Genomic DNA, 144,179 nt, shown 5'->3' on the forward strand with positions numbered 1-144,179 from the left:
CTTATCCTCCCATTTTACATGACTGAAAAGAAACAGGATAATGCTGCCTACTTGGATGAAGTAAAAAAGGACTAACAACATCCAACAAGCTAGAAACAAATAAACAGAAAAACATCATATTTATATCCTGGATCTTCCAATTACTGGTGTTAAAATCTTGGGGAAACTTCATAAATATCTATAAGCCACAATTCCCCAGAAATACACAGGAAATAACCCTAGGGTTGTTCTGAGAAATAAAGATAATATCAGTAAAGTGGGTAGCACTACGCCTTGTACTTGGTAGCCAATAATTCAAATATAAGTTTTATTCTCACTTCCCTTTTTTCTTCTCCACATTATTTAAAGCAGGATACATCAAGGACATAAAAATTTCCGGGACCAATTTCTGTGTCATCAGAGCCCAGCACTAAATGTGTGTTGAGTGAACAGACAAAGGTAGTGGGTATTATTTTGGATTTCAGTTCTTTGAGTGGGGGCAGGAGGGAAACCCATGCAGACATATGAAAATCGATTCATAAATTAACCTATTAAAATTCTCATTAGGCATCTACTATGTAGCATGTACAGAGATATTTGTTAAAATGTGCAATTGGAAATAGCCTTTGTAGCTCAGAGTTTAGCTAAGGACACTAAAAATGAAAGTGCAATTTAATGGGATAAATGTCTTAATTGGGGATGAATAAAGCCAAGTGAATCAATTCAAGCAGTTGGTTCACATCTTTTTGTATGCAGCTGGTTTCATTTTCAAAATTATTAATAATCTCAAGGCTGAGTACATTTCAGTGCGTCCACACATATTGTTACAGCAGAACAAGCAGGAAAGGCAAGCTGGGAGATTAGGGGAGTTGGGGCTATGGAGGCATCATCTGTTCCTTAGTGTACAGACTTTTTCTTTCTTTTCCCTGCCTTCTGCTTCCTAATATATCCAAATGGTTCTCTCATTCATTTTCCTGTCCCTTCCAACAGAGACAGAATGCTAGTATAAACACTACCTTTATTTGGCTCCTTTCTTTCTAACCTGCTAAGCTATTGTTTTTATAGAAATGTAGGATTTATCAATTATCTCTCCTACCTGTCATACTGCTTGAGGTAGACACTGATATATTTTAGGATTAGAAATTGTCACAAGATGGTAAACGTGCTCAACCACCCTTTACTAACCCAAACCAGGAATGGACACAGAAGACTATAGCTAGACCCTGCTTTGTGAAAATATACACAAAGGAATTATCTTTCAATAGAATTGTATTATATTAACAATTACAGAGATGTATAATTTCAGGGAGTCTAAGCTACTGGAAAATCAAAACATGTAGATTGTTGATACAAGTACAAACTGGGAAATATGAGGGCTATTGGCCAATTTGTATGTATTTTTAAATGTACATTATTCTTTTCCTTTGCACTTTTACTTATAGAAATACTAGGGGCCCAGTGCACTAATTCATGCACCTTGAAAGGAACTGTGGGCCGTGAGGCTGCTGTGGGCACAGGGGCGGGTCTTGGCCCATCCTCTGCGCCCCTATCTGGCCCCTCCCGCTGCAGCCCTCTACCCCATCTCTGCTGGCAGCCCGCTCCCACCACCGCCACTCCCATGCACTGACAGCGCTGGCCCCACTTGCACCCACTGATGGCGTGGAGCTATTGGGGCCGGCACCATCAGGGGGTGCGAGCAGTGGCTACTTCCCTGATTGTCCCTCAGGGGGAGATGGAGAAACCCTCAGGGGCAATCAGGGTTGGCAGCCGCTGCTGACACCCGCTGATGGCTGAGCGATCATCACCGACAGCAGGTGAGGGAGGCAGCTGCCGTCCCCAGTCACCCCTCAGGAGCAGGAGGAGGTGGAGAAGCCCTGAGGGGCAATCGGGGCTGGCAGCTGCTGCTCACACCCGCTGATGGTGCTGAGCAATCGGGGCTCACACCCACTGATCCCTGGAGCAGGTGCGAGCACTGGGCGGGACCACAGGGTGCAGGAGCAAAGCATTTTCAGTAACCACCAGAGGCTTGTCCCAATGACAGCGACCGGCGCCCCACCTTGGTCTAGTGCCCCTGCTCACCTGCTCCACCATCCCACCGCAGTCAACACCCACCACCTTCCGCGCTCTGCCGCCTGCTGCTGACACCTGCCATGTTCTGCGCATGCCTCCTGGTGGTCAGCACACGTCATAGCAGACAGTTGTTCGGTTGTTCTGCCGTTCAGTCTATTTGCATATTAGGGTTTTATATATATATAGATAACCAAAGAAAATAGCTTAAAACGTGTGTGCAAGCATACTTGCTGCAGAGTTTAATAGCAATAGTAAAATAACCCAACTACATTTACATTAATATATAATTGGTTAAATAAATTATGACAAACATAGTAGAGCCTAGATAATATATGTCTGTCATCATAAAAACCATAGCAAATTTTTGTCTCCTTATGTTATCCCTATAATTACTAGAGTTACCTTGTTTTTCTTGTGCATTAATTCATTACACTCCTGACAAAGGTTCCCCATTCATTTAGAGCAGGTTTCTTAAGCTGGTACGTGCATATCTAAAATATGCATAGAAAATAGAAAGTAAAGTGGGAAAGGGAAGTACAGGGGACACATTATGAAGACATTTACAGTCATCCACAGTTTAGTCATAAAATGAACATGCATTCTGTGATCCAGAATATGGGGATGCTTTAGTATAGCACTGTTGGTGGCTATGTATTTTGGTTTCTCTGTGGTAACAGCCTGTCTGAGAATCAGGCTAACAGAAGAAAGAGAAAAGAGAAAAAGGGGATGGAGGAGGAATAAATGGAGGGAGAAAGAAAGAAAGAAAGAAAGAAAGAAAGAAAGAAAGAAAGAAAGAAAGAAAGGAAGGAAGGAAGGAAGGAAGGAAGGAAGGAAGGAAGGAAGGAAGAAGAAAGAAAGAAAGAAAGAAAGAAAGAAAGAAAGAAAGAAAGAAAGAAAGAAAGAAAGAAAGGAAGGAAGAAAGAAAGGAAGAAAGAAAGAAAGGAAGAGAACAGATCACTCCTGGCACCATTAAAATCTCCCCACCCATCTGTGCTTAAAACCAAACACTGTGGAGATTTTCCATTGTGTGAACAATAAATCCACTCTGCTGTGTGTGTTTTTTCCTTCCTTCAAACTATTTTAAACTGTCACCGTGACAATTATATTTTTAAAATCTTGACTAATGCTTTATTGCAACAACTGGTTGTAGTTCTCTAAACATACCAAAGTATCTACCTCTGTCTCTGCACTGGGCACACGCTGGTATTTCTACTTACATGCCCTTTCCTCCTTTGTCCACCTGGAAAGCATCTAAGTGCCATTTCTTCTGGAAAGCCTGCCCTCAAGAGCTCATTTTATTCAACTTCCAGGGCATTTTGCATTATCTATACACACAGCAATGAAATGAAAATTCTTGTAGATTATAACTATTCTTCTGCATAATTTTCTTATCAACAAAATATAAGCTCCTATTGGAAAGAGCATTATGAAAGAAAGGGGGAAATTTTGGGGTTCTTTTTTCCAAATCTGTTAAGAGATAGATCAGAGAGTGATCATTCAATATTTGGCTTTCTAGACCAATGAAGCTAGTTCTTAACAACAGATGAGATTTTATTCTTTCAATGCTCCTCTTTATACTTTTATTTGATTCAATTTACACTCTATAGGAGGAATCATCTGTATCTAACATGTTGTGTGTCCATATTTTTGCTCAGACATTCATGAGGTGAAACTTTACTCATTAGCTTCTTCTTTGTCCAGAAATGTATTGATCATCTTAAATTATTAATAATTTCAGATCCTGTGGCCTCTCCTATCAATGTAAACCATGGGAATATGTAATATTAAGTAAAAAATAAATTGTACATATCCATGGAATTATGAATATGAGAATATAATTTATCCCTTTTATTTAACTGTAGAAAAATTCAGAATCTTGAGTCAGAACCCCTTTATTCAAAATTGTCTTTTTCCATCTATAGTTATAAGTATTATGATCTTGACCAAATTAGCTTTCAGCATATCAGTTTTCTGTTCATAAAATATAGGTAACAATGCAAGGTTGAAATAATACTAAAAGAAAAGGAGGTAGGTGGAAATGATTTGTATTTTCTAAAATGCCAGATTGATCTAGCAGCCAGGAATTCACAGTGGCTTCAACAAGAGGAGTTTCAGTGGAGTGGTGGGTATAAAAGCAAAATTGCAGTAGGATTGGGAGTTAATGGAAATTGAATAATGGAAGACCATTCCCTTAAAGAAATTTGACTTTGAGAAAACAGAAATATATAGGGAAAAGTTGAAGGAGGATCTGTTGTTGAAGGAAGTTTTCTTTCCTCCTGCCTCCTGTGAAGAATATTATACACAGTGGAATCGATAGGAAAGGAGATTTGGAGGGAGGAAAGAGAAAAGAATCAATAGCTCAAGTCTAATATAAATCAGGAGAAGATGCTATTCGAAGAAGAGGTAGAGGTACTGGCCATAGTCAGGATGAAAGATGTTTTATTGTAATAAGGAAGTGACCAAAGCTGGCTGCAATTATAAATAGATAAAATTATAGAGTTGGTTGAAGGAATTTAAGGGAATAATAACCCCTTCTCTCTGTGAAATAAAAACAAGTAGAAAGATGAATTCATCTGTTGAGAATTAAAGGGAGATGGGAGAGAGAAATTGGTGGATAGTGGATGATGTCTAAAATAGCTACTTTCAAGAAAAGGGTAAAGAAGCTGATTACAGAAAGGACACTAATGGATGCTTTGACCATGGATTTGCATGATTTCATGATCTTCTAAATCACTGCATATAGCACAGATTCAGGCATGGAGAAGGTCGACATGAATCCCAACCAACACTGAGATCTTGCCAGATAGGAGTAATGAAAGCAGGGCAAAGGAGATGAAGATAATAGAAATATGGGGTTGAAGTGGGTAAAACATTGAAGTTTAGGGAAAGACACAAAATAATTTTCATTAAGAAAGAGAGCTTCTATGGATAAATTAAAAGATTGCATAAATTTTAAATTTATAATAATAAAAGGGTAATACGCTAATTAGACTGGATGTCTTCTGGACTTCATTCCTGATGTCCTTCTTGACGAAGCCAGGGATCAAGGGAAGCCAGCCCAGGTCCCGGGTGCCTGTGGGCAGCAGGAGGAGGGAAGCAGCCTGGGTCCCAGGTGCCTGCTGGCAGCTGGAAAAGGGAAGCCCGGGTCCCAGGTGCCGGAGAGAAGTCGGTGCCAACAGCCGGGGGAAGGAAGGCCTACTCTTGCATGAATTTTCATGCATCGGGCCTCTAGTACATACATAATTAGATACAGAAATTTATTTAAATAAAATGAGTAGGACAGAAGATTATGGTCAGACAAAATGATTTTTATATTATTTTAGAAGTGGAACAGTTCTGGCTGGCTGCCTGGTTCAAAGTATGACCATGGGAGGGAGGTTTAAACAGTGGAGGTGAGAGGGTCACTGGACATAAGGCATGAAATATTGGAGTATTTACTAGATTATCTACATGGATGATAAAGTAACCCACAGAGTGACAGGACTTGACGAAATAGATAAGAATTCGAGGACTATACCATATCTTCGGTAAATAAGTGGGAAGAATGAGTTACTTTGAGGTTGACAGTGAAAAAGAAGAATACAGCAGAATGCAGATATTCCATTCTAAAACACTACTTGTGGTATGGAAAAATAAAACTGACAAAAAAATCCTCACTGTTTCTTAATATTTATTCATTTACTCACTGCTCCCAAATGAAAAATCACACCAGGCCTATTACTTTTCCGGTGAATCTTAAATTAATTTTTTTAAAAAGTCTACCCTGACTATTTTTTGTTCAGTGGTTAGAGCTTTGGCCTGCAGACCAAAGGGTCTTAGGTTTGATTCCCAATCAAGGGCATGTACCTCAGTACCAGGTTTGATCACTGGCCCCAGGAGGTAACCAATTGATGTGTCTCTCACCTCTCTCTCTCTCTCTCTCTCTCTCTCTCTCTCTCTCTCTCCCACTCCTCCCTCCTTTCCATTCTGTCTATAAATAAATAAATGTAAAAAATATCCTTGGGTGAAGATCAAAAATAAATAAAATAAAAGATAAATATTTTGTCAATTCTTAATATCAAAACACTCATTCAAACCAAAATCTTTTTTTCATTAATCTTAGTTTCAACTCTTCTATAGCCTTAAATTGAATGGGTGTTTATTTAAATTGTTTGAAAATTCCTGCCTTTGTTATCACAGTTTGAAAAGTGACATAAATTTTATCTCATTACATCAATGTTCACTTTAAAATTCTATTATGTGAATGCCCTGAATCTTTAAGTAGCAGGCATTTCCACGGGAGATTGGAGGAATGACAGTTATTGCCATGATTACAAAGAGGCCACTTTGTGTCTCTTGACCTTGAGCCACATGAGGCATGGGGAATTAGAGAATTAACTGGGCCTTTGGGCAACAATGCCCTCTGGAAAGATCCATTTTTCTGCTTAGTTCAGGAAATGAAAACAAGAGTCAAAGAAGTGTGTGAAGATGTTAGCTGAGTGTGGCAGAATAATAACCTAAGATATTAATCGTACAATCTTTTTTCTGCTAGCCCATAACCACTGATATTCAGAGTGCACGGCCCAGGACTACCATTCATTGCAGACAGAAATAGTTGGATTGAAGCCAGGGAGAAAAGACACCACATTTTCCTTTTCTAGGTGCCAAAGCCTAGGCTTCAGCTATGAGGCAGAAAGTCCACATGTACAGGCCAAAGTGGTTTTTCCCTGAAATCTCTGAACTACAAAACTTTTCAATTTGTTAGGAAAGGGAGTTTTGGGAAGAAGAGGTAAGGTGTTAGAAGTTATTTATGTATGTGGTGGAGGTTGTGGAGGAGTAACAGTGATATAAATTCACTGCCTCCACCTCCTAGTCTGGAATACACCTTAAAATTTGGAGTCCAAGAGTAAATAGAACCCGTACTTCTACTCCTGGGTTCAGCAGAGGCAGAAGCAAAAAGCCTGGTGCTGAAGCACAGAAGTCAGTATGGAGATGTGTGGCACTCGAAGGCTTGTTATGCCTCCAGATCACTCGTGCAGTCGGAGTCTGTAGAGTGGAGTGGTGTCTGAAAGCTCTCTTTGAGAGAAACCTGCTGGGTCTGCCCTGAGATGGTTTGCACAATACATTCTGAACCTCTCCACCGGAAATCTTGTAAAAATAGAACTTACATATTAGTGGATCTTTATGTATTAGAACAAGGCAAATGGAAATGAAATCATATACTTTAATTTCATTCCACTCACCATTCTGTGCCCATGCATAAAACTTCAGATGTTTTATATTCTGTAGAATCTAGAAATTCCTATCTCCACAATGACCTTCTAGTAACAGGTGTAACTGGAAGAACCTATAAGCTAATTAACTTCATTCTGGAAGGGCAAGGAGAAAGCTTCAGAAATACATTTAAATCCTAAATGGTCGAATTATAAACCCATATTAAATAGAAACAACAAATTTGCTTGAATTTACTTTGAATTGGCAAGATTAAGTTTTTCATTAGATAATGGGATGAGGTTTACAATAAGAATTAACTTGTAGAAAAATATTGTTATATTTTTGCACACTTGAGTATATAAGTGGTAAAATATTTACCTACTACAGACAGGAGTTTGGATCAAGCAAGCTAAATACTAGTTAAATGGGAAACTGGCTCAAAAGAAAGGGCAATATGGGCTGACTAAATGACTAAAGAGGCATCAATCTTAAATGTAGACCAGGAAAACATGGAATGGTGGATTTAAGGTTAAATAGAATAACTCCTGATAGCCCAACAGAGAATGGGAGGTGGAAACTTGGGAAAGGGAGGTACTCAGGACAGTAAGGGTTCACTTCTAGGTTGAGTAAGCTGTACAAGGGACCAAAGTCTGTGGAAATGATTACTCTAGTCCCTCTGCAAGGCACCAAATATGGTTTGGCTGCATTAAAAAGCTTAAAGGAAAGGAAAAGGCTCAAAAGCACAGGTATTTAATTTTAAAACTTCATGGAGAATCTAGAGGTTGATTGTAGAGGTAGTATCATATTTCATGAATTCTAAGATGCAAAATTGCATATGCACCATCTCTGAAATAAAGATGAATTTTACACTTGCAATAGAGATTGTTTTTGCTGTCTTAGTGCTGCATGTTATAATCAGTGACATCCACGTTTCAGTACAATTCAATATGTATTATACAGATTTTCACTGAAGAAATGACAGTTTCATAATTGGTGCCCTTTCTAGAGAAATACAAGAGTGAATAAGCTTGGATCTTGTACTCAAACCATCTATAACCTAGTATAAAGACACAATTGAACAGAATGTATTTGCAAAAAGTGATATGTAGTTGGGAATGCAGCTATAGTCAGAGTTAATTGACTCATTCACAAGAACTTGGCTGCTTTAAAACCTTATTCATAATAAATGCAATAACATATGCCTTAAACCTATTTTCTATTATCAGCACTATATTTCACCTAAGTTTTCTAAAATTTTGTAAACTTTTTATAACAGCATAAAATGACAAAATAATGTTCTTATTTGCATATTTTACATTATCAACTCTGATATAAACTGTAATGACAATAAAATTTAATAACTTTTTGTATTTTGAATTGAATTATGATTTTTTATTATTTAAGAAATCCAAATTTTTGTTTTAATTTCAAAATATTTTCTTTTTTTTTCTTCTTAACAGAAAAGAAAAGCACTTCAGATTTGTAGAAACTCATCAGAGAATGTTAGATGCCCTGATGGGTGAAAGAAGGTAAAGAAATTAACCAAAGAACATACATGCATAACCCATGGGCACAGACAACCATGCGGTGCTAGGCAAAGGGAGGGGGCTTGGAGCTTGGGTGGAGGTGAGAAAAGAGGTGGGGGGAAGGAATAGGGGACATTTATAATAGTGTCAACAATAAATAAAAATAAATGAGTAAATAAAATTTAGAAAAAAAACAGAAAAATATTTAGATGACTCATGGGTACATTTTTTGCTAAATACTATCTAGAAATGTTTTCTTCAATTAGAAAATTAAACTAGTATTTAATACTTTTACATTAAAACTTTAAAAAAACGTGTTTTCCTTCAGTGTTTACATTAATTTTACAAATCTTATTAGTCTGGCAATTTTAACAGTCATGTCTAAAGGCTCTGTGAAAAGTGGTCTCATTTACAAACTTAGAAGGAAAACACTAAATCCTACTACTTTATGAGATAGTTTTATTTTATCATGTTAAGAAGTAACGTCACATTTCCAATTTAATGTCTATCTTCAAGAATAGATTTTGAATATTAGCAAATATGTTTTGGCACTATGTTTTTAAAAATCTATCAATACACATTTTCTTTTTCTTGAATATGGTGTTGATTTACAGGTGTATTGACTGGGATCATGCACTTACATTCATAAGTGAGATCATACACAGTGGAGATTATTTTCTCCTTTTATATTTTTTGGAGTTTTTTTTACTGTTTCTTTTAAATATTTCACAAATTCTAGGACGTGCTAAAATTATGAAATAAAACATTGGATATATTTTATGCTTTGGAACAGTTAGATAGGATTGAAATTATAAAAGGTCGAGTGGATACATCTCATACTTTAGTTTAGGGAACAAACAGTCTAAGAAACATTTGGCCAAAGTCTGCACCTAGGAGTCACATGTCTATCAAACACTTGTCAGCATCTCTCCAATAAACATGGTGATGGGTTTCAAAGCCCTGCACCTAGGATCCTTGTTCAATCACACTTTCTGTAGCAGCAAGTGAAAATACATAACCACCCTAACCATTTTTAAAAAAATTACTCTAGCCGAAACCGGTTTGGCTCAGTGGATAGAGCGTTGGCCTGCGTACTGAAAGGTCCCAGGTTCAATTCCGGTCAAGGGCATGTACCTGGGTTTCGGGCACATCCCCAGTAGGAGATGTGCAGGAGACAGCTGGTCGATGTTTCTCTCTCATCGATGTTTCTAACTCTCTATCTCTCTCCCTTCCTCTCTGTAAAAAATCAATAAAATATATTTAAAAAAAAAATTACTCTATATACTTCATCTGTAAAATAGAATAAAAATACTTACTTCTAGATTTGTTTTCAGAATTAAACAGTGCATGACTACAAAAAAATGCCTTGGCACAAAATACATGCTATAAAAGCATTTATTAAAATAAAATAAAGTAAACCATTTCTAGGACTGCTCCCTAGATATTCTATTTATAATCACAATGTCCTCTTCACTCACATGGAGAGCAGAACTCACAGGGTCTCTTGTTTGTAAGTTTAAACCTATTTTGAAGGAAGGCAACATCTCTGACTCTCCAGAGACATGGTTGCCATGTGCATTTTAATGCAGCATGTTTTTGTAGGGATATGCTTTCTGTTTTCTTGTATTTTGGAGGAAACCTATGCTTGTTCAGTATTACAGCAACATAGAAGGTAGGATGTGTTCTGTGAAAGATTGATGTAATTCTCTAACGTAAGTTTTCTCAGTAGGCCTCAGTCTGGATTAAAAGAGAATGTTATATAGAAAATGCACATACGCACACACAATCCGCACACAGATGAAGATGTATTGGCAGTGGTAGGTGACCAACTGGGAGATCTAGCTTCCATCTGAGCCAGAATAGAGACAGTACTGACACACTTATGGAGAATCTGATGCCTCTTCGACACAAATGGGCCCCAGTGGTGAGTCTCTGCATGAGCTGAGTTTGTTCTCACTTCCACACAAGTCTGTCAGTCTCTTTGCAATTGAATTTGGAGCATTCAAAAGTAATTGTGCATTTCATCATATGTCTCTTAAACAGCATATACTGCACACTATTTACAATCACTTGAGTTCCTGTCTTTTCATGAGCAGTAACATTTTATACAAAAGATCGTTTTAATGTGTCTATAATTATTTTATAGTCATAGATTAAATAAATGGCAATGTATTTGAGAACTAAAATAAAATATTGTTCCTTCTTACTTTTTAATTCATTAAAAATAAATAATTTTACTAATTTTACATGAAATAGAATTAGTTCCTTTGTATTAAACTATTATTATAAAGATGCTTAATATTTAATAACTAGAGGCCCAGTGCATGAGATTCATGCACTTGCAGGAGGGTCCCTCAGCCTGGCCTGTGCCCTCTCGCAGTCTGGGAGCCCTTGGGGGATGTCCGACTGATGGCTTAAGTGGGCCTAAGCCATCAGTCGAACATCCTTAGTGCTGCCGTAAAGGCGGGAGAGGCTCCCATCACCACCACTGCGCTCGCCAGCCATGAGCTCGGCTTCTGGCTGAGCGGTGCACCCCCTGTGGGAGCACACTGATCACCAGAGGGTAGCTCCTGCGTTGAGTGTCTACCCCCTGGTGGTCAGTGTGCATCAGAGTGACCGGTCATTCCACTGGTCAATTTGCAAATTAGCCTTTTATTATAGAGGATATCACTTTAGAAATATGACTTTTAATTGTTTTAATGTTAGTCACCCTCATTTCCAAGGTAACTAGTCACTTACTTTGGCTTTTAATAAAAGGATCGTCTACTGAACTTAGAAAAAGAGGTAGGAAATTGATGTTTTAAAGGTTTTTCTAGTATTTTAATGATTAGAATATTTATTCTCTGAAACATTGTTAGCTGTTCATATTTGGGTTTATCTATAAGAGATAAAGAGCAAGCATGTTTGAAATATCAAGCCCCAGGACCTGTATCTGAGGGTCAGATAGCAGATGCTTGTATCACATTGTGCTTGTACTGATCCTGTCAGTAATCATTTATAATAGTCTCTCTTCTATCTCTTCAAATAATTTCAACATTTTATTCTTTTCATGGTTTCATTTTTGTAATAACTTCTAAAATTGACCTTATAGTTTTATTTTATTTTTTTCTACATGGTACTATGACTTAATGGACTTGAGGCTTATTTCTTCACCCTTTAAATTGATTTAAAAAAATCCAAGTTACTTTTAGAACAAACACATACTGTTTTTTTTCCAGTTTTATCAAAATATAAGTGACTTACAACATTGTATAAGTTTAAGGTGCACAAGGTGATGATTTTATATATATATATATATATATATATATATATATATATATATATATATAAATGATTACCACAATATGATTAGTTAACAAATCTATCTTTCACATAATTACCATGTGAGTGAGTGTGTGTGTGTGTGTGTGTGTGTATGTGTGTGTGTGTGATGAGAACATTTGAGATTTACTAACTTAGTTAACATTGGAGTGTATAATACACTGTTGCTAATTATAGGCACCATAATGTGTATTAGATATTTAGAACTTACTTATCTCATAAGAGGTATCTATACACTTTGATCAACATCTCCCAATTTCTCCTATTCCTTCAGTCATTCTACACTCTATTTCTATGAGTTGGGCTTTTTAAAAGTCTACGTATACCACAATTGCACACTCTATTTCTATATAGAGTTGGGCTTTTAAAAATGCCACATACAAGTGATATCACACAGTATTTGACTTTCTCTGTCTGACATATTTTCCTTAGCTTAATGCCCTCAAGTCCCATACATGCTGAAGCAAAGAAAGGATTTCTGTCTTTTTTTATGACTAAATTTATATATATAGACACATAGGTTGATAGACACATAGGTTGTTGCCATATTTTGGCTGTAGTGAATAATGCTGCAATGAATATGGTGATGTGAATTACCTTTTCAAGATAGTGATTTCATTTTCTTTGGATTTATACCAGCAGTGAGATTGCTGGATCATATAGTTCTATTTTTAATTTTCTGAGGAGCCTCCATACTGTTTTCCATAGTAGCTGTACTAATTTACATTCCTATCAACATTGCAAAAGTATTCATTTTTGACCACATTCTCTTACCTTTTTTATAATAACCATTTATAACAGATGTGAGGTGATAGCTCATTGGGGTTTTTCATTGTGGTTTTTCCTTTTGTTGATGGCTTCCTTTGTTGTGCAGAAGCACTTGGATGATAATACATCTCAAAAGAGTAGAAATACAGGAGGTTGAAAGTTGAAGGGGAAGAAAATGAGTTTATTTTTTAAATATGTTTCAAGTACATAATAGGATAGGCCAAAACTTGGGTCAGTAATGCAATCTAAAAGATTGGGCTAGAAATACATATCTATAATAATAAAAGCATGATATGCTAATTAGACCGGAAGTCCTTCTGGACAATCTTCTGGACAAAGCTGGAGCTGCAAGGGCCGAGGTGGCTGCTGCAGCGGGTGGGGGCTGAGGCAGAGGAGGCGGCCTAGGCAGGCGGGGGCCAAGCCCCTTGCACAAATTTTGTGCATCAGGCCTCTAGTATGGAAGTAAACCGTATGTAAATGGTAGTTGAAGTAGGTAGTAGCTTGTTGCAGTCCCCCTTGTTTATTTGTGCTTTTGTTGACTAATGTCAAGGCAATTTTCCCTATGTATTTTCTAGGAGTTTTGTGATTTCAGGTATGTTTATACATTAAATCCATTTCAAGGTAATTTTTGTGAGTAGCTTAAAGTAACAATTCAGTTCACTTCTTTTGTATGTGAATGTCCAGTTATCCCACCACTTTATTGAAGAGGCATCCTTCCCTGCATTGAGTATTCTTGGATCTCTTGCCAAATATTAATTGATTGAATATGTGAGGATTTATTTCTAAGCTGTCTATTCTGTTCTACTTGTCCACAGGTCTCTCTAAATGCCAGTACCATAATGTTTTGATGACTGTGCATAATATAACAGTATCTTTCATTTTAATTTTGTATTCTTCAATTTCTTTTATCAGTGTCTTATATCTTTCAGTGTACAGATATTTCATCTACTTGGTTAAATTTATTCTTAAGTATTTTATTGATTTTAATATTATTGCAAATGGCATTTTTTATTTATTTTTCAGATAGTTCATTGTTAGTGTATGGAAAGATGTTGTTGTTTTCTATTTTGTTTGTCAGTTTTTTTTGTTCATTAGATTCTACATATGAGATCATATGTTATTTGTCTCTCTGCCTGGTTTGTTTTGCTTAGCATAATGACCTCCAGATCCATCCATGCCATTGCAAAGTGTAAGATTTCCTTCATTTTTACTGCCAAGCAGTATTCCATGTGTAACTGTACCACAGCTTCTTTATCCACTCATCTACTAATGGGCACTTGGGCTGTTTCCAGATCTTGGCTATTGTAAGTGATGCTGCTATGAATATAGGGATGTATATATTCTTTCTGATTGGTGTATAGGAATTTTTAGATCCCACTGATGGGATCGCTGGGTCAAAAGGCAGTTCCATTTTTAACTTTTTGAGGAAACTCCATACTGGCTGTTTTCCATAGTGGCTGCAGCAGGCTTCCTTTTCTCTGCATCCTCACCAGCACTTGTTGTTTGTTGACTTATTGATGATAACCATTCTGGCAGGTGTGAGGTGATACCTCATTGTAGTCTTAATTTGCATCTCTCTGATGTTTAGTGAATTTGAACATTTTTTTCATATGTCTATTGGCCATCTGTATGTCTTCTTCAGAGAAGTGTCTATTTAGGTCCTCTACCAATTTTTAATTAGATTCTTTGTCTTCCTGGTGTTGAGTTGTATAAGTTCTTTATATAATTTGGGAAATTAACCCCTAATCAGATGTATCATTGGTAAATATATTCTGTACAGTGGGTTCCCTTTTCATTTTGTTGATTTTTGTTGTTGTTATTGTTTGTTTTTTGCTATGCAAAAGCTTTTTAGTCTGACATAGTTTTGTTTGTTTAGTTTTTCCTTTGTTTTCTTTGCCCTGGAAGATATATCAGTAAAAATATTGCTACTCAAGATGTCTGGGATTTTACTGCCTATGTTTTCTTCTAGAACTAGAGGCCTGGTGCATGAAATTCATGCAGGGTGGGGGTGTCCCTCAGCCCAGCCTGTACCCTCTCCAATCCAGGACCCCTCAGGGGATGTCCGACTGCCAGGGAAACTGGCAGTCGGACATCCCCCTCACAATCCGAAACAATAGGCTCCTAACTGCTCACCTGCCTGCCACCCTGATGGCCCCTAACTTCCCCCACTGCGGGCCTGGTCACCCCCAACTGCCGCCCCTGCTGGCTTGACCGCCCCCAACTGCCTCCCTCACTGGCTTGGTTTCCCCATGCAGCCTGCTGCTCAGTCGTTTGGTCGTCCCTCACTAACCCCCCTGCTGACCTGGTCACCCCATGCAGCCTGTTCGGTCATCTGTTCAGTTGTTTAGGTTGCGATGGTCACTTAGGCTTTTATATATTTAGATTATCATGGTGTCATGACTTACATTTAAGTATTTTTATTCATTTGAGTTTATTCTTTTGTATGGTGTAAGTTGGTGACCTAGTTTCATTTTTTTGCATGTACCTGTCCAATTTTCCCAACACCATTTATTAAATAAACTCTTTTTACTCCATTGGGTACCACTATATGCTCTTTCCTCCTTTGTCAAATATTAATTTTCCGTAAAGTCTTGGATTGATTTCTGGGCTCTCTGTTCTGTTCCAATGTACTCTATGCCTGTTCTTGTGCCAGTACCAGGCTGTTTTAATTACAATGGCCTTATAGTATAGTTTGATATCTGGTATTTTGACCCTTCCGACTTTGTTCTTCTTTCTCAAGATTGCTGAGACTATTCAGGGTGATTTTGGTTCCATATAAATTTTTGGAATATTTGTTCTAGACCTATGAAATATGCCATTGGCATTTAATAGGAATTGCACTGAAACTGTAGATTGCTTTCAATAGTATGAACACTTTAATTATGTTAATTTTTCCAATCCATGAACATGGTATATGCTTGTAAACATGTTTTATATATTGAGTGCATCCTGCAACTCTACTAAATTCATTTAAGATTATTTTTTGTGGAGTTATATACATTGGCTAGAAGTTAGGGACATATATGTTGCTATATGCTTACAATTCTGCTATGTATTTCCATTTTCTAACCGGAAAAAAAGAGGAGGTGAAATAGTTTATGCAACATGACTAAGAAAAAGAGCTCTTTGGTTTATAGCATGTTTACATAAATCAGAACTTTTCTGATTTATGTAGACAATACACAGCTAATGAATAACATTCTGAGATCAGGAAAAGATCACTCTTGAAACCCTATTAAATATCATGGCCCCCTGTTAGAGTAGTTTACTGTACAGTAGATTACATTATATTTACCAATATATTTCTCAAATATTTTGCCAAAGCCACAGGAACTGTTATCAAATCAATATCTCTTACATCAAGACATATAAGAAATATGAAAAATAAAGTATTATTTTTGAAAGAAAATATTATGTATGGCACATACATACATAATGTTTATGATCTAACTGAAATAGGAAGAACTTTAGGAATATAAAATATAAGATGCCTTAGTTTTAATAAACTTCTGTATTAAATGACTTCTGAATATAATCACTGATATAGCCTTCCTACTGAAGTACCTATGCCTATATAAAAAAAAAGTTTAGGCTGAGCAAAAAGCTAGAAATATGCTTGTAAGTCATTAGTGTACAGAAAGTATTAGATGCCATGGGACTGGTTGTGATTACCTAGGAATTTGATATACAGAGTGTTCCATGGACTGAACCAAGAATACTCTAATATGGAGAAGTCAGGGAAACCCAAGCCCAGCCCAGCCCAGCCCAGCCCAACCCAACTCCAGCCTTAGGCAAATACTAATATACTTTCTTTCTGTCTCCATGGATTTTTATTTGTTCTGGAGTTTCATATAAATGGAATAATATAATATGTGGTGTTTAATGACTGGCTTCCTTGACTTATCATATTTTATATTTGTATCTATGATGTCAGATGTCAATTCTTCTTCATTCCTTATTATTGCTGAATTAAATTCCACATATAAGTTTATCACATTTGTCTGTTGTCAATTGATGAGTATTTGGGCTGTTTCTATTTTTTTATTATTGTAAATAACACTGCTGTAAACATCCACATACAAGTTTTTGTATGCATATGTTTTCATTTTTCTTGGGAATACATCAAGGAGAGGCTGTGTTTCATCTTTTGAGAAACTGCCAAACGTGTTTCCCACTATGGCTGCACCATTTTATGTTCTTACCAGCAATGTATGAGCAATCTAATTTCTCCACATACTCACCAACTCCTGTTATTTTCTGCTTTTTAAAAATAAATCATTGTGATTTTGATTTGTATTTCCCTAGTGACCAGTGATATTGAGCATTTTTCCATGTGCTTATTAACCAACTGTATATCATCTTCGGATAAATGTTTATTCAAGTCCTTTGCCCATTTCTAACTTGTGTTGTTTGTCTTTTTGTTGAATTGTAGGAGTTATTTATATACTGTGGATACAAGTTCTTTATCAGATACATGATTTGCAAATATTTTTCCCATCCTGTTGGTTGTTTTTCGCTTTCCTGATGGTATCCTTTAAAACAAAAAGTCCTTAATTTGGATAATGTACAAATTGTATCTATTTTTTCTTTTATCACCTGTGGTTTGGGGAATAATATCTCAAAAGGCTTCACATAACCCAAGGCCATGGATTTATGCCTTAATTTCTTCTAAGAGTTTATAATCTTAGCTCTGATCTGCTTCAAGTAAATTTTCATGTATGGTGTGAGGAAGAGATTAAACTTCATTTTTTGCAAGTAGACATCAAATTGTTTCAGTACCATTTATTGAAAAGACTACTCTTTTCCTATTAAATTGTCTTTTACAATGTGTTTTGAAATTAAAATCTGTGAGTCCAACGGTGTTCTTCTTTTAAAAAATTGTTTGGCGATTCTTGTTCCTTTGTGTTTCTATACAAATGTTATGATAAGTTTATTGATTTCCACAAAGAAATGAGCTGGGTTTTGATAGGGATTGTGTTGAATCTATACAGCTATATGTGGAATTTAATTCTGCAATTATTGGTGAGTATTGGCATCTTAATAACATTAAGTGTTCAGATCCATAAACATGTGATGTCTTTTCATTTATTTGAGTCTTCTTTAATTTTAAGATATTTTTGTACTTATTAGAGTGTGAGTTTTGCATGTATTTGTTAAATTTATACCTAAGTACTTTGTTTGTTTTGTTGCTATTTTAAATGGAATTGTTTTCTTAATTTCATTTCATATTGATTATTGCTAGTGCATAGAATAGAATTGATTTTTGCATATTTATTTTTGACCTTGTAACATGGCTGAACTCTTTTATGAACTCTAACTTGTAAGAGAATTTTTCAAACATGGTCTATAGGAAATTTAGTAGAATTGCTGAACTCTAGTGAGTGCTCAAATAAGATTTTGAAATGCATTAGAGGTAAAAAAAAAAAAAGAAAAAAAAAAAAGAAAGAAAGTTAGCAAGGTAAATTGTTGCACTCTGTTTGATTTCAGTGCACTGTGTAGGAAGTACTACAAAACTGGTTAAATTTTTGACAATTTGATGAAATGAACAATGAAAATTATTTTTTAAAATGTCTGAAGACTATTTGAAAAACCTGAATATAGCAAAACCACAAATACTTTTTAAAAACTGCTTTTCTCTCATAACTATTTGTGTAACTTTTATGAATAATATTTCAAGCCCAAATAAAATAACCACTTTACCTATATGTCTGTAAAGTACTTTAGAATAAAACTGAAACATTTATCATTAATTGTCAACACATTACAAAGTGCTCATATTCAGCAGGCATTCTATAAATGTATATCTAATGAACAATAAGTCAATGAAATGTGAATTTGTCAGGACCAATTAAGCAAAATTGTTCTTAAATGCACTTACTGCTTGGGTATAATTAGGTATTGTTCATTTAAATAGTTGAATGGTGGTACTCAACACTCTGCACAATGGAATCACCTGAAGATATTTTTTGAAATACCAATCCCCAGGCCTTCTCCTAGAATTCTCGATTCAATTCTTGGTCTGGGAAGGGGTCCATATTCTGGAGTGCTTTAAAAATTCCCAGGGTGATTATAATATGGAACAAATGCTGGGGACCACATATAATTAACTTTAGCCAAATCTGGGGATTTTTATTAAAGTATAATTACTGCTGATATTAAAAACTCTTTTTATCCCAACAATCATTATGTTTTAGCTACTTATATGTATAAAATTTATTCTACAAAAATGAATAAATTTTTATGGTGGACATGACATATGCCTGACTTATAGTTGGCAATCGATGCATTATGTTTATTTAGAACATTTCTATCCTGTTTGCTGTGCTTTAATAATACGCATTTAAGTGTTCTAAAAACTATACAAAGTATTTCATGAGAGTTTAAGATATGTAATTCTAGAATATGACTCTTCTTTACCTCCCTTTCTTTCAAAATGTTATGTAGCAACATAAGATTCACACTCCCAATGGAGTGCTAGCTTTTGGGGAACCAAATTCCTTTGAGAATTTGTAAAAGCCATGAAATCTAGAAAATTGTGCCTGTAGTTCCTAAGGTTCATTCATCTGTGAATCCCCTCAAAAACCGTGGTCCCTGATTAAGGAATTCCATACTGAAAGAAATTATAAGGTTATTATAAACCAGTAAGTCCATTTTCTAAATTCTCATATGTAGTATAAATAGGAGTAAAGAAATTTTCGTAGTGATATTAAATTTTAATTGCAAAAAGATACTTTGTAATTTTATTACTGTTCTTGACAAAGTTCTTACCTAGGCAGTCAGGGTTACTATTATTACTCTCATTAAAAAGGAGGTAACAAGTAAAAAATGTGTGGGTCATGCCTGGAGCAATCCAGATGTCCCTAATTGCTTTCTTCTTCCCATAAAGATCCCTAAATTACTGCCTTGGGAATCTAAAATGTAGTGTGAAAAATAAAAGCCACCATCTATCAGATTATTCAGAAAAACCTCCATAAAATTTGGAAAATATCTAATTTTATAAGTGCCTTTTGTAAATTATTTGTCAGTCACTAAACTGGAAATGTCATAAATATTTTTCATACTACTCATACTACTTCTAGTTTTGGAAGAATTCTGCTTGATTACCATAGTAAATGACTGTTTCCTGGGTCTCCTTAAATCTTTTCTATTCTTGCTGAATCCAATTTAAGTTAAAAACCCCTGGGCTATATAAAATATTAAAACTGTACTGACATTTCTATAATCCCACAACACACGGAAGTAGCAATTACCTTCCTTTATGGAATTTGATCAAAAAGTAACAATATTCCTTGCTTCATTCACACTACATAAATAATAAAGTATTATAGTTCCCTTCTTGTTGGATCACTCCTTATAATTTTTATATCATCTTAACAACCCTGTCATATTCCCTTTAAGAAAAGGGAGGACAGATCAGAGGATAAGAGAAACAAATGATAAGATGACTTCTTATTTCTCTTATAATATTTTCTGGACTAGTTTTATTATATAATTTTGTCAAATGTAATATGACAGAGAAAACTCATGTAAACTTATGTTACCACCAATAACATTACCAACAATTTGCAATGCTCTGGAAGATGGATGACTCTCATGGCGAACTAGAGCATGGATCTGCTTTTATATATCCTGTTCCCTCCTGATGGGTATAATCATCTATCTATCTATCTATCTATCTATCTATCTATCTATCTATCTATAAAAGCCTAAGCAAGCAACCAGCCAACCAGCCAACTGGCTGACCAGTTGACCAGCCGACCATCCAGTAGCTATGATGCTCACTGACCACCAGGGGGAGATGCTCAATGCAGGAGTGGAAACCACAGGCATGGAAACATGGGACAGACTGATGAATCTAAGAAGGAAGAGGGGAGGGAGAAGGGCGGGAAGAGATTAACCAAAGATCTTATATGCATACTAAAGGCCCAGTGCACAGATTCCTGCACCGGTGGGGTCCCTCAGCCTGGCCTGTGGGGATCGGGCCAAAACCAGCTCTCTGACATCCCCCAAGGGGTCCCAGATAGCAAGAGGGTGCAGGCCAGGCCGAGGGACCCCACTGGTGCATGAATTCACGCACTGGGCCTCTAGTGTATAATAATTCTTATATTGATCACATTATTACAAATTTTCATGTCATTTTACCAAACCTAATGGACATAAAGAAGTTGTATATTCTGTAGATTAGGTTTAGTTACTAGGTAATTTTCAAGAAAAAATTCTCTCCTGATTTCATTCAGCTGAATCTGTACAACACTGTCTGTAGACATGAGTGCTGCCCATTCTACAGCCCTGAGATTGCAAGCTATAAAGCGTGAAGACCTATGGTGGGTACCGTATATCAAATAGGATCCTTTGGGTAGGTTACACAATTGTGAAAGGCTTTTTCTTACTCTTTCAAAATAAATCTTGGCCTCACCATATTAAAATATCATTCTTTGTCTCATATACCCAAGTGAAATGTATTGCCACAGATAAATGGATATGCAGATGATTTCATATTTTTATGTTCCACATGGAAAGTATCATATTTTATGTAACTAGAGATCCAACTATTTTTTATAGACTATGATATTATGAAACATCATTAGTGTGCAAAATGGAAAATAAAAAATATATTAAAGGATTTCAGTTTCAATAGAACAATGCTAGAAAGGATATAGGTTCTTTATGCTTTTTAAAATAATAAGATCTACTGCAACTGATTCACATCCATTTTAACAAACGTTTGTTGAGAATTTACTATATGACAAGCACTTTTCACCTAAATAAGACATATGCCTAAGGAAGTTATATTATTCTTAAGGTCAACCATCTGGTGGGTAGAATAAAAAGGAGAAATTTTAATATGTCATTTCTCCTACTTTACTTGTAGCCAACATCCTATAACATGATTGAAGTCACTTAAATGGAATAAAGAGACATAGTCACTCTGATCGATATTACCAAATTTTGAGATGACATAGATTTTTATTCACCCCACAATGAGCACTATTCCCACTTTTGCTCATATCATGTTCACCTCCAGTTCAGTAGCTTCACTTCATAATACGTACATATGTTTCCTAGTAGATTGTAAGTATATTTGAGAACAGGAGCTGCTCCTTAAATAGGTAGTTAAATCTTCTAGAAAATTTTATACTCTGCTTTTTTCTCATTTACAAAAATGATTTTTAAATCGTTAGTATCAAAGAAAGTTTATAGAAAGATGACTGTCATTTACTATAATTATATTATGAAAAGGTATTGATGTTTGTTTTGATTCTTCACATGTGTAACTACTTATTTAAAATGTAAAAACAAAATGAAAATATAGCAAGGTGGATATATTGAGATGCAGAACCTAAACAATTGTTAGCAAGTTAGTAAGAACTGAAATAATTTTGTGATTAGTTGCCATATTTTCAATGTTAGCTGTAACATTTCACCTGGCTATATAATAATAAACATGGAAAATCTAAAGTCTAATTAACTAGTGTTGTTTAAAGTTTACAACATTGATGTGTCCTGAGCATTAATAAAATTTTAGAAAGAAGTACTCAAACTCTATCCCCAGTTGTCCACGTTAGTGAGATATAAACAAACATTTTATGCCTCAGATCCTGTGTTTTAAAGATTTCATGTATAAAATGGAGATAATTCCTTTTCTTCTTCTTGAAAGGGATTTAATACAGATAAACACTGAAACAACTTGTTTAAAGAAAAATAAATTGAAAAATTATATAATTTTGCTAGTAAACAATTGACATAAATGCCCATGATAACAAGGATTTTACTTTTCAATAATGGCAGACTACTTAAACTAGATCAACTATTCTGCTAGAAAAGTATTTTTAAATTCTCACATGTAAGAGTAAAACAAAATAAAACAAAACAAAAACAAAAAAACAACAACACCTCATCAGGTGAAGAATTAGTAAGAACTGATAAGGAGAGAGGCCCAGAGAAGTAAGCCATGAAATGGGAGCTCCATTACCCCTGCAAATTGAAGAGAGAGACAGCTGAGACGCTCAGGGATAATTTAAGAGACTAGCACGCTTAGGATAATATAGGGCTGGAATCAAAGGACCCTTTAAAAGTCCTTGATGAACTTTCTTAATTTAGTTTGAGCTACCAAAAGACAGCAATTTAGGCATAAGTCTGAACAAGAAAGGATGTACTGCCGCTAAAGACTTGACCCCATCTTCCAACCGGCTCAGTGCCTGCGAGTGCTGTGACACGTGGCTACGTCCCGCCGCTCACTGGCAGCAACAAGTGCACGCAGCCCTTAGAGGGAAGGTATTATGCTAGGTATTACAATATTTCTATAGATAATATTGCAAGCTCAATGTATATGAAAATAACTGGAAACTTAGGTAAATGAGACAAATTAACAAAACCCAGAGAAACAACCGAACATAGAAAAAATACTTACAGGCCTCACAGATATTGGTGTTATTAGTCACAGACTTAAAAAAACAAACAAACTGTAAAGACTTCTTTTGTAAACAGAATATAATTGAGTTTTTGTGGTGAGTTTCATTTTTTAATCCAACATCATAATCTTGTTTTAGAACAAGATTATGTTTATTTACATTTAGTATTGTTACTCAAACATTTTGGCTTTAAATTATCGTTTTTAAGTGACTTTTCTTCTTCTGTGCTGTTGTTTCTTCTTACCTCCTTTGTCTTTTTGGGAATGATTATGTACATTTTATTGTTTTTTTTCTTTTTATTAGCTTAAAATCAAATGTTTCCTAGATATTATAAATCTCTGTTAACATTAATTTAGCTATACAAATTATCTTCTTACTAATTCTCACTAAAAACTATTTGTTTTTAACATATATTCACTTGAAAGTAAATTTTAAAGAATATAAGTTGAAAGAAAATGAAAAATAAACAATAAAATGCACATAATCACTTCCAAAAAGGCAAGACACAGCACAGATGAAGCAAAGAAAAATCACTTAATAAAATCAGAGATTTAAACAGAAACATGTGAGTAACAATATTAAATGTAAATCAACTAAGTATTCCATTTATAAAACAAGGCTGTTGGATTGGATAAAAAAAATCCTCAATTATATTCTGTTTACAAGAGACATAGCTAAACGTAAAGATTCAGAAGGATGGAAAGCAAAAGATTGAAAAATATATTCCTCAGAAACTCTAACAAAAACAGCCCTGATATTGCTGTTAAATTCAAAGTAGTCTATAAGGCAAAATACTTCACTACAGGTAAGCAGGGGCAGTTCATTGTTATAAAGTATTCAGTTCAGCAATAAGATGTAACAATTCTTAGGTTAGAATGATTTGGCTTCAAAATATACAATACAATACTTGACAAAGCATCCAGGAATAAATAGAAATATACATAATCTTGGTGAGAAGTCTTAACATAACCAATTCTTAGAGACTGGTAGTGTGTATACACATACATACACATAGAGATATAGCCAATAGAGTGCTGGCAAATGTTTAATAACAGGCCCTCAAGAATATAAAGCCCTGATTTGTAGTATTTACTGATTTCTGTGGTATAAACTCTGCCACCAGAGCTTATTTCAAACTCCCAACATGGTATCATTGATCCTGATTTTGGAAAAGATGGGCACAATAGGCTTAGGGAAGTAAATTTGAGTTTTTCCATACTACTTGATGTATCAGACTAGACCAAAAAGATTAGCACATTGATCTAATAAGTATATGCAGGCCATTGTCCTTAGTACTAACTATATATAATATGCCTTTTAATACATAGAGAACATTTATTATGACTTACCTATGATTGGCAATGAAGTTGAAGAGATGGAAATCATATGAAGTATTTCTATGACCACAATTAAGCTAGAAATAAATGAGGAAAAGATGATTAGAAAATCTCAATGTGCTTTAGAATATCATTATGTAAATTTTTAAGAACCATTTTAAATGAATGTTAATAAAAATAGTACAATTAGAACTTGTAGTATACAACTTAATTTAGAGGAAAATGTATACCATTAAATGTATATATTAAAAAAAGAGAATGCTGATAATCAATAAGACAAGCATGCATCACAAGAAATCAGTATAAAAAGAACATATTATTATAATAAATAAATATAAAGATAAAGAGAATTAGTAAAAGAGAAATAAATAAAATAGAGAAAGATCAACAAAACCAAGGTAAAAGCACTAACACATGAGGTTGATGGGTAAACTGATGGAGAAAAATGGGAAAGTGATTTGAACTGACACCTCACAAAAGAGGATTTGATAGATTGTTTTATTGTTCAAAATTTTCACACTCTTCTATGCCCCATTGATAAAAGGCTTCACCATGCAAATTGCTTTGATCAATGAAATATGAGGGAAAGTGACATGTACCACCTAAATTAAAGCTTTAAGCCATGGGGTGTACCTGCCATGTTCTGCTTTTCATTTGGCACAAGACTATCAATGTCCAAAAAGGGGCTTCTTCACCAGCTTAGATCCCAGAGTGGAGAACCCATGGAGGAGAGCCACTAACTAAAGATGGTCAATTACCATATGAAGAAATATGCCTTTGTTATTAAAAAAAGAGTTATCTTTTCTTTTTTTCTCTATTCCCTTTATTTTCCTTTTTTCATTCTGCCTATTTTCTTTCCTTTTTTTTTATTAAACAACAGCTTTTCAATAAAGACTGTTCAAATTCAAAATAATTCAGGGGAATGCTAATTAGAATTATGAGGTACTACTAAGCCCTCACCTGAATGTATGAATTTTTAAAGATTGAGAATATGGAAGAATCTTACAATATAATATCAAGCCAGACACAAACAATAATATATGCTGACTGATTACATTCATGTAAAATACAAAAAGAAAGCAGGCGACACTGAACAAGAGTGTTTAGGGACACTCCAGATGCCCCAATTGCTATCTCCCTTCCATTGTGTCTTAAAAATACTGTCTTGGCAATCTCAATCTAAAATGCATCAAAATAACAAAAGCTGCCACTTATCAGATGGATCAGGAAAAAACTCCATTAAATTTGAAAATGCTTAATTTTAGTAACTTCCTTTTGTGAATTATTGGTTGATCACTAAACTAGAAATGATGTAAATATAATGCCTGCAACACAGAAGGTACCAGTACATCTTGTTTCTCTAGATCCCCTCCTTCCTGTTTGATACATTTTCATAGTATGCAGAACCAAATATATGAGTTAAAATTAAGTGGCTCTAAGATGAGGCTTGTTTTCATACTCTTCTTTTCCATAGTATCATAATGATTACTTCCAGAGAAATGTTAGATAACTTTTTGGGGATACACATAACTTTGACAATAAGAAGAAGCCATAATCTACCTCTTTTCATATAATTTTGCAAGGAAGTATCTCTAATAAAAGTCAAAGTGGTGTTTATTTTTCAGACTAGTGATTAGGAGACGACAAGATGTAGGTTCCGTGGCACTGGAAAATAGAGAGATAGATGATAGATGATAGATAGATAGATAGATAGATAGATAAATAAAATTAAAATTTAAAAGAAAAAAATGCAAGTCCTATTCTCAAGGTGCCAAGATAGGAAGAATTTCTATTACTTCTTACCTATTAAGAAAAGATCATAAAAGTATGAGCTACCTGGGAGATCACAAGGATAAATAGGATATTCTGTACACTTATGAGTAATCAGGCCCCAAGAAACCCCAAAATAGACCACATATCTTTGGTTTGTTTATACTTAAAGACTTCTCTTAAGCACAGGCCTATAATTAACTTCTCCCCAGCATCCTTCTGTAATAGACCATAACAAGGCCTGTGGAAGTAAAATGTCAAATAAAATTATGAAAGTAGTGAGTTTGCAACTATTATATAACAAGAATATATTGCTGTGCACTTGCAAAAACTTGAAATGTGTACATTAGGTTCAATCAATATGGGTTATCATCCTGCCCTAATTCTCAGTAAAAAGTACTAATGTCAGTGAGAAACTTCCTGAAAGTATTCCTGCACCTGTGCCCACTCGGAGATGCCTGCTTTTTTGGAGCAGCTACTTTTGGAGTAGTTGAAAGAGGAAGAAGAGAGCACCAGATTGCAGCATCCATCAAGTATCCAGACACCTATTTGTTTCATATGGAAACATTTGGAGAATTTTCAATATTTATTTATGAATGTAGTGAAAGTTGCTTTAAGTGAATCCAAGTAATCTCACACATCCTTAAAACTGCACCACTTTATAATCTACTAGAGGCCCAGTGCACAAAAATTTGGGGGGGGGGGTCCCTCAGAGGATGTCCACCTGCTGGCTTAGGCCCACTCTCCGGGGGATTGGACCTAAGCTGGCAGTCAGACATCCCTCTGGCAGCCCAGGAACCCTCGGGGGGATGTCCAACAAAAGGCTCCCAGTGGGAACGGGCCTAAACTGGCAGTCAGACGTCCTTAGTGCTGTTGTGGAAGTGGGAGAGGCTCCTGCCACCACCACTGTGTTGGCCAGCCATGAGTAGGCTTCTGGATGAGCAGAGCTCCCCATGTGGAAGCACACTGACCACCAGGAGGTAGCTCCTGCATTGAGCGTCTGCCCCTTGGTGGTCAGTGCGCATCATAGCAATCAGTCGTTCCTGGTCATTCTGCCATTAGGGTCAATTTGCATATTACCATTTTATTATATAGGATTGTACCTTATCCAGACTCTCAAATCATCTCAGAAGATTGGAAGAAACAGTAAAGCCTGATTAACTGAAATGATCAAATAAATAATCAAAGTAAAAATATCAATAATAAAAATAAAAAACAAACCACAGATATAAAAGTATATAGCAAATAAATATAAAAACTATTTTGTAAAAATGTATAAAATACATTTTAAAACTTGAAACATAGACTATTCTAGTTTTCACAGCAAAACAAAACAAAACAAAAGAACATAAAACTAAAATGCAAACTAGATACTGCAAAAAATATTTAAAATACTTATGACAAAGTTTTTATGTTACTAAAACAAAAACAAAAGACCTGTACACTGAAAAGAAAGAGAGAAACACAACTCAGATGGTCACAGGAAAAAGATAACATTTTATTTCCTCATCAGCTGTACTGTATTTAACCTTTTAACTCTTTGAAGATGCTCTCACTGGGACTGAAAAAATATCTGTTTGGAATTAAGCTAATCTGAGCAAATAGTTTTTTGAACTTCTCAATGCCATCAATATGAAATAATGTAGGTGTTAAACCATGAGGCAGAAAGCACTTCTTGTTAGATTAAAAAGTGCTAGAATGAAATGACCTAGGTTCAAGTTATGTCTTAATATCTATTGGCTGGGTTATCTTGGGAAAATACTATTTTTGAGCTTCACTTTCTTCTCCAAATGGAAATGATGCATTTCAAATGATGAAAAATGCACCATTATTGTCTATACTACTCAGAAAATATTGCTATTTTATTTGCAAGATGCCATCAAGTATAATATCCCTGGTTATTTCAGAGATGATAAAAATTTTAAATTGTAAAATCAATAAAATAGCATAATACAAATGAAGCATGGATACAAAATGAGGCAATATATGTTAAAATGGTTTATAAATTAAATCAATAGGATATTAATTCTATATCCATAATCTAGTATTTCAATATATACCACAATAAGTTGTTCTCTAGTTTGCTTCATATATGAATATTATGTCTCCCCAAAGAAATTATAAACTGTTTTAGAGAATGTATTTTTTTTATACTGCCATACCACCTAGCATAAATTTTCAACAACTGGTACTACTTGTTCATTTTTTGGATTTTATAGAAAAAGTTGAAAGAATTGTGATGTTTTCCTAAACTTTACTATTTAAAGAGCCTGCATAAGTAAGAAACTCAAAAAGTTGCCACCTAATTTGACATTCAATTGGGGCATTATGAATGAACAGTCAATATGTTATGTGGCAAATAATGTATTTTTATCTTATATCTGTTTGAGGGATTCTATATTGTACATTTTACTGCTGAGAAACAATTTTCCAAGGGTTTTTTATATTTCTCCGAGCAGAGAGAGACACTGACTACTCTTTGATCCATATTATCACTTTAAGGAATGTATGTATAACAAAGAGCAGGAAGGAAAGCGTTGCTTAGAAGAAAAGAGACATGATGCCCTCTGCAGAGCAAAGGTAACATATGTTGACTGTTTAGTAGTAAAGTTAATGTCTCCACCATGGCTAAGAGTAGGCATACTCCAGGCCTCTAAATTCATGGTGTCCCCCTGTAATGCAACCATTGTGTGCACATTTATAGTCTAACTCTCTTAATGTTTCTCTATGGGACGAAAAAATGTTACTCGGTGTCTTGCTGTCGCTGTGAGTAATAAACTCTCCTTCATCTCTGACTCAAGAGTCTTGTGTCTTCTATTACCATCCCTGACACTATGGCAAGCTAATTTGTTAGCTTGCATGTAGCGTAAAATTTTTGAATTTTCAAAGTCGTTGAAATTTTTATTCTGCTTTTTAATAATGAATTTGATATGATTCATGGCAATGTTTTAGACTTATAATTTTTTTCAGGATTCTTTTATCTACAAAAAGTAAAAGCTATTTCTCAAATGATATGAAAATATATCTCAATATTAAAGAAATCTGCACCTAAATTAGGCAATTAAAATCATAGCTGGGGAAGATATGGTTCTAAACAGATGTCTGGAAAGTTTCATTTGTAAAACAGTTTAAGAAAAGAGGTTACAACATCCTTTTTTGTAGAATTATGCCTGCAACAAAGGTTTATTCTAAAGGAAGTCTAAGAATCCATTTCAATCCAAAAAAATATAGATTTGAGATGAGGCCATCATTGATATTTCAAGATAGTAAAGTAGAAAAATACTAACATTATATAAATAGCATGGCAGCCTAGAATTAGCACATCATCTTCTTACAGAAGCTATTATTAGATTTAACCCTCAGACTCTGATAATTATCACTTCAGGAAAATCGCCCCAAGGAAACTTTTAAAGTTAGCTCACATACTATGACACATGTATAATTTAGGGTCAGTTGGAAAAATATTATCTACTTTGAGATATATAATTATTTAACAAGAAAAGAGGTCTGGCTCAGTGCAGGCATCTGAAATTGTTGATACTTTATTTTACATTTTTTGGGGGATATAATGTCTAAAAATAATTTTAATGTTATATTTAATTATAACCACTTTTAATGTACATTGCAGTCATTTTAAATGCAAAGGTAGAGCTATATATGTTTAAAAGATAAATTACCACAAATCTGTACTTATCTTTTGAAAAAGGTAAAATAATATGAAAATAACTTCCCATTCAAAATTTTCTGCTAAAATAGCTTATCATCCTATACATTATACAAACATTTATATTATAAGGAGATATTTCAACTACTGTATTGGTGAAATAGACACATAGTTAAGGGGGTGAAATGATAATGCTCAAAGAGAAATACAATAGAAGACAATAATAAATGTGAAAATGAGAGGGGAAAATGTGCTGATTTTCAGAAATCATCTATTCTGAAAGATTGGTGACTTTTGTTTGAATTTACTTTTGGTCCACTGACAAATTATTGCTCTTCCGAATCTGTTAGTCCATGGATATTTGGTGTGATGTCTTGCAAATTTTAAAAGCATAATTAAAATTGCCTTCATGTTTACTCAAAACATAGTAAATAGTCCTAAAGCTAATGGGACAATATGATTATAGTCACAAGCATTTAAGTTAAAATTCTTTATTAGCTTAATTTCTATTAATCCATATGTATTTATCAGAGAATCAATGCAATATATTTGTTCTAATGTGATTGACTCAATCATCCCCAAATTTAATTTACATAATAGATTATTATATTTAAATTAATAATTAGTGATTTATTATTTACAAAGTGCAAGTATTCCATGTTTTCCTCAGAGAAAAGTATTTTATTTATAAAAATTCTATTCAAGTTACACAAACTAAGTTGCCAAAGTAAAATGTTTTATCATGGGAATAGAATAGAACTGGAAAAAATAAATAGTCCTTTTTCTCATTTTCAACAGAAGCAAGTTTAAAGTCTATCACTGAAATTCTTTTATTTTTATTACTGAAATTCTTTATAAAATAAAATATTGTGGGGAACAAAAATTAGCCACATAGTCTTTGAACTCCTACCATGGAGAAGTGAAGTTAATATCCTCTCCCCTTAAATGCGAGCAGGTTCTGTGTCTGCTGTGACCAATAGACTGTGATGGAACTGATGATGAAACAGTTTCTATTCCCAGGCCTTAAAAGCCTGGCAGCCTACGTGCCTTGCTTTTTATTCGAATTACTGGCTCCTGGAACTTCACTGCCTTGCTGTGAGGAGCCTGGGACATATGGAGAGACTGTGTGTAAGGTGCTGTAGACAGCCACAGCTGAGATGGCAGGTCACTGCTAGCACCAATTGTCATCCAGGTGAGTGAGCCATTTTAGAGATCTGATCCATGGAGTCTCCAGATATCTCTACCCCTGACAACTATCTGTCTACAACACAAGGAGATCCTAGTCAAGACACAGAATTGTTACAACACAAAAACAAAATGTGATTTTTAATCATGTTAGGATGATTCATGTTTATTATGCAACAACTAGGGGCCCAGTGCACAATTTTGTGCACCTTGAAAGGATCTGTGGGCCATGAAGCTGCTGTGGGCACAGGGGCAGGTCTCGGCCCATCCTCCGCACCCCCGTCCAGCCCCTCCTGCTGTGGCCCCTGTCCCCTCTCTGCCAGCATCCCCACTCCTGCTGCAACTGCTCCCACATGCTGATGGCACTGGCCCTTCTCGCACCCACCGATGAAGCGGAGCGATTGGGGCCAGCACCAGCAGCAGGTGTGAGTGGGGTTGGTGCCATCAGCAGGTGTGAGCAGTGGCTGCTGCCCCCATTGCCCCTCTGGAGCAGGGGGAGGTGGAGAAGCCCTAAGGGGTGATCAGGGCCAGCAGCTGCCACTTGCACCCACTGATAGTGCTGAATGATCGAGGCCAGCGCTGGGCACTGGCAGTGGGTGCAAGTGCTGGGCGGGATTGCGGTACTTGAAAGCAAAGAATTTTCGGTAACCACCAGATGCTCGCACCAATGACAGTGACTGGTGCTCTGCCTTGGTCTGGGGCACCCGCTCACCTGCTCCACTATCCAGCCGTGGCTGACACCCGCCATGGTCCACACGCCCCCTGGGGGTCAGTGCATGTCATAGCGTCTGGTTGTTTGGTTGTTCAGCCATTTGGTCTATTTGCATATTAGGGTTTTATATAAATAGACTAGTGGCCCGGTGATTGAAATTCATGCACATTAAAAGGGAATTATTTAGAGGAAATATTTTAATATTGCTACCTGCCCTTTCTCTATAATAGAAGTGTCAGAGATGAAAGAAAATTAGTAAAATGTATATGAAAATCTCCTTCCTGTCAGAATCTGGGGTGCACCATGGGACCCAGAGTCAAGTCCCCACCCACTGGCATGTGCCTCAAAATCACACAAGACCCAGATCCTGCTGGCCCCACCCCCGTCAAGCCCCACAGGGTGGAGAGCGCAGCCTCAAGTCCCCCATCAAGACTCCCAGGTGAGGGGTGCAGCCTCAGGTCCCCTGGCGCAGCACCATGTCCCCCGGCCCAGCACCAGGGCAGGGGGCATGGCGTCAGGTCCCCCGGCCCTGGCACGAGGGCATGAGGGCGCAAGAGTGCGAGGGCACGAGGGTGTGATGACATTTGCATATTAGCTCTTTATTATATAGAATAGGTGACAAAAATACTTTTAAATTACACATACTTATTATGATTTTAAAGTACATATTTTAAATTGTTTTACAAAAAAATATTATTGTTCCCATAAGATGAATTTTTCTTCTTACTCTGAAAATTTTCTAGTTCTGGATTGAAAGTACCCCATCAGGTAGAAGGGGTACTTCAGTGTCAAGTTATCACAGAACAAAATATTTCAGAGTGAATCTTGATGTTCCAGTTTAGTCTAAAGAGTTGCATTTATGGACTTGTACGTGATCAAGAGAGTCATGGCTAGTATAAATAAAACTAAAACTTTTTACTAAACCACAAGAGATTGAATAACCAGACTCCACCTCAGGAGTGATCATGCAGGCCAAACTAAAACCCCATATAGCACAATAATATTAAAGACTAGAGGCCCAGTGCATGAATTCAGGGCTGATTGGGCCAGGCATGCAAGAGGGGAGGGGCAGCTAGTGGTTGGCCAGCCGGCCCCCACCAATTGGGGTGGAGGGGGCCAACTCTGGGGGGTGGCCAGGGGAAAAGGTCATGGGCGGCCCTGCCCCCTGGTTGAACTCCTGATCGAGGGGATAATTTGCATATTAGCCTTTTATTATGTAGGACTAGAGGCCCAGCAGATGAAATTCATGCATGAGGAGGGGGTCCCTCAGCCCAGCCTGCACCCTCTCACAATCTGGTACTGCTGGCTCCTAACTGCTCACCTGCCTGCCTGCCTGATCACCCCTAACCATTCTGCCTGCCTGCCCCATCGCCCCTAACCACTCTGCTTGCCTGATTGCCCCTAACTGCTTGCCTGCCTGCCCGATCACCTCTAACCACCTCTGCCTCAGCCCCTCCTGCCACAGCTTCATCCGGAATGACATCCAGAATGATGTCCGGAAAGTCGTTTGGCTGTCCGGTCTAATTAGCATATAACACTTTTATTATTATAGACTAGAGGCCAATGCACAAAATTCGTGCCCCAGGCGGGGTCCCTCAGCCAGCCTGCACCCTCTCACAGTCCGGGAGCCCTCAGGGGATGTCCGACTGACAGCTTAGGCCTGCTCAAAAGACATCCTTAGTGCTGCCGCAGAGGTGGGAGAGGCTCCGACCACCGCCGCTGCACTCGCCAGCCATGAACTCAGCTTCTGGCTGAGTGGCGCTCCCCCGGTGGGAGTGCACTGACCACCAGGAGGTAACTCCTGCATTGAGCGTCTGCCCCCTGGTGGTCAGTGTGTGTCATAGTGACTGGTCATTCCACTGTCGGACAGAAACCAGCTCTCTGACATTCCCCGAGGGGTCCCAGATTGCAAGAGGGTGCAGGCCAGGCAAAGGGGCCCCACCGGTGCACAATCAGGGCCAGGGAGGGACATAGGAGGTTGGCCAGCCAGCTGGGGATGGACTGAGGGAGGGCTCCATGGCATGTCCAGCCCATCTTGCTCAGTTCCAATCGGCCGGACCTCAGCAGCAAGCTAACCTACCAATCGGAGCGTCTGCCCCCTGCTGGTCAGTGCATGTCATAGTGACTGGTCAACCGGTCAACTGTCTGCCCCCTGGTGGTCAGTGTACATCATAGCAAGCAATTGATCAGCCTTAGCATATCATTAGTATATTACACTTTGATTGGTTGAACAGCCAACTGGACAACCAGACACTTAACATATTAGGCTTTTATTATATAGGACTAGAGGCCCGGTGCACAAAAATTTGTGCATTCGCAGCCCGGCCTGTGCCCTCTCGCAGTCTGGACCCCTTGGGAGATAACGACCTGCTGGCTTAGGCCTGCTCCCGGGTGGCAGAGGGCATGCCCAATCCCTAGGTGCAGCCCCAGGTCAGGCTCAGAGCAGGGCCAACTGGGGAGTTGGGGTGCCGCCCCCTCATGCACAGAGCAGGGCGGATCGGGAGGTTGCGATGCCACCTTCAGTCACGCTCAGGGTAGGGCCGATTGGGGGGTTGGAGCACCGCCCCCTGTCACACTCAAGGCAGGGTCGATGGGGAGGTTGCGGCACCACCCCCTGTCACGCACAGAGCAGGGCCGATCAGGGCATTGGGGAACGGCCCCCTGTCACTCACAGAGCAGGGCCGATCAGGGGTTTGGGGCGCTGCCCCCTGTCACTCACAGAGCAGGGCCCATCAGGGGGGTTGAGGAGCTCCCCCCTGTCACTCACAGAGCAGGGCCGATCAGGGGGTTGAGGAGCTCCCCCCTGTCACACTCAGGGCAGGGCCAATGGGGAGGTTAAGGCTCTACCCTGTCACACATAGAGCAAGGCCCGTGGAGGGGGGTTGGGGCGCCACCCTCTATCATCCATAGAACAGGGCCGATCAGGGGGTTGGAGCGCCGCCACTGTCACACTCAGGGCAGGGCCGATGGAGAGGTTATGGCTCTACCCTGTCAAACACAGAGCCGCAGGGCGATCAGGAGATTGGGGAGCTCCCCCCTATCAGGCACAGAGCAGGGCTGATCAGGGGGTTGGGGCGCCTTCCCCTGTCACGAACAGAGCAGGGCAGATAGGGAGGTTGTGACCCTGGCCCCTGTCACACACAGAGCCACAGGGTGATCAGGGGGTTGGGGAGCTCCCCCCCTGTCACACACAGAGCCTCAGGGCGATCAGGGGGTTTGGGTGCTGCCCCCTGTCACGCTGATCCCGGTGCCGGGAGCCTCGCTGCTCCGCTGATCCCGGTGCCGGGAGGCATATTACCCTTTTACTATATAGGATAGAGGCCTGGTGCACGGGTGGGAGCCGGCTGGTTTGCCCTGAAGGGTGTCCTGGATCAGGGTGGGGATCCCCACTGGGGTGCCTGGCCAGTCTGGCTGAGGGGCTGAGGGCCGTTTTGAGGTTGGCGGGTGACTGAAGCTCCCAACTGCTCCTTTTTTTCTTTTCTTTTTTTCTATTCTGGGCCAGCTTTAGCTCTGAGGCCTCGCTGCTGAAAACATTGATACAATGTTGCAGTCAGGGTGGCTGAAGCCCGGCTGACTGAAAGTCGGTTTCTGGGGTTTTGTTTAGCTTCTTATTTGCAACATAGTACATAGTTGCTTAGAGTTGCAGCTGAGAGGCCGGCAAGTCAGGCGGGGAACGTTGGAGTCCGCAGTCACTGGAGCAAGCAAGTCTCCCTGTTCGCTTCAGTGCATGGCTGCCGGCCACCATCTTGGCTGACAGTTAATTTGCATAAGGATATGCTGATTAGCCAATGGGAAGGGTAGCAGTCGTATGCTAATTACCATGTTTCTCTTTCATTAGTGTAGATGGTCATGCTATGTCCCTTATGGACTGTGTGTGTGTGTGTGTCTTCCGATATATCCATACACCTAAACATATAGACACACACCTATTAAATATGAAGTCTGTGGAAAATATGGACTAGAACCTTGTTGAGAGAACATTTTAGAATATGACTGGTCACATAGAAACAATCAAACAAAAACCAAAATGTAACTGGTATATTCAATAGATTCTGTCTTGGGTCATGAATAAAATTTTCCCATTTTGACAATTGTCAACATTTCCCTCCCCAGCCCTGATCAGCTCTGTTGATCCCGGTGCCAGGAGGCCTCGCGGCTCTGCTGATCCCGAGTTCAGGAGGCCTTGTGGCTCTGCTCATCCCGGTGCTGGGAGGCTCCGCTGTTCCCAGGCCGGGAGGCCTCGCGGCTCCACTGATCAGAGGCTGGGAGGCCTCGTGGCTCCGCTGATTCTGGTGCTGGGAGGCATATTACCCTTTTACTATATAGGATAGAGGCCTGGTACATGGGTGGGGGCCGGCTGGTTTGCCCTGAAGGGTGTCCTGGATCAGGGTGGGAGTCCCGCTTGGGTGCTTAGCCAGCCTGGATGAGGGGATGATGGCTGTTTGCAGCTGGTCACACCCCCTTCAGGGTGGGGGTCCCCACTGGGGTGCCTGGACAGTCTGGGTGAGGGGCTGAGGGCCGTTTTCAGGATGGCAGGTGACTGAAGCTCCCAACCTCTCCTTTTTTTCTTTTTCTTTTTTTTATTCTGGGATTTATTTACTTTCTATGGCTGTCACTGGAGCTGACAGCCAGCTTTAGCTCTGAGGCTCAGCTCCAGCTCTGAGACCTTGGCTGCTGAAAGCAGGTTTCTGGGCTTTTTTACCTTCTGTATTTGAAACTTTGTTGCAACTCCAGCTCTGAGATCCTGACTGACTAAAAGCAGGTTTTTCTGGGTTTTGTTTAGCTTCTATATTTGCAACATAGTTGCTTAGAGTGCAAGCTCAGAGGCCGGCAGCGGTAGGCGGGGAACCTTGGCTTCCTCCGTCACTGGAGCAACCAAGCCTCTTGTTCGCTTTAGCTGCCTGGCTGCCGGCCGTCATCTTGGTTGGCAGTTAATTTGCATATCTCGCTGATTAGCCAGTGGGAAGGGTAGCAAAGTTATGGTTAATTGCCATGTTTCTCTATTATTAGATAGGATTATTCAATTTACTTTTTTGATTTTTTTAACTCTGAGCAGTGTCAAGGTTGCAATCATTCATTATGCTGGTCCAAGCAGTCAGCTATCAGGCTGCATATAAGGTTCCTGACATTATAAACTGCTAATTTAAATTGAACTAAATGATGTCTAGTCTAAGTCACTTATATTTTTATTCAAGTGTAAAAGTTACAGACAAGTTAAAATAAATACTGATGGCCTGGCTCGGTGGTTCAGCTGGTTGGAGCATCGTTTGGTACATCAAAGAGTTGTGTGTTTGATTCCCAGTCAGGGCATCTGCCTGGATTGTTGGTTCCATCCCAGTCGGGGTGCTTGTGGGAGGCATCTCATTGATGTCTCTCTCACACATTTCTCTCTCTCTCCCCCAATGAACATTTCTTCCGGTGAGGATTTTAAAAAATTGCAAAAATTAAATAAATTAATACTGATTCTGAAGTCTTCATTTCACCCAAGTAAAACTATAAATTGAACTTAGGAGATTTGAAATTGCACATGGGTTAAAGTAAATAACCTCTAATGTTTCCTCCAAATATGAAATTCTATGACTTATAACAGATAAATATATGAGGGATGTAATGCATTATAGACCCACCACAGCTAACATAATGTGTATGTAGCAGTAAACTGTAAGGGCGGACATTCTTAATTTATCTTGAAACTTCAATGAGCCAGATGCAAGAGTTTTTACTTTTTACCCGGCCTTACTGCTACTAGAAAACTTTCCCATCTTTGACTCACTCTTTTATCTCCAAAGAAATTGTCTCTTCTCCCTTTTTAACCCATTGTATGCCATAAGCAGCTGTAGACGCAAGTGGCGGTCTTTCCCCACATGCTGCGCATCTATAATAATAATTAAAAAATATTTGCCTTAACTGGCAGCCCTAACCAACTTTAAAATCATTTTTCTTGAGTAATATATTCATTTTTATAATATTCATTGCAAATTGATTTTTTAAATTAAATTCAAAATATTGTAATGTGTGGGGATGGTTTCTGTTTTGGACACGTGGCAGTTAACTGGTTAATTTCCTTGCTGCTAGAGTCATCACTAGATTCAATCCCAACAAGCCCTCTTAACTAATTGACTCAGCTCCAAGACCAGGCTGGGTTGGGGGGCTTGGTACTCAGGATTAAAAAACATTCAAAGGATCTCCTTGGTATTATTGTGATGAATTAGATGAAACTAATTTTTATATGTAATAAAGATCCAAAACTGCTACAAAAGTTTCTACTATACATGCAAAATACAGGCTTTTACTTGGGAATCCTAAAACTTTCTATGGAAAAAAAAGTATTATGTTTTTTAAACATCTAACAAATACCTGTAGGATAAAAATTATTATTAAAATGAAAACTCTGATAAGTAGCTAAATATTTGACAACATCACCTTTAACTTGGAGTTTAATTTGTCATAACAGCTTGATTGACTATACATATCAAAATTTTGTTTTCATACAAACATGTATATCATTGTTATTTGCATAGCATTGTCCTTGCCTCAACCTTAGTGGGAAACTGCACTTTGAGGGACTCATAATAGGTTATCAGTCTTCCTATTAAGTCTTGTATAGTGAGATTAGAAAATAGATCCGTTGGCTAAATACTTATTTTGTGCTAGGTGCTTTACATGCTTTATCTCTAACTCACAACATTTTGCAGATGAAGAAACAGAAAATGAAAGCTATTAAATGACATTCACAAAGTTAATGGGATTTTAATCTGCTGTTAACACCAAAGCTGGGGTCTTTGCAATATAGTATTACACTTTGCTCATACATTCTACGACACAATAATGAACTAAGTAGAAATTATTAACTGCACATTATAGATGAGGAAATTAAAATAGACAGCCACACCCTGGCCAGTGTTGTTAAATGGTTAGAGAGTCAGCCTGCCCCCTGAAGGGTCTCTGTTGGATTTCCAGTCAAGGGCACCAGAGTTGCAGGTTTAATCCCCAGCCCCAGTTGGGTGCAGGGTATGTGCAGGAGGCAACCGTAATCAATGTGTCTCTCTCACCTCAAGGTTTCTCTCTCTCTTTGTCTCCTCCTCCCTCTCTTCTACTCTCTCTAAAAAAAATCAATGGAAAAAATATCCTCTGGTAAGGATTAAGAACAACAAGAAAATAGACAGACACATTGATGTGCATAGATGGTCACAGTAAGATAAAAGCAGAATATAAATAAAACATTTGGTTAACTGAATTTCAGTCTTTCAGTGAAATACTGTTTTGAATAAATTTGAATTCTGGGTCTTGTGCATTGTTTCTAGTTTTAAATTATATATATAATTTAGATAGACCTTTAAAAGTTATATGTTTTTATTATAGACTAGAGGCCCGGTGCACAAAAATTTGTGCACTCGAGGGGGGGGGGAAGGGGTCCCTCAGCCCATCCTGTGCCCTCTCGCAGTCTGGGACCCCTCAGGAGATAATGACCTGCTGGCTTAGGCCTGCTCCTGGGTGGCAGAGGGCAGGCCCAATCCCTAGGTGCAGCCCCTGATCAGGCTCAGAGCAGGGCCGATTGGGGAGTTGGGGCGCCACCCCCTGTCATGCACAGAGCAGGGTGGATGGGGAGGTTGTGATGCCACCCCTAGTCACGCTCAGGGTAGGGCCGATTGGGGGGTTGGGGCACCGCCCTCTGTCACACTCAAGGCAGGGTCGATAGGGAAGTTGCGGCGCCACCCCCTGCCACGCACAGAGCAGGACCGATCAGGGGGTTGAGGAGCTGCCCCCTGCCACGCACAGAGCAGGGACCATCGGGGCTTGGGGCTCCGTACTCTCTCACACACAGAGCAGGGTCAATCAGGGGTTTTGGGAGCTCCCCCCTGTCATGCACAGAGCAGGGCTGATCAGGGGGTTGGGGAGCTGCCCCCTGTCACACACAGAGCAGGGCCAATCAGGGGGTTGAGGAGCTCCTCCCTGTCACGCACAGAGTAGGGCCAATAGGGGAGCTGGGGCACCGCCCCCTGTCACACACAGGCAGGGCCAATCAGGGGGTTGAGGAGCTCCCCCTATCACATACAGAGCAGGGCCCGTGGGGGGGTTGGGGCGCCGCCACTGTCACACACAGAGCCGCAGGGCAATCAGGGGGTTTGGGCACTGCCCCCTGTCACACACAGAGCCGCAGGGCAATCAGGGCGTTTGGGCGTTGCCCCTTGTCACGCTGATCCCAGTGCCGAGAAGCCTCGAGGCTCTGCTGATCCCACCTGGCAGGGTCACAGATCCGGGTCCCAGACCGCAGACAGCCCTGCCTGCTGCCGCCTGCCTTCAGTATGCAAATTAGCCGCCATCTTGTTGCTTCAGGGTGGGGGTCCCCACTGGGGTGCCTGGCCAGTCTGGGTGAGGGGCTGAGGGCCGTTTTCAGGCTGGCGGGTGACTGGAGCTCCAAACCTCTCCTTTTTTTCTTTTTTTTTTTATTCTGGCATTTATTTACCTTCTATGGCTGTCACTGGAGCTGAGAGCCGGCTTTCTCTCTGAGGCTCGGCTGAAAGCAGGTTTCTGGCCTTAGTTTTCTGTATTCGAAACAATGTTGCGACTCCAGCTCTGAGATCCCGGCTGACTGACAGGAGGTTTCTGGAGTTTTGTTTATCTTCTGTAAATGTTACTATGTTTCCAACTGAAGCTCAGACGCTGGCGGGGAATGTTGGAGTCCACAGCAAGCAAGCCTCCTGTTAGCTTCCAGCTGCCTGGCTGCCGGCCGCCATCTTGGCTGACAGTTAATTTGCATAAGGATACGCTGATTAGCCAATGGGAAGGGTAGCGGTCGTACGCCAATTACCATGTTTCTCTTTTATTAGTGTAGATAAGATAGAATAGTCTACCTAAGGAGCAAAACAATAAACACTCTTAAAGCAAATATTTAAACAAATGCCCAACTTTCAGAAATAATAAATCTCATTTGATTAAAATAGTCTAGACCCTCTGGAGGGAATGGCTGCCCCAGTCCTGGGCCCAGGGGTGTCTCAGCACTCAATTCGCTGCCACCTCCCCCGGCTTCCCCTCTCTCCTCAGCCTCTCCCCAGATTCCACTCGTCCGCACCTTCGCCCTCTCTTCAGCACATCTGACCTCAAAGGGCTTGGTGCTAATGCATTAAAAACACCCAGCACCCCTGCGTCTGAAGCCTCCCTCCACCAGCCAGAAGAGCCACCACAACTGTGAACAGCACCCACCAGAGGCTCTGCTATCAACAGAGGAGCCGCTGCTACCACAACCGCCCAAGGAGCAACCACAGACCGAGGAGCCACTGCCACCCAGGGAGCAGCCACTGCCACCCAGGGTCCAGCCACTGAACGATTCAACAACTAGTAATGTCAGTGAGACCAAACATGGGTAGACAAAGAAACCCCCAAAGGAAAGAAAATGAGGACTCGCCAGAAAAGCAGCTAAGTGAGACAGAGATATGCAACATGACGGAAAAAGAATTCAGAATAAGGTTCCTAGAGTACATGCACCAGATGTTCAAGAAGCAAGAAGAAACAGATGAAAAACTCAACTACGTATACAAGAAACTAGAAGAAACAGATGAAAAAATCAACAACTTAAGTAAGTCCCAAGAAGAAATGAAGAGCGACATAGCTGCAATAAAAAACACCATTGAAAGTATCAACAGTAGACTGGGAGAAGCGGAGGACCAAATCAGTGAATTAGAAGACAAGGAAGCAAAACACACTCAAACTGTACTGCAAATGGAGAAAAAAATTAAAAGACAGGAGGAGAGTCTAAGGGAACTTTGGGACAACATGAAACGAAGCAACATACAAGTAATAGGGGTGCCAGAACAACAGAAAGATGAACATGGATTAGAAAACCTATTCGAAGAAATAATATCAGAAAACTTCCCTGAGGTGGGGATGAAAAAAGTCACACAAGCCCAGAGAGTCCCAAACAAGGTGAACCCGAAAAGACCCACACCAAGACACATCATAATTACCATGGCAAATGTTCAGGATAAAGAGAGAATCTTACAGGCTGCAAGAGAGAGGCAGAAAGTAACATACAAGGGATCTCCCATTAGATTATCAAATGATTTCTCAACAGAAACACATCAGGCCAGAAAAGAATGGACGGAAATCTACAAAGTGATGCAAAGCAAAGGACTGAATCCAAGAATACTCTATCCAGCAAGGCTATCATTCAAAATCGAAGGGGAAATAAGAAGCTTCACAGACAAAAAAGGGCTAAGGGAGTTTATCACCACCAAGCCAGCCATGCAAGAAATGCTAAAGGGACTGGTGTAAAAGAAGAAATATCAAGCTCAGAAAGAAAACAGCCACACACACACACAAAAAAGAAATGGCTACAAACAAGTACCTTTCAATAATAACTTTAAATGTAAATGGACTAAATGCTCCAACTAAAAGACATCGAGTGGCTGAATGGATAAAAAAACATGACCCATACATCTGCTGTCTACAAGAGACCCACCTCATTGGAAGGGACTCACACAGACTGAAAGTGAAGGGATGGAAACATATCTTTCACGCAAATGGAAAGGAAAAGAAAGCTGGGGTAGCAATACTTATATCTGACAAAATACATCTCAAAGTGAAGGCCATAACCAGAGATAAGGAAGGCCACTTCATAATACTAAAGGGATCAATACAACAAGAAGATATAACCCTGGTAAACATATATGCACCCAATGAAGGAGCACCCACATACATAAGAAAACTTCTGGAAGATATCAGGGGAGAGATCGACAATAATACAATCATAGTAGGGGACTTTAATACACCACTGACATCACTGGATAAATCCGCTAGACAAACAATCAGCAAAGAAACAGCAATCCTAAATGACTCACTAGATCAGATGGACTTAATTGACATCTTCAGAACACTACACCCCACAGCTGCGGAATATACATTCCTCTCAGGTGCTCATGGGACATATTCAAAAATAGACCACATATTGGGTCACAAGCAAAGTCTCCACAAATTCAAGAAGATTGAGATCATAAAAAGCATCTTCTCAGACCACGATGGCATAATGTTAGAAATAAACTACAATAAAAACAACCCAAAATACTCAAACACTTGGAAGCTGAATAGCATGTTATTAAATATTGATTGGGTTACCGATGACATCAAAGAAGAAATTAAAAACATCCTGGACACTAATGACAATGAAAACACAACAATCCAAAACCTCTGGGACACAATGAAAGCAGTCCTGAGAGGGAAGTTTATAGCTCTACAGGCCTATCTCAAAAAACAAGAAAAAATGGTAGTTAATCATCTAACTCTACAACTCAAAGAATTAGAAAGAGAGCAACAAGAAAACCCCAGAGTGAGCAGAAGGAAGGAGATAATAAAGATTAGAGCTGAAATCAATGACATAGAGACCAAAAAAACAATACAGAAAATCAATGAAACCAAGAGCTGGTTCTTTGAAAAGATAAACAAGATTGACAAACCCCTCGCCAGGCTCACCAAGAAGCAAAGAGAAAGGTCCCAAATAAACCAAATCAGAAATGATAGAGGCGAAATAACAACAGACCCCACAGAAATACAAATGATTGTTAAACAATACTACGGGCAACTCTACTCCAACAAACTAGACAACCTGGAGGAAATGGACAAATTCCTAGAAAAATACAACATTCCAAAACTCAATCAGGAAGAATCTAAAAACCTCAATAGGCCAATAACTATGGAAGAAATTGAAGCAATCATCAGAAAGCTTCCAGCAAACAAAAGCCCAGGGCCAGACGGCTTCACAGGGGAGTTCTACCAAACATTCAAGGAAGAACTAAAACCTACCCTCCTCAGACTACTACAAAAAATTCAAGAGGAAGGAACACTTCCAAGCTCATTCTATGAAGCCAGCATCACCCTAATACCAAAACCAGGTAAAGACATCACAATGAAAGAGTATTACAGGCCAATATCCCTCATGAACATAGATGCCAAAATCCTCAACAAAATCTTAGCAAATCGGATCCAGCAGTACATCAGAAGGATCATACACCATGACCAAGTAGGATTTATCCCAGAGATGCAAGGATGGTACAACATCCGTAAATCAATAAATGTGATAAATCACATAAACAAATTGAAAGAAAAAAACCACATGGTCATATCAATTGATGCAGGAAAAGCATTCGACAAAATCCAACACCCATTTTTGATAAAAACTCTCAGAAAGGTGGGAATAGAAGGATCATACCTCAACATAATAAAAGCCATATATGACAAGCCCACAGCCAACATCATACTCAATGGTCAAAAACTAACACCATTTCCCCTAAGAACAGGAACAAGACAGGGATGCCCACTCTCACCACTCCTGTTCAACATAGTACTGGAAGTATTAGCCATTGCAATTAGGCAAGAAGAAGAAATAAAAGGCATCCAAATTGGAAAAGAGGAAGTAAAACTGTCCTTATTTGCAGATGACATGATATTATACATACAAAACCCTAGAGACTCCATCAAAAAGCTACTAGACTTAATACATGAATTTGGCAATGTAGCAGGATACAAAATTAACCCCAAGAAATCCGAGGCATTTCTATACACCAATAGTGAACTTTCAGAAAGAGAGATTAGAAAAACAATCCCATTTACCATCGCACCAAAAAAATTAAGATACCTAGGAATAAACTTAACTAAAGAGGTTAAAGACCTCTACTCAGAAAACTACAGGACGTTGAAAAAAGAGATAGAGGAAGACATAAACAGATGGAAGAACATACCATGTTCTTGGATTGGTAGAATCAACATCATTAAAATGTCCATACTACCCAAAGCAATCTATACATTCAACGCACTTCCCATTAAAATACCAATGGCCTTCTTCAAAGATCTAGAACGAACTCTCCAAAAATTCATCTGGAATAAAAAAAGACCCCGAGTAGCTGCAGCGATCCTGAGAAAGAACAAAGTAGGTGGGATCTCAATGCCAGATATCAAACTGTATTACAAAGCCACTGTTCTCAAAACTGCCTGGTACTGGCACAAGAACAGACATATAGACCAGTGGAATAGAATAGAGAGTCCAGAAATTAGCCCGAACCAATATGCTCAATTAATTTTTGACAAAGGAGGCATGAACATACAATGGAGCCAAGATAGTCTCTTCAATAAATGGTGTTGGGAAAATTGGACAGATATATGCAAGAAAATGAAACTAGAGCACCAACTTACACCATACACAAGAATAAACTCAAAATGGATAAAGGACTTAAATGTACGACAGGAAACCATAAAAATTCTAGAAGAATACAAAGGCAACAAAATCTCAGACTTATGCCAAAACAATTTCTTCACTGATACAGCTCCTAGGGCAGTTGAAACTAAAGAGAAACTGAACAAATGGGACTACATCAAAATAAAAAGCTTCTGCACAGCAAAAGAAACCATCAACAAAACAACAAGAAAACCCACCTCTTGGGAAAACATATTTGCCAACGTCATATCTGATAAGGGCTTAATCTCCAAAATTTATAGGGAACTCATACAACTTAACAAAAAGAAGATAAACAATCCAATCAAAAAATGGGCAAAGGATCTAAATAGACACCTTTCAAAAGAGGACATTCAGAAAGCCAAGAGACATATGAAAACATGCTCAAAGTCACTAATCATCCGAGAGATGCAAATCAAAACAACAATGAGGTACCATCTCACACCTGTCAGAATGGCCATCACCAACAAATCAACAAATGACAAGTGCTGGAGAGGATGTGGAGAAAAAGGAACACTTGTGCACTGCTGGTGGGAATGCAGACTGGTGCAGCCACTATGGAAGGCAGTATGGAGGTTCCTGAAAAAATTGGAAATGGAACTCCCATTTGACCCTGTGATCCCACTTCTAGGAATATATCCCAAGAAACCAGAAACACCAATCAGAAAGAATATATGTACCCAGATGTTCATAGCAGCACAATTCACCATAGCTAAGATCTGGAAACAGCCTAAGTGCCCATCAGTAGATGAATGGATTAGAAAACTGTGGTACATCTACACGATGGAATACTATGCTGCTTTTAAAAAGAAGGAACTCCTACCATTTGCAACATCATGGATGGAACTGGAGAGCATTATACTAAGTGAAACAAGCCAGTCAATGAAGGAAAAATACCACATGATCTCACTCATTCATGGATAATAAAGACCATTACAAACTTTTGAACAATAATAGATACAGAGGCAGAGCTGCCTCAAACTGATTGTCAAACTGCAGTGGGAAGGCCAGAGAGAGTTGGGGGGCAGGAGGGAGGGGAGTAAGAGATCAACCGAAGGACTTGTATGCATGCATATAAGCATAACTAATGGACATAAGACACTGGGGGGTAAGGGAGGGTAGGGGTTTGTCAAGGGCGGGGGGGAAAAAAGGACACTTATGTAATACCCTTTGTAATACTTTAAGCGAAAAAAAAAATAAAATAAAATAGTCTAATAAGTGGCCTCTAGGTGCCTACTTAAGAAAGAAGAGATAATAAAATTTAGGAGACCTGAATCTAAATAAAACAGCCACTTAATGTTTTCATATGATGTACACTGTTTGAGCACATAATTAAATTGTGTTTATAATAGGAAAAGTTTAAATATATGTGTGTGTGTGTGTGTGTGTGTGTGTGTGTGTGTAAAGCTCACAAACGCATCATGATGGTTTTGCTAAGATGTGACTCGAAGTATTTCTTTTGGTTCCCTGAAATGGGCATAGCTTTTTTATATTTTCAGTGTCATCAATATGCCAATTAGTGTTGCTATGCTTGCTTTATTTGCACTTCAGTATGCCAATGACATATAAGAATTCATCAAATTTAAATCATTAATAATTGTCATGCTACACTGCAATCTACATACAGACTTCCAAACTAGAATAAATTAATTGATATATGAGTTGTATTCTTTTTTATTTGCTCCCTGACAACTGGATTAATTTTACCTTATCTCATAACAAAGCTTCTGAACACTAGTATAGATAAAATTACATTGAATTATTAATTATATAGATGGCCTGAGGTTAATAATGATTCTCAGCTGCTCACATTTCTGAAGGCACTTCATTCTTCTAGCCATGACATTGTCAGAAACAATTACGAAGTCAAGAAATGAGAAGGTAAAGTTACATGGAACTTAAATCATAATTAGTCTCTGATCCAGTTTTGATACCAATTAAGTTCTACTCTTCTGTTTTCTTCTTCTAAATAATTCAGGCAAGCCTTTCTCTTCTTTTCATAAATATGCTTTTATATTTGCTATTAGATGATGTCCTATTCCACATGGCTGTAATCCAAAGCATCACTAATGAGAACTTAATAGTTCTTAACAGTTTGCCATTAAACAGTTCCAATGTCAAGAACTCAGAGAGGTTAAACTGAATACAAATAAACTGTCCCCTTACCTTTCTCTTTACAGAATGCAAGGAAACAATTCATTTACTCTTGGGGCTTGAGCAAAAAAAAATCTAATTTGTTTCTTCACTGGCAGCCACTAAGCTTACATTACAGCAAGAGCTGTGAAATGCATAAAATTATTTTGATCTTGACAAAAACAGAAATTAGCCAGACTTTGAAGTTTAAAGGGGAAATAACTAAAACTGACTTTAGATGAGAATTTGATACAGGGATGTAGTGGTAAGCAGGGAAAAGGGATATAATTCCTGGCCAATAAAATCCAATATCTTTGAAAATCAGTAAGGCATATTGAAAAGGCCCTTTGGTTCAATTTAGGATCCATAAGCCTACCTATGTTCCTGAAATAACTCTATAGCTTCAAGCTAAAAAAGAGTCAGCAGAGGAGGGACATTGCCAATTAGAGTCAGGACATTGTCCTGAGTGGCAAGAGTGGCATCAAGTGTTTAGACTGCTGGGGTCAGACTGGACCTGGGTTCAGTACTTGAATTCTGGCTAGGAAATAATTCAGAGCCAAGACTCCAACTATAAGAGAACATCTATATCTATGTATCTATGTATCTATGTATCCAAAATCTTGCAGAGAGAAGTGTACATACAGATTTATGAGGCCCAAAAGAACCCAAAGAGGTTGAACCTTAGAAAAGTTACAAATAGACTAATTTATCAGAATCAAAGAATGAATTTTGAAAGTAGAAAGAGAAAAGTGACTTGTTACATACAAGAAAACCTCCATAAGTATATATATGCCTAAGTGACCAAACGACCGGATGACCAGTAGGCCAGCCGCTATGATGCACACTGACCACCAGGAGGCAGACATTCAATGCAGAAACAGCCCCCTGATGGTCAGTGTGCTCCCACAGCCAACTTCTTGTGGATGGCCAACCTCCCATGGTCCCTCCCCCCCTGCTGGCCAGTCCCAATCTGCCCTGATTGGGACTGGGCGAGAAGTCCTGATCATCCCTGATCATTGGCCAGGCCAAGGGACCCCACCCATGCATGAATTTGTGCACCATACCTCTGGTGTATTTATAAAATCACAGAGGTAGAAGAAGTCATTTGTAAAATAAAGGGGCTTAGGAAACAAGTTACAGAGACAAAGTTCCCTTGGAACTTGGGAGTGAGAAAGGTTATGATAACAAACCTTGGGGGAGGAAGGGAGAGAGGAGAAAGAGAAAGGCTCCAGGTGTGCTCCCGGATGGGAGAGGGGGATGGATCCTCTGCCCTAAGGGTTTTAAGGGTGGAGAGTTTAGGGGAGGTCCCAGGGGAAGATCCAATAAAATATTCAGCATCTTTCCAGGTATGTCCTTTCAGGGTCAAGGTTTCCACAGATTGATTGGTTGGCACCAGGGCAGGGGATCACTATTCAATGCAGCTGATCTTGATGATCAGTCTAGGTGTTGCTTGTCTGGTTTAGCTGCTTTTCTGGGTCTGGGGTTGAAATACAACTGAGGCCTAGATGTTATCTCTAGGGAGGAAAGGTCAGGAAATGAGCAGTCCACTCCACTGGCAAGCTTGGCCATAGATGCCCAGCAGCTATGGAGCACATCCTATGGCCTGCTTAGGCAGGAAGCCGCGCCAGGAGTCCTACCAAATTGTTGAGCATAGCCTCTACAGACACATACCAAAGAGCCTGGGCAGGAATCCTGAGCAGCCTTAGGGCCCAGTCTACTCAGCAGCAGAGTTAGCCCTACGGCTCTGCCTGACTGTTGAGCACAGCACATGGCCTTGCCCAAGCAGGGAGCTCAGCCTCGACTCTGCTTAATTATGGAGCACAGCCACAGCTTCACCCAACAGGAGAAAGGCTGGACAGGGGCTCAGCTCAGTAAAGGTGCATAATATCCAGCTCCACCCAACTGTAGAGTAGAGCTGGAAGCCTACCAGATGAGAAAGCCTGGAAGGATAAGAGAAAGATAAAAGGACAGAAAGTCTATTTGAAGCAATAATGGCTGAAAAATTCCAAAATCTTGCAGAGAGAAGTGTACATACAGATTTATGAGGCCCAAAAGAACCCAAAAAGGTTGAACCTTAGAAAAGTTACAAATAGACTAATTTATCAGAATCAAAGAATGAATTTTGTAAGTAGAAAGAGAAAAGTGACTTGTTACATACAAGAAAACCTCCATAAGTACCATAAGTGTATTTCTCAGGAGGAGATTTGCAGGCCAGGAGAAAGTAGGATGATACAATTCAATATATAGAAAGAAAAAAGAAAGAAAGAAAGAAAGAAAGAAAGAAAGAAAGAAAGAAAGAAAGAAAGAAAGAAAGAAAGAAAGAAAGAAAGAAAGAAAGAAAGAAGGAAAGAAGGAAAGAAGGAAAGAAGGAAAGAAGGAAAGAAGGAAAGAAGGAAAGAAGGAAAGAAGGAAAGAAGGAAGGAAGGAAGGAAGGAAGGAAGGAAGGAAGGAAGGAAGGAAGGAAGGAAGGAAGGAAAGGAAGGAAGGAAAGGAAGGAAGGAAGGAAGGAAGGAAGGAAGAAGAGAGAGAGAGAGAGAGAGAGAGAGAGAGAGAGAGAGAGAGAGAAAGAAAGAAAGAAAGAAAGAAAGAAAGAAAGAAAGAAAGAAAGAAAGAAAGAAAGAAAGAAAGAAAGGAGGGAGGAAGGAAGGAAAGAGAGAGAGAGAGAGAGAGAGAGAGAGAGAGAGAGAGAGAGAGAGAGAGAAAGAGAGAAAGAGAGAAAGATACCAAAGTTGTCTTTAAGATATGAAGGAAAGAATGACTTTCCAAGACAAATACCAGTAAAAAATAGAGGGAGTTCTTCACAACTAGATGTATCTTATAAGAAATGCAAGTGGGTGAACTTCAAGGTAGAATGAAAAATGTGTTAGTGAACATCATGGAAACATATGAATGTGTAAAAGTTAACTTATCAGCTTGAGAGAGAATGTTATGACTGTGGGTGCACGAAATTCATACACTGGGGGAGGGAGGGTCCTTCAGCCCAGCCTGCACCTTCTGGCAGTCTGAGACCCCTCTCTCCTTACTGCCCACCTTCTTGCTGCTCCTTACCACTGGGCTCACTGCTCCTTAGCACTCTGCAGAGGCAGGAGTGGTTCACGCCACCACCACTGTGCTCACCAGCCATGAGCCCTGTTCCTGAGTTGAGCTTCTGCCCCCTGGTGGTCAGTGTGCTTCATAGCAACTGGTCATTCCACTGGTAGGTCAATTTGCATATTAGGGTTTTATTATATAGGATTTTATGTAAACCTCATCTTGTGCAGTAGATACACAAGATATGATAAAGGAGTTAAAGCATCCAACGCAAAAATGTACTCAAATCTCAAAGGAAGGCAGCAAGAGAGGAAGCAAGGATCAAACTATCTACAAAACAATCAGAAAACAAATGGCAATCATAAGTCCTTAACTATCAATGATTAGTTTAAATGTAAATGGATTAAATTTTACAATCAAGAGACTTTGATCCAATGATATGCTTTCAATAAGAGACTTACTTTAGCTTTAAGAACACACATAGGATGAGTGTGAATGGATTGAAAAACATCATAAGCTAATGGTAACCAAAAGAAAGCAGGTGTAGCTAAACTTATATCAGAAAAATAACATTTAACATAAAATTATCATGAGACAAAAAAGATCATTTTGTAATGATTAATTCATCAAGAAGCTAAAACAATTATATTTATACACCTAACATCAAAGCATCTAAATACATAAAGCAAATACCAACAGAGCTAAAAAGAGAAATAAACAGCAATATAATACATGAGGCTTCAATACCACATTCTCAACAATGGCTAGGTCAACAATATACATCAAACTGACCTAGTCTACAGAATATATGAAGACATATATAGAACATTGCACCCGCCAACAGCAGAATACACATTCTTCTAAAGCACACACACAACATTTTCTTGGGTAGATATATGTTAGGGCACAGAACAAGTTACAACAAATCCAAGAAAATAGAAACTATATCAAGTATTTTGCAACCACAATGGTATGAAGCTGAGCATCAATAATAGGGGGAAAAAACTGGAAAATTCATACATTCTCAGAAATTAAACAACACACTCCTGAACAAGCTCTGGGTCAAGGAGGAATCAATAAGAAATCAAAGACTATCTTGAGAAAAATGAAAATAGAAGCACAATACACCAATACTTTTGGAATACAGCAAGAGCAATTCTAAAATAAAAGTTTACAGATATAAATGCATACATCAAAATTACAGAAAAATCTCAAATGAAAAATTCAACTTTACACTTCAAGGAACTAGAAAAATAAAAATAAAATAAGGCCAAACTTAGCAGAAGGGGAAAAAATAGGGCATAAAATAATGAAATAGAGAATAGATAACAAAGAGAAAAGATTTGCAGACAAAATTGACAAATCTTTTGCTAGACAAATCAAGAAAAGTGAGATAACTCAAATAAATAAAATTACAAATGAGAGAGGAGACATTAAAATAGATATCATAGAAATAAAAGGGACCATAAGAGACTACAAACATTTATGCCAACAAATTTCACAACAGAAAAAAATGAATACATTCCTAGAAACATACACCAGCCAAGACTGAATTATAAAAATAGAAAATCTAAACATGCCAGTAATGAGTAAGGAGATTAAATTAATAATAAAGAATCTCCCCACAAATAAAAGCCCAGGATCAGAAGATGTTACCATTGAATTCTACAGAAAATAGATTGGTATCTGCCAGGGGTGGAGCTAGGGTGATGGGTGAAGGTGGTCAAATATTCTCAGAATTTATTCATATTATTATAATAAATTCTGAGAATATAATGTTCAGCATTATGACTATAGTTAACAATACTATATTGTATAATTAAAAGTTGGTAAGGGAGTAAATCTTAAAAGTTATCACCACTCCTACAGACAAAATGATAACTATGTGAGGTGATGAATATATTAACCAACTTTATTGTGGTAATATAAGCATTTATCAATATATGTATTTATTAAATTCACACGTTGTGAACCTTAAACTTACACAATACTATAGGTCAATTATATCTCAATCAAGCTGGAAATTTTCAAAAGCAACAAAACAAATACTTAAAACAACAACAAAAAGAGTCAGCAGAAATTCCATGTTGCTTCTTAGTGATGAAGGATTCTTTCCAATTCTACATATTACATAATTCAAATTAAATGTACTTAATAAGTACATTTATTCATGAAAGGGGATGTCAAATTTAATCATTTTAAAAAGTAGAGTGGGATAGAGCTCGAAGAAAATAATATTAAATGTATTCTAAACCAGGTACTGTTAAGTGTCAAAATCAAATGAACTTATCTATCTACACTAATAAAAGAGAAACATGCAAATTGGTGTCACTCTGCTACCCTTCCCATTGGCTAATCAGCGAGATATGCAAATTAACTGCCAGCCAAGATGGCAGCAGCCAGGCAGCTTAAAGCGAACATGAGGCTTGCTTGCTTCAGTGACGGAGGACTGCAACGTTCCCCACCTGCCGTTGCTGGCCTCTGAGCTTGCAGTTTGAAACATTGTTACAAATATAGAAGCTAAACAAAACCCCAGTAACCTGCTTTCAGCTAGCCAGGATCTCAGAGCTGGAGTTGAAACAGTGTTTCGATTATAGAACCCAAACAAACCAGATACCTGCTTTCAGCAGCCGAGGCCTCAGAGCTGGAGCCAACCCTCAGAGCTAAAGCTGGCCCAGAATAAAAAAAAAAAAGAAAAACAGGAGCGGTTGGGAGCTTCAGACACCTGCCAGCCTGAAAACAGCCCTCAGCCCCTCACCCAGACTGGTCAGGCACCCCAGTGGGGACCCCCACCCTGAAGGGGGTGTGACAAGCTGCAAACAGCCATCATCCCCTCATCCAGGATGGCCAGGCACCCCAGTGGGGACCCCCACCCTGATCCAGGACACCCTTCAGGGCAAACCAGCCGGCCCCCACCCGTGCACCAGGCCTCTATCCTATATAGTAAAAGGGTAATATGCCTCCCAGCACCGGGATCAGCGGAGCCGCGAGGCCTCCCGGCACCGGGATCAGTGTGACGGGGTCAGCGCCCATACCCCCTGATCACCCTGCAGCTCTGTGTGTGACAGGGTGTGGCGCCCCAACCCCCCCCCCCCCCGCCCACGGGCCCTGCTCTGTGTGTGACGGGGTAGAGCCTCCCCATTGGCCCTGTCCTGAGTGTGACAGTGGCAGTGCCCCAACCCCCTAATCGGCCCTGCTCTGTGGGTGATAGAGGGTGGCACCCCAACCCCCCCCCACGGGCCCTGCTCTGTGTGTGACGGGGTAGAGCCATAACCTCCCCATTGGCCCTGCCCTGAGTGTGAGAGTGGCGGCACCCCAACCCCCTGATCGGCCCTGCTCTGTGGGTGATAGAGGGCGGCACCCCAACCCCCCCCCATAGGCCCTGATCTGTGTGTGACGGGGTAGAGCCATAACCTCCCCATCGGCTCTGCCCTGAGTGTGACAGGGTGCAGTGCCCCAACCCCCTGATCGGCCCTGCTCTGTGCGTGACAGGGGGAGCTCCCCAACCCCCTGATGGTTCCTGCACTGTGAGTGACATGGGGGAGCTCCCCAACCCCCTGATCAACCCTGCTCTGTGCGTGACAGGGTACAGAGCCCCAACCCCCCTGATGGGCCCTGCTCTGTGAGTGACAGGGGGCAGTGCCCCAACCCCCTGATTGGCCCTGCTCTGTGAGTGACAGGGGGCGGTGCCCCAACCCCCCACTCGGCCCTACCTGAGTGTTACTGAGGGTGGCATCACAACCTCCTGATCCGCCCTGCTCTGTGCATGACAGGGGGCAGCACCCCAACTCCCCAATCGGCCCTGCTCTGAGCCTGACCAGGGGCTGCACCTAGGGATTGGGCCTGCCCTTTGCCACCCGGGAGCAGGCCTAAACCAGCAGGTCATTATCTCCTGAGGGGTCCCAGACTGCGAGAGGGTACAGGCCGGGCTGAGGGACCCTCCTCCCCGCCCCCCCCCCCCCCCCGAGTGCACAAATTTTTGTGCACCGGGCCTCTAGTATATATATAAAAAGCCAGTGTCCATGATGACCAGGATGGCTAGACAACAGTTCACCGTGAGGTGCATTGAGCACCTCTCGGTTCCTCTACCGCAACCCACAGGCTCCAATCGCAGCAAGGTGGGTGGCAGGCGGGTGGGTGGTGCTGCAAGCTCGATTGACGGGTGGGAAGGGCTGCGAGCAGTAGTGGGCTACCATGTGCAATTTTTACGCACTGGGCCTCTAGTATACTTATATGCATAGCTCATGGACACAGACAATAGTGTTGTAAGGCCTAAGGGGAGGGGGAGGGATGGGTGAGGAAGTGGGAAAATGGGGGACATCTGTAATACTGTCAACAATAAAAAAAAATCTAAAAAGAAAAAAATTAAGTAAATGTTTTCCTCAGTAGCTTGCCAAAGTACAGCTTTTAGTTTACACAGCATATTTGTGTATACATGGTACTTTGTAGGTGAAAGTAAATAACTGTCAAACAGGATGTCAAGAGTCTAGATTATAAGAAAAGATAATTAATGAACTGTTTCATCAGTGCTATGAGGAGACCCTTTGCCTTGTGGTGAAGACAGTAGCTAAATAATTTCTGTTTCAGTTGAAGAAACACTAATATCATTATATCATCAGGGACATGAAAGTATTGATCAGTTGTTACCCTACTTTGAGAAGCTTTAAGGTCAAAGAAATTATTTTAAATGTATCTACTTGCTATAAGAAAAATTGCTGAGGGGAAGAAAAAAGATATCAGTGAACATTTTTCTATTCAACACTTTAAAAAGAATTTCTCTGTTCAGCTTTTAAAAGCCTATTTAGTCATAAGATGACAAATAGTTTAAACACCATTGCCAAAATATCAAGGTGAAATAAACTGCTATGGGCTTACTACAAAGTTGTCATCTTGCTGGCACCTCAATGATATCACTAGGTTCTGACTATGAGAGGGTTAACTTGAAACACAGGCAGACAGGGCAGGGGTCCAGTGGAAACAAAGGCAGGTGGAGCATAGGCAGGGGCAGATACAGCAGTTTGAGCAGCCTCATCCCAGGAACCAACCAAGCAGAAATAATAGAATGTTTCTGGACTCAAAGTAGGAGGCATGGAAAACAGGGGAGGACCTGCAGTCACAAGGTGTATGAGTGCATAGAAGCAGAGAAAGTTCAGCACAGGGACAAAGAAAGAACACATAGAAACAGGGAAAGTTCAGCACAGGGACAGAGAAAGAACACATGGAAACAGGGAAAGTTCAGCACAGGGACAGAGAAAGAACACATGGAAACAGGGAAAGTTCAGGTCTGTTGCTGGGCAAGAACAATTGAGGGAATCAATCAGGTGAGGACACAGGTAGAGATAGAGCAGGCTTGTGGCAAATACATACCCCTGGACTACAAGGCTTTAACAGGCAGGCAGCCCACTATTGGGTCCCCCTCCCCTTGCAGGGGGTGTGAATCTGCTTATAAAATTTTTTCCCCACTTTTGCTTGAACCTTCTGGTCAGTGAAGCTCATTCTTTGGTGTCATGAGACACGACCCTGGGAAATACACCTCGGCTCACCGTTCCAGTTATCAACTGGACAGTGTATATGAAGGTACACAATAGATCCATCCATGTTGTCATAAACAACAGCACAGCATTTCATCTTTTCTTATGGCTGAGTACTATTCCATTTTATATACGTACCACATCAGATCATCTATCAAAATATACTTTGATTGTTTCCATGTCTTGGATCTTGAGAATGTCATTCTAATCAAAATAAGTCAGAAAGAAAAAGTTAAGAACCATATGATTTCACTCATATGTGGAATATAAAACTGAAAGTATCAAATGAACAAACAAGGAAGACAAATAAAAACTTATAGACACAGATAATAGTATGGTAGTTACCTGAGGGGATGGGTTGGGAGAGGAGTGAAGGGTAAAGGAGTTCAAACATGTGGTAACAAAAGAAGATTTGACTTTGGGTGGTAGACACACAATGCAATAAACAGATGATGTATTATAGAATTGTGCACTTCAATCCTATATAATATTATTAACCAGTGTCACAACAATAAATTTAATTAAAAAATAAACTCACCATTAGTCATAAATAAATCAATATATTGTATATTTGGACAAATAAGTCATTTAAAGCCCCACCTAGTGGTGAGTTCAATAATATTTATATTCTCCCTTGAGCAGAACTTCCCTTCTAGCTCTATGTGAGTGGGCTTCTGCCACACCTCTTCTCCCTGACCAATTACTGACCCAGGACTCTAGTCTGCTACCACAACCAATGTTGGTAATGTCTCTTACTACCTCTATAGTTTAGTTTTCTAATCCAAAAAACAATGGGCATAGATATAATGACCTCAGATTTTCAGAGTTTTCTAAAACATTTTCCCCCAAATAGCAAAGATAAATAAAGTGGCATATTAAAATTCAATATCTCTACTTATGCTTTAATTTTAGGTCTTAGAAAACATTTTTTCTGTTGTTATTACATTTTATTATGCGTTTAATAAGACTAATATTGGAAGCTAACAAGCATGTAAAATGACATTAAATTTTATTTTTTAACTTTGGTGCCTAAGACAGTCATTTAAAATTTCTAATACTCCACTCACTAAATTAATTTTGGTTTACAACATAGTTTTAAAGATATGTTTATTTAAATTAGGTTTGCACATACATTGCCATTTTGTTTTATTTATAATTTTATCAGATTCCCTCAAAAGCCATATAGAGTAAGACAAAAATTCCTCACCAATTCCCAGAGTTAAATCAGTCTTTGAGAGAAAGGCTCAAAGCAATTCAGCTCGGTTGAATCAGGCAAGTGCAAATGATTGATTACAGTCAGTTATTATAACAGCTGTTAGGTTACACCATGAAGGGTGACAGCTCATGCTGATTACAGTAGAGATAAAGGTCAGATTATGCATTTTCAGATGCACTTGTGTATCTGGTACTAATCCATTGTCAGTATCGTTCATGGAAATTTAAAAAAAAATAGCACTTAGTTGCTAATACTATAAAAAGGACATCATTAAGGGAAACTTTTTCAATAAATAATTTTATATTTGCATTTAAAATAAATGGGAATATTGTAAAACAGGATGTCCAATGAACATGGAGGAAACATTTAAAAATTTACTTTTAATGAGTATATTTGGCTTATTATAAGCCTAGCATTAAACACCAGTTAACATTTTCATATTGAAAAATAAGAAACACTAAATCATAGGCATGAATTATCCAATGATTAGTATTTAAAGGTAAAGTTAGATTTGCCCTTTCATTGTCATTGTCTTTAGCTTTCATAGCCATAGAACAACTATTAAGTATATATGTGATAATCTTTGTTGATAGGTATAAAACTATACTCAGAGGACTCTACAAACAATTTTTCATCCTGATAATAGATTTGTAAGTGAAGTTTAAATTTCATATTCTTAATATAAAAAAACTGTTTTCTACTTAAGAATAGCATTAATACAAAATCATAAAAAGCATTCCAGATTAAAGTTTTCTCTTTTGTTATGTCCTAAGACTGTAATATTCTGAGGCATGATCTTATAACATGGAATTGTTGGTGACAAAACAGCACCAGGTGTTAGACCTGGGTTCAGCAACCTTGGTACTTGGGTTCTGGCTAAGAAAGAATTCAGAGACAAGATCAAACTATAAGAGAAAGTTTATTTAGAAAGTCACAGAGGTAAAATGAGCCATAGAAGAAATGGACTCAAGAAAGGAGTTACAGAGGCAAAAGAAGAGACCTTTGGAATTTAGGGGAGAGAGAGAGAGAGAGAGAGAGAGAGAACTTGAGAGACAAGAGAGAGGGAAGTCTGCAGTGTGCTGCAGAAAAAGGGTTACTGGAGGTCTCAGGTGAGGATCTCAATAAAATATTCATCAGCTGTCCAGGTGTGGCCCCCATAGTCATAGTCTCCACTGATTGGGAAAGGTTCATTAGTCAATGCCAGGTGGTCGTGATGTCAGCCATGCTGCTACCCTTGGCCTGGAGCTGAAACAAAGCTGAAGCCTAGATGTCATCTCTCAGGGTTAATGCTTAAGGGAATGCTCATGCAAGGGCTTGTGGTTTTGCTAGTTGCTAGGCATCTGAGACTCTCCACCCTGGTGATCCTCTGTACCTGGCCTATCTCTGCTCAGGCCTATTTTACTGCCTACTACGGACTGACTCATGGTCTATGACTGTTAGGAGACCAAAAAAAAATTTCTATGGATTTATTACATTTTTGTAGTTTTATGAGAAAGGTATTGACTGCCCTTTGTTCAAGTTTGCTTGTATAGTGAACCATCTCGGAAGACAGAATTGGATAGTGCCACCCTTTGGAGCACAGAGCTGGCATGCTTATTGCCCATAAAAAATTCAGAGTGCCAAAGGCCATATACTGTCATACCTCTCATTGGTGTATGTGTCATCTATCATGCTTCACATAGCCCTGTAGAAATTGAGAGGCTACAAACATGCTACTATTGCCGGGCCAGTAGTGGCTCAGTGGAGACCTATGAATCAGAGGAAGGCACATGCCCGGGTTGCAGGCTCTATCCCCAGTTGCAGGAGGCAGCCAGTCAATGGTTCTCTCACATCATTGATGTTTCCATCTCTCTCTCCCTCTCCCTTCCTCTCTGAAATCAATAAAAATATATTTTAAAAAATGCTACTACTTTGGCTGCTGCTATTTATGTGAGCAATAAACTGTCCTGTTGCTGTGAGAAACACAGTGTCCTTTGTCCCTGATCCAGAAGTCTTGTGTCTTCCGCCAGCATCCATGAGACTGGCAGGCTAACGTATTAACTTGCCAGTAGGCAAAATCTCAGAACATTCTCAGATCTTGCAAAGACCCAAAATTAACTGCTAATTAATTCTCTTAAATATAATGGCAAGTCATAGCGATTTAATATTTTCTTTATTGATTTTTCTAAGTCATAGAAATGTATAATCCAAAATCTTTAGGGTAATCCTAGCACACAATTCTTTACATTGTCAAGGTCTGATAAACCATTTAATGGAAGAGAATGGCTGAGTTTACTCAATTACCTTGAGGGAAAACCTCCTACATGAACTCAGCCTCCCACAAAGATTCATATAAGATTTTTCTTAAATCGGAATGGGTTTAGATACTGTCAGATTGGCAAAAAAATATATATTTTTGATGTGCTGCAGAATTTTAATAATCAGCTTATGTGTGCCATGAGATAAAAAAGGTTGAATATTGCTTCCCTACAGAAACGCCATAAGTAAATATTATTTAAATTTATATATTATAATGAAAGAATATAGGTTTCACCACAACTCCTAAAGTCTTTATTATTAGCCAAGTGATCAGTTGTGTTGTTTATGCTTTAAGTAATTCTAATAATAAATTACTTTCATATCAAAGTTAAAAATGAATGAACATCTCTTAATTTTCCTTCTAGCACCTTTAAGTTAATTAAAGGTTCTGATTGCTTTCTTGATAGAGAAAACTTAGACTATAATAACCACTCAGACTATCATCATTTAAGACAGAATTTCTGATTTCAGGCCAAAAGTGCCTTTTGAAGTGGCACTTTTGCAAAATTATTTCTATTCCTCTCGGTTACCACTCTCTGAATTGGTGTGATATCACCATTGGAAAAGTCCTGCATTAAATGACAGGATAAGTCTCAGCAGAAAAAAAAAAAAATGGAGCAAAGTACTAAAATAGTGATGGACACAATCCATGCACTAATCATACACTCTATAGGTTCCTCCTATATACAGACTCTTATGGATGCTAGTGGGCAAGTGGAAATACAGAGACATGGCGTACCCGGAGTGATAAGTGCTATAACGAACGTATGTATAAAGGTCAGTGAAGCACAGAAGATTGAGCGGGGGTGGAGTAGGGGTGTTTGCTATTAACTGTTTGCATGGTGAGAGAGGAAGTCCAGCAGTGAGAACTGCATGGGCAGGAATGAAAGACCATGGCCATTTAGGGAAATGATGAGAAGTTCAGTATGCCTACTTTTTATATCTATATATTGATTCGTTATTGGGAACCTACTATGTGCCAGTGACTGCTAGACTGTAGGATTTCAATGCGAATAACTTCCAATACAGTTCCTGGCTGGTAGAAAATGTGAGTGAAATAAAACTGTAGAGATGAGCAAAGCAAGTTCTAAAGAGGAATATAGAGAAAACTGGGACAATGTATGAAAATAAATTCAGAATGAATCATCAGTGGGTGAATCTAACATGTTACGTCTTTAGCACTGTATTAATAACAGGTTGAGCCAATTCTGCCTTTTTGTGAAAATCCTCCTTGACTTTGTCTTTATTTATTTTGGATGGCATTCTGTGAGCCCCTTTAATCTGTACACTAAATATTTTTTTTTATTTCTAGAAAATATCCTTTACTTTGTCTGTAAACTTCATGTCACCTAATGGATATTCTGAATGTAATCTTCACACCTTAAAGCTTTGTTCACACTTTCTGTTTGTCTTGTCACCCTATGCAGGGAGAGTGCTTCACCGGGGATGCACAGTCTATGAATTCACTATTTTTATGTAAAATATATCAAATATGAAAGTGCCTAAAATGTGCATAATTTAAAAGTATGTGATATTTTGTATCAGATATAATTGGGTAGATTATGTTTTCCCAAGTATCCTCTCCCCTGGCCTGAAAGAGGATTCTGTATCCTTCCTTCTTTGTGAGGTGCCTGGCACTGTCTCCTATTGGAGAAGAACATTTTCCCGCCCCATGGACACAGGGCCTAGCCATGCGATTTGCTTTGGCAAAAGGGAGTGGATATGATTTAGTCACATCCAAGCAGAGACTTTGAGAGCCACTGCACAATTCTACCCACTCTCTTCCTCCTTTCCCTGTGCCATCAGAATGGCACTTCCCAGAGAAAAGCTTTGCCTGCTTTATCCTAGATTCAAAAATGAAAAGACAGAGCAGATGCAGAGGAGCAACAGACAGGCAGTCAACAGGTAACATAAGTGGCAAATTGAATTTCTCTGTTGAAAACAATATTAAAATAGGGTTGTGTATTATTGCAGTAAAACTAATTCACCAACATACTCAAAACCTAGATTAAGTAAAGCAGATCATTGTTCATTACAGGCCTGTAGAGGTAGGGTTGTAGTGCAAGCTGCAGATAAGTGGTTAAAGACAGCAGATTATATCTTAAATAGAAACCAGGGAGGCAGGGAACAGACTCACATACGTCAATGCGGGGTTGGGGGGACAAGAAGAGATAAACCAAAGAACTTATATACTTATATGCATAGCCCATGGACATGAGCAATAGGGTGGTGAAGACCTGAGGGGGTGGATAGGGGCTGGGAGAAGTGGGGGAAATGGGGGAGAAATGGGAGAGATCTGTAATACTATCAACAATAAAAAATATAGTTAAAAATGAAAAAAGTAAAAAAAAAAAATCAGGATACCCACAAGTTATAATAGCTTTGAGAAGGAGGAAAGGCGTGGGGGGGAAAGGATTTAAAATTTAGTATATGCAATATAAACAACTTTTATCCATATGGAAAATAAAATAAAATTGGACCACTGCCTTACAGCACACTGAAAATCCAAGGTGGATTAAAGACTTAAATGTTCTAAGAAAAAAATTGTAAAAGTTTAAAAGAAATATAGGGCAATATCTTTAACCTCCAATTAGGAACAATTTCTTAAATAAGACATAAAATACACAAACTATAAAAAAAATTATAAATTTGTTGCATCAAAATTTTAATCTTATATAGAAATCAGGCAAATGCATTTTTAAATAAGGCACCATCTGAGAGAATACAATTAACTTACCAAGAGTTAATAAATAACATATAAATAACTCCTAAAATTAATGAAAATAAAAAGCAATGCAGCTAATGAAAAAATAGATATGAAAGCATTTTTCAAATGAGAAAGCCAAAATAATCAATGAACATGTCACAAGCTTGATTTTACTATTCACTGAGAAAATACAAATTGAATCAACAATGAGAGACTTCATATTGGCAAAAATGTGAATGACCCAAAGCACCCAATATTGACCCGTGGTAGAGAAAAGAAAACTCTCATCTACTATTTGTGGGAATATAACTGCTAGAAACATTTTAGAGAGCTATTAGGAAATGTTGCATAAAGTTGATGTAGTAAGTAGAAGAATGACCCCCAGATGTCAGTGTCTTAACCCTCTTAACGTGTGAATGTGTTAGGCTACATGCAAAGGGGAATTAAGGTTGCAGATGGGTAAGGTTACTGATCAGATGACCTTAAGTTAGGAAGGTTATTCTGGATTATCTGGCCAGACCTGATGAAATAACATGGATCCTTAAATGGGGATAACCTTTCCCAGCTGTGGTGAGAGGGAGATGTGACTGGGGAAGAAGAGGTCAGAGTGATGATGATACTGAGAAAGACTCACTCACCATTGCTGGGTGTAGAGATGGAAGAAGGGAGCCATCAGCCAAAAAATGTGGGCAGCCTCTAAAACCAAGAAAAGGCAAAGAAACAGATTGTCCCTACAGCCTCCAGAGAGGCCTGCAGCCCTGCTGACCTGAGACTTTAGCTCAGTGAGATCTGTCAGACTTACGATCTACAGAACTGTAAGATAATAAAGATGTGTTGTTTTAAGCCTCTCAGTTTGTGGTAATATGTTACAGCCTCAATAGAAAACTAATAGAGTTGGAGAGGTACATATCCTATTAGCCAGCCCTTCTACGTCTCAATATAAGCTCTTTGAGAAACGCATTTTGCACAGTGACATATGAATAAAGCTGATCATTGCTACATTTTTTTGAAATAGAGAAAATTGAAAACAACTTAAGTGTTATCGATAGGGGAATGGAGAGAGTCACACAGGTTATGTTCTAGAACAGTTAAACTAAACCAACTGTATCCTTATAATTTACCATAAGTAAATGTAAAAACTACATTACTGGAGGCAAAAAAAAAACCAATCTGCAGAATGATACAGACAGTATGGTCCCATATATACAAAATTTTAAAAGATATAAAGACAATACTATTACATTACTTTTGAATACATACACATGTGGTGGATTTGTAAAAATATGAATGGGAGAGCTTTCCCTCTCAGGAGCAAGCCCACACCTTTCCCTTCCCCTTCATTACCCTTCCCTCTCTCCTGCCCCCAGGCAGGTTTCTTTTGCCTTTCTCTCTCCTAAGCTCCAAGGGCCCTTCATTTGCTTCTGTAATGTGCTTCCTGAGCCTATGCAGCCCAGCAGGCTCACTTCTACTACTTCTGTAACTTTCTAAATAAGTTTTCTCTTATAATTAGAAAAAAAAATGAATGAGAAAAATTCACACAGGCTGCAGAGTGGGAATGGGATGGAGTATCTGTGTAGACATAGGGTATAAAGGAGACTTAAACAATTATATCTAAAGAGGATATAGGGGGAATAAATGGTGATAGGAAAAAATAAATAAATATAAAATTCTTATACAATATTTAAAACAAATGAACATTAGCATTCAATGAAATTGACATTAGTTGCACCAGTTTTCATCATTTTTAATATTTGTTTTTTGAAATATTTCATACTATAAAATGTAAAAATGAGAGAAAAGAATGTGAAAGCTCTGGATTGAATTCTTCCTCTGGAAATTACTATAATATGAATTTAGACACGGGATTAGAGAAACGATACATTTAAGCAATGATATATTGAAGTACTTTGAATGATAGTAACTAATTTTGATAATCCAGGATTTGATGTGTCAGGAAATGTACTCAGTGCTTTGCATATATTATCCCATTTAATCCCATAACGATCATCATGTGGAATGAGGCAGGGTCTATTACAGTGATGGTGAACCTTTTGAGCTCGGCGTGTCAGCATTTTGAAAAACCCTAATTTAACTCTGGTGCCATATCACATATAGAAATTTTTTGATATTTGCAACCATAGTAAAACAAAGACATATTTTTTATATTTATTTTATATATTTAAATGCCATTTAACAAAGAAAAATCAACCAAAAAAAATGACCTCTGACACGCTTGTCATAGGTTCGCCATCACTGGTCTATTATTACGCTCTTCTTTATACTGAAAAGATCAGATCATATAGCTGGTGAAGGGCAAAACCAGGATTTAGTAAGCCCAGTGAATATGACACCATTGGATGTACTCTGGATCAGCAGGGTAACCTGCATGCACCTTAGTAAGAAAAGTTCATTTCATTGTGTAGATCAGAAAACTCCTCCCTATATCTTAAGATGAACCTCAATTTTATACTTGAAGTAAATGAGGTTAACTATCAACAGAGTGTATGTGAGCCTTAAATGTATAAACACATATGAATACAAAATACCTAGCAACATTTCTTGCCTATAATAGTCAAGCTTTCTCTCTTCCTGCCTTGCAGCTTTGTTCATACATTTGGAATGCTCTCTTTGCAAGACATAAATTGATTTAAAGACGTATGCTCCGCTACCCCCCAGCACAGGGGAGGCTGGGGGAAGGTCAGTGGGAAAAAAAGGAGACACATGTACTACCATTTTAATACTTTAAACAATAAAATAAAATTTTAAAAAAAGAAAAAGAGGCATGTTGGGTGCTGGTCTCAGTCTCTCCATAGCCTGGGGGCACTTACCTGAGCCTGGCAAGCTCCCCATATGTTATTGTTGTAATCAGCTAGTTTATTAATATTAATAATAGGAAGGAAGCAAAGGGGAGGCCAGGCATTATAAACATGGTCTGGGCAGCTTCACCAGGAAGCTGCAGCATCACACTCTCCAGGGAACCACCAGTCCTTTCCCTGCAGATCACTGGGGGAAGGGATTGGACAAAGGGGAGATGGGTGCATGTGCAGTGAAGTCGGGGTGACACAGGGAAGAGGCTTGCCTTCAGTCTAGCCTGGGGAACAATGGGTTGGCTAGGGAGTGGGCCCCGTCAGAAGTGTGCAAAATCTTAAAAAGACTGATTGGTTCGTTTTAAGAAACTCCTGGTTAAAAATCCCCAGAGTTTCCTCGCCCTTGTTCACTCTTCTTGTTCTCATTTCATGAGCCTCACTCACCCATGCCCTTGCCTGTTCTCTCTCCATAGCCCTCACCATAGCCCTGTGGACCCCACATGCAGCTGGAACACAAGCTACGCTAGCCAGATGCTGCACTGGACTGCACTTTAATATGGAGCGGAAACTGTGGGCAATGGCCCTACTGAAAACCAGCTTGGGCTTCTCCCCTGGTAAGATGGACAGAGATGGGACCTTGGAGGGGAACACTTAATTTTACATCATCAATGAAGCTTTCCACCAAACCCCATCCTCCTGTGGGGACCGCAGGAAATTCTTTTCCTGGAGGCACTCCAAGAATTCCACTTCCACCAATAACACATAAGTACCTCCCTTTTCAAGACCAATATTGTAGCTGGACTCACCCTTGTGGATCTTACTGTGATTACAAGATATCCTCAGCAATAAGCATCAGGAAACTTTGAAAGACAAAGTTTATTACTCATAAATCTTGGAGGCTACATGGCTTCCTGAGGCCACATAGTGAGGTCCCTGAGGGCTGGGAGGGGGAGCCCTTCTCTCTCTCTCTCTCTCTCTCTCTCTCTCTCTCTCATCTCTCTCGGCCTGTGGTTCTGCTTTTATGGGGACCTATGGTTTCTTGGATTCCATCTTTATTGATTAATTTAAAACATAAGAGCAAGAATTAAAGTACAGGAAGAGAAAAATAAGCCATCCAAAGATCAGTTACTAAGTCAACCAGATATCTCTAACACAAAACAAACAAACAAAAAAACAACCTTCAAGGTTGGGGAATCCTGGTTCTTTCTCTATAGCTTGGCTGGCAAGGTGTTTATTCAGGACAGCTGCCTTTGAAGTGGACGCCTAGGCCAGTGGTTCTCAGCCTTGGCTGCACATTAGAATCACCTGGGAATCTTTTTAAAATCCTGATTTCTGGGCCTCATCCTCCGGAAATTCTGTTTTTTTGTTATGGGGTGGGGCCACAACATTAGTAACAAAGAAACAGAATTTCCGGAGGATGAGGCCCAGAAATCAGGATTTTAAAAAGATTCCCAGGTGATTCTAATGTGCAGCCAAGGTTGAGAACCACTGGCCTAAGCAATCAAAAGCTTAAGTCACTTGCATTACAATGAAAACAAAACCCAATTGCCAGACACTTATACTACAGCTGTCTGGCTTTTTCTTCTTTAATTAAAAAAATATATATCCTACTTGCCATCTTAGTTTACAAATAGAGATAAAGAAACAAAATGTAGTTAACAGTAAACTTGCTAAGTATAGATGAAAATGTTGAGACCACCAGAATGGTTTTAATAAGTATGGCTTTTCTATAACACTAAAGCATTTTTGTACTCCCACATTGCCAATACCTGTTCTCTTACCTGGGGAAAAAATGGCAGATTGTTTCTAAATTATAAGTTTATAATGAAAAATGTGGCTGTTGATAGTTTCTGCATCAATGCATTAATATTATATATGCATTCATAATATATCAATGCAGTTTCCCATGAAAATAAGTTAACTAGAATTTAAACTTCATAATAAACTGTATAGCCAGAAAAGAGATTCTACTATAATTGTGATCACTGGATCATTTTAAACTAAACTTTCAAATAAGCTATATTCACAAAGTATTAATTTTAATAACTCAGCATATTAAACCACACTGATCTGCTCACATACAGAATGTCATAATACAGGATATTACAACTGTACTGTCTTTCAGAAGATCAACAATTAAAATGGCTTGTGCTATTCTAGCTAAAGTAAAAACACTGAGAATCATACTGTAAAACATTAAAAGTAATTACTGCAATCATCTAGTTTATAGTTTGAAGCTTTACTTTTTATTAATTTACCCACAGTAGTCATTTTATGTTATGTTATATGAGCAGAAGTCTTCAGATAAGCATAGAAAAAAAAGTAGCCTGATTTAAACAAAAACTGCTTTCCCAAAATTAATTTTTTAAAAATGCTGTTGATATGATTCATTTATAACTTGATAGCAAACTTACTGTGACAAAAAGTCTTGCTTTTTTATAGTTAACTAGAGGTCCGGTGCACAAAAATTTGTGCACTCGGAGGGTCCCTCAGCCTGGCCTGTGCCCTCTCGCAGTCTGGGACCCCTCGGGAGATGACCACCTGCTGGCTTAGGCCCACTCCCCAGGGAATTGGGCCTAAGCTGGCAGTCAGACATCCCTCTGGCAGCCTGGGAGCCCTTGGAGGATGTCCACTTGCCAGCTGGGAGCAGGCCTAAGCTGCAGTCAGACATCCTTAGTGCTGCTGAGGAGGTGGGAGAGGCTCCCACCACCACCACTGTACTGGCTTGTGGCTGAGCAGAGCTCCCCCTGTGGGAGCGCACTGACCACCAGGGGGCAGCTCCTGCATTGAGCGTCTGCTCCCTGGTGGTCAGTGTGTGTCATAGTGACCAGTCATTCCCAGTCGTTCTGCTGTTAGGGTCAATTTGCATATTACCCTTTTATTATATAGGACTAGAGGCCCAGTGCACAACATTTGTGCACTGTGGGGGAGGGTGTCCCTCAGCCTAGCCTGTGCCCTCTTGCAGTCTGGGACCCCTCGGAGGATGTCTGCCTGCTACTGCCGCTGTACTTTCCAGCTGTGAGCCCCCTGTGGGAGTGCACTGAACACCAGGGGGCAGCTCCTGTGTTGAGCTCCTGTGTTCCCCCTTGTGGTCAGTGCACATCATAGCAATTGATCATTCCACCATTTGGTCAATTTGCATATTAGCCTTTTATTATATAGGATTCCTTTAAGGAAAATAAACAATGATGAGCTTAATAATAACTAAAAATATGAAATTTTTAACTGACTAATATGAAAATCATAGCCAAGGTGATATAGGTGGGACTGACTCCCAGCTGGAGACATGGTATTCAAATGACACAAACCGGCAGTTTCTCACTTTGGGCTCTTTTGTGCTATGTTTTGACTATTCCTACAGTATCGCCTTCTCTTTCTTGTAAAATCACAAGGTAAGTCACATAATGAAATGAAAATAAAAATACTGAAAATAGGGCTAATATCATTAGGACTGAATAGGGATGACAAAAAAACAAACAAACATAGCGAGTCAGTCCAAACTCCCTTTTTTTGTTTTTGAATAATATAAAATGCTCACATTTTCTTCAGACCTACATTTCAAAAGAACGTCTACTTTTAAATTTTTGTATGTTCTGATTGAATTAAATCTTTAAAATATCATGGTCTACTTTATTTGTGGCATTCTCGCATAGCTCATTCTCCCCAGCAGCTTCACCTCCTCAGAAGAGAGAGCACGAAAGCGCCCACTATCATAGAGCTGCCAAGCCAAGTAGAAAAGACTGCTGTCCACTGCCTAACTCAATGTCTGAAATAATGATACAGAGAACATTCAACATGACAAGTCAGAGGATCTTTTAATCCTTTCTATTTATTGTCTTCAGTATCCATGATTGAGGGGCAGAGTGAAAATACTGGCATTGTAATAAAACATATGAGTGAGGGTAAGTGGAAGGGGAGGGTAAAAGGAGAACTACCATATAACTTCAGAAGAATTAAACTTGGAAAAAAAACTTGGTGAGATCATAATCTACTTAACCTCTGAAACATTTAGCTCATTTTCCGGTGCTATATCACAAAGAACATTATCCCTCTGATCTTGGTTTGTGATCATTTAAAGCGTAAACGTAATCATTGATAACGTTTATAATTCTCACTAGAGGCAGATTAACTGCAAGTGACATTCTGATTCAGATATAGTATCTAATTTCCTGTTGAATCTTGCTAAGTTATTTGCCTTCATAAAATACTATGGCAGGGTTTTGAGGGTTAATTATGAGTTGCAAAAAAAGCACTTCCCTCAACTCGTTTTTAATTTATATTGTTTCACTAAGCCTTGCTTGGGAACTTGGCTCAATAAAGTCACAAGGAAGAGTTACTTTCACTTGCCTCCCCTCCCACTCTACTTTCATCTGATATATATATACAGTCAACAACAACTAATTTCACAGCTCAGTTATTAATCCTCAAAAAAAAAGACATTTCCTCAAAATCAGATGATAAAAATGATCTGAAAAAACTGTGTTAAAAATGCATAGCTTTAAAAATGACATTTATGTAAACTGTATTTATGAATTCCATCAATTTAGTGAGACATATACTAATAAATTTTCTCTATACTCTGCAAAAGGGATAACTTATAGATTTGTATTGCTAATAATATAATGCCAACATATTATTTCAATTATGCACTTGAAGCCTAGAAATGGAAGACTATGATATATAGGATAATAGATGATCATCAAGTGACTGTAATATCATAATTCAGAAGATGGCCACAGGACTGAGTAGTTTATGACCTGCAGCAGGGATCCCAAGTGCATTCATCCTCTCAATGGGACACCATTACTGTTATGGAAATAAAGACATTTATTTAAATCTTAAGAAATTTCAGTACCATACCTGAAACCTCATTACTACATATTTTAGCACCTGTCTCATGAGAGAAAGTATTTTCTATTCACATAATAATGCAGTGCAGGGTCTTTAAAGCTACATTTAAATGATGTGATTGTGCCCTGGCTGGGTGGCTCGGTTGGTTGGAGCATCATCACATACACCAAAGGTTGAGGGTTCAATTCCTGATCAGATCACATACCTAGATTGCAGGTTCGATCCCCTATTGATGTTTCTCTCTCACATTGATATTTCTCTCTCTCTCTCTCTCTCTCTCTCTCTCTCTCTTTCTCTCTCTCTCTCTCATTCTTGCTGGCTCTACCTTCCTCTCTCCAAAATAAAATAAATAAATAATGTGATTGATATCAATGTTTATCAAAATTTATCCAGAGTGATGATTGAGGCTGGAGGTGGGGGAATGATAAGGAGGAGGGATGACTTTAAGTGTTTCATTTAAGTGGTGCTAAATGTTGGGTAATCCTACATTTGCTTATATTTATAAAAATACAAAAAGACAAATAGTTTATATTTTCTCTGTTATGTGGTGGTATAAAAATGATGTGCTTCAGAAGACCATATGTATTTTAATAGTACTTAGTCATGAAGACATGTGGAATTTCTCTCTCTCTCTCTCTCTCTCTCGGATTTCATTATGATTTTTTATGAACCAGTTCTCTGTGAACCTATTCAATTTGGGGGAACTACATTTTCAGCTTATGCCGCCTAGTATGTGAAATATCATTACCTCAAATTTGTTTTTTAAATTTACATGTCATATTTATAAACTGGGTAAGTATATTTCTAGGACAAATCATATTAATGAAATCTCTCATTTAGTGAGTGTTCACCATTGCCACACATTTTATACACATTGTTTTATACTTTAACATCATCTCTGTCAAATAATATACAAACTACAGTTGACAAAGTTGAGCGTAAGGGAGGTGAAGCAATTTGTGCATGACAACAAAGGGAAGAGAAAACCCAAAGCTGTCCAGTTGTAAAGAATATGCTCTGAATCATTCTACTTTTCACTCCACTTTGGGAATCTGGGGAACCCTGGGATCATATAGATTGATTTCAAGAAAACACAACAAAAGAAAAGAAAGAAAAATGTAGCAGAAAAGATTGTGTCAGCATTGCCTTGGGACATACATAACAATTGCTGGAGCTGCCTGCCTCACGTGTCCACTCCCACCCACGGAGCAGTCTATTTGCTATCATTGTGAAAAAGAGACAAATCTGGGGTAGAATTGTCAGATTAAATACAAACAATTTTATTAAGTTTGAATTTCAGACATATCACATTTTTTAGTGTCCTAGATATTATATAGACATACTAAAATGCATTAGTTTTTATTTATTTATCTGACATTCTAATGTAATGTGAATCCTGTATTTTTATTGGCTAAAAATGAAGGATAATTTCTTCCTTTTTAGGCTGCTCAGCTGAGAGCTGGCTCAGCAGGTCTGAGTTCACGCAGTGAAAGACTAGGCTGTGATCTCTGGTGCTCTCCCTTTTAAAAAGGCCACTGCCCAGCCCAGGTGGATGCTCCTGTTTGCTGTGCCTATAAAAGCATAGATAGTTATGGGCCATAGCCCCCTCTACTGGGTCTGCAGCATGGTGCGTGCAGGCAGCCTGTCTGCCCTGCCTAGGCCCTACAGAAAACTCGGGGAATTCATAGGGTGTGCTATGCTACTTCTCTGCTAGAAAATTATTTCCCAATAAACCAGATTTTACAACTACAACCATGGTACTACACACATGTCTGTAACCATTTACACAATAACATTTTGCAAAAATTTGACCCCTTTTATCCATTTCAATGGTCATTTTAATTTGTGTTCATTGATACATAACTGAAAAAAGCCACAGGGGTCACTCATAATGGGTTTTAGTGAAGAAGCTTCTCTTGTTGTCCTATTTATGGAGAGGGTATTCATAAATGCTCTCACTTACTTTTTTATTTCCAGACTAAAATCTTCTAATCCAGTGGTTCTCAACCTTCTGGCCCTTTAAATACAGTTCCTCATGTTGTGACCCAACCATAAAATTATTTTCGTTGCTACTTTATAACTGTAATGTTGCTACTATTATGAATCATAATGTAAATAACTGATATGCAGGATGGTCTTAGGTGACCCCTGTGAAAGGGTCGTTCGACCGCCAGAGGGGTCGCGACCCACAAGTTGAGAACCGCTGTATCTGTTTAGTTTCTCCTGCTATGATACACTACCATCACCTAAAATATGCAATTTTTGCTTCTCTAAATCTTCTCCAATTTCATAAAATTTTTCCTGAAATACAAATCTCAGACTCACAATTCTCCTTAAATTTATGGTTAATAATTTTGTTCCAAAGACAATTAATATTTCCCCTATCATTTACAATACTCTTTCCAAAGGGACCAGTACTTCTTTGACATTCATTTAGGATAAACATGGGGACACCTGGGTTCTAAGTTTTCTAGAATTATTTTATAGTTTAGAATTTATAATATTTTATCTATAAAATTCATATTTTGCATTTTTGCTATATGTAAATGTCTACAGCCTCATAAAATCATAACTTCTCTCACTTTTGCCTCCAAAATAACATTTTACTTTGAACAAGTTTATTGTAAACCTTTTTTTTAAAATTTACAAACTGTTACGTTCTTTGTAAAAACAAAAAAAACAAACCCACAGGCCCTAGCTGGTTTGGCTCAGTGGATAGAGTGTTGGCCTGCAGACTGAAGGGTCCCAGGTTCAATTCCAATCAAGGGCACATGCCCAGGTTGCAGGCTCGATCCCCAGTAGGGCATGTGCAGAGGCAGCCGATCAATGATTCTCTCTCATCATTGAAGTCAAACAGCAGGGTTAAAGTTAAACTACAGTTTTTACCTGAGATGATTGCTACCATACTTCAAAACCTTCCTCTCTGAAATCAAACAAAAAAAAAAACCACAACACACACACACACACACACACACACACACACACACAACCAACCAAACAAAAAAAGTCCCAAGATATTGCTTTTGGCATTTCTCTAGCCCTCATTCTCTAATTCCATACTATCCTATATTCCCTTTCTAAATAACCTACATTTTTTACTATTCTGCCATTCTCATCAAGCTATTCTTTTTTGCTTCCTTGTCAAAAGAAAGAAATCTACCCATTCTCCAAGGAACCTTGATAATGCTTTTGCTGTATGAAAACTTGCCAAATCTTTTCACTGAAATTCACAACTTTGCTTTGTATGAATTATACTTATGCTCTTATGTTTTGAACTATAATTACTGGTATATCCTTATCCAAACATAAAGTAGAATTTCACTGAGGATTCGGACAGTGCCATGCACATTTTTTTTATCACCCAAAAGACAAGAAAGAGTTCTCTTCACATATCAATATTCAACACATATTTGTGGGTTCACTGTTAGAATAAAATGCAAAATTTGGAACTATAATTTATATATATATTTTAAAAACCCAATCTTACTATTTTTCTTCATGATGTATTCAAACTTTCTCTAAGGCTGTTTTTTTTTTCCTCTCTCCTTCATACTTGTTTGAAATCCAGGGTAAATGCTCTGGTCTATTTAAACCCTAAGACAATCTAACTTTGGTAATTAAAACATCTATCTAGCGACGTGGCGGTGTATCTGCTCCCTCCTTCGGTGGGGACTGCTTCACTGGTGCCTGCTGTGGGATGGAGAGGAGTGGGTGGTCTCCTGTCTCTCCCCTCCCTGGCCTCCCTCCAGTGCTTCCCCAGTTGAAGAGGTACAAAGAGCAGGTAAGTCTTACTTGCCATGTACTATTATGTTGTTTTAACTCTGTGGCTCTTGGCTTGGCAGGGGTTTGAAGCAGATTTGTTTTTCTTGTAGGGAATCACTGTTTCTTTCTCCAGCTTTTTACCTGCTAACAATTACTTGCACCAAGTGAACTGCTCACGGTAGGAGCTGACACACTCCACTCGGAAAGCCTCAGGCATTACTGCTCTCACTCTAACCTGTATGTGTAGGTGAGCGCCAATGTTGCAGGCATCTTTTTGCTGATCTTTAAACCAGCTAACTGGTCGTGTTCTCTCTCTCTTGAGATTTCTCAACTGTGAGTCCAACCCAAACCCGCTGAGTTCCTCAAAATCCAGAGACTATGTATCAGGGGAAGCAGAGGTTGCATGCTATGGTCTGAATGTTTGTGTCAACCCCAAACTCATTTGTTGAAACTGTTGTAATGTACCCCGCAAATCACACCAGGACGCCTCAAGAAGTCGAATTAAGGAGTCACATTTATTTTGAAGCCGTGATTACGAGGGGGCAATGCTCTCCAAATCTCATAGTAGTTACATAGCCCCAACACCAGATTTATATAGGCAAAAATCACAAAGGTATTGATTACATCTCGGAGTTTGGAATGAGGAACTGGTTTGCAAAAAAGCAGTTACAGAAGCGGAATTGAGCAAGTTAGTTAAATTATCGTTTTGGGTCTCCGGATCACTGAATCAACGGAAACACATTGCCTGGAGCCACTGAGGCAATTTAGAATAATTGTGCTGTCCTGGTCTTGGGACCACTGAGTCAATCGGAATGCATTATCTGTAGCCACTGAGGCAATTTAGGGTAATTGTGCTGTGCTGGTTCCCAGGTACAGAAGAATGTGCTTTCTAAAACCAGTGAGATCACAATCAATGGGATATTCAAACCACCAACAATGGAGTATTCAATCGATTGGGATAGCATACATAAGTTCAGAAAATCAAAGTAACTTTTCTATTGTTAAACAAAGCAAATAAGTACAGAAGCCAAACAGCAGGGTTAAAGTTAAACTACAGTTTCTACCTGAGATGATTGCTACCATACTTCAAAACCTCATCCCCAAAATGATGGTATTAGAAGATGGGGCCTTTAGGAGGCATTTAGTGTCTCTCTATCATCCCACAACTTGTAGAGCTCAAAAAATATGTATAGTTGTACTGAAGATGCTTGTATTTTCCAGGGTTATTTTGGAGTTTCCTTGAAAATCCTGCAGATCTTCCCCCTTGTACTAGAGATTCCCTGAATGATATTATTACCCGAGGACTGAGTTTTATTTTATTTTTTATCTCTCAGTACATAGAACTTGGCACACACTGGACCTATATGGAAGTTGTAGTATATTGACTACATGGTCTTTCTTCCATTTTCACATGTCTTCATACAATATCTACACTAATAAAAGAGAAACATGGTAATTGGCGTACGACCGCTACCCTTTTCATTGGCTAATCAGTGAGTATATGCAAATTAACTGTCAGCCAAGATGGCGGCCGGCAGCCAGGCAGCTGGAAGCAAACATGAGGCTTGCTCCAGTGACTGCAGACTCCAACGTTCCCCACCTGCGCTGCCGGCCTCTGAGCCGGCAGTTTGAAACATTCTAACAAATATAGGCCGGGATCTCAGAGCTGGAGTTATACATTGTTTCTATTACAGAACGGCAAACAAACCAGCAGCAGAAGCCTCAGAGCTAGAGCCAGAGCTAAAGCTGGCCCAGAATAAAAAAGAAAAAAAACAAAAAAAGGAGCGGTTGGGAACTTCAGTTAATCGCCAGCCTTAAGGGAGCCCTCAGCCCCTCACCCAGACTGGCCAGGCACCCCAGTGGGGACCCCCACCCTGAAGGGTGTGTGACCAGCTGCAAACAGCCATCATCCCCTCATCCAGGCTGGCCAGGCACCCCAGTGGGGACCCCCACCCTGATCCAGGACACCCTTCAGGGCAAACCAGCCGGCCCCCAGGCCTCTGTCCTATATAGTAAAAGGGTAATATGCCTCCCAGCACCGGGATCAGCGGAGCCACGAGGCCTCCTGGCACCGGATCAGCGTGACGGGGGGCAGCGCCCAAACACCCTGATTGCCCTGCGGATCTGTGTGTGACAGGGTGCGGTGCCCCAACCCCCCCCACCCCTCCACAGGCCCTGCTCTGTGTGTGACAGGGTAGAGCCATAACCTCCCCATCGGCCCTGCCCTGAGTGTGACAAGGTGCAGCTCCCCAACCCCCTAATCCGCCCTGCTCTGTGTGTGACAGGGGGCGGTGCCCTAACTCCCCTATCGGCCCTACTCTGTGAGTGACAGGGGGGAGCTCCTCAACCCCCTGATGGGCTCTGCTCTGTGAGTGACAGGGGGGAGCTCCCCAACCCCCTGATTGGCCCTGCTCTGTGCGTGACAGGGGGTGGCGCTGCAACCTCCCCATCGACCCTGCCTTGAGTGTGACAGGGGGCGGTGCCCCAACCCCCCAATCGGCCCCACCCTGAACGTGCCTGAGGGTGGCATCGCAACCTCCCAATCTGCCCTGCTCTGTGCATGACAGGGGGCAGCACCCCAACTCCCCAATCAGCCCTTCTCTGAGCCCAACCAGGGGCTGCACCTAGAGATTGGACCTGCCCTCTGCAACCCGGGAGCAGGCCTAAGCCAGCAGGTCGTTATCTCTCGAGGGGTCCCAGACTGTGAGAGGGCACAGGCCGGGCTGAGGGACCCCCCCTTCCCCCCCGAGTGCACAAATTTTTGTGCACCGGGCCTCTAGTGAAATTATAAAAAAAATGTTTACCACAATATCGATTTCCTGTGATGATCTTTTTATATCTCAAAGCATGCTGGGACACAGGAAGGCCTAATGTCCTGAAACTTGAGCAGGTCTTACTGATCAATAAGAAATAGACCAAAGCAGGTACCTGAGACATGGCAAGAATTTCTCAAGTGACAAAATAATGGAGTTTGAATTCTGATGTCACATCTCCAGTCACCCATGGGAGAGCTCTGACTCCCACCTCTAGTCTTCTTCCACAGGGACTGAGGCCACCCAGCTTCAGTCACGCTTCATAGAGGCTCTGAGAAGCTGTCTACTCATGTAGGATGATGTGTACATGTATTTTCTGAACTTTCTAAGATGTGCACACACTACTTCTGTATTTGTTTCAAAATGCGATTGAGCTGCAGTTAGATTGCATTTATCCTTGCATACATAAACATTTAAAGCCTACCAACTAATACTTCAATGAGACTAATGTTCCAGTAACAGCAGTTAACTGAGAAGGAGAAGCTAACCAGGCGTCTGAATGCATGCTAGTTCTTCCTTAAATAAGGAGAATATTTAATTTAGTGATATAATCTCTGTTTTACTTTTAATTAAAAAATAAACTGTAAGGCTGATATCCTTATACCTGTATGGCAAATTGGAATACGTTATAAAGTAAAAGCCTCAAAGGGGTTATAATCAAGTACTTTTCTTCCTACAATTGTTTTCTCCCAGAGCCATTGTCTATATTATTCCCTTCACAATTGCACCAGGGTTATAGATTGCCTCACACGGGCATCCCCATATCACCTTTGGGTCCTTATTCATTGATGAGTGTGATGAGAAAACCGCTATGTTGAGTGTCGGCCCAGGCCTTTGCAGCGGACAATCCTGCTCACACCCGGAGTCTGGACACTTCGGGAAGGGCTCAAGCTTAGTATTCCTGCCACAGGGTCTTCCCCTGGGTACCTTTTAAAATAACCATTTAGAGTAGAGCCTGCGAAAAGTTAGCGACTCTGTCCCAACCATCTTATAATTAATGAGCGCTTGCTACCCTGCTCTCAATCTTCTGCTGGCTGGTGACCTGGGACTGGGACAGAGGACCACCCTTCCCCTGGCTCTGTCTAGATCTCTTCTCCTCCAAAATCAGAGCCCCCATTCCTGAGGTCTGTAATTAATAAGTCTTATGACTTTATTTCCTTTGTGTAAAGTGTATTAAAATTATGCTTGCCATCAAAACCAACACAGGGTTTTCATTTCCTGAATGTGGGATCTTGGATGCTGGGGGAGCGACCTGCCAACCCAGTGTGAGTGGTTTGTGACCCTCAGCAGGTCATAATCTCATACTCTCAACTTCATACACCAGCTACACCCCCAGGCGCACCAATGCAATGAGGGCCCACAATAGTCCAGACACCCTGGTAGATGCCAGATACCCAGTAAGGCATTTCTACTTTTGTGACATTTCCAGATGCAGATCCAGGAGACTGATGCATAAATAGATATAATACAACACTGCATGACAGATGCTATCAGAATTATGAGTAGATCTATGAGACCCCAAAGAAAGAACCACTTACCGTTGCTGAAAAGCTGACGGAAGCTTTAGAAATGGGTTTCAAGCCTAACTACACATTTGTATCACCTGGGAAACTCTCCAAATAAATGATGCTCCAGCCCAGGCCAGTTAAAGCAGAATCTCTGCAGGTGCATCTTCAGCACAGAAACATTTTAAAATACGTCCAGGTTGCTATAATATGCATCTAGTGTTTAGAACTACTTCTTTAAAGAAAATGGCAAATGAACTCTTAGATATGAAGTTTGTGTAGCAAATCTATGTATTTAAACAAAGCCCAAATTGAGTTACATATTGGTAATGAGAATGTTTTGTTAGATTAACCCTTCCAGATTCTTTCCATTATTTTAATTACATCTGATTAGTTAATTTTGAAAAGGGCACAATTTTAATACTTCTTGAATTGAATGATTACTTATGGAATAGGTGATCAAGCTTAGCTAGAAGTAGTTTTATTTTCCCTACCAAAATAAAACTGTGCTTGCATCATTTTTATTATTACAATATAATAAATTATAGCAACTTTACTCATCATTTTGAGTGTAATAAAATAGAACAAAAACTAAGGTGACTGGTTTAATGAAATAGAGTAAATAATTTAGAAAACAGAGATTTTTCAAATGTCACAGCAACTGAGTGCTATTATTATATTTATTCAAGGGAATATGTTGTTAGGCTAAAGCTTCTGGAACAAACTATTAACATTCCTAAAGTTCAGCAGATACAATTAACTTGTTGTTATTTCTTATTATAAGTGAAGTGTGAGACTAATGATTAGCAGTCATTAATATTCCTGTATTGAAACAAATTTGCAGTAACATTCCACTCTAGGAAGAGTTCTGTGAGGCCCCCCCTCTCCCATCTGACCTATTCTCCTCCACTGCTAGCCACATGAGGAATTTTCTCAAATTAAAGTTGGTCTCTCAAATCATACCTCTGACTATATCTCTTCTCCTCCAAAATCTGAGTCTATAAAAATGTGATCTGTTCTACAAATCCCAGATGAATGCCAGAATTCCTCACTAGAAGTCGTACACTAGATTTTGAATTATTCTACTAATCATTTTTGGAGTCAAATGCTATTGACTCCAAATTCACAATTTCTTACATCAGAGGTCAATTTTGGAAGGAATGAGTTGAAAGAGTAAGAAAAAAAGCTACAAAGTTTTGAGAGTCTGCTACTTGGCTGGATCTGAACAGGCCTGCTATTTCATTTCATCTTAATCTGATGTAAATTTAGCTATCATGTTATGAATAAAAACAACTGAATTAATGAATGGCTTGCCAAGGTCACACAACTAGTGACAGGAAGAGTCATGATTCAAATTTGTTCCTGATTATGAAGTTCGTGAACTTTGTACCACTTCCTATTGAAGGAGGTATACTTTTATATTGAATTTTATCTTTCACATTTCTTTATTTATTCACATGAACTGATTTATTAAGCATTTCAACTCTGTAATATGTAAAAAATAAACATTTAAAATTTTTTCTTCCAACCATTGTCTTCAACTATGTTGTGTCTAATCTTTTTGTTTGTTTTTCCCCTCTGTAATACCATCATGAGAAATTCTCATTGGTTTCAGGTCACTTTCAGGTACTAAATTTGACCAAGCCAATCTAGTTCCACTAAAAACTTCAGTTAGATGAAGTTTGCTTTTCCACTTACTCAAGGAGACAACCAATTAACAACAGCTAACCTACTACATAAGAGAACAGAGGGCATTTAAATGAGGAATGCCATGGCAGTCTCTCCTTCCTGTCTATACCCAGGCAATATGTCTGCTGGTTGCCAAAAAATGTGGTGTGAGGGATTAACCCATTACCATAAACCTTGTACTTTCTACTACTCCTGCCTTGAGAAAATCCTTTGGTTTTACAGAGCTATGTTTATATGGACTTGAGGAGAGGAAGACCTAGGGCCAGGTTAGGAGGTAGCAAGTTTGGCCACTTTATTTAGAGACTTGGAGAAGGTGCCTCTCAATACCAGAAGGATTTTCAGTTATCAGCCCCTTTCATTTTAGTAGTCAGTTCTGAGGCCTCTAATATCTGTCTGTAGTGATGTTTATAGAGCGATTAATCTTCAATATCATATAATCCCCACTACCCCAAAACGGAGGGCACAGCAGTAAATGAGACACTGAGTATGGAATTTTGAACATAGTGAATAATTAATAAATACTTACTGAAGAATGAGAGTAGCAGGGTAAGAGACATAAATATAATAATTATGAATAATGTTGAACTGTTCATTGTTTCATCATATACACAGGAAAGCAGCCAAAAGGTGGAGACAAAGAAACATGTCACAGATGAAAGAAATGGAAGCAAGCAAACTACTGGATACAGAGTTCAAAACCATGGTTATAAGGTTACTTAAGGATCTTAAGGAGAGCTTCAAGGGACTTAGTGAGACTTTCAAGGATCTTTGTGAGAACGTCAGAGACATGAAAAAGGAGCAGTCAGAAATTAAGCACACACTAACTGAAATAAAGAATAATGTCCAGATATTCAACAGTAGACTTAGAGAATTCCAAGAATCAAATCAACAATTCAGAATATGAGGGAGCAAAAAACACCCAATCAGAAGAGCAAAAAGAGTCCAAAAATATGAGGCTAATGTAAGGAGCCTCTGGGACAACTTCAAGCTTACCAACATTCACATTATGGCTGTGCCAGAAGGAGAAGAGAGAGCAAGATATTGAAAACTTGTTTGAAGAAATAATGACAGAAAACTTCTCCTACCTGAAAGAAAGAGACTTACAAGTCCAGGAAGTGCAGAGTCCCAAACAAGAGGTACTCAAAGAGACCCACACCAGACACATCATAACTAAAATGCCAAGGGTTAAAGACAGAGAGAGACTCTTAAAAGCATCAAGAGAAAGGCAGTCAGTTACCTACAAGGGAGCGCCCATATGACTGAGTGCTATGAGAACCTTCAGTGTCATTAAAGACAATATGTGATTAGTATTTCTAGCCCCGAGGCCCCTCAGATGATCCAGGGAACCCTGTGGACTCCAAAAAGGGGTCTGGGGGCCCACACCTCAGGGGTCTCATTTTTCCTGGGGTTTACTAATATGCCTCCCCCCCACCATTCCTCAGACATACAAACTTCTATGAGCACACATGCAACATAAGTCCTGGCTCCTTTTCTGAGGTAAAGCCTGGTGCTCCATGCAAAAAATACTAGTAGCTACAAATAGTATGGACTGTGCTTTCACAACATGGTTCTCTTTATGTGCTCCAAACTCTCAAACCATGCTATCAAAACATAATAAACATGTGAAAAAGTATTCTCCCTGTTATTCTAGTGAACTATTTTATACAAAAAACTATAGGCCCAGTGCATGAAATTCGTGCACAGGTGAGGGGTGTCCCTTAACCCGTCCTGCACCCTCTCCAATCTGGGACCCCTTGGGGGATGTCCGACTGCCCGATCCTGCAGGGATCGGTCCTAAACCGGCAGTCAGACATCCCTCTCACAATCTGGGACTGCTGGCTCCTAACCACTCGCCTGCCTGCCTGCCTGATTGCCCCCAACTGCCCTCCCCTGCTGGCCTGATCGCCCACAACTGCCCTCCCCTGCTGCAACCCGCCTCCTCTGGGAGAGGCAGTGGAGATGCCGGGACGGCCTCCTCTGTGCCTTGCAGAGCCGCGGGACCCTCAGGCCTTACTGCATGGAGCAGCTGCTGGGCCCCGCCTCTGCTGTGCGCACAGCCATCTTGTGGTGGCCATCTTGTGACAGCATCACGCGAGGGTGTTGCACAAGGGCGTGATGCCACCTAGGCGTTTATTATATAGGATAGATAAAAGATATCTATAAGCATCAGTTCTGACCCAAGTTCTCACCTAGAGGCTTTTCTCTCCAATTTTACACATTACGTATCACTTAATGTATAGCAAACGCTATATTCACTCAGCAAGACTGAAATGTCCATTTATTTTAAAGTTGTGGAGACTTTAAAATATGTTAATAAACTTTTTTCTTTTAAAAAATAACTAAAACAAGAAAAGATTTCTCCTCTAATGCATTTTTCAGAATTTTCTTTCTTTTGTGTGAAAACACTCTTTCAGAAAGATTCAGTAAGGCTGTCACTGCTGAATTTATGATACTGTAATTATTTGTCATTTATTATTTACAGACTGCATTCATTGTACAAAGCCCACAAAACAGGAAATGAATAGGGCCAGGATTTTTTAAATAGCTCCTAGGAAATGAGTGGCACTAGAAAAATACTTGACTACTTAATTATATTAACAATCTGAAATTATAGGAATATGAAATTCAGCAAAAATTATCTACTTTCATGTTGTTGTTTTCTTACATTTTGAGTAGAGGAGAAGTAGTAATTCTACATAAATACTGTATTTACTTAATTCTATGATACATTGAAGACATGGCAAGTCTTGACAAATAACAGCTTCCCAAACTCTATGCTGTCTATGTATACACACAAAAAGAATTTTTTACCATTTCAATAGCACATCTTTATGCACAAAATTATATATCACTTTTCTTTTTACACTCTGTATTCAAGTCTGAGTTGAAGCTTCCTCACACCCAGAATCCACTGTCCAAACAATGTAGCCATTAGCAATAATGCTTATGATCCCAGGGATGCACAGCTATTCATGAGGCTTATTAGTCATTTCGACCTCTTTACCAATGTTAGAACTGGTAATATACTACTGTAATGTTGAGGCACTTTGAAGAGTACTGCATTTTCATAATAATATTCTCTTTGTTTAAGCTCATAGCTTCTATTTTTTTCATGCCTTTTTAGATGAAGTATTGCTGGAATTTAAACAGCTTTTGAGAAATTTTCATGAATTGCATTAAGGCCTTATTAGCACTCTTTCATTATATATGCATCAATCACACCACATCCTTTTATGCTTTGTAATGTCTTAGTCCATTCTGACATGTTTTGAGAAATCATTTTAGTAATGATTTGGAAATGTGTGTAAGTTAGCATTAAGAAAAATCATTAAGAGGACCTCTTACCCTTTGCAACAGTATGGATGAATCTGGAGAGTATTATGCTAAAAGCAAATAAGTCAGTCAGAGAAAGATAGATGCCATATTATCTCACTAATATGTGGAATCTAATGGACAAAACAAACTGACAAACAAAATGGAACCAGAAGTATGGGTACATGGAACAGACTGGCTGGAGCCCCAAGGTAGGGGCATTAGGTAAAGAAGGCTAAGAACCTATATGCAGCCTGGCTGGTGTGGCTAAGAGGTTGAGAATCAACCCATGAACTAAGAAGTCACTGGTTCAATTCCTGGTCAAAGCACAAGCCCAGGTTGTGGGCTGGATCCCTAGTGGGGGGCATGCAGGAGGCAGCCAATTGATGATGTTTCTCTCTCTGCCCTTCACCCTTCCTTTTCTCTAAAATCAATAAAAAATATATTTTCAAAAAGAACATATATGCATAACCCATGAACAAAAAAATAATGTCGTGAAGGCCAAGAGAAGGGGAGTCAAGAGTGGTTGAAGGTGGATAAGGGGGGTAAAATGTTTAATTAACAAAAATGAAACTAAAAAAAGATGTCAATATCAATTGAAAATTTAGAGAAAGTATGCATGTTATAAAACATATTTAATTTGCTTGCCATGATCTTGTTAACTATCTTAGTCGTAACTCAGTTTCCTTGTGCAAGTATTCATCCTTCTTTTGGTGTATCAGCCACTTAATTTCTTTCTTTCTTTTATTTCCAGTACAATCAATAAGAGAAATACAGTTATCTTTGGTCGTATAATAGCCAATATGAAAATCCAACTTACTCTATTGATTTCTTACTCTGTCACTTAAGCTATGTTTATGTCATACATATTTTACTTCTCAACTAAAATATGAGGTTCTGAGGACCTCCACTATTTATTTGTTTTGTCCCTAGAAAAGAGCAGTGTCTGGAAGATGGAAAATAGTCAGTAGATGACGAATGTAAACTCCATAAGATAAAGGTTTTTTATTAAATTGCTTGATGTTGTATGCATTTTGAGGGCATAGCAGGAAAGAATACCTGCCACATACACTGTGCTTAATAAATATTTGTTGTAAGGATGAATAAATAAATGCTTCTATTAAATAAAGGAGAAGTGACCTAGTAGTTACAACTAAAGAAATGAGGTAAATTAAACTTAAAACGACAAAACTATGGGTCATAGACATCTGGCATTTTGTGAATGAGTTATAAAATTGAACTAAGAAAATTGTCTTTAGTGATCCACATTGATCATGGAACCTGTCATGATCTCCATGTACTCATCATATCTCATTGGGACTATCATTCTAATTTCCCTACACTCATAATCTCTTTCAACTTCTATTCACAGTTCTCATTAAGCAAATCTGATACTTTAAAAATGGACTATAACATTCAAGAGACAAAAAAAAATCATTGTAAAAAAAGGAGAGTATGCTAAATTAACACTTTGAATTTTGTTTTCTTTTATCCTATCTAATAATAGAGAAACATGGTAATTAGCCATACCACCGCTACCCTTCCCATTGGCTAATCAGGGCGATATGCAAATTAACTGTCAACCAAGATGGCAGCCGGCAGCCAGGCAGCTTGAAGCGAACATGAGGCTTGCTTGCTTCAGTGACAGAGGAAGCCAACGTTCCTCGCCTGCCTTGCCAGCCTCTGAGCTTGCAGTTTAAGAAACATTGTTACAAATATAGAAGCTAAACAAAACCCCAGAAACCTGCTTTCAGCCAGCTGGGTTTCAGCCAGCAGGACCGCAACATTGTTTCAATTATAGAACAAACGCAAATCCCTGCTTTCAGCCAGCCGGGATCTCAGAGCTGGAGTGAGCAGGACCGCAACAGTGTTACAATTATAGAACCCAAACAAACCAGAAACCTGCTTTCAGCAGCCGAGGCCTCAGAGCTGGAGCCAAGCCTCAGAGCTAAAGCTGGCCCAGAATAAAAAAAAGAGAAAAAAAGGACAGGTTGGGAGCTTCAGTCACCCGCCAGCCTGAAAATGGCCCTCAGCCCCTCACCCAGGCTGGCCAGGCACCCCAATGGGGACCCCCACCCTGATCCAGGACAGCCTTCAGGCCAAACCAGCTGGCCCCCACCCATGCAGAAGGCCTCTATCCTATATAGTAAAAGGGTAATATGCCTCCAAACACCGGGATCAGCGTGACAGGCAGCAGTGACCAAACCCCCTGATCGCCCTGCGGCTCTGTGTGTGACAGGGGGCGGGGCCACAACCTCCCTATACGCCCTGCTCTGTTCATGACAGGGGAAGGCGCCCCAACACCCTGATCAGCCCTGCTCTGTGTCTGATAAGGGGGAGCTCCCCAACCCCCTGATCGCCCTATGGCTCTGTGTGTGACAGGGTGCGGCGCCCCAAACCCCTGATCGGCCCTGCTCTGTGTGTGACAGGGTGCGGCGCCCCAAACCTCCCCCCATGGGCCCTGATCTGTGTGTGACGGGGTAGAGCCATAACCTCCCCATCAGCCCTGCCCTGAGTGTGAGAGTAGCAGTGCCCCAACCCCCTGATCCGCCCTGCTCTGTGTGTGACAGGGCGGTGCCCCAACTCCCCTATCGGCCCTACTCTGTGAGTGACAGGGGGGAGCTCCTCAACCCCCTGATCGGCCTTGCTCTGTGCATGACAGGGCGTGGCGCCGCAACCTCCCCATTGACCCTGCCTTGAGTGTGACAGGAGGCGGCGCCCCAACCCCCCAATCGGCCCTATCCTGAGCATGACTGGGGTGGCATCACAACCTCCTGATCCGCCCTGCTCTGCGCATGACGGGGGGCGGCGCCCCAACTCCCCAATCAGCCCTCCTCTGAGCCCAACCAGGGGTTGCACCTAAGGATTGGGCCTGCCCTCTACCACCCGGAAGCAGCCTAAGCCAGCAGGTCATTATCTCCCGAGGGGTCCCAGACTGCGAGAGGGCACAGGTCGGGCTGAGGGACCCCCGCCCCCAGAGTGCACAAATTTTTGTGCACCGGGCCTCTAGTTTAAAAATAATAATGGTCCTGACTGGTTTGGCTCAGTGGATAGAGGGTCGGCCTGCGGACTTAAGGGTCCCAGGTTCAATTCCAGTCAAGGGCATGTACCTTGGTTGTGGGCATATACTCAGTAGGGGATGTGCAGGAGGCAGCTGATTGATGTTTCTTCCTCATCAATGTTTCTAACTCTCTATCCCTCTCCCTTCCTTTCTGTAAAAAATCAATAAAATATATTTAAAAATAATAATAATAATGATATTAGGCTTTACTATTTTCTAGTGTGTGAATTGATACTCAATGCCCACCTTGGTTAAAGGACAGGTAGTTCCATTGCACATATGGCCAGGGGGAATTTTAGGAATTATGGGAATTCTATACGGCAGAATGGTTGACATTAGTACCCTCTCTCATAAGTCATAGTTTACATATACCTGGTAAATAAGATTATGAATTATATAATGCTATTTGAACTAAATATTATCAGCAAATGGACCAGGAGTTTTTTAAATACTGGACAAGGAAAATGCAAGTTGAATATGACACTTCCTATGCAAAAACAATGAACGATGAATAAATGACTTGCTCTGCCCATTATTAGTACATGTTCTTCAGCAGCCAGATTATCAAATTTTTTTTAAAAAAGATGATCTAATCAATGGTGAAAAAAACTGTCATAATAGTTCAAAAAATTTCAAGAAGTTTCTAGTAAATATAGATTTATAAATACCTATGAGTTCACAAATAGAATATGCTGAAATACTAGAAAATGAAAGCATTATGCTCTAATCATTTGAACAGTAAATATACAAAATTTGAAGCTATTCATAAATATTGAAAAAATATTGAAAATTATGCAATAATTATAATAAACTTCAATAAATTTCACTATATGTCTGATATTTTGCTGCCTGTGGATTACTCTAATATTTTTATGATTTCCCCATCTTATGTTTAAGTTTTTTATCCATTTTGAGTTTATTTTTGTGTATGGTGTAAGTTGGTGGTCTAGTTTCATGTTTGTGCATATATCTGTCCAATTTTCCCAACACTATTTATTGAAGAGACTGTCTTGACTCCATGGTATGTTCTTGCCTCCTTTGTCAAATATTAATTGAGCATAATGGTTTGAGTTGATTTCTGGGTTTTCTATTCTATCTAATTGATCTATATATCTGTTCTTGTGCCAGTACCAGGCAGTTTTGAGAACAGTGGCTTTGTAATACAGCTTGATATCTGGTACTGAGATCCATCCTACTTTGTTCTTTCTCAGGATTGCTGCAGCTATTCAAGGTCTTTTTTTATTGCAGATGAATTTTTGGAAAGTTTGTTCTAGGTCTGTAAAATATGCCATTGGTATTTTATTGGGGATTGCATTGAGCCTATAGATTGCTTTGGGTAGTGTGGACATTTTAATGATGTTGATTCTACCAGTCCATGAACATGGTATGTTCTTCCATCTGTTTATGTCTTTCTATATCTCTTTTTAAAGTGTCCCATAGTTTATGAGTACAGGTCTTTTACCTCCTTAGTTAAGTTTATTCCTAGGACTCTTAATTTTTTTGGTGCAATGGTAAATGGGATTGCTCTTTTAGTCTCTCTTTCTGTAAGTTCACTATTGGTGTATAGAAATGCCATAGATTTCTTGGCATTAATTTTGTCTCCTGCTACATTGCTGAATTCATTTAGTAAGTCTAATAATTTTTGATGGAGTCTTTACAGTTTTCTATGTACAGTATCATGTCATCTGCGAATAATGACAGTTTTACATCTTCTTTTCCAATTTGGATGCCTTCCATTTCTTCTTCTTGTCTAATTGCAATGGCTAGCACTTCCAGAACTATGTGGAAAAGGAGTGGTGAGAGTGGACATCCCTGTCTTGTTCTTGTTCTTAGGTGAAATGGTTTTAGTTTTTGTCCATTGAGTATGATGTTGGCTGTAGGTTTGTCATATAAGGGTTTTATTATGTTGAGCTATGATCCCTCTATTCCCATTTTGCTGAGGGTTTTTATCAAGAAAGGGTGTTGGATTTTGTCTAATGTGTTTTCTGCATCAATTGATATGACTATGTGATTTTTACCTCTCAATTCATTTATGTGATGTGTCATGTTTATTGATTTGCAGATATTGTACCATCCTTGCATCCCTGGGATAAATCCTACTTGGTCATGGTGTATGATCTTTCTGGTGTACTGCTGGATTTGATTTGCTAGAATTTTGTTGAGGATTTTGGCATCTATGTTCATGAGGGATATTGACATATGCCAAAGCAATTTCTTCACTGATACAGCTCCTAGGGCAATGGAAACTAAAGAGAAAATAAATAAATGAGACGACATCAAAATAAAAAGCTTTTGCGCAGCAAAGGGAACCATCAACAAAACAACAAGAAAGCCCACTGCATGGGAAAACATATTTGCCAATGTTATCACCAATAAGGGTTTAATCTCCAACATTTATAAGGAACTCATACAACTTAACAAAAGGAAGATAAACAACCCAATCAAAAATGGGCAACCAACCTAAATAGATACTTTTTGAAAGAAGACAGGAGGAAGGCCAAGAGACAGATGAAAACATGCTAAAAGTCACTGATCATCTGAGAGATGCAATTCAAAATGATGTACTATCTCACACCTGTCAGAATGGCTATCATTAACAAATCAACAAATGACAAGTGCTAGCAAGGATGTGGAGAAAAAGGAACCCTGTGCATTGCTGGTGGGAATGTAGACTGGTGCAGCCACTATGGAGAAGAGTATGGAGTTTCCTCAAAAAACTAAAAATGGAACTTCCATTTGACCCAGTGATCCCACTTCTGGGAATTTATCCCAAGAAACTAGAAACACCAATCAGAAAGGACATATGCACCCCTATGTTCATAGCAGCACAATTTACCATAGCTAAGATCTGGAAACAGCCTAAGTGCCCATCAGCAGATGAATGGATTAAAAAACTGTAGTACATCTACACAATGGAATACTACGTTGTGGTAAAAAAGAAAGAATTCTTACCATTTGCAACAGCATGAATGGAACTGGAGAGCATTATGCTAAGTGAAATAAGACAGTCAGAGAAAGGTAAATATCACATGATCTCACTCATTTGTGGAATATAATGAACAACAGAAACTGATGAGCAAAAACAGATCCAGAGACAGAGAAGCATCCATCAGACCATCAAACTTCAGAGGTAAGGTAGGGGAGGGTGGGGATAAGGGGAAGAGTTCAATCAAAGGACTTGTATGCATGCATATAAGCATAACCAATGGACATAGACCCCAGGGGGGTGAGGGCATGAGTGGGGGGTGGGAGTAATGGGGAGATAAGGACACATATGTAATACTTTAATCAATAAAGAAAATAAATAAATAAATAAATAAATAAATAAATAAATTTCACTATATTTAATGGTAACTGGAAAAATCTTTTAAGGTTTCTTAATAGAAAACAAAACCAAAAAAGCTACTGTTATTAAAGAAATACTGTTTCTCCGTTGTTTAAAAAAAAATCTGTAATTTACAATGTGGCTACCATTGAACCACATGCATTGCTTAGTATATATTTGTAGAAAACAAAAGGAAATGCTGAATATTTAAAGAAATATTTATATAACTAAAACAGTTGAAAAGTACAAATATTTTTATTTCAATAGTGAAATACAAAACAAACAAACAACAACAAAAAAACACACTTTGTGAGAATTACTGTAAGGACTATCTACCGCAGAAGATATTTTCTCATGTAACCATCAAAGTTGTTGCTGTGATTGGAATATTTTTAAAGATTCAGGGGTAAAATGTCAGGGCTATTCACTTAACACATCATTCACAGGCACTTATTGTAGCAAAGACTTTGAAGGCAATTGAATAATATGATGGTACAGAATATTTTTGATGTACCTAAACTTACATAAAGAAGACCTTGAAATATATTAGAATCTTAAAATATGTTGCAATGAGACAGTGAGTAACATCTTTGTAACATAACAGAATTTTCCTGGTTATCTTATGGTAAGAAGTTTAAAGACTTTAATCAACTTTAAGATGAGTTATATATTTTTTTCTTACCAAAGGGAGAAAATAAGGGAGGAGCAATTATTCAAAATTATTGAGATTTTTCAAAATGATAGGTAGTTTGTTCTCTGTCATATCATACCTAATATATTTGAATAAAAAACACAGGTAAAATAAAGTTCTCTTTACTATAAAGATGACCTTTTAACAAATCTCAAATTATGGGGAGAAAATATTAAAATTGAATATTTGGATTTTTTTTGTATTTTGGAAAGTATGGATCACTTAACAGATCTCTCATATATCTTCATTGGCGTATAAACAGGGGAAAAACAAAAACAAAAATGGGAGATATAGAGGCATTTTCTTACTTATAGAAAGGATTTTTAAGAAATCAAAACATGCCCTGGCTGGTGTGGTTTATTTGGTTGGAGCTGTCATCCCTTGCATAAAAGGGTCACAGATTCAACTCCTGATGAGGGCACATACTTAGGTTGCAGGTTCTATCCTTAGTCAGGACATACGTATATGCAAGGCAAACAATGGATGTTTTTCTTTCTCTCCCTTTCCCTCTCTCTAAAGTCAATTTAAAAAAATATGTCCTCGGGTGAGGATTAAAAAAAGAAATCAACAATGTAATACATTAACAGCCTTTCAAATAGTGTCTAAAATTCTATAAGCAATCAGTAAGCAGTGACTAATAATTATTTTATGTAACACATTTTGTACCCAGATATTAAGGGAACAGGAAATTTTTTAATACATGTCTACATGTCCTAGATATGATGTAATTAAAATCCATTTACTTAGTAATCATTCTATATGCATTCTAGAGTGCTATCTTTCTAGAACTCTATTACAGTGGGATGAATATATTGCTTATTCTATCAAATTAATTTACCTTTGCTTAGTATTTAAGGCCATCCAATTATCTGACCATATTTTTTCTCTTTCACATTATATTTTATTTTTTCAAATTTTCTTTCTATTAAATTTAATGATGTAGCTGGTTAATAAGATTATATAGGTTTCAAGTGTAAATTTCTATGATACACAATCTTCATAATACATTGTGTGCCCACCACCCAAAGTCAGATCATACCCTGTCACCATATATTTGGCCCCCTTTACTCTTTACTACCTCCCCACCCCCTTCCCTCTGGTAACCAGCATACTGTTTTCTGTGTCTAAGAGTTTTTTGTTTTTCTTATTTGTTCATTTGTTGCTTTTAGTTTTATATCCCACATATGAATTAAATCATATGGTTCTAAACTTTTCACATCTGACTTATTTTACTTAGCATGATATTCTCAAGGTCTATCCATGTTGTCACAAATGGTAGTATTTCATCTTTCTTATGGCTGAATAGTATTCCATTGTATATATGTACCACATATTCTTTATCCAATCATCTATCAAGGACACCTTGGCTTTTTCCATGTCTTGGCCACTGTGAATAATGCTGCAGTGAACATAGGGGTGCATATATCTTTGTGAATAAATGTTTTCAAATTTTTCTGGTATATACCCAGGAGAGGGATTGCTGGGTCATACGGTAACTTCATTCTTAACTTTTTGAGGAACCTCCGTATTGTTTTAGATAGTAGCTGGACCAGTTTATATTCCCAGCAGCAGTGGATGAGTGTACCATTTTATCAACATCTCCAACACTAGTTATTACTAGCCATTCTAACAGGTGCGATGTGGTATCTCATTGTAGTTTAATTTTCATTTCCCTAATGGCTAGTAAAGCTGAGTATCTTTTCATAGATCTGCTGACTATTTGTTTGTCTTTTGGGAGAAATGTCTGCTCAGGTCCTCTGCCCATTTTCTAGTAGGATTGTTTGCTGGTGTTGAGTTATATGTGTTCTTCATATATTTTTGAGATGTATGAGTTCCTTATGTATATTTTTATATGTGAGTCAGAGCTGTTGTTTACAAATATCTCCTCCATTAAGTTGATTGCTGTTTTGTTTTGTTGTTGGTTTCTTTTGATGTACATAAGTTTTTTAGTTTGCTATAGTCCCATTCATTTATCTTTGTCTTCACTTTCCTTGCCTTTGGGTCAAATTTATAAAATCTTCTATAAGACCAAGGTCCATAAGCTTAGTTCCTATGTTTTCTCCTATGTATTTTTATTATTTCAGATCTTCTATTCAGGTCTTTGATCCATTTTGAGTTAATATTTGTATGTAGGGTCAAACAGCTGTCTAGTTTAATTCTTTTACATGTGGCTTTCTAATTTTCCCAGCACCATTTACTGAAAAGTTTTTCTTTTCTCCATTGTATTTTTTTTTGGCTCCTTTTTTGAAAATTATTTGGACATATACATGTGAGTTTACTTCTGGGCTATCAATTCTATTCCATTGGTCTGTTTGTCTTTTTCTATAAATGTCATGCTGGTTTGATCATCATCACTTGGTAATATAATTTGAAGTCAGGAAGTGTGATACCTCCAGTTTTGTTCTTTCTCAGGATTGCTTTGGCTATTTGAAGTCTTTTTTGGTTCCATACAAATCTGATGATTTGTTTTATTTCTTTAAAAAATGTCATTAGAATTTTGATGGGGATTGCATTAAATCTACATGTTGCTTTGGGTAATATGGCCATTTTAACTATGTTGATTCTTCCAATCCATGAACAAGAAATATCTTTCTATTTCTTTGTGTCTTTTTCAATCTCTTTTAATAATGCTTTGTAGTTTTTAGTTTATAGGTCATTCATATTCATTGTTAAGTTTATGTCTAGACATTTTATTCCTAGGCAATTGCAAAATAATTTTTTCAGTTCTTTATCTGAAATGTCATTGTTAGTATATAGGTGTGCAGTAAAATTTTGTACAATGATTTTGCATACACTATTTTACACACACACACACACACACACACACACTCCCAAAATTGTATACACCCTTTACAGCTGCTAGCTCAATTGATATTCTTTCTTTTTAGATTTATCCTATTATCTATACTAATAAAAGGGTAACATGCTAATTAGACCAGGTCGACTACCCATCTTCCGGATGTCCAACTTCCTTCCAGACAAAACCAGGGTGGTGGGGGCTGAGGCAGAGGCAGTTAGGGGTGATCAGGCCAGCAGGGGAGGGCAGTTGGGAGCAAGATCAGGCCGGCAGGAGAGGCCATTGGGTGCAATATCAGGCCGGCAGGGGAGGGCAGTTGGGGGTGAGATCAGGCCTGCAAGGGAGGGCAATTAGGGATGAGCAGGTAGGCAGGCAGGTGAGCGTTTAGGAGCCAGTTGTCCCAGATTGCGAGAGGGATGTCTGACTGCCAGTTTAGGCCCAATCCCACAGGGACATCTCCCAAGGGGTCTCCAATTGGAGAGGGTGCAGGCTGGGCTGAGGGACCCCCCCCCCTCTGTGCACAAATTTCATGCACCAGACCACTAGTAATTAATAATTATTCAAAGTATGTAAACATTTCTTGGGCACCCTATATACACTGAGTGGCCAGATTATTGTGACCACCTGACGTTTGTAGGCAAATTAGCTATAATTTTGCACTGAAGTTGCTAGAGGGCCAGACCATTATATATAGGGAAGCAGGTTGTTTATCACGATAGTAGAAGTGATTTTTTTCTGAAGATATAGGTAAACAACGCGATTTAACAGCCTTTGAATGTGGGAGATATAGATATAGATATAGATATAGATATAGATATAGATATAGATATAGATATATAGATATAAATATAGGTATACATCTATATATATTATACACATGAGTAAATATTTATAAACAGGGGGAAAGAATTTAACATCTTATATAAGGAGGACATAAAACATAACAAAATACTTTTTCATTGAAGTTTATGCATATTGTAATTGTCAGTAAATAAATTCTAAGAATGGTTTAATGCTATAAAACTGAAAGAGTAAATGAAGTAAACTCTACAGACCACTGAAGACTCTGAGCCAAGTCTGTTCTTGGATTGGTTCCCAGAGTTGCCATTGATTTCAGTAGGACTTGCTCACACAAATCTCAGCATTGAAACAAGCTGATGGACAGGATGTTATTACAAAGAGCAAATCTGTAAAATGTTTCAAATATCACTAGCAGCCAAAAGAGGAAAAAATGGCAGTTAATCAAATGTCAAAGCAACATCATGCAGAGCCAGTTTTTTCCCTAGAAAAGTACATGTGGTTCTTTGTGACTGAGTCAAGCTTCATCATCTCAAGACTAAAATACATGACCTTCTCATTTTCAAAGTAGAGGCTTTGACCAAATGGCAAATCAGTTCAATTTGCTTTTTAAAAAATCCCAGAAGAAATCAGTTCCATTTATATGTTTGGGGAGAAGGCGAAACAATGGAAAAAATGAAATGTATAAAAATATATGAAAAACATAGCATTTAGATTTAGATAAGTATCTATGGTTCAGAAACCCAACCAGAGTGATGCCTTCAAAATGTGAATCTGGTTATGTCGCCTCCTTTTATGCAACTTTGTGGTCTGTCTTTCTCCTTACAAAAGATACTAAATGTCTTAACACGAAAATGAAGGCTATGGTGATGTAGCTCTACCGTTTCATCTCTGCCATGCTCCTCAGGTTCATACTCTCTCCTCCACCCCACAGCTGTCTTCAACCCCTCATTTTCTCTTGCATCTCAGGTCTTTTATATAAATGACTTCTCCTTCCTGGAAGGCTCTTTCCTTCCCTCTTAAACTAAGCCCTATCCCTCTATTAGCTCAATCACTTTTTCAAGTAAGTGAACCAGGTCAATTTCTCCACTATAAAACTCATTGAAACATGTTGCTTTATATTTGACCCCCACCACTATCCTATATAATAAGAGCCTAATATGCTAAGTGTCCAATCAACCAGTCGGCTATTCAACCAATCAAAGCATAATATGCTAATGATATGCTAAGGCTGCTCAACTGCTTGCTATGACATGCACTGACCATTAGGGGGCAGACACTCCTACCAGTAGGTTAGCTTGCTGCTGGGGTCTGGCTGATCAGGACTAAGTGAGATGGACAGGATATGCCCTGGAGGCCTCCTGCAGTCCCTCCCTGGCTAGCCAACCTCCCGTGTCTCTCCCAAGCTTCGATCATGCACCGGTGGGGTTCGTTGGCCTGTCCTGCACCCTCTCGCAATCTGGGACCCTTGGGGGGATGTTGGAAATCTGGTTTTGGTCTGATCCCACAGGCCAGGCAGAGGGATCCCACTGGTGCACAAATTTGTGTACGAGGCCTCTAGTCATCCCATAAGCTCTACGTGAAGCCCATGTATATTTTTCTTCTTATTATTTTTTTTGGCGGCTAAGAATATTTTATTGAGGAATTTCTACATTAAATTGCATTCCAGAAGATAGAGCTACTAAAATAAGTAATTTTCACATTAAAAAAAGTGTTATCATTTGAACATAATGTCCTGAACCTACATATCAGCCTGGTTGCTAAATGCTACAACAATTCTAGGTTAGGAAGCTGAATAATACAAATATGCCATTGTGTTATTATTTACAAAAAAAAAAAAATGGAGATTATTTAAACTTCTAAAAATAAAAAATGGTTAAATAAATTTATGACAGTCACAAAATAGATATTCATAGTTTAAAATACATTTATAAGGTATTTTGTATATCATGAGAAACTATTTTTGTTATTAAATAAAGTAGAAAAATTTAAAATAGTGTATGACAATAACAATAGCTAATCTTTACTGAGCACCTAATATATATCAAGCACTGCTTCAAGTGCTTTACATGCAGAAACGTCTCGGCTATGGAAGAAATGTACTTAGAAAAATGGGACTAGAAATTTACCAAAAATATTAAATAGTGATTGTGTCCAGTTCATGCAGTTTTGAATAATCTTATTTTATATAATGCTAATGAGGAAAATATTTGTATTTTTAGGTTGACTATCTTTCAAAGAAAAGCCAGGTCATACAAAACAACATATCTTTGCTTATCATTTGTTCCCAGTGCCTAGCATTGAAAAAAACAAAACAAAAAACAAAAACACAAATATTTGCTGTGTCTGAATAAACAGATGAGATATCAAGGCACATTTTAATAACAATCACCATAATTACTGGTGGAGTTCCTTTGAAGGAAGAAACTCTTTTATTCATAGATCTGGGCTACCTACACCGGTCCCTAATAATTGTGATTCCCAATGACAGATACCTATGGAATAGAGCAGTGGTTCTCAACCTTCCTAATGCCGCGACCCTTTAATACAGTTCCTCATGTTGTGGTGACCCCCAATTTCATTGTTACAAATTGAACATAGTTAAAGCATAGTGATTAATCACAAAAACAATATATAATTATATATGTGTTTTCCAATGGTCTTAGGCGACCCCTGTGAAAGGGTCGTTGGACTCCCAAAGGGGTCGTGACCCACAGGTTGAGAACCACTGGAATAGAGAGAGAGCATGTGAAATACCACTCAGTTCAGAAAATATCAGATTGTCTATATGCATAGAAATTTGTGATCATTCTCTAAGTGGCTTTCCAGAAGCACATTATATAATGAAAAAGTTTACATTTCTAGAGCATGTTCTCTTAACTACCTTAATATGAAAGGGAAAATAAGCTTTAGTATTCATGATATCGATTTCCAGATCATGAAGCACTAAAAATAAGCATCAGCAAGGACATTTAGAATGATTCATTAAAACAAACAAAACAAGTATAAATTCTGAAAGGGAAAATTTCAAAATAAATGTAATGTTTATGATTAGCTGGGGATACTGCTGTGCTGGCACACTGGGGATGCTTTTAGTGAATCCTGATCCTGGAAAGACTCAAAAAGATCTTATAAAAATTGTTAGCAGCCCGGCCGGTGTGGCTTAGTGCTTGAGCATCGACCTATGAACCAGGAGGTCACAGGTTTGGTTCCTGGTCAGGGCACATGCCCAGGTTGCGGGCTCAATCCCCAGTAAGGGGGTGTGCAGGGAGGCAACCGATCCATGGTTCTCTCTTATCATGGATGTTTCTATCTCTCCCTCTCCCTCCCTCTCTGAAATCAATAAAAAAAAATTTTCTTTAAATTGTTAGCAGCTTAGTTTTAATAAAAGCTTTTAAAAATGTTTTGTTTAAAGGTTTTTTTTTCTTAGAAACCTCAATGTTAAGAAACATAAAGCTATTTATTAACATCAGAAGCCTGGGTGTCATGAGAATCTGAGGCATTGAATTATAATTAACAAAACAGATTTAACTCTCATCATCAAAGGAGGGGGAGGAGAAGGAGGAAAAGGAGGAGAAGAAGAAGGAGGAGGAACAATGGAGAACAAAAAAAAATCTAAAAACAATTTCAATGGACAAATAGCATTAGCATCAGAAAGCCCAGTGACACTTAAAAGTGGTGACAACCCTTTAAAACAGTGGCAAGCAAACTGAACTGTCTGTTTCCAGAAACTGAGCTTATCCAAAGGTGTTCCAGGCCTTGCAGAATCATTAGTGAATTAAGCTTATGATCTAATGCATTTGTGGGCAACCAGAAAATATATAAATAGAACAGTACATTGTGACATAGTTGTATCTTCAAAATCTCTTATTAGTGATTTAGCTTTGAAAGGAGAGATGAAATCATCCTCAAACATCCAACTGTCTCAGAATAAGGTATTGTGAGAAATGTTATCACAGTATGTCAAACCCTTAAAAAGTCCAATAGTATATAAGATAATTCATACAACAATCGATATGTTGTGTTTTTACTACAAGAAGGCATTTTACAAACATTTATCTCAGTGGAGGCTAAATAATCACTTACTAGTAATCAAGGTGGCAGAATTCTTAAATGGTACATAGAGCAAATTTTGAACCAGTATTATTTGACTTTAAAGTCCATATTTCTTTGTTGTTGTTGTTTTGTTTTATTAATCCTCACCTGAGGATATTTTTCCATTGATTGCTAGAGAGAGTGGGAGAAAGAGGAAGAGACAGAGAAAACCACCCATGTGAGAGACACACATGGATTGCTTGCCACCTGCACACACCCCAACTAATGCCGGGGAACCTTCAACCAAGGCACGAGCCCTTAACCAGAATCGAACCCAGGACCCTTCAGTCAGCGGGCTTACACTCTATCCACTGAGCCAAACTGGCTAAAGTACATATTTCTAATGAAATATTCCATAAATATTACTGAAGAAAAAGAAATGAAACTCCAAGTTCCATACTAATATCTGCAGGAAAATACTTATGGAAGAACGATGTGGTTTCTTTAAACAAGATTCAAACGTTTCCACATCTTCACTTATATTTGTGCAAAGTGGCCCAATCTGAGATGAACCACAATAGTGCCCATATCATTTTCAAATGCCAATTCCTATCATTTAAAAAACCTACACTTCTCTACTAGACTTTACTTCATTTATCTTTATACTTTGGTTGGCCCATATGGCACCTTGGACAGACGTAGGCATACAATCCATATATTTTAAATTAATGCTTAACTTAAAAACTTTTCCTTATAACTAAATACTAAATACTATTTGTTAACCAACCAGAATTTATGTCCTGTTTTTACTTTTTTGGGGGACACTGATTTTTTCAGTGGTGAAACGTAGGTAGAATCCACCTCTTCCCTGTGCAGGGAAACTCACAATATGCCTACTATCTGCAGGGAGGCATCTCTTAAATTAGACTGAATCAATCATAAAAGTGCGACTGTTTTTTTTTATAATTATTTCAGCAATCCAAACGTTAGAGAATTATTGTATAAAATGACTATTAATCATTTAGAGATGGGTGACACAAGCAGATAACAGGACAGATCTTTTCTTGGATGTTTAGAGAATAGAGTTTTCTCCTTCAATTGTTAGACATGAACAAGAAAGCCTGCTGTCCCTGTGCCTGCTGGAGGCCATGTGTGGCCATAAGAGAAGCCTATCTAAAGATGAAACTGACATGGGGAGGCCAGAGTCAAGAGAATCCACAGAAACAGAGCCTGACACTTGAGTATCCTGTTCTTGGAGCCTATTCAAAATCTTGCATTGTTTAGTAATGTGTTCCCTTATCCTTAAGAGCCAGTTTAAATCACAGTTCACAGTAATTGTATTTGAAAGTGTCCTGAGTGATATGAGGTATCTAATTTGGCTACTAAAATATAAGCTCTCTCATGAGATTATAAAACCCATCACAACCGGCACTCTGATTGTCATCCTCAGCATTAAATTCCCAGCAAATAGAGTAGTGCCTGGATCACAGCAAGCAACCAATGAATATTTGTTGAAGTAAATGAGTAAATGACTAAATGAATGGCTTCCCAAATACCAGTATTTTCTCCCTTTTGTTTCATAGTACTCTAGATAAAAAATGGAATATACTTCTCTATTCAAATATTAAGGAAGTTACTATTCCTTGCTAGAGGCCAATTAGGTTTAACAAGCCAACCTTAAACACATTTGCATGACATATCCTCTTTCATCTTAACACTATTGATTTTCCACTTTTTAAATTAAGTATTCATTCTTTAAGTGATCAAAATAAAAAAATCGGTACATAGTTGTAACTAGGGAAGGAGGGAGAATGAGACCACGACTTCTGTTGCACAGGGCTTTTGAATGACCTATCTACCTTCTATTCCAACTGAAAAATGGGGTCCCAACAATGTTTCCTTGATGAATAGTGTGGCAATTTCAAAAGTGAGTTTTTCTGTTTACATGACCTTAAATTACAGTGAAATCCACAAGCATTTAAAAATAAAAGACTGCCTTTTCTGACCCTCATTTCACATCTACAATTACCCAACTCAAATCACATGAGAATAATACTGAACACACACTGTTCATTACTATCTTCTTTTTGAATAAAATGAAAGGATCTACGTGCTACTCTGTACTTCAATTTTCTATAGCTTGAATTTAGGTTGGCAATATATTTTTTTTCGCACAAATAATAGAACAGCCTTTCTTAAACTGTAATATTCTTGAGTTGAAAATATAACTGTTCTATCATTGCTAAGGACAACTGATTAATTAGCCACTTATACTGTCAACACTGTATTAACTATCTTTTGTTTTGTGCATTCTGAAGCTTTGACATCTTGGAACTTGCTGACACTGGTGGGGTGGGGCGTTACCTGCCAGGGTTAGCCAATTCCTAGAGATACTATATAAGTCACCTTGGGAGAATGCTTTTCAAATGCAAACCAACCAATCCAGAGTGCACACCCCCAACAACCTCCATTATCAGGCTCTCACACCCCAAGCCACTATCCAGCCCACCAACTCTGCTGCTTCCCCACATGGACTTTTCTTCCTGGGAACTCTGACTATTGTCTCTTGATCTGTTACCACTACCATACCTAAATAAAAATAAGATCTGTTAAAGCATGTACATAAGGTGTTATTATATGACAATAGAGTTGTAAAACAAGGGCTTGAAGAAGAAAGAAACATGGTTAAAATTTTTCTAATGGGCTAAAAAAATGTTTGAAAGACCCTGAAAATTGGTAGTCGAGTGAACACAATTCAGATGTGTAATATATATATATTATGTTTTTTACTATAAAAATGGTATTCATAGTTTTCAAAATTTTGCTTTTAATTTAACCTCTGAATTATCTTGTTTTGCCTATTTTCTTCATTTATACCGCATCTTTTGATTTTGAAGAAACTTAACACATAATCCTAGAAGAACATCTGATTTCTCTATAAAGTATATATTGTGTATCCTTCCCCTGACCACTCCTCGCCCCAGAAGGGTAGATTTATTTTTAGATTCCTCCATCTAGAGGTAGGGTGGGTATCACAAGCCAATTTAGGGATAAGTACAATTTTAGCCAAGAGACTAAAAATGAATAAGAAAAGTAGAACAAACCCATTTTGAAAAGGCATGCGGGTCTTGGGAGCCTGGACTGATAGGCCCCTCTCCTGCCTCAGTTCCCACTCTTTATCTTGACCTCCAATAGCCAGATCAAATTCACGAACTGTTCAGATTCATGTAAGGTCTTGGGACAATGGAATTGCAAGTTTTTATCTCGGCATGGATTGAGCCTTCACAACTGCTTCACTTCTGAGGACCTTTGGCCCTGGGGCTGAGGGACTAAGGCTGTGTCCCTTCGAGATCAGACCATTCCCAGCACCACGAACACAAGCAGCTCTTTTGGAAAGGGCCCCAAGTGGGATACCAAGAAATCAGAAGAGAAATGCAAGGCCTTCCAGGAAATTTGCAAATACTTCTCTGAGGAGGAGTGGACAGAGTGGGGAAACAGAGAAAAGCACCTATGTATACATGAAAAACAACTATGACACCATGACTGGTCTGGGTCTCAGGGCCACCCTCCCAGCCTTGTTGTGTCCGAAAAAACTTACAGATCAGAACCCCAGGAATCAGAATGAACATCCTCAGGAGGCTTCCAAAGTCCAACAGAGAAAATAGCTGAAGGTATCTTCCTAATCTAAAGAGGACCAGAGCCTTTCTCCCCCCTTGGATGTGAATACGGTTGAGTCCAGGAAGCCAGGGCAAGAAAATGACTTGAAGCCACCAGTTGGCTCCTAAACGGCTCTGCCCACTGAGGAAAGCAAGTACCTTTGGTCAGTGGATTAAAGAGTCAGTAGGACCCTGGAAAGGGAAGAATCACATTTGGGCCCACAGACCAAGAGGAAAACAGAACCCAGTTGTCTATGAAGAGATTGGTGACCCCAAGGAAAACGACTAACTCTGGATGTGACAAGTGCCCATGAGGAGAAGTAGAACCTGGTGACCTTCCGTGAACATGGGCAAGGCTGTGATTTCCTGGCCATCAGATGTACAGCAAGTAAGGGAAAGAGTTTGTGACAGTGAAAACTTAAGCACGATGCTTCTTACTATGTACCAAATATTCTGTTAATGTTAGAGCTTGGTTGATGAGCAACACATATATCCAATGCGTATTTCTGTCTGTGTATGGGTATCCAAGCACTTACCCCAGGAAACAATTTCATCAGGAATCTCTGACCGGAAGGGACTACTGAGGGCAATTCTGGGGGTTTGATTCCAGATATTTTTATCTGCATTTACACACACACACACACACACACACACACACACTATCATTATGAGCATCTCTCATCTGCTTTTCCCCACTAACAGAGTGTCCTGGGGACGTCCCCTACTCTGTTTTCTGTTCAGCAGATACTCCATGCTGCAACCCTGAGTATCCACTCATCCTTCATCAGTCACTGCAAGTTAATAAGTTACAAGCCACTGACCCTCCAAAAAGTAGAGCATCAGTGCAAATGAAGTCTCTGAAAAGGATTAGTTTCATGAGAGACATCAACTACCACCTTCGTCACCAGTCATCCAGGATTTACTAAAGCTTTATTAATGCTGGACATAATGTTAGTTATTAGGTACATAAACATAAAAAAATAAGGTCCCTATCTGTATCAGGGTTTGATCAGAGAAAGAGAACCCAAAAGGGAATTGTTGTAGGGATTAGATCTAAAATTATTATTAAACTTGGTTAATGACTCTATATAAGATTGTTGCCTTTATGTTGAGTGTTGGACCTGAAGTCATGATAGGTCAGCCTAGCCCACAGTCAGGAAGGAGAGCTGCATAGAACTTGGAGGAGAGTGAGTACACACTGGGATGCACAAGGACAAAATAAAACCTACCTCTGTTTCCTATCACATTAACATTTGATCATGTGAATGACCTGCAGAAGAAGCAAGCATCGTTCGTCATTCACCACAAAACTAAACACACAGCTGGTCCATCGTATAGAAAAATTGAAAGAGGAACTATCCTGGGAGCCAGCAGAGCTGTGGGACTGGATACCACCTCACACCAGTTTTTGAGTTTACAGAACAGTAACAATGTATACCAAAATCAGTTCTCAAAAGTGGCTTCTTATTTACTTTTTCCTTCCAAATCTCACACAAATTTCCATTGTTGCCACACATGATCTGGACCTGCAAAGGGTAGGTAAATTCTAACGTGGCTATAGTTGCATATCAGGAAACCACCAAAGTCCATCCCTTCCCTTGTGAAGTTGGCCTACCTACATACCTCTTTTAAATATATTCAACTTTTCAGTAAAAAAAAAAAATATGGCAAAGTTGTGCTTCCACCTAAAATTATACAAGTATCACTTATACAACCAAGAGCATACTAACTCTCTTTTGAAAAGAACATAAAGTTTATGTGTCCAACTGGATAATGTTCTTTTTTAGCTGAATCACACTGACCCTTTAATAATTTGTAGCTTAAATACTGAGGTAGAGTAATAGATCTTATGTTAGATAACAAGGGAATGAGAGAGGGAAAAATATAATTAGTTAATGTATTTACAAGTAGATTTATATCAGAATAGCAAGAAATATTTATAACTATTATAGTCCTCAGTTCTACAACTAATCATTTATTCATAAACTAGAGGCCTGGTGCATGACATTCATGCACAGTGAGGGGGAGGGGCATCCCTCAGCCCGGCCTCCACCCTCTCAGAGTACATGACCCCTTGGGGGATGTCAGCCTGCTGGCTTAGGCCTGCTCCCCAAGGGGTCCTTAGCGCTGGTGCAGAGACAGGAGAGGCTCACGCCACTGCCGCTGCACTTCCCAGAAGTAAGACCAGCTTCTGGCTGAGCAGTGCTCCCCCTGTGGGAGTGCACTGACCACCAGGGGGCAGCTCCTGCGTTGAGCATCTGCCCCCTGGTGGTCAGTGCGCGTCATAGTAACCGGTAGTTCCACCATTCATTCTATTTGCATATTAGCCTTTTTTTTATATAGGATGTGATGTATGACCATGTTCAAAGACTGCCCATTCTACATAGCCTTTGCCCTCAGCAAGCACTTTGCTAGTCATAATTTTTGGCATGGGATGGTGATTTGAACTTTCTTTCCTGAATGCTCTGGTTCATTAGCAGTCCTGCCTGAATGGAGTTGTGGTTTTCCATTGCCTTTTATCACTTGTCAAAGAATTACTGAGTATCCCTCCAGGCAATCATCTCATTGCATACATGCCCAGCCTTAACTCTATTATTTGGTAGTAACTCAATTTTTCCAGGATAGTTAGATTATTCACTACAGCCAGTACAATGGCCTCCCTTTGTGTCCATTGGTGCATTAGTATGAGGAACCCAAAGTGGCTTAATGGCAACTTCAAATTTAATGGAGCCATTGATGTGACCTCTTGTAGAGGAATTCCTCCCATGTGCACTCAGACACCTAGAGCCTGAATTCGCAATTACTGGAAGCAAAAATTTTTGTTAGCAGAGTACTGAGGTATAAAAAAGAAAAAACAACTTCCATTTATATTCTTAATCCCCATACCTGTGAATACTGGCTAGGAAAGAACAGCACCACATATTGAACCCTGATTGAATGCATATACTACATCCCAGAGAAATTGCCCAATTCCTCAAGATATGCCAAACAAGTGGTGCATACCTATCTTTGCAATGTCATTCCACTATCCTATCAGGCCAACTGTCAGGGTGATAGGAAACATCATAAGATGAGTGAATTCCATGAGTGTGATCCAATTGGCACATTTCATTTGCTATGAAATAAGTAATTTGGTCAAAAGCAGTGCTGTGTGGAATACCACAATTAAAACATTCTGTAAGTATATGGATATAGTTCTGCCAAAAGCATTGTGAACAGAAAATGAATGTCTATGTCCAGACAGTGTTTATCCAGTTGAGGGGTATATTCCAATGTAATCAACCTACCATGAGGTGGTGCATTGATTGATCCTCAATGAATGGTACTATTTCAGAATAGATTTGTCACTCATCAGTGGCTTTCACTAGATAAGATGTTGGGAGTGTATATACGTATTGCCGATCCCATGAACAATACCTCTGTCAACATGGCCGCCTGCTTTGTAAGGACAGAGGTTGGCTAACATCTACAAAAATAGTTACCTTACTCACAAAACTATGAAAATACCCCAATCTAAGGTTTCATTTTGGTGAGAGTACATATGGGTCACAATATCTTTATATTCTCTGTCCATTTATAAAAGTCTTTTCATATACCTCTTCTCCAGACCCTACTGCATCAATTTTTCAGACCTATTACTTAAAAGTCTCTGATCATTTAACAAAACCAAACTCGCAGTCTATAAATCAATGTAGATTCATAACTGAACATCTCTCATTCCAAACAAAATGAACAGCCATATACATTGTTCAATGTTCTGCCACTAAAATAATTTTCCTTCACCTATATCCTTCAAAAATACCCTGGAGTGGGGTTGTATTTTTGTACTCATCTATTTTCAGGCAGTTCCAGCATTATTGTATAGGATCATCTTCTATGAGGCTGTAGGAGCAACTAAGAGGGAGGAAGCAATGTAGCAGGAATAGGAGACAAAGGCATTGGGCCACATATTCATATAACCTTTTAATGCCTTCAGGACATACTTGAACCTGATTTTTTATAGACCAAGTCATTTGATGTGGAGTGCTATTGTACAGAAATTTATGGTTGTATAAGTCAAATAACCCTCACAGTTTAGCCTGGGCATAGCATGTCAATTAGTAACTTGTTGGTCAATGGCCAAGTGTTCCTTTTCTACTCTGGCCCAGTAGTGAGTCAAATGTGTTTCTCTAAAAGAGAAAAATCATCTACAGGGGAAAATCCAGCTTTGCTCCAAAATCATAATGGTCTATCCCAGAATCCTGGATCCATAGTAATTTCATATGAGTGGGAGGCCCTGAATTTTTGTGGAAATCAATCATTTCCTACATCTGCCACACATGTTTCACCAAGCTGTCTAGAGTTGTTTCTTCTTGCTAAGCATAAGGTTGAATCTTTGGAGAGTAAAGCCACCTTGGACATTGAGTGTCCCTGCATATTCTTGCTGGGTATGCCAAGAATGCATGGCCCTGATTAATGCCTTCCAACATGATTTCTTGGAGTTGTTTTTATGGTGAACAACCTTGAGAGATGAGCTACTATCTTACTACCTACAAAGCGCAGGCTTTCTCCCATTTGCTTCAATATTTTTCTTTTTTAACTAGAGGCCTGATGCAAAAAATTTGTGAAAGGGGCTCTGAGGGCTGAGACAGCAGCCCCGGCTGCCACCCCAGTCCTCTCAGCAAAATGAACAGCCATATACATTGTTCAATGTGCTGCCACTAAAATAATTTTCCTTCACCTATATCAGTGGTTCCCAAACTTATTTGGCCTACCGCTCCCTTTCCAGAAAAAATATTACTCAGCGCCCCCTGGAAATTAATTTTTTTTTTAATTTTAATAGCAATTAAACAGAAAGATATATGTATTAATGTTTCTACCTTTTTCGTAAAATATAGTAAAGAAAGGTGTAAATTAGAAACATTAAAGTTTGAAATTATGAAACTATTTATTGAACTCAGAATAGAAAGGTAATACAAAAAAAGTTAAAACAAATGCACCTGTGGCCATCACTGCCCCCCTGGATCGCTGCAGCGCCCACCAGGGGGCAGTAGCGCCCACTTTGGGAATCACTGACCTATATCCTTCAAAAATAGCTGCGGAAGGATGTCCAGAAGGACATCTGGTCTAATTAGCATATTATGCTTTTATTATTATAGATGTAGCCTGTAGGCCCTATGTTACCTCAGTGGGATTTCAGGGAAGATGAGGAATTAACACAAACTAAGATGGAACTATGGGCATTACATTTGCTGTAATAATAAAGTCCTTTATCTCTAGCCTAAGAATTGCATGTCTTCTAACAACCATGAAAGAGTCACATTGCCCTAGAAAGTTTTGCTCAGTGGATAGAGCATCAGCCTGCAGACTGAGGGGTCCTGGATTCAATTCCAGCCAAGGGCAAATATCTAGGTTGCAGGCTCAATTCCTGGCCCTGGTCAGGGCATATGGGAAGGCAACCAATCAATGTGTGTCTCTTACACTGATGTTTCTCTCTCTGTGTCTCTCCCCCTCCCACTTTCTCTAAAATCCAATGGCAAAATATTTGATGGTGAGTATTAACAAATAAACAAAAAGAAACAGTCACAGACTAATTTGTATCTATTAAATTAAAATTTTCAGGCTATATAGTTCTTGACAATAAGCAAATTTCATCAAAGGAATGAATTGGCATAATAGTCCTATGGAATAGATATGTTATCAAGTTCTCTACAGAATCAATACAACAGGGCTAGAGAGTTGATATACCCAGAGGAAAGAAAGTAAAAGTACACTATTGTCCTCCACTGAAAATAAATAGCCTCTGATTGTCTTTACTAGAAGGTATCCTATATAATAAAGAGGTAATATGCAAATTAACCCTCACGCCCTCACAAGATGGCTGCCTAGGACCAGACTGGCAGGGGGGTTAGTGAGGGACAACCAAACGACTGAACAAGCAGGCTGCGTGGGATGACCAGGCCAGTGGGAGGGCCATCAGGGGTGATCAGGCTGGTGGATGGGCAGTTAGGGGTGTCTAGGCCAGCAGGGGGGTGCAGTTGGGGGCAACCAGGCTGGCAGGGGGGTAGTTGGGGGCATTTAGGCTAGCAGGGGGGGCAGCGAGGGGCAACTAGCTGATGGGGGGGGCAGTGAAGATGACCAGGTCAGCATGGGGGTGCAGTTAGGAGCGACCAGGCTGGCAGGGAGGGGGCAGTTGGGGGCGAGCAGGCCAGAACGCAGAAGCAGTGAGGGGCAATCAGCTCGGCAGGGTGGGTCAGTTAGGGGCGACCAGGCAGGCAGGGTGGGTCAGTTAGGGGCGACCAGGCAGGCAGGCAGGTGAGAGATTAGGAGCCAGCAGTTCAGGATTGTGAGAGGGATGTCAGACTGCCAGTTTAGGCCCGATCCCCTGACAGTCAGACATCCCCCGAGGGGTGCCAGATTATAGAGGGTGCAGGCTGGGCTGACAGGGACACCCCCCATGCATGAATTTCATGCACCAGGCCTCTAGTAGATTAAAATAATTCTCTAGAACAAGAGCTGAATATCATGTGCCAAAACATGTATAGATTTGTACCAGAACAGAGCATCCTTGAAAAAGCAACTGTAGTCACCATGTAAGTGTGATAATCTGCTATTGTTCTATAAGCTCCATCTGCCTCTGCACAGATCTAATAGGTGAATTAAATGGAAGTGTGTTAGGAGATATAATTCCTGCATTTTTCAATTTCTTGGTCATGGTACTAATCATGGAAATTCCTCCAGGATTGTGGTGCTCTATTGGTTTACTATTTTAGGAGATAGAGTCATTTGTTCTGACTTCCATTTGTCCTTCCTACCCGAATAGCCCTCATTCCATAAGACAGGGAATCAAGGTGAGGATTCTGCTAGTTACTAAGTAAATGTATTCTAACTTTGCACCGTGATATTGGGGAAATAGTATGAGGTGTCTTTGGGGGCCCACTGTGAAATGGACCTGAGCCAAGATTTCGTTGAATACATGACCTCCTGTTGTTATACTTTGAACAGTGGTCATAGAATATTTTTGGATATTTAGCAGTTATTAAGTTCAGAGCTAGTGTGCAGTAATACCAAAAATGTTTGATTACTTTCCCCCAGTGGACAGCTACCCTACTAAGATTCACATTTCCCTTTAGGAAAGTTGAAAAGGGAGATTTATAGTATAAAATTTGGGGCCTGACCTTTTCAGTCACAGGATCCTGTACATATGAAATAGCTCAAGTTTTGCTGAGGAGCAATGACTCTTTATTACGGTGATTCAGCTCAGACTTCTGTTCACCTGAATTTTAGCTCTCCAATCAAGTCAGACACTATTTAGTAGGTTACTCATCTATTTCAGTTATAGGGACATTATGATCAACTAGACAATGCCAAAATTTTATCAGTATATTTTTCCATCTGATTGAGACTTCGGCTCTTCAGCACATTATGGTAACCTCTCCCACCTTGACTTATGATTAAGAGCTGTCACTTGGTCCCAGTGCTCAAGAATTCCTTCATCCACATGGAATTCAGCAAGCCTCATTCATTGGCAGCAATTCCATCTTCATCAACAGCCTCAAAAAATATACATCCCAGAGCTCTTCACAAAAGCTGGAGCTCTCCTCACAAATATAATTATCAGACCTTCAGTGAGGAGAGGGTCCTCTGGATCATCCCATGACCAGAGTTTGGGATTGGATGACCAGGCCTTACATGATGAATTCACTGTATTATTACAATCTCTTCTAAAAATCTGGGCACCTTATTTGGTAATATACCAGCCAAATAGTGGAATTTAAATCTCCTTTAGTGTAGTCTACCTTTGGGTCCAGGTTTTACAGTCTGAATGAAAGAATATTCAAAAGCAGGAAGCAAAGAAAAAAGGGTGAAAAGGACTCTGAATCAAAGCAAGGTATAAAGCAAAAGTTGAAGAGAACAAACCAAGCCAATAGTCAGATGATGCCTATAGTTGTATGCATGTTTGAAAGACACAGGTTTAGTAATTTACAAAACCACAATTATAATTTTGAATAGATTACCAATCTTGTGTGTGTTTTTTAATTCCCACACAAGACCTCATAAATATCAGAAAGTTTAAATGTGTTTTAATACACAATGCTTACAAGGTACCTCAACTTCAGCCCCACACTCCAATGACCTGCCACATCAACTCTTCAAAATGTCTTTGAGGAAATACTAGACTCAGTTTTCCACCACTTAGTTAAGTGTACACAATAAAAGAATGGTCCTGAGGATCCCCTTCCTACCTTAGAAAATGATACAGTACATCAATATTGTTCACTAGTGGAGTCAAGGAATCCTGGCTTGGTGCCATCCTGAGGTTGAAATGAAGAGGTCTGCCCTTTCTCTGGTGTTGTCCACAGCTAGCCAGTGGACAACAAGCCACATTTTCTGTGTTGGCCTAGGAATGCTTATCCCAGCTCTTGTCTTTTTCTTCTTCTGATCTTGTTTTGCTCTATGTTCTTGTTTTCCATAGCAATGCTTTGGTTTGATATTCCACTACCTTCTCATCTGACTTGTTTGTTTTACCATTTCAGGTATTTTTCCCTAAACCCTCTGCCATAAGAGGCATTTTCAGATATGATAAACTTTGATTAATGAACTCTATAATCCTACAATTATAAAGAATGGCAACTAGATCTGTGGTAAGATAGAAAAAACCTATCTGTGTCCTCTATAGAAATCATTCTTACTTCTAATGAGCTGGTCATGAGAAATCCTTGATTCCTCAGTCCAATAAATGATGTAGGGAGAAAGTATTATAGGCAATTATTCATTACTACATAGCAATGTAATAATTATAATAATATTCTATATAATAAAAGGCTAATATGCAAATAGACCGAATGGCAGAACAACCAAACAACCAGTTGCTATGATGTGTGCTGACCACCAGGGGGCACATGCAGAATATGGCAGGCATCAGCAGTAGGCGGCAGAGCACAGAACATGGCAGGCATTGACTGCAGCAGGATGTTGAAGCAGGTGAGCGGGGACACCAGACCAAGGTAGGGTGCCGATAGTTGTCATCAGGGTGAGCCTCTGGTGGTTACTAAAAATTCTTTGCTCCCATGTGCCATGATCCTGCCCAGCACTCATACTGGCTGCCAGCGCCAGAGCTTCCACTTGCATTTGCTGCCGGTGCCAGGCACCGACCCTGATTGCTGGGTGCTATCAGCAGGTGTGAGTGGCAGCTGCCGGCCCTGATTGCCCCTCAGGGCTTCTCCACCTCTCCCTGCTCCTGAGGGGTGAGCGGGGCAGCAGCCACCACTCATACCTGCTGATGGCGCTGGCCCGCTCACACCTTCTGCTGGCACTGGCCCCAATTGCTCCATGCTGTCAGCGGGTGCGAGCGGGGCCGGCGCTGTCAGCGTGTGGGAGAAGCAGTGGTGGGAGTGGGACTTCAGGCAGATAGGGGATGGGGAGTGCAGTGGGATGGCTTAGGCGGGGTGCAGAGAATGGGCCAAGACCCACCCCTGTGTCCACCACAGCCTCCCGGCCCAGAGTTCCTTTCAAGGTGCATGAATTCGTGCACTGGGCCCCTAGTAATAATGTAATTCTTTATACAATTGACTAATCACAGGCTCAATCAAGGATTTCTGTTTTGAGAAGACAGTCATCTGCCTACTTAGGCTATTTTTATACTTAAATATACAATGATGTTTCTTTTTATATACATACTAGAGGCCCAGTGCACAAAATTCATGCATGGAGGGGGGTTTCCCTCAGCCCAGCCTGTACCCTCTCTAATCTGGGACCCCTCAAGGGATGTCCTACTGCCCATTTAGGCCCAATTTCGTGGGATCAGGCCTAAACGGGAAGTAGGACATCCCTCTCACAATCCAGGACTACTGGCACTCAACCGCTTGCCTGCCTGCCTGCCTGATTGCCCCTAACTGCTTCTGTATGCCAGCCTGATCACCCCCTAGCCACTCCCCTGCCAGCCTGATCGATGCCTAACTGTTCCCCTGCTGGCCTGGTCACCCCTAACTGCCCTCCCCTGCTGACCTGGTCGCCCCCAACTGCCCTCTCCTGCTGGCCTCATTACCCCCAACTGCCCTCCCCTGCAGGCCTGGTCCCCCCCAACTGCTCTCCCCTGCCGGCCATCTTGTTTTCACATGGGAGCAGCCATCTTGTGTGTTGGAGTGATGGTCAATTTGCATATTACCTTTTTGTTAGATAGGATGTTACTTTCTCTAGCTACCCTAGTATGACATATGGGGTGTGTAGATGCTCCTCCTTCATACTGTATGCTTGCATATATCACTATGTTTGCACACATTTACATAAGGGGTCACTGAAGAAGGTGAAAAAATATGAAAGGGGCAGTTGGATATTTATATTCTACTCAGCTTGGATTTAGAACTATGTGTGATTTCCATGTTCTGGATTTAATCCTCATATGGACAGAGGCTCAGTGCCAAAATCTGACAATATGGTGAGGTGGTTTTTGTTTGTTTATTTTTGTGTGCATGTGCGTGTGTATGTGCATGTACATGTGTGTGTATGTGCGTGTGTGTGTGTGTGTGTGTGTGTGTGTTTCATAAGGCATTACCAGATTCTGAGCTGGGAGTATTTCTATAAGCTAATGGAGTTTCTTTTTAATAAAAGCCTTTGTGACACCCTGGGGCAACCAGGTTACCAAATATGAGGGCTATTTTACAGCCCAGCAAACTGTCTAGCACAGCTCTGGCTCATGGAATAGCTGTGGCTTTGGTAACAGTGGAAGATAACACCCATGACAAAGACTTGTTCATGTTGGAGACCATTGTTGACAGTGGCAAAGGCAAGGTTCCAGTATAAGTTTGTAAGAATAGGATATTACCAAGCCAGGTCAGAGCAGGAGAGGAGGAATATGAGGTGTCCATATAGATATAGCAAATGGCCAGATTCTTTATTCATGTAAGCTGTTCCCTTGGGAATGTATCTGTAGTGCTGATTCTTTGTTGGCTATCACAAAGCTCCCCCCTGAATGAGAAGATAAGGATGGAGCCATTATAATGCAGACACAAAGCAATTTTGACTTCACTTAGTCTACATAGTCTTTAAGGCCAGGAGTCATAAAACAAAATAAAACAAACAAACAAAAACCTTTCAAAGTAGTGATACATTTATTTGAGGAGGAATGAAAATAAAAAGTTGTAGCTCTCATTCTCTTCATTTGTACTTTAAAATATTTTTGTTGCATTTCAGAAACATTTTAATTTTGACTTAAAAATGTATCAGAAAACTTGAGTTCATGGAGATTTTTTTTCTTAAGAGTTAAGTCCCCACAATAAATAGTTTCTATAAAAATAAAAATATGAATTATTTGAAAAACTTATTTGATAAATTCCTGATGCTTTTATTATAAGCAATCCCAACAGTTTTGTGAGTTAAACCTAGTTTTCATTTGATTAATGTGATTGATTTTTATGAATTGTATTACATCTGAGAGGTTATGTATGGCATTTGGCACTGAGATTTAAAAAGTAATCATAGATTGTATATTATTTTTAAGAAACTGATGGTCTCATACTGATTTATTTAAGATTTCTCCAAGGACATTCTTTAGTTTTGCTATATATCTTTCAATTAAAAATTATAACAGAAAAAATTATGTCTTAAAGTAGGCACATTTAATTTGTTCATATATATATTGAAATAATTTTGAAATAGAAGCTTGTTTATGTCAAATAAATTCAACTGTAGTATCAAGTGTAAATTCCTGCTCTTATGTACTTTTCGAGTTTAGTTGACTAGGAGGTCAAATGAACTCAATGGTACATCTTTATTGGGATCTGCCAGTACCAGCTCTTTTAAAATACAAAACAGCTTTGAATTGGGACAAAATTCTTCACTAAAAAAAAATGTCCTTCAAAATAAAGAGTTTTTTGCAATCACTGTGTTTTTATTTAAAAGTATGAGATGTTGTTCATTTTTTAAAAAGGAATATCTAATGTTTAATGTGTTTTTCTGATCAGTACATAGACCCCTCATACACGTTTATGGGTGCACATGGAAACCTAACTCAAAGATGTTGCTGTACTTTTTTGCACATGAGCAGACTGCTGGCAGCTCATCTCCCTGATTATGCAAATATGGAATTATAGCAAGAACTACTGACAGGCTGGTAGGTTTGAGTTGTTTCCTTTACGTTCTGTGACAAATGGCCTACCTAGCTGCTTGGCCATGCAGAGTCGCTTGGAACAAGCAGAGAGATGACAAGACTGCAGATATTGCTGAAGGCTGGTTGCCTGGTGTAAATTTCTACTGAAAACAGATTTTTTTTTTTCAGTATAATCAGGTAAATATTCTTTGAGTTATAAAAATGTTCCATGACCTGATCCTTGAAATTACCATCAAGTGTAATAGTAAGTTTAGCAAGCATTTAAACATTGTATACTTGACTGTTTTAGAAATAATATGATCAATAGCATATATATATATATATATATATATATATATGATAGAGACAGAAAATTGAAATAAAAATGTCAACTGTAAATTTCCCCCTCTTTTGATATTTGATTTAATATAATCAAAATATATAATAAAATAAATATAATATTTAGTAATAGATTATCAGATCTCAATTATTTTCCCAAATTTTACATTGAACTATCAATCATATTTGTAGTAAGCTAAAATTTATATAAGGACTGATATTTTCACTTATTTTTCTTTTTATATATACTTTTTATTTCAGAGAGGAAGGGAGAGAGAGAGAGAGAGAGAGGGAGAGAGAGAGAAACATCAATGGTGAGAGAGAATCATTGGTTTTCTGCCTTCTTCACACCCCCTACTTGAGATCAAGCCCACAACCCACACATGTGCCCTGACCAGGAATTGAACTGTGAACTTCTGGTTCATAGGCCAACACTCAATCACTGAGCCACACCAGCTGGGCCCTTTAGACTTCTTGATGTCAGAGTCGTCCTTCCTTTTAAAAAGCATGTCTAGATCAGTGTTTGTATTATTGCATTATACAAAACAAAAGAAACTGGTAAAGTATTTTGATAGGGTAAGAGGTTCAGAAGTTAGATTTTTAAGATAGATTTTGGAATTTTTCTTAGCACAGTTTCCATATCAACAGATATAACAAAGCCAAATAAATATGAAGCAGTGTTTATAGCAAGACATGTAAAGAAAATGAAAACCCAAACACTTTCCATGTGCTCAACAAAAATAGAAACACACCTTAATAAATACAAATCTATTCCCAGGAAGTGTCCAAATCTAAAATAGCCATGAAATAATAGTGTTGCTTTTTCTGACTAAAGAGAGATTTGTTTCTATACACAATTAGAACTATCAGAAGAAATCTTACTCAAATTGATCTGATTGTTTTTATTGTACAGGGCAGAGGTCCTTTATATTCTACAGATGTGCAGATGAAACAATTTGCTTGGTTTGACTAAAACATCTAGGGAAGTCCTAGAGACCACGCATAGTAATAAAAAAAAGGTTGCTCAACCATTCACTCTTAATCCATGATCCTTGCACCTGTACTTTGAGGAAAATACACTGAGTGGCCAGATTATTATGACCACCTGAGGTTTGTAGGCAAATTAGCCATACACTGCATCATATGGGATATGGAAGCCGAAGGCCTGTTCGAACACCTTTGCTATCTGCAGTTACCAACATAGAAGATCTCTAATTCTCACAGGAACACAAGGATTGGACAGTTGAGCATAGGAAAAAAGTCATGTGGTCCGATGAGTCATGTTTCCAGTTGCATCATGCAGATGGCAGAGTGAGAATTTGGCAGAAACAGCATGAAAGCGTGCATCCCATATGCATGAGTACAACCCTTCAAGCTGGTGAGGGCAGTGTTATGGTTTGGAGCATGTTTTCCTGGCATGATTTGGGCCCTTTAATTCATGTGGAACAACGTCTGAATAGCACAACATACCTAAGTATCATTGCTGATCAAGTTCATCCTATCATGTCGAGGGCATATCCTAATGGAGATGGCTTCTTCCAACAAGACAATGTGCCATGCCACGGTGCTCATATTGTGCAGGAGTGGTTTCAAGAACATGAGGGAGACCTTACCTTGCTTACATGGCCCCCACAATCACCATATCTCAATCCAATTGAGCGGGATGAAGTTAAAAGAGCCATCAGGCAGCTGGTTCCACAACCATCAAATCTCACAGAACTGGACAGTGCTATTCATCAGGCATGGTGTCAGATTCCTCGAATCACCTTTCAACATCTTGTGGAGTCAATGCCAAGAAGAATCGCCTCAGTATTGAAGGCAAAAGGTGGCCCAATGAAGTACTGATGGGGTGCTCATAATAATCTGGCCACTCAGTGTAGGACACATATTATTACCTCTAATATGCAAATGATAAAATGCAAGTCCAAAATGGTGAAATAAAAACAAACAAACAAAAAGAAAAAGAAATGGTTAAACAGTTAAGATCACAGTTAGCTAAAAATAGGATGTGAATGTAGCCGTTCTAATCCAATCAAATATTCCCTCCATGATGCCAGATTTAATAGTAAGGCAGTCTTTTTCTCATGCTTTTCTCTATTCCTCTCTCCTTCATTTCCAAGATTTTCCAGTACTCCTGTTAATATTCAATTCTCTCTTTCTCTTTCAAACAAATCATTGACATTTTACCCTGCATGCCAATTGTTAACTTTAGTTATTTAGGCATTTTAGAATAATCAAAGATTATATGAAATCCCTCCAAAGTTAGGAGCTTTTAAATTTGAAATTATAATTTACTGGCCTATACTAACGAATTATTGTCAGTTGTCTAGACAACATCTAAAATTACTTAACACACTTGTTTTGAAAATACATAGAACTTTGAAAATTGTAGTGTTAAAAAACTGAAGATACTCGGCCTTCTTTAGCACCAGTTATCATGCTATCATCCATCTCTGGAAATTTATTTTTATTTAATTAAATAATAGTTTCTCTGGTGACAATTCTTTAGAACAGTGGTTCTCAACCTTGGCTGCACATTAGAATCACCTGGGAATCTTTTTAAAATCCTGATTTCTGGGCCTCATCCCATGGAAAATCTGTTTCTTTCTTATGGGGTGGGGCCACAACATTAGTAACAAAGAAACAGAATTTCCGGAGGATGAGGCCCAGAAATCAGGATTTTGAAAAGATTCCCAGGTGATTCTAATGTGCAGCCAAGGTTGAGAACCACTGCTTTAGAAGCAAATACTCTTCTAAACTATTATGACCTTAGTGCAGAAGCTAAATATTAGCCTTAACTGATTTATTCAACCTACACAATTGTAATGAACTTCATATGTGTCAATATCCTTTGTTCAAGGTAAGCAGAAGCTGTCAACACACCTCTTTGCAACCCTATCAACTCCTCACTTGATTATAATGGAAACTAAACTGAATTTTGTTTATTCAACCCCTTTCAGTTCTTATGACTATAGTTTTCAAATTAGAAAAACTCAAACCATGAGAGAAACTTTATCCAAAATTTCAAATTGTGCTTTTCTCTGGTACTGGTATGATTTGTTCCCTTTTGCCCTCACATAGCAACTCTAATCAATTTAATGTGTTGATAAATTGTTTATTGTTTATGCTACTTATCTAAGAAGCAGATTATGTTAAGACAATGGCAGATATATAAAACCCCTCTGCACTTTAGCTGGTGAGGTGTTGAAAAATACACAATTATGCAGCATCTTTAAATCCAAAGGTTTCTGGCATATCTATCATACCACATTTTGTTTTATCTCAGTAAATGATTCCACATTTTTACCTCAAAGAGAAAACTGTCCATATCAAATTCTCACTTCTCCATCAACCAACTTTATTTGTAGCATCATTTCCTCCTTCTCAGCAATGCAAACAAAATTTTATTTCCTTTTAAGGCTGTTTCCTATAACACCTCTCTAGATCTCTTTTACTCTCTTTTCCTTAGAGATTTGCTCTCATGTTACCAAATTTTCCTCTACCAACTCTGTCATTTCAATACAAAAAGATGTAAATTCTCTGTAATTTTAAAACAAAGCAAAAACTGCCTCAGAATATACCCACCCATTTCACTGTATCTGGCAAAAATACCTAGTAATCTCAAAGTATTTCCCTTTATTTGAACTCGTGTTTTGTAATTTTATTTTCCAATGTTATATTTCCTCTTAGTATTTTACCCCTTCTTAGAGTTTTAATTTTTATTTATTCCCAAATCTATATATCAGCCAAAAATACCACACCAGTTTATCCATTTGCCTATTGGAATCCTCTACCTGGATATCCCTAAGATCCACCCAAATGTACATAATAGAATTCATTATCTTTTCACCAAAATTCATTCCTCTTGAACTTTGTTAATAATGACATTTACCCAATTTTCTAAATCATACTAGACTAAGTAGTCACTTTTACTTATCGTCCCATCTAACTGTTCACCAAGATTTTTATTCCCACTTTTTTTGTATCTCTCCAATTCATCTTTCCATTTTGATTTCTTTTTTGGCCTAAAGCATTTGGAGATTACACCTTTTGTCCTATTCCCCTCAAATCCTCCAATTTATAAAGAAATAATTAGGAAATTTAAACTAGTAATGTATAATGAAGATAATGTAATGAACAATTAAAGTAATGAAGTAATGTATAATGAAATTGTTTTCTACAGGAAAAATGTTGGCTTTAGGAAAACTAATGGCAGTAATGCAATTCATGAAGAAGCCCTGGCCAATGTGACACAGTTGGCTGGGCATCATCCCATCACCAAAAGGTTGCTGGTTCTATTCCCAGTCACTGGTTGCAGGGCTCAATTTGTAGGGCTCAATCCTCAATGGGGGGCATGCAGGAGGCAGTCTATCAATGTTAGCTCTCACATCCATGTTTCTCTCTCTCTCCCTCTGTCTTCCTCTCTTTTTAAAAAATCAATAAAATCTTTGTTATAAAAAGAAAGAAAAATATAAATTTCTCAATAGATGCTAAAAAAGAAGTACATAAAATTAAATAAAATCCAAAGTCTTTGAGAAATATCAACATGCATTTATTTATTTTTAAAGTGATCTTTTCTAACTGGCATTACAACTGAGGTTTCATGACTCCCACTTTTGTACAGTTCAGTTGCTTGTTGGTGACAGGGCCCATAGTAAGAACACCAAACCCCATGGACTCATTGATTTCACTGTTAGATAAATGTTGTGGTGAAATAATCTGTTTTAGAAAATATGGGAAATTCAGAAAGTTTAGCTGCAGTGATTCTGGCAGAAGCAGGACAGGAAGCAAAAGCAAGTTCGAAACCAGAGTAAGTGTGTATTCCCGGGAGGATAAATCACTGCCTCCTCCATTATAGAAGGAGTATACAAGGAAATCAATCTTTCACCAAGCAACTGGGGCTCAGGTTCATTTCTGTTGGTTTGGAGGAGTCTCAGCGATAGCAGTAGCCAGCCTTAGTCAGGGAAAACCCGCATTGTTGAATCCAGATATCAGCTCCATCCTGATACCCTTGAGCAAGCACTAGGGTGACAGGACAAATGCTTAATATTTGCATAATGAGTCACTCTTTCCACTGCATCATTGATACCATCTTCTGCAGAGAATGCCCTTTGGCGAGCATTTTGTGGGTAACAACTATTGTCACAATTTGAGTGTATTCCAAGAGATCCATGCGCATACGTCTTACTCCCAACTACTTTTTCTAATTTTTCAATATTGTTCCTTTAATGTTTGAAAAAATTTGAACAAATGTTAAATAATGGTCATTATTTGGATGAGCTTTGCCTCTGATTATCTTTCCTTCTAAGCAAAGTTTACATACAGCTTTACTACCAGATGGCCTGCCAACCTTGAAGGATTTGCTTCTCCACAGTCCCGCACAGCCACTCTACAGGGGCTGTGATGCTGTCCCTACATGGACATCTGAAAACAAGGCTTGATTACTTTCTCCTCCTGTCAACTCCATATTGATTAGTTAGGCTATAGTTTTAGCTGCTGAAAAAAATGAGACCCAAAATTAGTGCCTGAGATAAGAGAGAAGTGTGTTTCTGTCAAGATGTTAAAGCAAAGCTGGTAACATAGTTCTGACACCTTCGACATGTGGCTTTTATTTCCAACTCAAAGGCATTTGTTCTCATTTTAACCGTTTTCCATAAATGAAAAGGAGGAAGGTAAAAAAGAGCACATATCAATCTTTTTAAGGACAAGAAGGAGGGTATCCCTTATTTTCTATGACATTCCACAGACAAGAACATAGCTCTGAAATAGTTGCCAAGAGTCTATGAATGCAGCCTTTTGGTAAATAGCCATGACCTCAGCTAAAATGACATCACCATAAGTAGACGGAAGAATAGATAATAATGACCAGTCATAATTGGCCATGATATAGTTTAAGGTACCTTATATATTATAACCCAGATATTCCACTCCAAAATATACATCCTCTTGTATATATGACCCAAAAAACATCATTTAATACACACACACACACACACACACACACACACACATATACCTTAGTTAATCCCCAATACAGCCCTATGGATTAAATATTATTTTCCCCCTACCCTGTGGGGCTTGACTGGGGACCTGAGGCTGCGCCCCTCCCCCGCCCAGTGGGGCTTGATGGGGGTGGGGCCAGCTGGGTCTAGGTCTGGCAAGATTTGGAGGCACGTACACAGGTGGGCGGGGACTTGACTCTGGCAGGAAGGATATTTTCATATACATTTTACTAATTTTCTTTCATCTCTGACACTTCTATTATAGAGAAAGGGCAAATAGCAATATTAAAATATTTCCTCTAATTAATCCCCTTTTAATGTGCACAAATTTTGAGCACTGGGCCACTAGTATTTTATAAACTTTTATGTATCAATTTAATATTTATTAAAAAAAGTTTAAAAAGTTATAATAAATCAAATTCACTAAATTTAAAACTAAGTCCATAGAATAAAATATAGAGTTTTTACATTTGTATGCAATCAGATTTTTACCTTTTTTTAAAAGAATAATTTATGATATTTTATAATCAAAGAACTTCAGAAATATAGTATATTGTGACATTTGTAACACTGAATCACATGTGGAAATTAAGAATGAGAATCTGGAGAATCGAAGATGGCGGCATAGGTAAAACACCAGAGACTGCCGCCGTGGACAACCACTTCAAAAATACAACAAAAAGTCGGAGCGGACATCAACCAGAACCACGGGAAGGCTGGCTGAGGAGAGTCTCTTCAACTAGAAGCAAGAACAACAGCATTCCGACGCTCAGCGGAGGCGCAGTGTGGAAAATTTAAAGGTACGGCGGTGCGGTGGTGAGGGTGCGCGCGCAAAGCGGGCTGGCGGCTGAGGGCGCGATTGTCGTTTTCAATTAGGAGCGAATCTCAGACTCTGGGCTACAGATCCGGGCGAGTCTCTAGGGACCCAGACTCAAACGGGAGAAGCGGGACTGTCTGGCTACGGCCCCTCCGAGGTTTGCAGCGATTGCTGGGACAGAGAGGCAGAGCCCCTGGGGACGGACTGAGAGCGGCCATAGCTGCTCCCTCCCCCCCGCCCTGTTGAGCCCGCCCCGCCCAAACCCTGCGCACAACCATTTGCCGACCGCCTCAGGCAAGGGCTGGACTAGCACCTGCCCTGAGGACTGAAGTTTTCCCACAGCTGATTTCCACCGCCAGTCGGCCTGATGGTCAAATCCCTCTAGTGTTAACTACAACAATTAAGGCTTCGCTAGAACAAGACTGCGCACAGAGACCACAAGGGGGTGCACCAAGAAAGCATAAAAGATGCGGAGACAAAAAAACATGACAGAAATGGAGGATATGGAGCTAAGAATCGCAATTTTGAGGGCTTGCCATAAATTTGTGCAGAGCCTCACGAAAACTAATGAGACCCTCGATGCTACGATAAAGAAATTAGAAAGTAAGCATACACGGACTGAAATAAAGAATATTATACCCAATAGCAGACCAGAGGAGCACAAGAATCAAACCAAAGATTCGACAAAAAACACCCAATTGGAAAAGCATAATGAAAAAAGAATCCAAAAGTGTGAAGACAGCGTAAGGAGCCTCTGGGACAGCTTTAAGCGGACTAATATCAGAGTCATTGGAGTCCCAGAAGATGAGAGACAGCAAGATATTGAAAACCTATTTCAAGAAATAATGGCAGAAAACTTCCCCCACCTAGTGAAAGAAATGGACTTACAGGTCCAAGAAGCGAAGAGAACCCCAAACAAAAGGAATCCAAAGAGGACCACACCAAGACACATCATCATTAAAATGCCAAGAGCAAAAGACAAAGAGAGAATCTTAAAAGCAGCAAGAGAAAGAGGCTCAATTACCTACAAGGGAATACCCATACGACTGTCAGCTGATTTCTCAACAGAAACTTTGCAGGCCAGAAGGGAATGGCAAGAAATATTCAAAGTGCTGAATACCAAGAACCTACAACCAAGATTACTTTATCCAGCAAAGCTATCATTCAGAATTGAAGGTCAGATAAAGAGCTTCACAGATAAGGAAAAACTAAAGGAGTTCATCACCACCAAACCAGTATTATATGAAATGCTGAAAGGTATCCTTTAAGAAGAGGAAGAAGAAAAAGGTAAAGATACAAATTATGAACAACAAATATGCATCTATCAACAAATGAATCTAAGAATCAAGTGAATAAATAACCTGATGTACAGAATGAACTGGTGACTATAATGAATCAGGGACATAGAAAGGGAATGGACTGACTATTCTTGGGGGGGAAAGGGGAATGGGAGATTCGGGAAGAGACTGGACAAAAATCATGCACCTATGGATGAACTCAGTGGGTGGGGAGTGAGGGTGGAGGGTGGGGTGGGAGCTGGAAGGAGGGGAGTTATGGGGGGAAAAAAGAGGAACAAATGTAATAATCTGAACAATAAAGATTTAAAAAAAAAAAAAGAATGAGAATCTGTAATAATAATTTAAACTTCAGGTGAGAAATAAGGGGAACAAATTTAAAAATTTCAATGGACAATTGAATGTCAAACAACTATATTATTTATCAACTTCATAAAAGTGAATTGTTTACCCATGCAAAAATTAAAAGAAAGTATTAAACTAAACATTTCATATCATGTCTTTGATGCTAACAAGTCTAGATACTGAAATTACTCCAAAGAAGGCATTATATCCAGGCTACTGCAAATCAAGTGCAACTTCTTACACCAAGAAAGAAGTTTCAAATACCTCATAGGAGGATCATTTTCTTTCTCTATAATTATTTGTTGGAGAACATACAATTATAGCCCTGCAATGTGCCTGGAAGGGGAAAATAAAGCCCTTCCTTTGGTCTTAGACTATCTCCAAATGCAAGAATAAACCTTTTATCCAAGTGTATTTGCCAAGATTAAAGTAAATTATGACAAGTGCCTTGGGATATACAATCACCAGCAGCAGGAAATCTGAAAAATTGAGATGCATAAATCATTGTCAAGTGGGAAAGTGTCTAATATTGTTAGTAAAGAGAAAGCACAAAAGAGGAAGAATGGATTAGCTTAAGGAACCCCAGGGCATTTACCTAAATTATGTAAACATTCCTTTTAGAGAGCAACTTCAGCTCCTCAAAAATAAGTGGAATCACACACCAGCACCGGACTTTGAAATAATGAAGAAAGAAGCTGAGGTGCTGAGCTCCTCTGCCACCTCCTCTTGCCTCAGATGTGCACTTGCCTAGAGGTACTGAGTATATGACATATCAAGGCCTTTAAAGGATATGTTTATATTGTTTCATCATTCTACCGAAATAAAAATTGTTTTAATTTAATAAGTAATAACTAAATGCCAAACATTTGATGAGTGTCTAAAAGTCCTTTCAATAGTTTTGCAAAGTAGGTATAATCATCACTACTCTTAAGATTGATGAAACTGCAGATTAACAAACTTGAGCAATTTTTCCAACATCACACATCTAAGAAGTGTGGAATTTGAACTTAGTTGTCCTTGACTACAAAGCCCACATATTTTCCAATATAGCAGGCTACTTCATGAAGTTGTACTAAGCTGTGAAAATGACTTCACTTTTTTTTCCACATTTTTGGATGGGCACGGCATATAAAACTTTCCAAACAAAACTCTTCAGCAGAAGGTATAAAATTGGGTCTAATAATAAATGTGTTGTTCAGTGACACTTAATCTAGATATATAAAAGCCTAAGTGACCTAATGACTGAACGACTGAATGAGCAAACGACCAGTTGCTATGATGCACACTGACCACTGACCACCACGGGGCAGATGCTCAATGCAGGAGCTGCCCCCTGGTGGTCAATGTGCTCCCACAGCCAATCTCCCATGGCCCCTCCCCCCACTGGCCAATTTCCCATGGCCCCTCCCCCCAGCCAACCTCTCATGACCCAGATTGGCCCCAATTGCTGGCCACAACAAGGGACCCCACCTATGCATGAATTTGAGCACTGAGCCTCTAGTATTTGTATAATAGCATTTGTCAGAAACATGCCAAGGTTAATGCATACCTTAAAATGAAAATAAAACCAAACATTGGTTTGAAAACTTTGGCCAGTTCATAAACTATCTTTCTTTGTAATGAAGGATTTAAGAGCAGATTAATGAATTAAGAATTGGAAGAATAGTAACCAGATGGTAGCTAAAATTTGAAATTATGAAACTTCAAATTACAGGTACTAATGTCAACGTTTTATTAAATAAGGTATTAAAATAAACAACATTGGGCCTTTCTGATTAAAAGTATATCTTCTAAAGAATGTCTCAGGTGGTAAATCAAGGAAGTGTGCTTAGATAAAAGGAGACATTTTAAAAACTAAAAATAAGATTGTGTTATCAGAAGCTTAAGATCACCAAATACTTATAGAACTTTTTAGCTGGGAGATGCTCTCTTCCAAATGAGTAGATGTGATAAAGCTATGTGGCATAGTACATAGCAGCAAATATTCTCATGAAAAATAAGCATTTTGACACTAAGCATTGAGAAACTTATCTCCTGATGCCCTGAACATTTCAATATTCCCAAGATAAACTTTACTTCTACTCTAAAAAAAACAAAAAACAAAAAACAAAAAAAAATGCCTCTGATCAAAACTAAGCAAGCACCTAAGAATTTATGAGTGCTATGAAATTGCTTCACATATAATTTATCTGACCAGTGTCATGGCTGCATTAAAGATTAACAATTAAAAAGACATAATTCTCTTTAAGTATTCAATAGAGACTTTAATGAATGTAAAGGATTTGTAATTCACTAAAGTATACTCCAATGTTCCTAAGCTGAAGAAGATTTCTATTCCCCCAAACCTGGAAACAGCCATGATTCCAGGCCACTAAGATAGTCATTGTTCATTCCATTTGCTTGTCCAGTCTGTGCATCTAACTTGCTCTTTAACTATATCCTATATAATAAAGAGGTAATATGCAAATTGACCATCACGCCCTCTCACAAGATGGCTGCCCCCATGTGGTCAGAGATGGCTGCCACAAGATGGCCAGCAGGGGAGGGCTGTTGGGGGCAACCTGGCCAGCAAGGGAGGGCAGTTGGGGATGACCAGACTGGCAGGGGAGGGCAGTTGAGGGGCATCCAGGCCTGCAGGGGAGGGCAGCTGGGGGGGACTAGGCCTGCAGGGGAGGGCAGTTAAGGGCAACTGGGCCTGCAGGGGAGGGCAGTTAGGGGTGACCAGGCTGGCAGGTGTGGGCAGTTGGGGGTGACTGGGCTGGCAGGAGAGTGGTTAGGGGGTAATCAGGCTGCAGGCAGAAGTGGTTAGGTGCAATTAGGCAGGCAGGCAGGCGAGTGGTTGAGAGCCAGCAGTCCCAGATTGTGAGAGGCATGTCCGACTGCCGGTTTAGGCCCAATCCCAGGAATTGGGCCTAAACCGGCAGATGGACATCCCCCAAGGGGGTTCCAGATTGGAGAGGGTTCAGGCTGGGCTGAGGGACACCCCCCCCCCCACCCAATGCATGATTTTTGTGCACTGGGCCTCTAGTTCTTTTATAAGAAATGGTATAGTGAATTGGTTATAAGCATAGGCTTTCTGATTATGAAGAAGCAGGCTGAAAACTTTGGTTTCACTAATTACCTGGTCTTACCATACAAGTACTAAACCATAATAAGCTAAAGTTTTTAAAACTATCAAACAAGACTAAAATTAGAACTTATTATTGGTGATGTGAGGGCAACTCAATAAATAACATGCATTTCTTACCTGAATTCTTAATCAATGGAGAAGTAAATGAAGTTAGTATATGGAGACTAAAATATCTCATTAGTTTTAAGATTTATCTTCATGATTGTGATTTATGTCTATGAACACTTCTCCAACATGCCTAAAATGGTGAATGCTGTAAAGTAAGTGTTTGTTAAATGTGTGGAACATAAGATCATATGTGTTTTCATTTTCAAATTTTAGAAAATATTTTTATATTTACTTTTACAACAATGAGTGTATAGGTGATAGAAATTTTATTTGATGCTATAGAGAAAGTACCACAAGGGAACTATGAAATAAAAATTATAGTAAAAAACAGCAAAGCTTATCCCTTATACCTTTTGCATAACGATTTCACTAGAATAATTTAGCAAAAGAATTTAAGTTAAATGACCTGAAACCAGATGAGCTATCCACAAGCAGCTCTAAGAGCAAACTCATCTATGCAGCAAAATAGTGTGAAGACATATAGGTATAGGTGACAAACCTATCGAGTCAAGAATAGAATCGTAGTTCTAATTAAATTTATCATAAAAATAATAATTATAATTTAATTTAAATAATAGTCAACTGAGATAAAGCCTTTTTAGATGCAGAATACATCCTTAATTAGAGAGTAAACATTTCTAGACACCCATCCTCATAAACAAAGGAAACTCATGTTACTACACACAATCTGAGATTTGCACAGCAAAGCCAAAAATGCTGCTGAGAAAATGATGAAACAGATACTATTAAACCTGTTATAAACACACTGTTGTGGAAGTTGCATTATTCCTGGAATGCAGTTTTACAATATCTATGTATCTAAAAGGCTAATATGCAAAGTGTCCTCTCGTGAGTTCAACTGGGAGACCAGGAGTTCAATCGCTTACTATGATGTGTGCTGATCACCAGGGGGCAGCGCGGAATGAAGAAAGGCCCCAGCCAACAGCCGGAAGCCAGGAAAGGGAGGCCCTGGCCAGCAGCTGGAAGGCCCTGATCAGCCCTGATCACTGGCCAGGCCTAGGGACCCTACCCATGCATTAATTTTGTGCACTGGGTCTCTAGTATATAAATAAATTTTTTAAAGTTTCAAGTGGTTTTTCTTTTACTTTTAAATATATAAAGAATTGTTTATGTTTCCTATTAGTCAAAAAATAAAACAAATTAATACAATAATGTTTGGTTTCAGGTAATTTTGGCTTGATAATTGCACTATGGGAAGATACCTGAAGAAATATGAAAAAAATATGGAAAAAAAATGAAAAAATATGAAACAAAATATGAAAAAAATCATAATTTTTATCTCAGTAACATTTAGATTACTTAAAAATAAAACTACTTAATTCTCTGACAGTATGATAATGGATTAAACTATTCTGGTATACTTTTTATGTAACAAAAATTGCTCTAATGAATGATTTTTTATTAGTAAAAAAAATAATTATAAAGTGAAAAAGAAATTTATAAAATTGTATATTCAATCACTTAATAAAATATATGTGTATTCAGTACAAGACACTGGGCTATTTTCTGGAAACATTATATACATAAAACAGAAAGATTGCTCACCTCATTGCATAGGGTGTGGGCAAAGGCCAGTAACAACCAACATAAAAAGTAGACAACATAATTATAGGTTATGATGCTATAAAGATAAGCCTTTCCATTTTCTGCAAGATAACATTTTAAATGTCCCTAACAGCACCCATAAATAAAATAATCAGATGCTAGATAAGACACTAAATCTTGCAATTGAGCAGATATGAGAGGAAGAAGGCTGTAGGTACCTAAAACAAAAAGAAAGCTGAAACAGGAAGCTAAGTGATGACAAAGAGAGATTTTGCTTTAAAGTTCCTTTGAACCACGGAATTCTTGAACTTCCTATTTATGGCCACAAAGGATGAAACATAGAAAGCAAATGTTGATGGGACATAAAGGGAGAAATTGACAGTGATATAGACACAGTATGGCAATAATATACAATATATCTATTATTATTAATTTCAGAGAGAAGAAGGGAGAAAGAAAGACAGATAGAAACATCATTGAGAGAGAAACATCAATTGGCTGCCTCCTGTATGCCTTCTATGGGGGACTGAGCTCACAACCATGGCATGTGCCCTGACCCGGAATCAAACCAGCAACCTCCTGTGCATGGGAAGACACTCAGCCAATTGAGTCACACCATCCAGGCACAGTAGGGAATTTTAGCACCTCATTGACATTAATGAACAGTTCTCGCAGTCAGAATATGAACAAAGAAAGAGCAGCCTTAAAAAAAAACACTACATCAGGGAGATTTAATTGATATCATCAGAATATTTTACCCCAAAACAGCAGAATATACAGTCTTTTCAAGTGTGCATGAAACACTTTCTAGAATAGACCACATATTTGGGCACAAAACAAGTCCCAATAAATTAAATAAGAATGAAATCATACCAAGCATATTCTCTTACCACAATAGTATGAAACTAGAAATTACCAAAAAAAACCCACAAACACCTGAAAACCACACAAACACAAGGAGGCTAAATAACATGTTACTAAAGAAAGAATGGGCTAACAATAGATAAATTAAGAAATCAAAAGTTATTTGAGACAAATGAAAATGAAAACACAACCACCCAAAATATACGAGACACAGCAAAAGCAATATTAAGAGGGAAATTCATCAGTTTATGTTGTTCATTAGATTCCACAAATGAGTGAGATCATATGATACTTATCCTTCTCTGACTGACTTATTTCACTTAGCTTAATGCTCTCCAGGTCCATCCATGTTGTTGTGAATGGTAAGAGTTCTTTCTTTTTTACAGCAGCATAGTAGTCCATTGTGTAGATGTACCACAGTTTTTTAATCCACTCATCTGCTGATGGGCACTTAGGCTGTTTCCAAATCTTAGCTATTGTAAATTGTGCTGCTATGAACATAGGGGTGCATATATTCTTTCTGATTGGTATTTCTGAGTTTAACATAAACTGATGAACAAAAATAGATCCAGAGACATAGAAACATGGAATAGACCATCAAACCTCAGAGGAAAGGCAGGGGAGAGTGGGGGTGGGGGTAAGAGATCAATCAAAGGACTTGTATGCATGCATATAAGCATATAAGCATAACCAATGGACACAGACAGTAGGGGTTTGAGGGCATGTGCTGGGGGTGGAGCAGCCAGGGAATGGTCAATGGGGAGAAAAAGAGACATATGTAATACATTCAACAATAATTTAATTTTTTTTTTTTAAAAACGGAGAGAAATCCATAACAATACAGGTCTACCTCAACAAGCAAGAAAAATCACAAATAAACAGTCTTGCCTTACAAATTAAGAATCTAGAAACAGAACAACAAAAAAGCCCAAAGTGAGTTGAAGGAAGGGAATAATAAAGATTAGAGTGAAATAAATGATATAGAGAGTAAAAGAAGTACAAAATATCAATAAAACAAGACCTAGTTCTTTGAAAAGATAAACAAGATTGATGGACCTTTAATCAGTTTCATAAGGAAAAAAGAGGACCCAAATAAAGTCAGAATTGAAAGAGGAGAAGTAACAACTGGCACCACAGAAATACAAATGATTATAAGAAAATATTATGAACAACTATATTCCAACTAACTGGACAAACTGGACAAAATAGATGAATTCCTAGAAACACACAATCTACCAAAACTGCATCAGTAAAAATAAGATAATCTGAAAAGACTGATTACAACTAGTAAAATCAAAGTAGTAATCAAAAAGACTCACAACAAATAAAACTAGATGGTGCCCTAGCCGGCTTGGCTCAGTGGATAAAGCGTCAGCCTGTGGACTGAAGGGTCCCAGGTTCGATTTCGGCCAAGGGCATATGCCTGGGTTGCGGGCTCGATCCTCCATAGGGGTGTGCAGGAGGCAGCTGATCAATGATTCTCTCTCATCATTGATGTTTATATCTCTCTCCTTCTCCCTTCCTCTCTGAAATCAATAAAGAAATGTATTTTTAAAAACGTTAAAAAAAAAACTAGACTGATGGCATCACAGGTGAATTTTACCAAACATCAAAGAAGAATTAACACCTATCCTTCTCAAACTATTCCAAATAATTCAATAGCAAGAAAGACTCCCAAGTTCATGTTATGAGGCCAGCATTATCCTAATTTCAAAACCAGGTAAAGAAATTATAAAGAAAGAAAATTATAGGCCAATATTCCTGATGAACATTGATGCAAAAATCCTCAATAAATTTTAGCAAACTGGATTCAGCAATACATTAAAAAGGTCATATACCATGAACAAGTGAAAATTTTTTCTGGGGTGCAAAGTTTGTATAATATTCACAAATCAATAAATATGATATATCATATAAACAAAATGAAAAATAAAAATCACATGATCATATCAATAGATGCAGAAAAGGCACTTGGCAAAATCCAGGACCCAATTATGATTTTAAAAAAAAACTATCAGTAAAGTGGGAAAAAAGAATACATACCTCAACATAATAAAGGCCATATATGAGAAACCCACAGCTATCAAAGGGGGGGAAGAAAATATTTCCCTTAAAATTGGGAAGAAGAAAGGAATGTCCACTTTTACCACTCTTATTCAAGACAAGGACGGTGCTTAGTAACCATCAGCTTTTAGTGCTGTGATGTGTGCACTGATGGGGACCAGCCTGCGGGGATCAGCTCGCTGTGGGACCACCGCTGATCCCGATCAGCCAAGTGGCTGTGGACCCGCTCTCTGAGCAACTGATCCTGCTGTGGGAGCCCCACACACTGACCACCAGGGGGCAGCTTCTGCGTTGAGCGTCTGGTCTAAGGGTCATTCTGGTCATTATGCCGTTATGGTTACCGGCTTTTTACTATATAGGATAGTGTGCAAAGTCCAAGCAACAGCAAAGAGACAAGAAAAAGAAATAAAAGGCATACAAACTGGAAAGGAAACAATAAGACTGTCATTATATGCAGATGGCATTATACTGTATTTAGAGAACCCTAAAGACTCCACCAAAAAACTACTAGAACTGATAAATGAATGCAGTAAAGTAGCAGAATACAAAATAAATATTCAGAAATCAGTTGCATTTATATAACAACTAGAGGCCTGGTGCACAAAAATTTGTGCACTCGGTGGGGAGGAGGGTCCCTCAGCCCAGCCTGTGCCCTCTCGCAGTCTGGGACCCCTCAGGAGATAATGACCTGCTGGCTTAGGCCTGCTCCCAGGTGGCAGAGGGCAGGCCCAATCCCTAGGTGCAGCCCCTGGTCGGGCTCAGAGCAGGGCCGATTGGGGAGTTGGGGCGCTGCCCCCTGTCATGCACAGAGCAGGGCGGATCAGGAGGTTGCGATGCCACCCCTAGTCATGCTCAGGGTACAGCCAATTGGGGGGTTGGGGCACCGCCCCCTGTCCGACTCAAGGCAAGGTCGATAGGAAAGTTGCGGCGCCACCCCCTGTCACGCACAGAGCAGGGCCGATCAGGGGGTTGGGGCGCTGCCCCCTGTCATGCACAGAGCAGGGCCCATCAGGGGGGTTGGGGCTCCATACCCTGTCACACACAGAGAAGGGCTGATCAAGGGGTTGAGGAGCTCCCCCTTGTCATGCACAGAGCAGGGCTGATCAGGGGGTTGAGGAGCTCCCCCCTGTTACGCAGAGAGTAGGGCCAATAGGGGAGTTGGGGCACCGCCCCCTGTCACACACAGAGCAGGGCGGATCGGGGGGTTGGGGCCCGTACCCTGTCACACACAGAGCAGGGCCAATCAGGGGGTTGAGGAGCTCCCCCCTGTCACGCACAGAGCAGGGCCCATCAGGGGGTTGGGGAGCTCCCCCTGTCACTCACAAAGTAGGGCTGATAAGGGAGTTGGGGCACCACCCCTTGTCACACACAGAGCAGGGCGGAGCAGGGGATTGGGGCACCGCCCTCTATCACCCACAGAGCAGGGCCGATCTGGGGGTTGGCGTGCCACCACTGTCACACTCAGGGCAGGGCCCATGGGGGTGGGGGGGAGTTGGGGCGCCGCCACTGTCACACTCAGGGCAGGGCCGATGGAGAGGTTATGGCTCTACCCTGTTACACACAGAGCAGGGCCCGTGGGGTGGGGGAGGTTGAGGCGCCGCCCTCTATCACCCACAGAGCAGGGCCAATCAGAGGGTTGGGGCGCCGCACCCTGTAACACACAGAGCCGCAGGGCAATCAGGGGATTGGGGAGCTCCCCCCTATCAGGCACAGAGCAGGACTGATCAGGGGGTTGGGGCACCTTCCCCTGTCACTCACAGAGCAGGGCGGATAGGGAGGTTGTGGCCCCGCCCTCTGTCACACACAGAGCTGCAGGGCAATCAGGGGGTTTGGGTGCTGGCCCCTGCTACGCTGATCCCGGTGCTGGGAGGCATATTACCCTTTTACTATATAGAATAGAGGCCTGGTGCATGGGTGGGGGCTGGCTGGTTTGCCCTGAAGGGTGTCCTGGATCAGGGTGGGGGTGCCCACTGGGGTGCCTGGCCAGTCTTGCTGAGGGGCTGAGGGCCGTTTTCAGGCTGGCGGGTGACTGAAGCTCCCAACCACTCCTTTTTTTCTTTTCTTTTTTCTATTCTGGGCCAGCTTTAGCTCTGAGGCCTCGGCTGCTGAAAGCAGGTTTCTGGCCTTTGTTTACCTTCTGTATTTGATACAATGTTGCGGTCCGGCTGGCTGAAGCCCCGCTGACTAAAGCAGGTTTCTGGGGTTTTGTTTAGCTTCTATATTTGCAACATAGTTGCTTAGAGTTGCAGCTGAGAGGCCAGCAAGGCAGGCGGGGAACGTTGGAATCCGCCTTCACTGGAGCAAGCAAGCCTCCCTGTTCGCTTCAGTGCATGGCTGTCGGCCGCCATCTTGGCTGTCAGTTAATTTGCATATTTCCCTGATTAGCCAATGGGAAGGGTAGCGGATATATGGCTAATTACCATGTTTCTCTTTTATTAGATAGGACTAGTGGCCTGTTGCATGAATTCGTGCATATTGAAAGGAAATTAATCAGAAAAAATATTTTAATATTGCTATTCACCCTTTCACTATAATAGAAGTGTCAACCAAATTCACGATCAACAATGACAGATCAAAACATATGGACGCAATTGGTACCAGAGAGAGCTTTATATGTATTGCACATGCATGAGCTAACTTAGCCATATATATATATATATATATATATATATATATATATATATATATATATCAAAATAGCTTAATTAGACCTGCTTTCTGATGTAGCTAAACTTTTTCAAGCTCAGTGAAGCACCCAAACTTCTTTTCCAGGTAATTGTCAGCAACACAGCAGATCATGAAGCAGATTATTATTGTAGATCACGCAGGGAGAATAAAGGGTAAAATATTTAACTGTAGCAGTGTTTGACTATATTCTGTGCAGTGAGAAAACCTGAAGTCATTTTCAAGTTCCACCATTTCTTCTTTTCAGTCAGGTCAAGTTTCTAAACTTTCTAAATCTCTGTTTTCTGGCTAATGAAAAGAAAATAGGATTCCACTGAGTCTCCTATCTACCTACTCCAGGACTTCTGTGAGGATCAAATGAGATGAGACATGGGAAAATATTTCACAGACATTTGGTTATAGTGTAAAGTGTTTCCACCTGGCTATAAAGCAAGTCATGTTCTTGGACTGAAGAAACTTCCTGGAGGCTAATCGTCATTAGGGAGAAGAAGCTGGGCATTGCTACATGACATCATTACCCAGATGGAGGGAAGGACACTTAGCATATTAGCCTTTTATACATATAGATAATGAACATTCAGAAGGGGAGACTAAGAAAACAATACAATTTACAATTGCATCAAATAAAATTAAATACCTAGCAATAAACTTAACTAACACATAAAGGACCTGTACTAAGAAAATGATAAGGCACTGAAGAAAGAAATTAAGTAAAATAAAAATAAGTGGAAGCATATACTGTGTTCATGGATAGGAAATTATCATTAAAATGTCCACACTACCCAATGTAATCTATAAATTCAATGCAATTTCTGTCAAAATACCAATGGTGTATTTCACAGGACAAATAATCCAAAAATTTATATGGAACCACACAAAAAAGCACAAATAGCTTCAGCAATTTTGAGAAAGAAGAACAAAGTTGAGGTATCACACTATCTGACATCAAACTATAGTTCAAGGCCATAGTAATCAAAACAGCATGGTACTGGCATAAAAATAGACATATAGATCAATGCAACAGAATAATGTCACCAGACTAAATTCCAAACTTAGTTACATACTCCCTAGTGATAAAGACCTCATTCATAGCAAAAATTATGTGTAGAAAAATAGCATAAAACTGGCAAAGGAGAGGTAAATCAACTTTTAAAGGTTAATATCTCACTACACTATAAACGTAAAGATACAAGTTCTTGACATCCAGATGACCATCTGTATGTTGTAACTATAATTATTGTTAACATGAAGTACAAAGTTAAAGAGCAGAGAGAGGTCATATATATGTGGATACTTCATTAGTGATGATCATTATTCTATAGCACATACAAAGTGTAGCCCAGGGACTTGGTGATAGAGCAATATACCAAAGACAGAGAAAAGAGTCAAGTCAGAGTTATTTTATCCACATTTCTTTACTAGTATTACCAGTTTCAATCAATCACCATGAATTGTAATTTTTCCTCATAAATATATTAATAAATATTTACATGGTATCTGACTAGGATACAAAGTAAGAAGTATTGCAATTGCAAATTTTAGAGTTGACAAAATACTGAAAGATAAGTAGAACTCAAGTCCCTAAAATTATGTTTGAATTTATCAAAATTGATTTTTTTCCAGTAAATATATTTAAACTAGAGGCCTGATGCATGAAATTCTTGCAAGAGTAGGCCTTGCCCTAACCTGTTTGGCTTAGTGGATAGAGCGTCAGCCTGCAGACTGAAGGGTCCCAGGTTCAATTCTGGTCAAGGGCATGTACCTTGGTTTTGGGCACATCCCCAGTAGGGAGTGTGCAGAAGGCAGCTGATCGATGTTCCTCTCTCATCAATGTTTCTAACTCTCTATCCCTCTCCCTTCCTCTCTGTAAAAAATCAACAAAATATATTTTTTTAAAAAAGAGTAGGCCTTCCCTCTGGCCACCAGCAGGCACCTGGGACCCAGACTTCCATTGTAGCCCCAGCTTCTTCCGGAAAATAGTCCAGAAGGACGTCCAGTTAATTAGTATATTACTAATTAGCATATGCTTTTATTATTATAGATAATCTCTGACCTCTACTGGTCCATGACATTTTCTGTTTTCAGAATTGCAGAATAATAACTGAACACAGCCAAATCCCCTCTCCAAAGAAATCATCAGCTCCCTCTTGAAAAAAATACCACGAAATGATACTTTAAGTGCAATTGAAAAATATTGATCCTCAAGCATCTTTGGGTAAACTCTTAAACTGTGAATATAAATAGTCACATAATATTCTGAAAAGATGCACATTGTTGAGGCTTACATCATCTGTGCCTAAGTAGTATAAACAAAAATTTGACACTTATGTAATTTTATTTAATATAGTAACAATTGGATTCAGATTTTACATGTTCCACTTCTCCTTGCAACTTCACCTTTAATAATGCTGATTTTCTTATCTTAAAGATCTGTCTTAATTCCAGTAGTATATAAGATTAAAATGACTAACTTGAATGGAACCCATTTTCAGGAAACAAAGTAGAATATCTAGATAAAATGTGTTGAAAGTTGCATGCTCTCTTTGTAATTAAAATAAATCAAAATGTCATAGTTTTCTTAAGCTGGAAATGTGTGTGCTACAGCAGAGAGAGAAAGATGACATTTTCATGCACAGTCAGTTTGAGCATGTATGACTACATTGATTAATTAATGAGGTAAAAAACCAAGGCAGTGAAAAAAATCATTCCAGTCTTAACAGGGAAAATTGTACAAAAATATACTGAGACACAATTTTAAACACTATGGAATACTTGTAGAGAGTTGATACACATATATTTGCATGCATTTTACATACAAAAAATACAATGATCAGTGAGGTTAAAAACAAAAGAAAGAGGTGGCAGACACAACTGTAATAGATAAATCACTGACTTGTAGCAGGAAAATGAAGATGATGAATCTGACCATATAGTTTGATTATCTGTAAGGGCCCCAGATTGCAATATTAACCAGTTGTGAATTGGACTTCATCATATGCTACAGACAAAATGATCTATGCCAATTGCAACTAACCTTTGCTTGCTGTACAGAAGTGTAACTAACATAAACATAGATCTGCCTCAATTGCATCACATCTTTCATCAAGTATGAAGCAAAGCTTGTGTTTGACGTTAGTTTCCTGTTATTGAACCATTGTGTAACTAAAGCTCTTGGTGCCATTCTCTTTCTGAACTTTCCTATATATAATAACCATGTTTGCATTTTTTCCAGTTGTACCATCTCATGTAGTAACAGTTTCCGATGCACAGCAATGAATCCTTTATTTGGTCTTTGAATATTTACTGCATTGTGTTGAGCACTGGAGACATACAGTGATCAGATGCCTGGTCCTGTCCTCATGAATTCAGTAACCATTCAATTAACCTTTGGTGCAAATGTGCTTAAAGGAGGTATATACAGGGTGGGCCAAAAGTAGGTTTACAGTAGTGAGTACTCAAAGCAGAGTTTATTCCTGTAATATTTTTATTAAGTACTAAAGGCACAGTGCACAAAACTTGTGCACGGGGGAGGGTATGTCCCTCAGCCCGGCCTGCACCCTCTCCAATCTGGGACCCCTCAAGGGATGTCTGACTGCCTGTTTAGGGATGTCCGACTGCCCGGTGTGGGAACGGGCCTAAATGGGCAGTCAGACATCCCTCTCACAATTCAGGACTGCTGGCTCCCAACCGCTCACCTGCCTGCCTGCCTGATTGCCCCTATCCACTTCTGCCTGCCAGCATGATTGACACTTAAATGCTCCCCTGGCAGCCCGATTACCCCAACTGCCCTCCCCTGCTGATCTGGTCCTCTCTTGCTGCCCTCGCCTGCAGGCCTGGTCCCCCCCAACTGCCCTCCCCTGCTGGCCTGATTCCCCCCTACTGCCCTCCCATGCTGGTCTGGTCCCCCCAACTGCCCTCCTCCTGCTGGCCTAGTTCCCCCAACTGCCTTTCCCTGCAGGCCTGGTCCCCCCAACTGCCCTCCCCTGCTGGCCTGGACCCCCCCAACTGCCCTCCCCTGCTGGCCTGGTTGCCCCCAACTGCCCTCCCCTGCAGGCCATCTTTGACCACATGGGGGCAGCCATCTTGTGTGTTGGAGTGATGGTCAATTTTCATAATACTCTTTTATTAGATAGGTTTGTATTATTTCCCTTAGAAACAACTGTAAACCTACCTTTGCCCCACCCAGGAGTATGATATGAGTGTGTGCAATTAGGAGAAACAAAATTAATTTCTTAGGGTTCACTAATGCTTTCCTGAAAGAAGCAACTGATATTTTATCTCAGATGTATTAAGATCTATGAAATGGGAAGAACACATGACGTGAGAGAACTGCTTCATTATTTAACGAGGCAGCAAGGAATGTCTTTATAAATGATGGCTGAATGCAGTGTGAATAATAGGTTACAGGGAAGAAAAACTGTCTGAAGAGAGGATTAAAATAGATTATAGTAGATTGGAGTAGGCAACAATTCTGATTTATTCATTGATTTTTTAAAAATGTATTGTAAAGCTGAAACCGGTTTGGCTCAGTGGATAGAGCGTCAGCCTGAGGACTGAAGGGTCCCAGGTTCAATTCCGGTCAAGGGCATGTACCTGGGTTGCGGGCACATCCCCAGTGGGGAGTGTGCAGGAGGCAGCTGATCGATGTTTCTCTCTCATCAATGTTTCTGACCCTCTATCTCTCTCCCTTCCTCTCTGTAAAAAATCAATAAAATATATTTTTTAAAAAATGTATTGTAGCCAAAACCGGTTTGGCTCAGTGGATAGAGCGTCGGCCTGCGGACTGAGGGGTCCCAGGTTCGATTCTGGTCAAGGGCATGTACCTGGGTTGCGGGCACATCCCAGGTGGGAGATGTGCAGGAGGCAGCTGATCGATGTTTCTCTCTCATCGATGTTTCTAACTCTCTATCTCTCTCCTTTCCTCTCTGTAAAAACTCAATAAAAAATATATTAAAAAAAAAATGTATTGTAAGCCCAGTGATAATATTGAACATGTCTATCTTGTTTATTCGTCAAGAGTGTCCAAATGTAGGGGGAAAAAGTGAAGAAAGAGGAGTAAAAAGTGTAAGAGCATGATCAAATTATCAGAGTAGGAATAAACATGTTCAGGTTACACTGAGGAAATGAAGATAAATTCTAACCTAACTTGGGGCAAAAAAAAAGTTCCCAAATGCTTTGTGAGAATTACCATCGATAGCTCTGAAAACCAAATAAAATGTTTCTTATTGAGGTTGCAGCTATGTTGTTCTAGAATATTTTTCCTTATTTTATTGACAATTATATGCATTAAATGATTATAAACCCATATATAATGATTGAATATGTGAATTTTTGTATATATTGCCAAACTTTGAAGATATTTTCACTCACACATTTTTAAAAAACAAAAAAATATATCAAATCTTTAATAAAATGTCTAGGAGGTATATTGGGAGGAGTATGGGCATTAGTCAGGCAGCTGAGTTAAAATGCCAGGCTTACCCACCTCTTCACTTCTTTATTGTCTTCTGTAAAATCATGAGTGTTTACTCCAACAATGGTGTGATGAAAAAATGAGATCATGTATATAAAATTCTAGAACAAAAACAGGAATTCAACATGTGTAATTATTATTATTACAACAAAAGAGGCACATGTGTTCATTATTCTATTTAATAATTTCAAATAATTGACATAAATTGGCAGGGGAAGGTCTCTGTCATTGTGCACTTTGACCTATTTAAACATAAATACAAAGTTAATATAAGTTAATGTAAGAATTATAAAATAGAATTTAATGTCCATAGTAATTGTAAATTTTTTGAACAGTTATAATTCATGATATAGTTTTAAATTTTTTTATACTTTCTAATATCTATTAATTTTTTTCAATTCTCTTTATTCCAGGAAATATGTTTTACTCCAAAAGTTAAAATGTGTTTTAAACTCTTCTCCAAATATACTATTTATAGAATTATCACCTATTTTAAAATTATATTTAGTATGTTTTATATTCTATAAGAATAATCAAGTCTCACGCATTGACTTAATAAACTTCATGTTTCTCTGAGGTTTAATTTTATATAAATTTGAATCATTTTATCTCCTAAAGACTCCACCTCCAAATACCATCACATCGGAGGTTAGAGAATTCAGTCCACAGCATTAAGTTTTATATTCAGAACTCTCAAATCTGGAACAGGTACAGGAAATACATGTAAATAACCAAAGGATTAGACATTTGCCTTCAATGAAAATAGGGGTACATATATCTTTAAAAATAAATGTTTTCAAAAATTTTCACATAGATACTCAGAAGAGGGATTACTGGTAGCTCCAGTCTTAATTTTTGAGGAATCTCCATTCTGTTTTCTATACAAGCTGTACCAATTTACATTCCCACCAGCAGTGAATGTGAGTTCCCTTTTTCTTCACAGAATTATTTCTTGAACAATTTCTCCAACAATTATTTCTTGTCTTATTGATAATAGCTATTCTGACAGGTAGGAGGTGATATCTTATTGTGGTTTAGTTTGCATTTCCCTTAAAGCTAGTGAAGTTGAGCATCTTTTCATATATCTGTTGGCCATCTGTATGTCTTCTATGTCTTATTGGGAAAATAATCCACTTAGGTTTGTGACCACTTTTTTAAAAGGTTCAGAGAAGTTTATTGACTCTGGAGAGGAGAGAGAGAGAGAGAGAGAGAGAGAGAGAGAGAGAGAGAGAGATTAATGTGAGAGAGAACATTGATTGGTTGCCTTCTGTACATACCTCCACCAGGGATGCAACTGGTAACCTAGGTATGTTCCCTGAATGGGAATCGAACCCACAACCTTTTGTATATGGGCCAATTCTCCAACCAACTGAGCCACACTGGCTAGGGCCTTTGCCAATTTTTTTATTGAATTAATTATCTGTTTGTTTTTAATTATATCAGTTCTTTATATATTTCAGTTATTAGCCCAATATCCAAGAAATTGTTTACAGCATTGTCTACAATAGCCAAGATATGAAAACAACCTAAGTGCCCTTCAACTGATGTTGGATAAGAGAGATGTGGTACACATATCAAATGGAATACTACTTATCCAAAAAAGGGATGAAATATTACCATTTTCAAGAACATGAGTAGATCTTTAGAGTATCATGCTAAATGAAATAAGTCAGGTGGAAAAGAATAAGAACCATGTGATTTCACTAATATGCGGGATATAAAATAATAACAACAAGAAATTAACAAACAAAGCAACCAAATCATGGACACATAAAACAGTCTAGTAATTACCAGAGGAGAGGAGGGGTGTGGACAGGATGAAGAGAGTAAAGAAGATCTAATATATGGTCACAAAGGAGACTGGACTTTGGGTGGTGAGAACATAATGGAATATACAGATGATATATTCTGAAACTTGTATGTTATTAAACAATGTTACCCCAGAATAAATTTGACTTTAAAAAGATTTTTTAAATTTACCTTTAAATGACTTATTACTTAATCCATAAGCACTTACACAAAGAAAATAGCAGGGGAAAAATAGTTGTTTATATGAAAATCTATAGAAACTACAAATAAATTTCAATCATTATAATGCTTACATTTGCATACCACTTTATAGATATCAAAGTGCTTTCTAAAATATTGAATTTTTTACATAACTAAAGTGCTACACCTGCTTTAGAACTTTTTATTTTTTCTTGTAATATTCACATTTTAGAAAGTCTGTTTCTTGGTATTATCATATTGCTTGTGCTTACTCAAAATTCAAAGAAATAAGTAGACAAGTCTCCTCTTCTGAATCTTTGCTCTTTCAAAGCTGACATCAATATAACTTGTCACATTAAAGGATGTTTTGAATTGAGATGAAAACAGCCAAACAATCCTCTTACTGAAGATCTCCCATGAATAATCCTCTCTCATGTGCAGGTGACAAGCTGTGCTGAAGTTCCAGTTTTGAGCAGAGGCCTACTCTGCATGACATGATAAGTTAAAATGATAATTTTTACCTAAACATTCACTCTTTACACAAAAGTTTAATCTCTCTTTCATGGATGTGTGATTAGATGTATTTCCATGGACACAATATCTCCTGAAAGAGTATATGACAATTTCCATTACTTTATATATAAATAATTTAAGGATTGATAGGCAGAGTGCAAATAAAAGGTCATTTTGGATATTTTTTTTTTACCAAATTGTGATTCTGAAGAAACTAGGAAATAACGCATTCCAATTAAAGAAATACAATGATTGGAACACATACTTAATAGGCTCTGTGTGGCAGTATTAATGTAAAAAGAAGAATCAGCATATTCCTTCCAGTTATTTTCTAAGGAGGATTAGAGACATAAAGTAGCTGGCTCATTTGAAAGTCATTCAGATTCTTAGAAAATTCATGAATCACAATTTAATATACAAAGTCTAAAATACTATCTTTCTTATACTTTACACTGGATTTCTATTTCTAGAAACATAAAACTACTTGAGTACACTTTGATTTAATCGTTGTGAAGAAGTAAAAAAAATCTAGTGACATCAGCTTATAAATTAATTTTTTTGATTAAATTGTCTTTAACTTTTGTTGTTTTTAGAAGATAATTACATTAATAAATGGGGGCAGGAATGGGATCTAATAATTAAGTTAATTGCAAGATGAATAAAATAGTATGTCAAAAGCAACAGATTTACATTTCCTTTCACCCTTAAATATGATTTAAAGATTATAAAAGTGGTCCTTCATTTTCAGAAAATAATATTAAAAGTTAGAGGTTACTTCATTATATTTTGTATAATTAGAAAATTTCAAGTCAAATAGCAAGTTTCTTGACTAAAATAATTATGTAGTTAATTGAAATGACTTACATTGTTTTACTTCTGTATTCCAATTCACATAAGATATTATATTAGTTTCAGGTGTACAATATTATGGTCTAACATTTTTGTATACCTTACAATGTGACCACCATATAAATATAGTAACTGCCTGTCATCATACACAGTTATTAAGATACTTATTATATGCCTCATACTATACTTTATATCACAATGACTTATTTATTTAAAAACTGGAAATATGTAACTATTATTCCCCTTCATCTTTTTAGCCCATCCCCCATCCCTCCCCTCTGGCAACTATCAGTTTGTTGTCTGTATCTGAGTCTGTTTCTGTTTTTTTTTTTAATTTCACATATAAATAAAATCATATAGTATTTATCTTTCAATGCAGCATTATTTACAATAGCCAAGGCATGGAAGCAACTTAAGTGTCCACTGATAGGTGAATGGATAAAGTAGATGTGATACACACACACACACACACACACACACACACACACACATTAAAATATTCATCAGCAATTTAAAAAAATGAAATCTTGCCATTTGTGACAACATGAATGAATGGACCTAGAAGTTATTATGTTAACTCAGAAACACTAGAAACCCTTTTGTTTTTCCAGCTTCTATCCTTCAAGGACTAATTATTCCTATACATAGTTTCTTAGAGTCCCTTCCAGACTTTGAAAATCACATGAGAAAGTGAACGATTAAAGAGAATAATCAAGGCTATGGGATTTTCTTATCTATCACATACCCAGAGTATGACACCGGTGTAGATGGAAATTCCAGGAGCCAAAGCACTGCCAAGCCTAATGTAAACACTCTTATGTGATTTTCATTTTATATTTAGAAGATGTTAAAAGACTCTTCAAGATGGCTGCAGCATAGCTGGAGGATGAGGGCCCTTCCTCCCAGCCAGGGATTGAATTTACAGCTAAAATACTTTGCAATCAACTTGAAAAACAAGTGAAGTACAGCTGATTGGACATATTATATGTAATGAGCGCTGAAGAAACCACATAGAGACGGGTAGAAGGAGGGGAGCCACAGAAAGGGGGAGTCCCCCTGGATCAGGTGCAGTAGACTTCGGCACAAGTGATATTGGCTACAAACATCCTCCCCTTGGGAGTGCAGAGTCCCAACTCTACGAAAGGATCCCAAACCCAGTGCAGCAGAGACAGGAAGAAGAGCCCGCATAGCCTCAGGCAGAGGAACCAGGGGAATTCTGTCTGCCGGGGAGACTGGGACTGTACCTTTCCAGGGAAGGAGCACTCCCATTTTTAGCAGCTCCAGCCTGCAAAATTTGCTCAGACTCTAACTGCTGGAAAAGCTGTGCTGTGGTGTTTCGGTCCAGTGGAAAGGCCTTCGGGATACACCTAGGAGTGACTTTGAGGGACCCTCTTCTTTCCTAAAAGGCATTGGGCAGAACCTCAGCCAATGACTAAACTATTTGGTACAAGGAAAGGGGGGAAAGACCCACCTTGAGTTTGGGGTTGGAACTCCTCCACCCACCTGTGGAGTCTCTCAGACAAATTCCTTCTGCTGGGTTTGTGGCACAGGATAGTAGCATAGGTTGGGGATTCTTGGTTGGCACTGAGCAGAGTTTGAAGCATGAGTGGATCTTGAAATTTTGGCCCCTGTTTATCTGAGACAAGCCATGCAGAGAGATCATAGTCCTAGACTGGGCTAATTTTCTAGCCACTCTGATTTGGACAGGTAGTGCAAGGGTGCTGGTTCCCCGCAGTGCTGGGATTGTTGGTCTGTATATCCCCTATGGCAGGAGTGGGGAGCTTTTATCTGGGAGAGTGATGGGCTCTGTGACTGCATGATGGGGGGCTGCTATTTGAGCTCAATGTGAGTTCCCCCAGGCAGCCTTGGGAAGGAGAAGTAGAGTCACTTTCCCCCTCCTGCAGGCTATAAACACTATACTAACAGAAGACTGATTGGATAGCCCCACTGGGCACAGTTCTGTGGGGAGAGGGAGATTGGCTCAAAGCAGGACATTCAAGTGGGACCCTCAGAGGCTACTATCTTAGAATGGGAGAAAGTGCTTAGTCCCCTCCTGAGGGCTTGGACTGCAACATCCTCAATTGTAGACTTTTTGATCAATCCCCCTGAGCCCAGGGCAGCTGGAATTGCTCCTGCAGAGAAGACTGCAGGTTATACCCAACCTGAACCTGCAGCAAGCCCCTTAGGGTGAATCAGTGTTGGAGCTTCTAGTAGAGATTGAGGAGTTTGGCTTAGAAGCAGAGACTAATTTCCCCTCATTGAGTGCCTTACTTCATAATCTTCAAGCAAGGGGCCCCCTAGCTGAACTAGACTAGCTTGGGACCATCCTACAGACTCTCTTTAAAAGACTCTGGAGGAAGAGAGTTCTAAACTCAAAGAAGCCAATCCATGTACACAGATTCATCCCCCCATGAACACACAGGTCTAGAAGACGCAGACACCAACAGTGAACAGAGTGGTAACTACACACAGGAGGCCCAAGGACAGTTACACAAACAAAAACCTCCACCTGAAATCTTCCCAAAAGGACCAACACAATGAGTGGTGGGCCTCAGAACACGCCAGAGCTTGACCCAAATAGACACATAAACTGTACACCCAAAGGTGGATCTTGGTAGGCTCCATCCCTCCCATGAACAACCTGACCTTGAGGGGCAGCCCCTGAACAGAATCTTACAGTGATAAAGGTTTACCTCTATAGACACCTAGCCTAAAGGTTTAAGGATTGTGCCACTGGACCCATCAAGAAACCTTGAGACTACACCTGCACAGTAATTTGAATGCCTGGGTGGGGTTGAGCCTCATAGTCAGCCAGTCTGACTCTGGATCCCAACTACAAAAGGGCCATCATCAATCAAGAACCAATTACAACAGGAAGGTCCAAAAATATCCACATA

The 144,179-nt window shown here is 39.1% G+C and overlaps 1 protein-coding gene across 1 annotated transcript; it reads left to right on the forward strand.

Annotated features, from left to right (window-relative positions):
• The first annotated feature begins 41,417 nt into the window (after window positions 1-41,417).
• LOC139006195 (protein SSX1-like) lies at window positions 41,418-101,465 on the forward strand. Its single transcript, XM_070408714.1, is given in 4 exon segments — window positions 41,418-41,514; window positions 100,871-101,009; window positions 101,011-101,167; window positions 101,346-101,465. Coding segments are annotated over 4 exon segments (513 nt in total).
• Window positions 101,466-144,179: the final 42,714 nt, after the last annotated feature.

This window comes from Myotis yumanensis, unplaced genomic scaffold, assembly GCF_028538775.1.
Source record: "Myotis yumanensis isolate MYYU_CA2020_CCGP unplaced genomic scaffold, mMyoYum1.0.hap1 SCAF_3, whole genome shotgun sequence".
NCBI lineage: Eukaryota > Metazoa > Chordata > Mammalia > Chiroptera > Vespertilionidae > Myotis > Myotis yumanensis.